A 115,828-nucleotide genomic window follows, 5' to 3' on the forward strand; every position below is an offset into this window, starting at 1 on the left:
CTATTACTTATAAAGACAATCCTAAAAGCTCCAAACACAATTATGTTGCGCAAAGTTCCTATGGCCACATCCTGTCTCCATCATCATCAGCTCGATGGTACCATAATATCTATTGCATTGTCACCTGACTTACATAATTTGGCAAAAATGCAAATTTTCAGCTTCATAGGAAACCGGGAAGCGGATCAAATTTAACTTGCAAGATTTGATTACAGAACAGACCGACACACAAACGGACAACAAGACAGGGAAACTAAATAAAAGCTTGTAATATGGGGCACTTCTCGTTCTCGATTTAAGAACATAATGAGAGCATTTTCGAGCATGATTGCTGTCAGTACCTCGTTGTAAAAAGTTAAATTAAAACTGAATGAAAGTCCTGCTTTACATTCGATACGAATCCACACGCCGCTTCGGTGTGCGAGGCGAGGGGGATATCGCCATAGGGCTATCACCCTCACATATTAGAGCGTGCGGATCCGCATCAATGCAATAAACGCGTAACTCTAGTCGGTCTAAACATTTTATACCTTCCTCAATTTAGTAACTGACGTCGTGGACTCAGCAATGATTAAAAGTGAGATCAAGATATCTTCATCTTGTCTCAAAAATTGCGGCGGCCCTCGCGACAGTTTTTAATTCCAAGGTGTAATTATTTAGCGCTTAAGCTGCGCCGATCTTTGACAGACGTACCAAAGTTTGGAAGTTACAACAAATATTTATTTTCATGGTAATTTCATTTATTATTATGGTGTCCATTATACACTCTATCACTGCGAAATACGTGCACGTGCGGGTCCGACTACAGGTACGAAGTGCTGAGGGTTTGTATGACCCTCCTGAAATAATTACGTTGTAGTATAATTAGGACTCTTACATAACATTTATGTAAATTTGTAATTTTAATATTTACCAAGGTACAAAGGTAGGGGTAATTTACTTAAAATTCCAAAACTGCTTGATCATATCGGAACATTTCTCGCCAATCATGATTATAGCTGCATTTGTATTTGCTCTAACGATTCGCGGCATTATACTAGCATCCGCCACTCTGAGATTCTGAATTCCATGGACTCTTAACTCAGGACTGACGACTGATGTGGCGTCCTCATATGGGCCCATTTTCACTGTTCCAACAGGATGGTATAACGTTGTCGTCAAGTGCCGCGCCAGACAATCGAAGTATTCTGTGCTCTTGAAGGCAAAATCTTCGCAACCGGGCAAAGCCACGTAGGCAAGCGATGCATTCAAAGCCTGCAATGTCGGTGTTTCTGCTATCTCTGACACAAATTTCATGCTTGCTACAATGGTTTGCATGTCATATGGGTCGCCGAGATAATTTGCGTATATTAATGGTTTATCTTGAGGATCAGCATTTCGTAGTTTTAGCATTCCTACCGAGTTTGGCTTTAGCAATACAGACCAAAACATAAGCACGGGATAATCTTCGTTTAATTTATTGATTATATTTAACGTGGACTCATCGAATTCATGAATTTTAAATACATCAAACACCTCATAAAGTTTGGGAGGAAGAACGAGGTGATGAAATTGGATATTGGGCAGCGTGTCATTTAAATCAAAAATATTTACATAAGAAATTACTTCAGTTGGTCCAAGATTGGAGTAGAATCCAGTTTGTTTGGTTAAGTACTCAGTCATCCAAATGCTAAATTCATTTTTGCCAACTTGAGGCATGTCTGTTTTGAGGGTAATGAAGTTGGAGACAACTAAATGGTCCTGTAAATGAAATCCGACTGGCAAGTCTTGAACTACTGGTATACCTAATTCCTCTAAATGTTCTTTCGGACCTATTCCAGATAACATTAACAACTGAGGTGTATTAATCGAACCTGCCGATATTATAATTTCTCTTTGCGTAAAAATATTATATGTTTCTCCTTCCTGTTGAATTTCAATTCCTATAGCATCGTTAGTATCTGCATTGAAAATGATTTTAGAGACCAAAGTGTTCTTCATTACATACAAATTATTTCTTTCTTTGGCTGGTGTCAGGAATGCCCGCGCTGTACTCTGACGACGTCCTTTATACGCAGTAGCTAATGTCTTCAAAGCCCCGACGGTATCCTTTCCAGACAGATCATACACAGTCGGTACTCCCATTTCATTATATGCGTTTAAAATAACATCACTAAAAGCATGTGATCCTGAATGTCTTGCTATGTTAAGAAGTCCATCTTCATTATGAAATTTGTCTTTTTCTTCAAGTGATATATCGTCGTCGTGCAACGCCTGACTTTTTTTGAACAATGGCAATACATCTTCGTAACTCCAGCCATCGTTCCCCATGTCTCTCCACTCGTTGAAGTCTTCTCTGTGCCCACGAACATAAAACATGGCATTAATGCTGCTGCTTCCTCCCAAAGCCTTCCCTCTTGGCCAGTAACACTGGTTATTTTGGGAACTAAGGCAATAACTTTGTGATGGCTCTGTTCTATATTCCCAATCATTTTTCGAGTGAAATATATTAAAGAAGGCACCAATCAGCTAAAACATAAAATAATTCAATGTTGAGAAGTTTCATTGTAAATATGTAATGTAATGTTAGGTACTTACTACTTCAAACTTACTACTATGTATATTTTTTTAATAATATGCTGACAGTTTCCTTATTAAACAATAATGTACCCCTAAAATTATCTTGTATTCACTACCTCAGTATCCAAAGTGGGGTCATCGCCTGCTTCTACTAAAAGTATTCTCCAGTCTGGATTTTCAGAGAGTCTACTGGCTATAACAGAACCCGCCGAACCAGCCCCAACTATGATAAAATCAAATGTTGGATCTGAAACAATCATATTAACGACTAAGTGCAACGAAGAAATTTACTTATCAAACCGGAAATATCTACATCAATCATTCAAAATGTGTCACCAAATATTTTGCAATAAAATCAGCACATTTATAGTGTTGCAGACGTGGTCTTTAAGAAATACATAATACTAAATAGTTATCTGCTATCACCACGGTTCTCCTATTACATATCATATAATATAATAACACTTTAAACTCGCGTTTTGTACCCATAATTAATGTCATTACCGGGTCTACGCGATTAAATTTCATTATTTGACCTTTTTTTCGACGTTTCAGCTAGGTTGCACTAGCTGTGGTCACGAAAGACTGACGTCCCAGCAAAATCTTAATTGAGATTTTGGTAAACAACACTAAACTACCTGACATTAGTTTATATAAATGTTCGGGGAAGACCAATACATTTATCTACCCGTTTCTGTTTAATGTTTATTGTCCACGACACGCAACACTAACAATATGCACACACTGGTCCGAAGATAGATCCCTTGATTTCAACATCTGAATCCCCAAGTTGACGATAAGTCTTCCCTGTTGAAATCTTTCGGGTGTTTTTTTATTTCGATAGCTTCTCTTACGATCCGAGGATAATAGTGACGCTCGGTGGAGAGGACATATTTTTGCGGATATTTGCTGGGACGTCAGTCTTATGTGACCACAGCTAGTGCAACCTAGCTAACTAGCTAGGTTTCAGCTGAAACTTCGGAAAAAAGGTAAAATAATAAAATTTAATCGCGTTAGACCCAGTAATGACATTAATTATATAATATAATACCAATAAATATCCGAATTTCCAAATTCACGTATCCCTAATCCAAGTATCCTTTCTTTTCAATAACACGATGAGCAGTTCTTAGTGTTCTTACCTGCTAGTACTTCCTCGGATCGGTCAGGTGGCCATTGCTGAGGAGTTGTTAGAGCACAATGTGCAGCGATCACAGTGTTTACGACGGATACAAATGCAAACCCACTGCTCTGTACGACTTCTGAAGCAAGCCACGGCAGAGTTTCATTGCAGGGCCACAAATCCATAACCATAGAAAAAAATGCTCTGATGTCCACTACAGTGCTCGACTTATCTTCAAATGATGATACGTGATTTATTAGCCATTGTTAAATAAAGATGTCGTGAAATTGACCGTAGCTAGGTAATGATATAATCAGGGCACAATTCGTAGTTAAGGGTATTATCTACTTATATACTGCTAATGAACAATAATGAGCAGCAGCAATTTACTTCTGGAAAAACAAAGCGTGATTTATTGCGGCAAAAAATGTCCTACGAGGAAGACTATAGCACATGGCTCTTCCATATGGGTATTTTAGTATATTTGGAGAGAAATTATTCTATTATCTTATTGTTAGTCATAACTTCGAAACGTACTTGTGTGTTAACATTGAAAATAATTTGATAATGAAATGAAATGAAAAATCTTTATTTTCAGGCAAATATTGGTCTACAGCTATAAAAACTAGCATACACTGCATACCTATACATCTTATGAAATATATTTTTAAAACTTGAAAGACATTATTGTCTGCGTATGGCCTGCGATGTGCCTGCGATGCATTTAGCAACCCCGCTGGGGAGCCGGCCGCGGAACCCCCCTAACTTGACACACTTCGGCCAAAGCTCGTCCTTGGTGAAGGATAAAGTAGTTAGAAGGATTTAAAAAAAATTATGGAATTAGTTATTCGACCCTAACTCTTATAATAAACAAGTTTTTATGGAAAAGCGCTCATCCTCGCTTTCCTCTTAAAAAATATATATTATTATTTATTATTATAGCCCTTTATTCCATAAGAAGTTTTATATGGTTTTTGTATTTGTAATTTAAATGTTATCTTCTATATAGATCCCTCATTGGGTGTAGGCCTCCTCCAATTTTATCCAATCATCTCTCTGCTTCGCTTTCTCCATCCATTGTTTTCCAGCTGTATGGACTATGTCATCTGTCCACCGTTTTTTTGGTCTTCCTATGGACCGTTTGCCTGCTGGTGCTTTCCATTTAGTGGTTATGTTGGTCCACCTTTTGTCAGTCATTCGGGCTACATGTCCTGCCCAGCCCCATTTAAGTTTTAAAGCACTTGTGAGGGCATCAGCAACCTTTGTTTTTTCTCTTATTGTTGTGTGTTTTATTTTTTGTATCTTCCTGAGTCCCATCATACTCCTTTCCATGGCTCTCTGTGTTGATCTTATTTTTTTTTTTCTTTTACTATATTTGTGTACACCCATGTTTGTGAACCATAGATCAGGCATGGCAGAAGACATGTGTCACTCACTACTTTCTTTAGGTTCAGGCTGTAGTCACCCTTAAGAATTTCTTTTAGTGACCAGTACTAGTAATAAATTGTTATAACTATAAAAATATATATAGTTATAACAAATTTTTCACAAAAGCTAAGATATAAAAATTACTTTAGATAATGCACAATTTTATGAGTCATTCTCTGAGAATATGTATTCGGTTGAAAGAAAGAAAGAAGAAAGAAAATACATTCATTTAACGCCACAACATATTACATAAGGAAAAGAAGACATATAGGTACAGACATAAAAAACATTGGACGCTAAAATAGGACCCATAATGCTGCGGTAATCCGTGGGGACCTGACTTAAAACTATGAGTTAGTGGCGACACATAGGCCAACGACACACAAAAAACAATACATACATACTAAACAACAACAAAAGAGAATAAAACATACTAATTACATATAAAATATACAATGAATTATAAAAAATACATAGAATGAAATGTTACGAAAATTTACAAAAAATTAAAACTGTAACCTAATAAAAGCTTAAAGCTACCCACAAAACAGATATTGACCATGTTAATATGACGATTGACGGTTGCGTAATTGCCACGACTCTTTTCATGCATTTTGTATAGGTGGCGGCAATTAGACCGCAGACAGATTTTTTGAGAATGACCGTTTGATAGAATTCATCGATTACTTTTTAGGGTTCCTAGTGGACAACGGATTTAGTTTATATGTAGTTTCGCCATGTCAGTCTGTCTGTCCGTCCACGGCTTTGCTCCGGAATCTTCAGTGCCAGAAAGCTGCAATTTGACATGGATACATATCATGCTTAGCGACAGAACGGTGAAATAAAAAATACAAGAAAAAAATTTAGGGTACCTACCATACAAAATGCTTTTTCCCCTCACTAGCTCGGAAAGCCGTCTTTTATCCTTTAAAACTAGCAGGGAAAAACGCATTTTATCCACTAGTGGGGAAAGTAATTTGACCTTGGATGGAGCGTGTTTAAGTACCTTTTGACAGTTTTGACAGATAACAGAACGTAAAATGCTCATAATAATGGTTCGTTCGATATTAATTATCATAAATAAATGGTTTGAGAATTTAATAAAAAATATCAAATTTAGCTTTATTTAATGATTTTAAGTAATACTTAAACCTTAAATTACATAAGAAACATTTATTTTTTTAAATGATGTTGAATGTTATTCTGAACGCACAAGTTGAGTCGATGCAATTTCAAAACGCATCGTCAGAAATGTCAACATTGTCAACAAAAATTTTCTCACCGACTCCGATACGTAAAAATTCACAACTTCCAGAGTTTCTGTTATAATATCGTATTATCGTAAAAAAATTAGTGATTCCAGTGATGAAGATGATCTAACGCCTGTGGATGTTGCACTTTCCTCGCTATAGTGAGGGGAAAAGTTTTGTGTTACACACGGGTGCAAATGTATTTTACTTCTCGTGTGTTGAAACACTCGCAAGTAAAATACAACTTTGCACCCTTGTATAGCAAATAACTATTTTTAAAATATGTTTTCGCTTTAATCCACTGGTGTGGGGTATTGTAGGAATAAGGGTCTTCAACAACCATTAATTTAGATAAAATGAATATATTCGGAAATAATCGCGACGAAAAAAAAAACAGTGTCAGAATGATAACATCATGATAACTGAGCATGGCCCGACATGCTCATGGCCGCTTTTTTTTTTTGTTACAACTAACTAAAAATAATAATTCAAAAACAATGATATCCGCGATCCGGGCACGCACAGCCGTCTCGCTCACGCTCAGTGAGTGTGAGAAGCACCTGATCCCACGGGGCCTTAAGTGGTCATGTAATTGATTGTAACTAGCTTCATTGAAAACCATTCGCATCGGAGTTCGCAAATTATCGACCAACATAATGAGTTATATAGCACGGTATAGTTAAATACGGAATAAGCACGCTCTGAGTTACATGATTTTATTTCTAGGGTTCCTTACCTCAAAACGAAGAAAACGGAACCCTTATAGGATCACCTTGATCACTTTGTTGTCAGTCTGTCTGTCTGTCAAGACCCTTTATCACGGTAACGCGTCGAGGTATCGAGTTGAAATTTAAACCATATACTCAAGTCTACAGTCCTTTGAAGCTGTGAAAAAAGCCAACTTCAGAAGTTAACGTCAAAAAAAGATACGGCCGTTTATGCTGCAAAAAATGTATATTTCAACACTCAAGGGAATCAAAATTCATAATTTATAATGAAGTATCTTTCTGAGAAAGTACCTTTCTTCAAACATATAAATAATAAATAAATACATATTCGAAATTCTTACACAAATTGACTAAGCCCCACAGTAAGCTCAAGAAGGCTTGCGTTGTGGGTACCAGACAACGAAATATATAAATAATATATAAATACTTAAATAAATAGAAAACACCTATGACTCAGGAACACAAATGAATGCCCTTACCGGGATTCGCACTCAGGACCGCCGGTTTCATACGCAGAAATGCAGGGTCACTACAAATACTCACTGTCTACCCACTATTAGGCTAGCCAGACCGGTCGTCAATGAAATATACAGTGTGGAAAAAAATTATGGGCCCTGGACGGAAGGTACATTAAACCTTAAATTAGCTCACTTTACTTAAAGGAAACTTTCTTTTATTTTTTTAAAGAAGCAAAACTGCATTTAAAATTCGCTTGTCTCGCCCGGGAATCATACCGACTAAAAATTCCACAAAATAAACACCATCTATTTTATTCTACTAGTCGATACAGTTAATGTCATAGATATGAAAAGGTGGTAATGTCAATGATAACACTTCTCCAAGAAACATTAGGTCTTACACTCGTCTGTCATACAAAATATTCATAAAATCGAATATTTAGTACTCTAGAATATTTTTAGACAAAGAAAAAAAATCTGAATGCAGTTTTTTTTTATACTACGTCGGTGGCAAACAAGCATACGGCCCGCCTGATGTGAAGCAGTCTCCGTAGCCTATGTACGCCTGCAACTCCAGAGGAGTTACATGTTTTGTTTCTATTTCAAAAAAAGAATGTTTCCTTTAAGTAAAATGAGCTATCTTAAGGTTTAAGGGCACTTTCCCTCCAGGGCCCATAATTTTTTTTTTTTTTTTCGAAAAAATAACAATAATAGGGCTTTGAATGATTCACGGTTAGTTTCACAAGACGTATATTGACCGGGATATAGACCGTGATTACCTTTTTGTATTATATGAACCCCGTGAACATGAATAACATGATCACAGTACTGTGAACATGATGCATGTAACTGCGTCGAAATCGGGAGCTCATAAATAATACAAAAGGTAATCACGGTCTATATCCCGGTCAATATAAGTCTAATAATAGGGCTTTTTCGGTAGGTAGGTATATTAACATCATTTAAAATCATGCTAGTGAAATACCCGTAATTCCACAATTGTAAAATGTTTCCACGAATTGATTTGTCCTTAGATTAGATAGATAGATAGATCAAAAAACGTTAAGTTGATTGTTTGTTGTTATTGCAGGGTGATTCAGGAGGACCACTGGTATGCAGAAATACTAGAGACCCGAACGACAGAGGCCAGGGAGTAATTGTCGGAGTGGCGTCGGGGTACGCGATCCGAAGATCCCGTCGCGACAGCTTCTTCACGAGGGTAACCAGTTACTCGAGATTCCTCAGTGGAAACGATGCAACGATAACCACGCCTGTGTTTTGTATTGTTTTATTGGCGCAAATTATATCGAACCTTAATTGACATTTTATTTTGGTTTTCTTACTAAACTGCTAGACTTGCATAGAGTACGTGAAACCAGAATATTGACAGTACTCTGATCATTTTCAATGACAAATATGTATCTAATTTGTGATAGATAATAACAGTACTTACCATACGTACCTATGCCGAATGCCTAAATTTAAAGGACCATACACGGACGATACATGGGCGAATACGTCACTAAATGAACAGAAGGCGCAGTGAAGAAGAACATTGTAAAATTACTCGGAATACATCAATTTTAACTATAAAACTCCCGTGAGACTCAAACATATAAGATTATTTTAAACCGGGTCACTCACGTATTATTAAGTCGAATAGCTCGACAAGTTTCGGACCCATTTACGAGGACCGTCTTCACGGAGACACGACACGTCTTCACTGGTCGAGGGCGCGGCGTGTGAGTGACCCGGTCATGAATCTAGTATAACTGGATCGGTCATGAGGAGTGGGGGAAAATGACCGAACGGGATAGTCTTATGTATCTTTCAGTAGGAGTAGCAGAGAAAGCGCTGTTATTGTTTGTCCTTGTCATAGTTTCACTTTTCCACCGCTGCCACAACCGAGGTTGTGGCAAACAAATAAGTACGTGACATGTCATGTTTGTTCGTTGCTTGTTTAATTATCGTTGTTTTGTATGAAATTGTGCTTTCTCTTATGAAATATAGTGATGGTTAGCGTTTTGAATGCTTGAACTTTGATAAAATACTGGTGAATTGTTCTGTATTTGCCGCTCCGAGCAAAAATATGAGATCATAACCTTTCACACGTAAGTACGGTATTTTACACCTTCCTCTTAACGCAATATGTGAGAATAACATCGTAAAATTACGTTACACTCAAAGCAATGTAGAATCAAACGATTTCAATAAAAATATCACAATTATTTACGCAAATTAACAAAACATTATTTGTAAAATTATCCGCCCAAATTACGTAGGTAGGTAGGAGTCTGAGGTCAGCCATTTTTAAACTTCTTCTTAATTTAGCTGCATAACAATCATGTTAGGGATACCAGATGAAAATATCATAATTTTATGGGTAATTTTGACCTCGAAGTTTTTTCGTACTTCTAATTCCAAAAAATAAATAAACAAATGTTGTGAAGATTAAATGTGGTGTACATTAATTGGTGTGATTACGATTTGTGATTTCTTTAAATTAAAACCCATAATACATTTTATTTTACGTTTTATTTACTAAACATGTTTAGTTTTGTACCACCTGCGCGAATTATAGGAGGTATTTCATTGTTTATACGCCTAAAAAGAACGGCCCATTGACATTTTATTTAACAATTTTTTAATACCGTCAAACAAGCTAACTTTGCCTCCAGGGTAATCGCCCCAACGTGATATCAAATATTGGGGTAATTTTTACCAATATGGTATCCCCACGTTTATGACGTCATCTATGTCTATCCCTTACGGGCGCACGCGTATAGCTGGTCTATGTAATGCTAGGTCTATGGACCCGGTTTAAAATAATCTAATACGGAATACATCAAAACATAAAGTTGCTATTATTTGAAATCAGGCACTTTTATATTTATTAATCACAAAAAACTTAAACGGTATTTACATAATTATATTCCGCCAAACTGAGGACAGTTTGTTGCCGATAAAGCGCTCTCTATCCTCTTTGATATTACCAGTCGCTTTTCGGTGAAGGAAAACATCGTGAGGAGACCGGACTAATCCTAACAAGACCTAGTTCCCCCTTTGGGTTGGAAGGTCAGGATGGCAGTCGCTTTCGTAAAAACTAGTACCTACGTCAATTCTTAGGATTAGTTGCAAGCGGACCCCAGGCCCCCGTGAGCCTTGGCAAAATGCCGGTATAATGCGAGGAAGATGATATGATGATGATCACAAAAAACTTAAATGGTATTTACATAATTATATTCCGCCAAACTAGGACATGTTTGTTGGCGGATAAAGCGCTCTCTATCCTCTTGTGTTCTACCCACTTATAACCTACATACTTACATACACTACTTACCTAGAGCGGTAGGTATACAATAATTATACCATACAATCAATATACTATCGGCCCAATTCGAACAATGATCTAGATATCCACTAGATATGAACCAGAAACGATAACGAGATATTTAAGAAAGTCATGTCAAATTTGACATTTCCGCGATTCCGCATGTCCTCTTGAACGATCTCATTAAGATTTTCTTAAGATATTACTTAGACATCCAATGGATATCTAATGGATATCTCAAAACTTCACAATAATTGTAGCGTGAAATGACAATTGGTTTCTCGAATCGAGCTGCAAAAGATAACTAGTTGAGAACTAAACTATAACGTATCTATTAGATTTCGTATTGTACTCGTATCTAGTAATTATCACGTTGTTCGAATTGACCGGTATTACTATTAACTACTATTATCATACAAATCTCAAAGTTTTTTTTTAAATATTTGCTTACTACTACACTTGTCTACGGTTGGGCTTTTATAATTGGTTTACTTGAGTTTGCGCCTTCATTCTTGAGTTAGTTTTTGGTAGAGCCCATAAAATGTTAATTACTAATGTTTTAACTACTTAGTATAAAATGAACATTTTTTATAACTGTTATTGTCATGGCATGGTTAATTGAATATTTATCTTTATCTCATACAACCTAGATGACTTTTCCCGGTCCAACCTTTAAGGATGACTCACGTTAGAATGGCCCGGATCCGGGCCGAGGCACCCGACACTTCGGTTCCTATAGAAAGCATCACGTGATCACCGGCGGTCACCTGTCATAAAAAACGAAGTGTCGGTTGCCCCGGCCCGGAACCGGACCGTTCTAGCGTCAATCGTCCTTTAAAGATTTTTGGCAAGTTTATTTACCTATGTTTGATGCAACCTATTATATAAATAACCAACAGAGTAATCGATCAAATTAAAACATTAGGTGCTCCTTATAGCCTACCTAATGTTAGCTTTTCAAAGTACGAGTATCATGCTATGTTCCCGTAAGATATAAGCTCGTTTAAAAAAGTGTGTCGTAACGCTCTACTAAAAGATGTGCTTAAGCTATAGATAAGCGTTCGTTATATTATAACTAATATAATAACTCATAGTCATATTCACGTCAGAGATAGAGAGTTTAAACTGGTTCACCCGAGGCAATACACTGGAAGCTGTTAGAATAACACAGGTCTTGTATTCCCAATGTTCCCAGAATTTGCCTCAGGTGTCAGTAGTTATAAGTGCGATCTCCGGTTACGCCCATCACTATCACATCACGTTATAAAACAAAGTCCCCCGCCGTGTCTGTCTGTTTGTGTGTATGTATGTTCGCGATAAACTCAGAAACCACTGAACGGATTTTCATGCGGTTTACACCTAGGAAGGTTTAGGTGCATAACTTTTTAAGGTTTTGTGTAACTCGTGCAAAGCCGGGGCGGGTCGCTAGTTGATAATAAGTCTCGCGGTCACAAGTATACAAGTTCGTTTAGATAAACGCTCGCCTGCGTTCAATAAAAAATGACACCTTTTATAATAATATGGCCTCAATATTCGTAATAATTACCTATATGTAATCGGGAAAAGCACTGAAGAGTTACGAGAACCCGCCGCCAAAAATGCGCCCCTAAAATAACATATGAAACTTGACATGAGCATAGTTTATAAAGTACCTAAATAGTATATATCTATGTCTGGTATTCGTTTTCGTTGCTAAAATTTGTAATAAGTACCTAAATAAATAAAATAGAGCGAGAAGAATTTTTATATGTTTAACAGAACTTCTAGTCGCTTTATTTTCTTTGTGTCAATTTCTAGCAACGAACAGTAATACCGGACATACATATATGTTACTTGAATGTTCATGCCAAATTTCGTGTTATTTCAGCGTGTCGTTTTAATATGAGAGTGTAACTTTGATTGTACTGAGGCGGGTATGTTCTTGGGACTCTTAGGGTCACCCCAAGCGTCTTTTAAGCGTCGGCGCCTTGTCAGCGCTATGGAAAATGGCGTCGCTGCGCAGTTGCGCCAACATTGCGTCGAACAGCAGCCATAGAGTTGTCTAGACGCCGACGCTCGAGAGACGCTGGGTCTCTTTTTAACTGGTTCGATAATCTACAACTCGCTCGAGATAGTGGTGATGCAAGAGCGATGGAAACAACCGCCGCCTACCGCTCCCCTCAGGCTCGCCGCTGCCCTGCGTGCGCGCCACTCGCTAGTGTCAGCCATGGAGCACGCGCGTTTCTCCTCGCTCCTCGTTATAGCGCGTAAGTACAATAACTCTAATGTTCACCAATCTAAATTCTAGCACCTTGTTACCCGTATACATAGTCCAAAGTAATGTATCTTATCGGTGATTCAGGTTTTTAAGAAGAGACATTTTTTGTGGTATAGAAGGACGTATGTGCTTACTTATTGTGATTTGCAAATGCCTTTTAAAACACGGTGACAGATTTATCTGTGGGCAAGAAATCTGAGCTGGTTTCGTTCTTTATTCCTCCTAACCAACCATTGTTTGTTAAACTGCCACGGGTTTGAAATGGTGTACTTTTCTTAGAGCATTAACTATGGTAGGTACCTATGTATATACAACTGTGGTTTCAAGCAGCATTCTATTGTAATGTCTGTACCATGCAAGGTAAATAAGTAGTGTTTTCCCCTTATTCTTAGGTAAAAATGACCGCCTGTTACCTAGCTTTTAACTGTATTTCATTAACTGTATGGTGCCCAATAAAAAATATTTACTTACTTATCTTCTTAAAAAAATATTTATTTCTATGGCAACAAAGTGTGTTGCATGTATTTGCCACTTTGGCCGCCACTATATTAAATAGTTAATGCTGATACTTTTTCGAATTTCATCGTGAGACATATTTCAAAAATCTAAATATTTAGATCACTACGAAGAGTCCGAAACATGTCGCCAAAAGCGACTAAAAATAATAGTGAGTGAAACTGTAGTAATGATCTAAATATTTGTAAACACATTTAATGAAAAAACATTTTTTTTCTTCTCGTCGACTGTTATGGTTGAATTAAGATTTGAATAATAATAAATAATCACGTGGCGCCGCGGTCCAATGTAAAAGACACCAACGCGCGACTATTTCATGAGTAATACCAAAGAGGATATAATAGGATAGAGCGGTACTGTCATAGTAAATTTTGTAACCACGGTAAATTCACTGCCATCTATCGACACACTTTAAAACTAAAAATGAAGATTTATAAAAATACGATAAAATGTATTTAAATATGGATAAATGATTTTTTTTATTTGCATTAATTATTTTTATTTGATTTTGACCCGTGTTCTTTCACTGATATGCGCTAAAATTGTTTAATAGCAAACTAACCCGTCAACGCCCTCTATACGAGAGTAGGCCAAAGGTAGTGGCGCCAAGAATCAAATTTTCGTGATTTTCGAGGCACGTTATTTCCTTAGACTGTATCCATCTATTACGGAGTTATATCTATCTTTGGTAATACCTATTCATATTATTATGCACGCGTTGATGTCTTTTGTTCAACTGAGTTACTTACCTGATTTTCTTTAATTATTTAGGTTTTATAGTAGAAAAAGTATTATTTTAGAGGACTCGTAGAAAAAGTATTTTATACAATATTTATATAATTAAGCTTTTAAATCTCGTACCTTTCCAAACACGGTACTCGACTAAAAAGCTCTCTATCACGATTGTTTAAAATACTATATTCTAATTAATTGTAATTACTGCCCTGTGACAGTCTATAGAGGAATTTATAATGCATATATATGCATAAAATATAGATTACTCTGCCACTCTTGTTTCTCATCAGGTTTTGACTGATAAAGAGTCTTTACGAGCTGGTGTGGCAAAAAAATTATATCTAGGTACTTATTAAATAAAATAGCTTATGTCGAAATTCCACTATTGTCTGTAATGTCCTCGATTGTTTTTGTTTAAATTAGGGACTGTAATTGTAATTTAGATGGTACATGTTATTTATTTAATACAACAAGGGCACAGGTGTTGTTATGTTATGATGAATGATGGGGACAAACATAAGAAGGTCAATCTGTACGAGTATCGATATGGTTTTGTAGATTTGAAAAATCCAGTGATTATAAACTGAAATAGATAACATATACTGAAGAAAAAGTGACTACATCCACCGGTGGCCGAGACGGGAATCGAACCCGTGTCTTAGGCTTACGCGGCTAACATCCTGACCACTAAACCACCCGGCCACGGCGGTACCCGTCCCAAATTCTTTGGTGTATGCCATCTTTGAAAGGCTAAGGGCCAACCCAGTGATGTTAACCAAGAATATCAAGATATTAATAGACGTAGATGTGGTCACATCACGGGAACTGATCAGTCTGTAGGTATAGTGGGAAGAAAATATTTAGTCTTCCTTAGTTTGGAAATAACACCTACCGACAGTTGACAGTTATAAGAAGTAAAAAAAGGTTTTAACATGCCTATAAGGATAAAGTACTGAAATTTGTCTTTAAAGTCCGTATATTTTATGATGACTACAGGAAAGTCGCATAACATCTAAACATGACTCTACAAATTGCTACAAAACAAATTTTAATCTATCTATAAGCTTCCGCAGGGTTCAGATCTGGGGGACTTTTGTAGTTAGTTTTAATTTAGTTGTAATTTGTTTTATAATTAAGGTTTTAGTTTTATGTTAATTTTAAGATTATCTATAAGTACTTAATATTATATTTTACTCATTCAAAAAACTGTATTTAGATAACTATGAAGTGAATAACCAAATATGAAGTTGTTTGTGATAAAGTTCAAATTCTAACAAATACCTAAAAGGGGTCCCTTTGTTTGACATAATTATTGAAAGTCATAATGTAATGATTGTCATATTATCATTATTCATAATTCTGAAACCGTTGAGTTTTCAGGATTTTCCTTTGGTTATCCTATAGATAGGTTAGGTTTGTTTTATGGCAATCCTGAAAAGTTACGCGTTTCTGAGAAAAACCAAATTATGACTAATGATAATATGACAATCATTACATTATGACTTTCAATAATTATGTCAAACAATAGAGACCCTACCTAAAATTTAATTAAACATGGAAAATACAAGTACCTACAATCAGATACGCCCCTTCCTGTTAATGTATTATAGGAGTCAGTCAACTTTCGATTCCCATAGTTACTTCGCGCATTGAAGTCATAAACGCGAGCAGAATAGACAATAACACAGTATGTGTGGTGTGGATCACGTGATTCAGTTACAAAGAACTTCTGGACATACTCGTAAACACGAGTATTTGGTATCTTCATCTTTAAAATGAAATAGTTTCTATTTTGGACTTAAGATATTCTAAACTTTAATTCTATTTATCTTGAGTAATGAGGCTTTTGTAGAAAATCGAGTCCTTTTAAGAGAAGATTTTCGCAACAAACTCTTAGGACGCGTTTTCTTTAAAAACAGTTAACGGTTTAGTTTCATAATTTTTCATTACTCGTTATTGGTTATATAACCTTCGGAATTTGTGTTTGAACGGATTCTTTATTGATGTTATGTCTAATAATAATAAGTTAGTAAACATCATTATACATATCCTAGCCTTTTTCAATTCGTACATTCAAGGAGGTCTGCGCTCAACATGGGAGATGTATCTAGGTATCAATAGGGTACGTAACTAATAACGATACCTAACGATAACAAAATCTACATACCCTCAGATCATTTGTAGAACCTACACGTTAGAATTAATGTTATGTAATAGTTACCATTGTTGCGAGAAGCACCGACACACCGACACCGTTTAATACGCATACCACAGATTCCTGACCTGACTGAAATGATAATGTTCAATTATTAACTTCTGTGCATAGTTAAAATTTAAATTAGTGACTAATTAAGAAAAATAATTAAATTATTCCTTGATTTCTTTAATTGTATACCTGAATAATCCTAAATTGCTCAATGTAGCATCACAGAAGTGTTTAATTCTTGGGATAAAATTAAACGCAACAATGAAAAAAACCGGCCAAGTGCGAGTCGGACTCGCGCACCGAGGGTTCCGTACTTTTTAATATTTGTTGTTATAGCGGCAACAGAAATACATCATCTGTGAAAATTTCAACTGTCTAGCTATCACGGTTTATGAGATATAGCCTGGTGACAGACAGACGGACAGAGGAGTCTTAGTAATAGGGTCCCGTTTTTACCCTTTGGGTACGGAACCCTAAAAACTTGGTCTTATAACAGAATACCCGAGTATTATTCAACTAAGAAACGTTCATTACAGCCGGCATAACAGTTGTTACTTTATTTGGTATTTTGAACGTAATCGCGCGCTATGTTTTTTTCTAGCATTTTGCATGATGCGCACCTTTCCTCGCTTTTTTACGTTGGCTGTAATCATTAATCAACATTAAAACACTTAAGGCGAGGAGTATGTATAACGTAATGTAATATCTTCGCACTAACACTACGCGTGTAGTGTGCATATAAATTAATATGCATAATTGTAGATAGAGATAGAGAGATCTTTATTTCCACCCAATTTATCCACAAATCATTAGCGACTTCACAATATAATTCAAATGCCAAAATTTACTGAAAAATAAAACAATAATAACAGCATACCTTCAGATCCACAGCGCATTCTTCGTCATCATACAGAAAGCTCATCCACCTTAGGTTTCGTCAAAATATCATCCACAACACGCATCGTCAAAATTAAAAGCAAATTAGACATTAGAAAAAAAAACACAATAATAAAATTAGCCTACCATAAACCTGCGTACATCCTAAATCCGGTAAGTACCCGGCACAAACGTCCCCAAAATACCAGCGGCGTTCCCGCGCTGAATAGCCAACGATATACGCTAAGGTACGAACCAGACCTAGGATCGCAACCCCTATCCCGCAAGCGAATCTTTATTTGCATACCAGTACAGACGTTACATACATGGACCCTGGAAAGGCTGTAGCAAAATAGGTAGTTCACAATATCACAGTTTGCTCATTATTACTACTGACTTTATACTTACACTACCGCTCATAACTATTTAGGCACTCGTAAGTTCTTCCATACAACTGTATTCAAAATCGACTTTCAGAATTATAACGCTAAGTCGCAGTCGGGTAACAGTTTTTTGTGCAGTTTACTTTTTTAATTTAACATATCGAGCTTCAATATATGATGTGCAGAATATTCGTGTACATTGCCTATTTACCAAATGGCAAGCGTAAAAAAAATCCATAAATCGTTTTCCAGTACAAAATAGTTTTATTTTGTATGAACTAGTACATAAGGGTTTTTTTAAATCGTTGCATAAAGAAACTCGATTTTTTATAGGATGTCTTTGGCAACAATTTGAGGCTCAATACATTTACCTACATAAAAATTCTATCCAACATGATGTAAGACAGTCATTTGCCTGCGATCGAACAGTATGATTTTGAAATAGTTATTTGTTATACAAGGGTGCAAAGTTGTATTTTACCCGCGAGTGTTTCAACACACGAGAAGTAAAATACATTTGCGCCCGTGTGTAACACAAAACTTTTCACCTCACTATAGCGAGGAAAGTGCAACATCCACAGGCGTTAGATCATCTTCATCACTGGAATCACTCATTTCTTTACGATATTATAACAGAAAACTCTGGAAGTTGTGTATTTTTACGCATCTTCTTCTTCTTCTTTTAAAATTATGGCTTCAGCCCAGTGGGACTATTTCGCCAGTATCAAGGTATTGAGAGGTTTACAAACGACAAAAATTGTACGGTTGTACAAGACAGTGTACGGTGATTTGTTAGCTCTTGTAAATCGATAGCTAGACTTTACAAGAAGCACGTGGACTACCGGCCGTTGACTCCAAGATGGTGGTTAAACGCACTTCAAAATTAATTCTCCATTCACTGCACACTACCACATTAGTTTACTGTATAATAAGCTATCGATATTACACTTTAAACAATATTAATAAGCAAAAAACAAAGTAATTAATCACGATGCTAACTATCAAGATGGCGCTCGAACCGGAAGTGGTATTTTTACGCAAGTCGGTGAGAAAAATTGTTGACAATGTTGACATTGACATTTCTGATGTATGAAATGTCAACGATGCGTTTTGAAATTGCATCGACTCAACTTGTGCGTTCAGAATTATATTTAACATCATTATAAAAAAACAAACGTTTCTTATGGAATTTTAAGGTTTATGACTTAAAATCATTAAATAAAGCTAAATTTGGTATTTTTTATTAGATCCTTAAGTCATAACTATGTATAATAAGTACCTGCCTATTTTTTTTAATAATAACTATAATAAGGTAACTATGCTAGGTACTTAAACCTAATCTTTATCAATCATTCGAATTTATCAAAACGTGTTTTTGGTTGACTATTGACCTACCTATATCATCAAACAATCGTCATCGTTGGCCACTTTATACCTTTCCAGATGATTGTTGCACTAATAAAAAAGCGGCATTTAAGATTTGTTTGAGTTGATCTATAGACTGGGTCATATTCATGTCTTGTCGTTTGCCTAGCTTTTTTACATAAATATTACTTAAACCAACGAAATCTCTGTGGTCTGCCAATTAAGCAGTAGGCAGTAGGTATAGTTAAATACTGAATGATGAGTGTTTAACCTATAACATTGATGATCAATGGCAGTATTCAACACTGCGACATGACGTTAACAATAAAACCGGAGAAAATTCTCAACAATGAATCCCATGCTTTTACGATAGAGTAAACAATGTGCTCCGTAGCTACTGAATGAGTTTGGTATCTGTCACCGGCCGGGTCAAGTACCTTGGGTGGGATCGCAAAAAGCGGGCCTTGAAAACCAGTTTGATACAAGCTACTGGAATAAAAGTACATATATACAACGCAACATGTTCGCGTATAAGGAACTTGGCATGTGGTGCGTTAACTTTACATTGCCGTCAAAAAAGCTAATACTTAATGTAAATGTACTAAAAACTTGGCAGCGCAAAGCAATAGTGGGAAATTTAAATAACAAGCTCGACAAATTTAACATTTGGGACATAATTTTCTGTACACTTAGACAACCCGTTTAATTGTGCTCCTTTACAAAGGACTGCCAAGCCCCTGATATATCCATAATCGTTTTGGCAGGTTTAGTAACACTTCACCGAGAAATTGGTTCATACGAATGCAAAGTCATAGTCAACCTTATATATAGAGAGCCTAAAAACTAGGTCATATGCAGTCATGGTAAATTTTGTACCGTCTTAATTAAACGCTGTATTTATTACGTACCCAAAATTGATCTGTAAAGTGCCTACTTAAGGACACGTTCAGAGAGTAATCTCTACGTATTTACTATTTCGTGATATAGGTATACCTACCGTAAACTCAGGTAACTACGGCCCACGATCGACATCATAGAACTATGACTATGTTCGAATTTACGTGCCTAGAAATGCATTACATTTTTGATTTTAGGTGTTAATTCAGAAGTTACCTAAGTTAATACGGTACATAATTTTATTAATAGATACCTAATCAAGAATCTTTAGTCGCGAACTTGTTGAGAAATGACAACTCAAAGATCGTATTTGCATTGAATTTGTGTATGCTTTTGGCTCTTGACGCTCTTGTGTATACATATAAAAGTGCCTTGAAATATCGTGAAAAGATATCGTTCAATTTTCTTTTTTCTATTCCAGTGTTACAACTCAGCCAAACAGAAATCTCAAACACTCTACCAGAATCATGGTACGCCGCTAACGTTATAAATGATGGATCATACTCACCGAAGCCCTTATCTGAGATATTTTCGACGCAATCGACTTTCTCTTCAGCCAATCCAATCGTCGTGCTACAATCCACGACACCAGGTCCAATTTTGTTCACGACACCCTCAAGTTCGGCGCCATCAACAGGCAGTCCGAATGACAGAATAACAGAAATATCCGTTGTGCCCTTACCAACTGAACCACCTGCTCAGCCACAGTCGACAGAGTCAGTGACGTCGCAATCTCCACCGATCACAATATTTGCTGATACGCCGACAGCGCCACCACGACTTCCCGAATTATCACAGTTCCAACAACCACCCGCACCGCCGTCGTCCCCACCAGTCTTATCAGGTCCCCAGCAAATCCAAATACAAACAGCGCCGCAAGGAACACGACCACCTCCTACCTTTACTACACTTCCACTAGTTACGAATACCTTTTCTTCATTTCCACCATTTACGTCTACATCTTCGTCATTTGCACCAGTAACATCTACCACTTTGTCATTTGCACCAGTAACATCTACCTCTTCTTCATTTGCACCAGTTACGTCTACCCCTTTTTCGGTTCCACCAGTTTCATCTACCCCCTTTTCACTTCCACCAGTTACCGTCAGTACCTCTTTTTCAGTTCCGCCAGTAATTTCTAGTTTGTCTCCAGCAGTGCCTAGTACTAACAATTCCCCTCAAGCGCCCTGTACAAACAGCTCAAAATCAGGCTCTCAGCTTCCATCATTCAGAATTCGCCTGGTAGCTCCTAGCGGATCAGTGACCAAAGTCGAAATCAATCCTCCGATTACAACCACCACTAGAAGACCGACTACGACGCGAACTCGAAGAACGAGGAACAATTACGATGGCTGCGTCAGCGGGTGCGGAGGCAGGAAGGTCCCTATCTGTGCCAGTCCCTCGGGCGTGTCTCCCATCGACCCAAACAGACTTAAAGGATTCCCATCAGTGTGCCACATGGCGTGCCACAACTCGTTTAGGAAGACTTGTAAGTAATTGCACTATTATACAACTATATCATATTTTAATTACGAAACTTCCGTGAGACTCAGATTATAATAAATATATTAAAACGTGAGTGACCTGTTTTAATACATTAAATATATGAATATTCAGCTTTAGTCGGGCGTAAAATTAGCGATAATTAATTACAATTGGACAACGACCGGTAATTTTATGAAGGTTCAAGTCTGAATTGATGACCGGAGGAGAATTAACTTTCGGTTTCCCCGGCGTTATGTGCGTGAAATAGTGCGTATCATGCTGCGAGCGATCACAACAAATGCAGACCGGTTTGTTCGTGCGAACGTTACCTCATTCGCGTTTTGTAACGGGCCCGATTATTGACAGATTTAGCTGTGCTTACTTAGTTTTACACCCCAGTTTTACAAATTATATATACGTCATAAAAATAACAGCTGAATCCGCTGAATTGATAGGTTCATTACGTTTTCACACAGCTGAACAATGCGTGATATGTTCGCATGTTTAATAAAAATAAAAATAATTTTGCAAACAATTAAAGTTCAACTACTAAGGTTTTGCAAACATATAGTGTATAAGGCAGGCAATGGGCAGGCAGGTGTAACGTTCACTACCTATCACTTCCATCGGTCTCTAGGTTAACGGATTATATGCATCGTGAGATCCCATGAAGTATATTAAGGTATGCCCAATATACACTGGATACCTGGGGGATGAAAGTGTCTAATTAGCTTGAGTATGTTTGTTTTATTTCAAGGGGACAAAGTTGATGTTAACCTCTCGTGCTAATATTGTTACTCGAGCAGCTACCGAGATAGCGAGTGGTTCGAAAAATGGAATCTTGAGCGTTGCGAGGGTTTCAAGGCACGAAGGTTAAACAAACTTTGCCACCGAGTGACACACCAACACGAGGAAGATATTAACTGTAAAACACTACAAATCCAAATGAAAGCTATTATATATTCAAAATCGTCACTTAAAAGTTAATTTGACCAGCCAACACGAGGAAACCAAATTTGCATCAAATTACAAATACCATTCTAGTAGGTAAAATGCAACTTTGTAATCAATTTTCTATAACAAAGAAGCCTTTATGAGCTCGTGTGGTGAAAATGAAATTAATTACCTACTTACACTTGTAAAAAAATGGAAAATCCGCACTTGCTTTCGCAAACGCTCAACCAAATGGATGAAAACACGACGAACTGATAATTCGATTATATTGAAATTGGATTTAGACCTTAATGTGTGTGTGTGACGTCATTAACTAAGCCTACGGTTTTTGTTACAGTTTTAAGTTTATGGGAACCTTCACGTTACATCATTTCATTTAGCTTTTACTTATAATGTATTATTTTATTTCCAGTGTACGAAAAGGTGGCTGATGGCCGATGCGGCCAACTACGTACCCGAATCAGGCCTCTTGACTCCAAAAACAAGCTGAAGAAGGACGATCTCCAGAAAGCTACATATACTGTCGTTCAAGCAGGCCCATCAGTCATTGAGTTCTCACCCTTGGATTCTTAAAAGGCGAAATTTTTATCAAAGTAGGTACCTATAATTGTAGTAAACTCATCAGCGAGATTATGTCCAATACTGACTGAGTCAGACAATTAAAATCGTGCCACGTTTTACTAAAATTGATAGAATTACAGTGATATAGTAGGTACTACTGTAATAAGACCAGTCAAATGAGACTATAGAGATAATGAGATTTCATGTCCTTCGAGACTATGTACTTTGGCTATTTTTCAAAATACCTATGTCTTTAGAAAATAAGAACACGACTAACACGAGATTCTATCACTGCCAAATTGTACCTACGTACACTAGATAGGTATTACAATAGGTATATATTTGAACAGGATTAGCGTGGCTCCAGTCATAAAACTAAGGAATATTGCAACACGTAATAAAAGCGCAATTTTATTATTAGGTATTAAGGAATCATGTAAGTATTACCGTACCTATTCTCATGAAGTAACGAGTTATGAAAGGTAAATTAATTGATGTAAATGAATCAATAAAGTTGGTGAAGCAGAGAGTAACGTTCTTAGCGCCACTTGCACCATTTCACTAACCCGAGGTTAGCCGGTTAAACCTGGAGTTACCATAGTGACCAGTACCATTTGACACTGGGTAAACGGTTTAACCGCTTAACCCTGGGTTAGTGGAATGGTGCAAGTGGGCCTAAAGGAGCTTGTTAAACGCATTTCAAACGTGTCATTGCTCGTAGTTATCAGATCAGTAGTGTAACATTTCACGAAAAAGATGACCCCTAACTCTAATTGTAATTACCTACTATAAAGTCTAATTTCGTTGAATCTGCTCGCCTTTGTGAGATGGAAGAATATGAACAATTTGTCACGTAAGACGTTAGAGAAAAACTGAGATATATACAATATTACGCTTTATCACGTACCATCGTACAACTGTTGACTGATAAAATCATAAAACCTTAAAACATTTCGTGTTGCTGTTAGTATCGTCCGTCGATGAACGACCGATATATCGATGCACAATGCACACTTTTTATGCCATCAGATTCATCTTTGTTTACTTTCAATGTTCGACTATAGTCGTACTTATGTGTGGAAAAATAACGAAGTCCTACACACAGACGGACGGACGGACAGAGTCGCACCATAAGGGTTCCTTTTGTACCTTTTTTGGTACGGAACCCTAAAAACGGGATTTATGTATGGATAATTCCGATTTTTGTAAATGACGAAATGATAATGTATATGTATTCAAACTGTGCTAATGTTAAATCAGTGTACGGAATAGTTTTATATCAGCATTTGATATGAATGATGTTGCGTTTGCCAAATGTTATGAGTCCGTCCATATTTTAATATTATTTTAGTCGTAAGGATGTTTTTGAACTTAGACTATTTTTTTTAAATTAAAGAAATATTAAGAAAGGATAGTTTCAATCAACAAAAAAACAGCTTATTAGTATTAAAATATTTTTTTTAATTGTTTTTCTTCTTATATTATTATTTACAATTTATTATTTCAGTCCGTATTTGAAATATTTAGTACAACTTATTGAGAATCATTTTAATCTTACATTATAAGAGAGTATTTTAGATAAATACTGCTTACAGAGATACACAAACATTAGTTATGTCAAAACTCACTCCTGAAATCATATGGAATCTACAAAGTTTTAGGATGACAGTAATGCCCCCGTTAATCTATTAGGAAGTAATTTTATATTTATCAATCATCCAAAATTAGCAATAATTATTGGGTATGCTTTATCAAAGCGCAACTTTTTCTTAATAAATAAAGATATTACGGTCTTCCCAGAATAAAATATGTATCTAATGATTTGTATCCACGTCATTTATTTATTACTCAGTCTTAATCAGAATATTATTTGACAGTTGGAATATTTACTGTTTTTATTTCAGTTTATGAACCCAGTATACCTATAACCGCACTAAAAGGGTTGTTTAATTAACAGGTATAACTGGATGCCGAAAGTAAACTAGAAGTGTAAACTTGTAAAGCCTAAGAAAAAATGGTGGTTTAAGTTTGACAATTCAGGTACCTACCACAAAACATATGGCCTCATACATAGGGGCACGATTTTTCTTAAGACTACACCGTGTGTACATTGCTTGTTGCATTGCATTGGTTCTTCATTAGGGTTCATTTACACAGGCGTTTTTGGTTAACGATTTTTAAGAAAAATAAATCGAGCTAAAATCGTAATTTTTTGGTGGCATACCACAAGAGGCTGTAGTTGCAGCATTGTGAATTTCTCGTCCTTATTCAAAAATGATACCAAATTCCCACTAGTTGATACCCACAGTTCATAAGGTATAATTGTAAGTAATAGACGTTTGGCAAATCTCGACAAGCATCCATAATCAGGGCATCGGGGGCGTTTGGCTTGGCTTGCGTCAGCTTGCATTGCAAGAGCTTATCGCCGATCGACCGTCGGTTTCAGTCAGTCAGTTAGCTTTGTTTGCCTGTCCAAATGCAATAACACACTTGCAAGCGTGTAAATGGCATTCAAGCGTTTGTACAGGCTTGGAGCTTGTAGACGTTTGTACAGGCTTGGAGGTTGTAAACGTTTGCCATGTAGCATAATGAACAAGTCGTCTTAAGGCGATAAAGATATATCGCTTTCTCGCTCTTACTTATGGGTGCGTCGCACAATGACCTTGGTGCGGTGCGATGGTGTGTTACGGCCTTTAACATCTATGTACAAGCCGTAACAGACTACCGCACCGCACCGCGACCTTGGTGCGGTCAAGATATCTCTTTCGCGCTCTAACTTATAGCTGCGTCCTTAACGCACGTACGGCGACCACCTTACACACTATCGATACGTGCGGTAGTCTGTTACGGCTTTAATGGTAGGAACCATTGTGCCCACACACGTCGGTAGACACTGAAACGCTATCCGATCTATGGCGTATCCTGTACCGCAAGCCTTTCTCCTTCAGATTACAGTGATAATCTGCTAGTGGAATATTCTAGAAGTCTAGAAGCGTTGCTGGAAGTTGCCCTGCTGCTGATTGCCTTGAATAGCAAGGCTTAGCAAAATAAAAACCGGCTACGTGCGAGTCGGACTCGTGCACGAAGGGTTCCGTACCATTACGCAAAAAACGGCAAAAAATCCGTTTGCTGTTTTTAGTATTTGTTGTTATGGCGGCAACAAAAATACATCATCGGTGAAAATTTCAACCGTCTAGCTATAACGGTTCATAAGATACAGCCTGGTGACAGACGGACAGACGGACAGACAGACAGACAGACGGACGGACGGACAGCGGAGTCTTAGTAATAGGGTCCCGTTTTTACCCTTTGGGAACGGAACCCTAAAAATTAGTAGGTGAACCTAACCACAAGCCTTCAGATAAGCGTGTGATAGAACGCTTGTGGAATATTCTAGAAGCGTTGCTGGAAGTTGCCCTGCTGCTGGTTGCCTTGCTGCTGCTGCCCGAACATCATCTGCTGCTGGTGGAAATCCTGCGGCGCGCCGCCGCCCGTGTTGTTGCCTTGGTTCGGACCTGGTACCAAATAATTACAACAGTCAACAGTCTTTCCTCAATAGCCGGGTCCACACAGAGCGAGCCTACGCGCGAAGCAATTACCTCGCACACAAAACGGCTAGTGTGCGAGGTAATTACCTCGCGTGTAGGCTCGCTCTGTGTGGACCCGGCTATTGAGGAAGACATTGTAAAGAAACCTGGCGCCTATTTCACAAACTTGCCAATTGACACCTGTCACTAACAATTTCCTAGACATTTGTGAGTGGATGAGTAATTGAGTAATTTGAGTAATTGCCCATTTTTTTTTTGTATGGTGGGCCGCTAGAGCAGGGTTTCCTAAAGTGTCCTTAGGGGTCCGTAGCATGTTTATCAGGGGTCCCTAGTAGGTCAGTTACTGTAAACATACTTATTAGGAAATCTTATAGTACCTAAACTTGACGAGACCTAATTCTTTTCCTAACATATTTTTTATCAGGGGTCCGTGAGATTGTTTACATTTTCAAAGTGGTCCGTGACTGCAAAAAGTTTAAAAAAACCTGCGCTAAAGGATAATATTATATTTTAACTACTTTAAGCGTCACATTATTCCTTGGTCGATATTGACAATTACTCAATTACTACATTGTGTATTAAGGGCGGTAAACAAGAATATACAAACGAGGTGTGAATTGAAGCCCGAAACCGAAGGCGAGTTCGTAATTCCTGTACCGCCCGTGGCATACATTGTTTTTCATTACTCTAAGAACAAATTAAATTACTTTCTTATGAAAATATTTTAATTAGTGTATTTTTTGTACACGTAGTCACACTAGCCAGGGGGCACCACAAGCCTTCGGAAATTGTCATACCTATACTTGGAAATTTCGACTCATGCCATCTAACCCGGGTGGCCAAGCGATTCAGGCATCTGTCGCGTATACGGAGGACGCTGGTTCGATTCCAGCCCCGGGCAGTGGAGGCCTTAGTATTTTTTTTCTTTGTATATGACATTTATTTCGTTTTTCATCACAGTTGAGAGGAAAAAGGGAAATAAATAAAACTTCTGCCTAATTTAGGTCGAAGTTTAGGATTTACGGACCGCATCGCCTCGCCTACGAAAATACGTGCATCGCCTACGTGTAATAACACCTTTTGCTAGCAAGTGTGATGAAAAAACTATCAGGTACAGCAGGCTGCAACAGTATTTAATCATACATTTTTAAGTATGAATTTAAATTAAATTACCTGGCATTCTCATTCGTTTTGCGTTGCTGGCTCCGTGGTCATGGTTATTGGCTTGCACCTGATTCTGTAATAAAAACGTATGACTCAATTAAATCACATATATGACAATGTATCAATGTAAAACTAAACAGTAGCCCATATGCAAACAAAATTTGGCAGTTCTAAAAAAGAAACTGATTTGACTAGTAGGAGAATACCCTAGTTAACAGGCGTCTAAATAGCAATAATTTTGTGTAATTTATAGACTTGTAAAAGACCATTTTATTTGTTTAGAAATTTGTGCTTTTCGCGATGCAAATTCTTCGCTAGCGGCGGCTCGTTCTGTATGGACCCGCCAAACAAAAACCTTATGTTATGTTATGACTAATAAAGTTCGTATTGAATACATCTAATGTTTTTTTTTCTAATAATGGTAAGGACTGAAACTTACATTATTTTGTTGCTGCTGTTGTTGGTTTTGTCTCGCTTTAGAATCACTCTTGTCATCCTGGTCATCATCAGTCAAGAACTCTCTCTTTGGATAGGGAATGGGGCATCCAGAAAACACATCCTGAAATATTTATTTATGGTCATCATTTGAAAGTATATACTTTATACCTAGCATAAATACATATCGCGTTCGAAATGACAATCAAAGTTCAATTAGCCTCATGCATGAAGTTTGTATTTGAACGAAATATTTTTTATTCGGATGTTTGTTACCGTTATATCATGTTACAAATGCATTTCCGTTATTAAATTATAATTTAATTGCTTAAAATAATAAATAAAAAGTACAAAAATTTGCCCGCGAAAAGCTAGTGAGCGAAACGCGCGAAACGTCACGTGACGTCACGCGTTCGACAGATTAGTTCACATAAGTGTCATTAGTAGCAAACGTCAGTTGGACTGTCGAATTCGCGCTAAAAGTTATGAGCGTTTCAATAGCTCAAAATTTTTTAACATTAAATTTTATATATTTTTTAATAAAATAATGTGAAGATTTACAACAGTATTTTTTTCCAGTGTTCAAACGATATGAATTATGATTACAAAAATTAAAAAAAAAACACGCATAGAGCTAACTCTAACGCAGCGTACCTACTACGTAGGCGAACGCGAAGCGAAGCAATACGGCGCGGGGTGAAACAATCCTTTGATTGAGACCTATAGAACTGTCCTACGTGGGCGTTCTCGTTGCGAACGCGCCGCTTTGCTTCGCGTTCGCGAGTTGTTCGCTTACATAAGGCGCTGCGTAAATCTAACATGTGACAGAGTGAGACGCAATGCATATTCGACCAAAAAATTAAAGTAAAGAATATATCCACAAGGATAACACCCAATTAATTAAGGATTGTGTTAGCAAGTAATAAACAAATGACTTACCTGAGTGGGCAATGGATCTTCGGAAAAGTACGGATCTTGCATTGCTATTTCCGACGTTATTCTCCTATTTGGGTCCATCAACAGAAGCCTTTGCAATAGACTGAATGCTTTACTGTCTGGCTTGATCTTGTGTCTATCCATATATTTTCCTAGTGAACAGTTTTGGTAACTGCAAAAGGAATAAATGATTCTATTTAGCACGTTTCCAGGGGCACATAAGTTCGTTTTTTTTAGCATTAGAAAAAGGTAAACAGTCTTGACATGTCTTTTTATTGAAAAACGTTTTTTAAAAATCAGCAACTATTACTTATGAAAGCAAAAGACTGTAAATCTATACATATTATAAAACAAAGTCCCGTCGCGTCTGTCTGTATGTCTATGTGTTCGCGATAAACTCGAAGACTACTAAACGGATTTTCATGCGGTTTTCACTTACCAATAGAGCGATTCCTGAGGAAGGTTTATATAATATATAATTTATTAAGGTTTACCCGTGCGGAGCCGGGGCGAGGCGCTAGTGATCGTATATGTGGTATTTTCTATAAAAAGGGACCGTATTGTCGATGGCGCTTACGCGGCTTACGCCATTATTAACGATGCTCCAATAAAAAAATTAAACGTTTTTTCAAAACTCTTACGTACAACTAAATACATATTTTCTTCTGCCAAACCACACAGTGGATTGTTGGCAGACGAGGCTCCTTTGTGTTTGTGTTGATATGTAACTTAACTTTATCTTAAACCTAAACTTACCTACTTAACCCTTTATTGCATGCTTTATATAAATACAATGCCGCGCGGCGCTGTGCGGCGTAAGCGCCATCGACAATAAGGTCCCTTTTAATAGAAAATGCCCCATATGATTTATATTATAATAGTTACAATGGCTGTGATTTATTTATCAAAAATGTTTTTCAATAAAAAGACACGTCAAAATCGCTTAACTTCTTTCTAATGTTAAAAAACCGGCTAGGTGCGAGTCGGACTCGCCCACCGAGGGTTCCGTACAAATTTAACATTTTTCCCTTAAGACCTGTATTTTTGTATAAGACGATATTACTTGCCATATTTCAGTTCTAGGTCAACGGGAAGTACCCTATCAGTTTTGATTACCTTCAGAGTGACGAAATTTACGTTTTTTTGCGGCATAAACGGCCGCTTCGTAGCTTAGAAATTAGATTTTTTCTATTTTGACGGACGGACGGACAGACGGACATCAAAGTAATAATATAAGGGTTCTGATTTTTCCTTTTGCTGTAAAGAACTCTAACAATTTAATTATAGTTTGCGGCCGACATTGGATCTGTCATATTTTCTTTCTCCTGTTATGCTAACAAAAGCTTCACCTTGTAAATATATTTCAAAACGTATGATAGATAAATAACTTATATTGTTACCCCAAGTGCCACATTTAGGCTACTGCCATCGGTAGCCATTGAGGGGGCCATACTCAAAGATTAAAAGAGATGAATTATACAGATTATACTTCACTTACTTAGATCTTTTAAAATCTTTGACTAGAGTAGCATGCTCTGGCATCTTCCTGATGTCCTCCCAGTCCTTCTCCTGCGGAAAGCCCATGACATTGAATATCCTGTCCAGCTGGTCATGATGGTATGGGTTGCTGGTCTTTATGTCTTCCTGTCTGCAGTGGAATATCGGCTCGGACGTAAGTAGCTCAGCAAAGATGCAACCTATGGCCCAAATATCTGAAAATCGAAAATTTACCTTTTTTATAGAGTACATTAAGTGTAGTGTGTCTTTCTCTCTGTGTAAAGTCTTGAAAGCTGGAATAATAAACTGAGCCATTTACGCTTAACTCCAAAGACGGCCACAGCCGCGCAAGATTACAATATTAAAAAGGTTAATTAAATTTTTATATCTAATCTTTGGTAGGTACTCTAATGCTCTCTCTCTCTTTAGCCCTTTTCTTCCCTTCAGGTGTAGGCTTCCTTCATTTTACGCCACTCGTCACGGTTCTGTGCGACTTGGAGCCACTTCTTCCCCGCAGTCCTTTTGATGTCGTCGTCCCAACGCATCGTGGGTCTACTTTTAGAACGCTCTTCCCCCCATGGTCGCTACTTGAGTAGTAGTTTACTCCGCAACTTGGTCTTTCGTGCTATATTTATTTATTTATTTATTTATTTAATCTTTATTGCACAAAAGAAAACCTTACAGTACAAAAGGCGGACTATATGACCAGCCTTAATGCTACTGTAACAGCCCGGCCACGACATCGCGCGGCGGTGGCAGCGGCGAGCGGTGGCCATAGGTTGGAGTGAGACACAGCGATCGGATCGTTCGTTCCCGGGATGTCGTGGCCGGGCCGTAATGCTACTAAACATCAAAAAAATTTACCAATAGCTTTAGTATAATGTCGTGCTCCTAGCAAGAGTTCTGGTGCCCTGTACCAGAAAGTGACCACCACTGGATCCAAGTCAGCAAGGGGCTTCAATGGTGCATTGAACAGTCGGGCGAAGCCCATGTCAGCAATCTTTACCCTGCCCCGCTCAGGGCCTTCACCCATCACTAGAATGTTTGCTGGTTTCTGTAAATTAATAAAAAAAAATTGGTTTAGATTTTAGAAAATTTTATTGCAAGTAGTGTGAATTTGTGAATAGATTATTTTTAACCTTCTTTACAGTAGCATAATATTATAAATATTATAATACTGCAGGTTTCTTAGGTTATAATAATAAAACAAATCTTACCAAGTCTCTATGTAAAACCCAGTTGGAATGTAAATAATGTATCCCATCCAAAATCTGATACAGCAAACTCTTGACCATGCCCTTAGGAACCATAACTGACTTTTTGTTAGCCTTTGCAGCCCTATGAAACTTGATGATGTGCCACAGATCATGCTCCGCATAGTCAAAGAGCAGCCACACCTTTCGATCCGTATGTGACAAGAAAACTCTTATAAGGTTTATCACATTTGAATGCTTCAGTTCCCGGAGTAGCTGTGAAGAATATGTTAAGAGTTATGATTATAGTATTTATCCTTTATCAGTCCGAGTTTCTATCTGGGTGTAACAACAAAATACCTATTCATAACGTGACGCTTAGCTCCATTTGAAATCAATTTAACTTAGCTGACAGTAACTAAAGTTACAACCCTGTTAACTCCATTCAAAGAACAACTTGTGGTTTACAACTTTAGCCAACCATTATTATGCAAAAAAAAAATACTGAGGTTCTGGTTTGTTAGACAGTGGAGTGGGTGGTGGTATGAGTGTCTAAATAAAATCTCTCTCTCTCTCTCTATTTTCCCGAATATTACTTTATAAGGCCTGTAACTAGAGTTAGATCAAGCTAAGTTGGCAGCGGTTTTAACAGCCCAGACTGTGCAAGTGTTATTTAAAACGTCAAACTTCTATGAAATTGTCAAACTTCTATGAAATTGTGACGTTTCAATAACACTTGCACAGTCTGGGCTGTCAAAACCGCTGCCAACTTAGCTTGATCTAACTCTAATACTTGCTGCCTCAACATGTGAAGGAATCTTTTGTTCAATTGATTAGAATTTTGAGAACTAAGAACGAAATAGACACTATGCGAAATAGGTAGCATACTGGCCAAATTCAATAAATTTGAGAGTTGTAAGCTAAACAGAGGTACACACCGCGATCTCTCGACAAGCCGACATCGACAATCCAGTGCCTTCGATTTGCTTCAACGCGTAGTCCTTTGTATCCGAGCCGTCTTTTCTCCTTGCCTTGTAGACGTGCCCGTAAGTCCCTCTGCCAACCTTGCAACCTTCGAAGTCAAACAGATCCTCGACTTTCGACCGCTCGTTTTGAGTCTTTACTTTAAAATCATAGTCCATCATAACCGAAGCCATTGTTTTATTTTGAAAATTGTCACCCATTGTGTAAATTGCTTTAGGTACTTGAGAAGCTTGGTGCTTGTTTATTATTTACACTAGTATTATTGAAACTTACTCTGTAGAATGAACTTCACTATATTCTTATTATTATAGGCACAAACATAAATTACATAAAACTGAACATTTACAGAATTGGGCTCAGTGTTATGTCTAAATAATTCATTGAACGAAAGTACTTTTACATGAATTATTAATTGTCATTTCGATCCATCTCTTAGTTTCTATTTTTTTTACATAAATATATTAAATATTTAGGTTATATTAGTAGCTCTACAAACGTCTCGTCAGGATTATCGCCTGAGATTTGCGACCCTGGTGCGGTAGTGTGTAAAGGGGCCCACTGACTATCAGTCCGCCGGACGATATCGGCCTGTCAGTTGTTCGGAACTGTCAAATTTTTGTTCTAACTGACAGGCCGATATCGTCCGGCGGACTGATAGTCAGTGGGCCCCTTAAAGCTATTACAGACGGTCGCACCGGACCGCGACCTTATTGCGTGCGGTTGATGTTTCGATCGTGTGTAAGGGGTCCGCTGTACGTGCGTTAAGGACGCAGCTATAAGTGAGAGCGAGAAAAAGATATTTTGACTGCACCAAGGTCGCGGCCGTCTGTAAACACTTAAAAGTCATAACACACCATCGCACCGCACCAAGGTCATTGTGCGACACCCATAAGTAAGAGCGAGAAAGAGATATCGCTTTCTCGCTCTTACTTATGGATACGTCACACAATGACCTTGGTGTGGTGCAATGGTGTGTTACGACTTTTATAATCGTACGACTCCCAAAGAACTTTTATTCTATCCAAAGAGTATATAACCACTACGTGATTATATCAAGACTGTGCACTTATGCGAAAAAACGGGCCGAGTGAGAGAGGAGTTAAACGAAGTTTGTCCCTTTCTTTCACATGATAGATTACAATCTATAATAAAAGTGTATAGGTTATACTTTACCCTGGCATGTTGTTAGAAAAGGAAATACTCCGTTCGACTTTCCTCTTGCTGATCCCGTTTGTTTGTATATTGCTTTGCTCAACCTTAATGTAGTTGGTCAAGCAAATCTTGTCAGTAGAAAAAGGCGCCAAATTTAAAAAATGTAGGCGTGAAGCGTTATCGTCCCATAGAAAATTTAAATTTCGCGCCTTTTTCTACTGGCAAGATTTGCTTGACCAACTGTAGTAGGTAGTAGCGGAATACGGTTCAAATATAGTTAGACAAAAATCATCAGTACCAGTATGCTAGTACCATAAATGAATTCAGCACCCCCGATTTATACGAAAACGATACTAAACCCGGCCTAGCAGCTTCACTGATGTAGACAATCAAGATAAGAGTGAGAGCATAAAATAAACCTTCAAGAGCGGATATCTCAAAAACGAAACAAGATATATAAGATAAAAACTTGACTTAATAAAACTTGTAACAAATTAAATCACTTTTCATTTTGTATAAGTGGCCATGTCGCTTAGACGCATAGTTTCTGAGATATAATAGAAAAACCGAAAAATGGAACCTTCCAACCCCACTCTCCCCCCCAGCATCAGGGTTACGGCCGGGGACTTTTGATATATTCACCTCCTAACCAAAGAGTATAATAGTATATTGCTCCTAACTAGTCCAAACAAAGCTACGAAGTCAAAAATTGTGTTCCAAGCATTTCCCTCTATAACTTTCTTTGGGCATTCATTTCCTGGCCTATAATAGTTATTTGTGCAACAAAAGAGGAAAGTTGTTTTTTCTTGCGAGTGTTTATTTTGAGTCCCGAGAAAGCGAAAGATTCTATAATTGAATCACGAGCGAAGCGAGTGATTCTAAGGTAGAATCTTGAGCGTAGCGAGGGACTCAAAACACGAGATGTAAAATAACTTTGCTCTCGCTTTGCACACATAATTTTTCACCTCAGTAGTGAGAACAAATTAAAGATGATTTGAAAAGATGTGTCCCGCCGAGTTTGTTGCCGGTCCCATATTGGGATACCCTCCTACAATTTAGGAGGGAATTAAATCTTCTCGGGTCCGTGGTGTAGGGTTGGAGCCGGCATAGTTTTTATCGCGTATATATATATATATATATCTTTACTTGAAAAATAATTATAGTGTATAACTAGCCTTATGAACCGATTTTGCATGTACAACCAGCCTTAAAGTTTGTAGTCTATGATTGTTCATTATTTTAGTATGTGGGTATTTTTGCACTGTAATTTTTCCTCAGTCACCCGTTGACCACGAACGCTGTAAAGAGTTCGAAACGTCGGGATGTATTATAAATTCAATATACGCGATATAATCCGTTTTCATAGTTTTATTTCATAACAAATTAAAGGTTAAAACGTATTTCGAATTACACAGAATAAACAGAAAAAAAAGTATTATAATATGTACCATACGATACGATACCATATCATACAATACAATACCATACCATACCATACCATACCATAAAAAAAATGTAATAAAAGTATGAAGTTCATGGCCTTCACTAAATTAAAAAGCTACATTGTTTCACTCCCTGGAGTGAGAAAAGTCGCACTTTCCTCACTCCAGGGAGTGACGAAAGTAGGCCTGTTCGAGCTGCTGAGGTGAAAAATAAATCTTAAAACGTCAAACGCCCCTACGTTTGACTTTTTAGTCTATAGCAAAGGGAAATAGGGACTACACTACACCGTCCGTCCCCTTTCGTCAGGCTCCGTCACACAGGCGCGTTTTGCGGGCGGGGCGTGAGCGGGGCGCGATGAGAGCGGCGCGCTCGACGCTCGCGTCGCGCGTCGTGCCCTGCGGACCCCGGCGGAACGCGCTCATAACCCGCCCGCCCCGATCTCTCTAGTCTCTAGAGAAGCAATTATTACCTAATAGTTATTTTCGATACAAGTGCGGAAAAGAGGAAATTCAAAACGAGTGGCGATAAATGGCGACACGAGTTGAGAATTACCTTTTCGCACGTGTATCGAACAACGTTTTACAGTACATATGGCCCTTTAAACTTTCGACATATGCACAAAAAGTGCACTTTACGCACTAGTGCGAGTAAGTAACACCATATGTACTGTAAAATTGTTTTTTAATCTAAAAGCTTTCTTTGAATCTATCGAATGCGCAGTTAAGTAGCATTTTTAGAGTTCAGTCACAGAATAAATTATTACTTATTCTAACCAGGGGTTTTGTTAAATAGAGAACCAACCTTCTGTACGTAGTACTATTGCTGCAGTTGACCGCATTACTGCAGGAAATGTCAAAAAGGTAATTTTATAGAAAAAAAAACATTTTTTAAATTATCCGCAGTAATGCAGTGGGCAGCATTACTGCAGCAGTTTTGCAGCACGACATTACTGCCGACTGAATTACTGACGCAAATATCCAAAATTCGGACAGCGACATCGTTTTTGACATTTGCTGCAGTAATGCAGTCGGTAGTATTGGCGCAGTATACCGCTTCAGGCTACAAAACGCTCATAAAGCTTTTCAACGTCCATGATCATGCTTTCCAATGTCCAACGTTCACTAATCGAGTGACCGCTCGCAACGCGCGCTGTGTTGTGTTTGACTGCGCGGGGGCGATCAAAGCGGGTGGCGGAGCGCTGCGTCCAAGCGCAGATCGCGCGCGCGAGGCGCTCGCATCGCGCCCCGCTCACGCCCCGCCCGCAAAACGCGCCTGTGTGACGGAGCCTTTAGACAAACACTATCTAATGACGATGGATAAAAATAAAACTACAAAAATATGCAGTTGTTTCCTACATTAGACTATGTAAAATAAAATTGTACTTTAATAACTATTAGACCTAATCATAATAATATTTACAGACAACCAGCCATCTGCACATTTTGCATACAATTTTTGGTTTGTTTTGGTACAGTCTGATGCAAATAGTCAAACACTCAAATTTTGCAGTCACTCGGATGACTCTCTAGCCAGAGCCAGAGAGGACACAAATGTTTTTCAAGATCTGGTTTTGTATCATAAGTACCCATATCTTTATGTAATTTATTTGCAGACTAAAGGTAGTTTTGTGTGTTAGAAGCATAGATAATTTGCATGTGGCTGTACTGACAAGAGTATAATTTACAAAATATCATCATTTCTTCGCTGCCAACATTACTCCAGCGATGAGAGCCGTAATAGTGAATCCTTGTGCTACAATGCGGAGACGCATCATGGTCTGAGACATCTTGGATCGGCCTTGCCTGAATGACCAAAGCCCGTATGATAATGCACCGGCAGTTGCTAAGCAGCCTGAAATTTTTTCAAACAAAGCATCAGTGATTAATAGTGAATAAAACATAGCCAACATAGGCTAAAATCAGCACAGTTTCTTATGTTCAAAATATTTCTGAGGATAATCATAACATAATCAATAGGGTTCTGTCAAAGGTTTCAGCATAGATTTTACATATCTCTAGTTTTGTTTAATGAGATTTTGCTTCCAGGCAATAAAATAAAAATAAAAACCGGTCAAGTGCGAGTCGGACTCGCGCACGAAGGGTTCCATACCATTACGCAAAAAACGGCAAAAAAATCAGGTTTGTTGTATGGGAGCCCCCATTAAATATTTATTTTATTTTGTTTTCAGTATTTGTTGTGCGGCAACAGAAATACATCATCTGTGAAAATTTCAACTGTCTAGTTATCACAGTTCATGAGATACAGCCTGATGACAGATGGACGGCCAGCGGAGTCTTAGTAATATGGTCCCGTTTTTACCCTTTGCGTACGGAACCCTAAAAAAAAAACAACAATTTGACACTTTATCATAGCATCAATACCTAAAAGTCCTAAAACCTATGCTGGTGCCATCTGTAAAATACTTTGACTGGCCAATCCCATTATATAAATAACACAAAAAGTAATTATATGCATCCTATTAATTTATGGTTTACTTTAAAAACGATAGCAGTTTCTTCTACCCTACCAATTGTAAAAATAAGTTATTGCTAATAAATCAGCTTTAAATTGCAGCAGATTAATAAGTACTTTTTAACACATACCTATAGGGACGAACGGATTTTCCTCAAATTTTCTTGAAAATTTTTCTTTCATCGTTTCCGCATGATGCGCTTTTCCCATATCTTTGCGCAGTTGCACCCAATCCAAATCGGTCGGCTCTGGTTCAGTCGTCATTGTAGACAAATTTGCTAGTAGACAATGTGTAAATGAAGCAAATTTCTGATTATTGTATTGTTTTTCTTGCACAGTAAAGCTTTTGTATATATTGTGTCTGAAAATATAATGCTAAAATAGAACAACAAATAAAATGACAGACATGGTCGTGACATAAGGTCCGTAAGGGTAAGGGTGACGTTTTCAATAAAAAGGTACCACATTGTCGCTTACCATAAGAACGAAAATTGCTTGTACCTTTATACGAAAAACAAGCGACAATGTGGTACCTTCTGTTGAAAACGACATTTTAGGATGCTGTCACTGTCAACTCACAACTGTCAGTGTCAAATCCAAGCCTCCCCCCAACTATGGACGGTATAGAAAGGACGACAATCTCTTATTATGGCAGAACTATTGCAAAAGTGACCAGCTTTCAGCTGTAAATAGGTGGCGCTAGGTAGGCTCTGGGACATGAGTATGACATGATGCATGTACCATAGAAGGCAACCCGACCAAATTACGTAAATTGTTTTTGGTATTATTTTGGTGTATGGTGGCGCCGCCTAATTACTGTTTTTTTTATGGACACTTTTCATACAGAGAGATTTTGCTCCTTTATATAGTCTCAATACTCTCAATGCCCCCAACTATGGATGGTATAGAAAGGACGTCAATCTCTATATGTGCTTAATGTGCTCATAGAGTAACTTATATTATAAATAAACTTAAAAACTAGTAGCGCCCTCTTAACGAGAATCAAATTTTCTTGATTTTCGAGGCACGTTTTTTCCTTAGACTGTATCCATCTATTACGGAGTTATATCTATCTTTGATGTGCTATACGCGTGCGCTGGTGAGGGACAGAATATATAGTCCGACATGAAATTGTCACACTTTTGACATAAAATTTAGTATGGAATTTAGTGTGGAATACGCAATGCGAAAACATGATTGGTCGTTAAAGTTTGTGTGGCCTGACACTCTTTGATAGAGAAAGATAGTCTTATTGCGATTCCTATAAGAGGAAAGAGAAAATAGTGCCATGCTTTGTCCTTATCACTGACCGGGTGGCATCATAGGTAGGAAGCGATGGCGAAATACCGAAATTTTATTATTATTATTATTTCATTTTAGACAGGCAGCTGATGCTGGTACGTCTAAATCATAGTTCACTTAGCACAGTTAGCATAGTTTGTCTAGTCTATTTTTAAATTGATTACTTAAATTGACTTGCAGAGTTCACAACTTCTGAGGGTAATTTGTTCCAAGCTTTACTCCTCGGTTTGCAATAAAGTGTTTGCCGATATTTGTTTTGTGCTTTGTTGTTATTAGTTTAAGGTTGTGTCCTCTTGTGCGCGTGTTTGGGTTTCGAGCGAACAGATCGCTTAGTTCTGGACAGTCGTAATATTTTGAACGTTTCGATCAAGTCGCCGCGTTCACGCCTTTTTTGCAGTGTTGTCAGGCCCAGCTTGACTAATCTTTCTTCGTATGAAAGTGACTTTAGTTGTGCGGGATTTTTAGTGAATCTACGCTGCACTCGCTCGATCATGTCAATATCTTTTTTGAAGTATGGATTCCATATCTGAAAGCCATATTCCAGAATTGGTCTTATGTAGGTCTTATATATCTTTAGCATTGTTTATTCGGTGGTGAGGATACGAAAAGCTTTTCTAATTATGTAGATTATAGAGTTAGCCTTTTTTACTATTCGTGAAATATGGGGTTCCCACTTGAGATCATTAGACACTATGACTCCCAGGTCTTGTTGGGTCGTGGTTCCTGCTAACGCTACGCTGTTTAAAGTGTATGGCAACTTTGGGTTTTTGTTGTGCATGTGGAGGACTGTGCATTTAGATTCGTTGAGGTTTATAAGCCAGTCTAGGCACCAGTCCCTAATTCGGTTCAAATCTGACTGTAGTTTACTATGGTCTATCATGGGGTTTACAAACAGCTTAGCGTCATCTGCAAAGAAGCTGAAGTTGGATTCGATGGTGGTTTGTAAGTCGGTAACAAATATGCTGAACATTGTGGTTGAGATGATCGATCCCTGTGGGACGCCGCTCCAGACATCAAATTCGTCAGAAACACTGTCAGCGATACGTACTCTAAATTTTCTGTCGCTTAGAAATGATTTTATCCATTGTAGAAGCTAAGTGTGATTTATAAGTGAAACAGAAAAAATCCTATGCTGCCCAAATTTTATATGAATATTCTTTCTTTCTCTTACCCCCGGTCGATCGGTGGCGCGTCTATAACTACTTGTATAATATACTATGTCTATGCACGAGACCTTAAAAAGTATGGATGGTATAGAAAGGATGCCAATCTCTTATGGCCAGTTATGGCAGAATTGTTGCAAAAGTGACCGCTTTCAGCTTTAAATAATAGTTCCTAATCTCTCCGGTGGCGCTAGTTAGGCTCTGGGACCATATAATGATATAGAATAGAATAGAATAGAAATCATTTATTCAGACAACACATCAATACAACACATATATAGCAAATACAAGACAAAGATAAACGAAACAGTAGAAATAGAGATGTGAAGCTGAAATGGTCTCCACTCAGCAATGCAGCTGGCACGACTAGCGTGGTCAACGGCGCTGGTTTTCTGTGGAGCCAGCGGAGTGTGCGGGACAGCATAGTTCGGGACGGGACACGTTGTGGACGACGTGATATAATAACATAGAGTACTACTAACATAAATATATACATCGAATTTATATATATATATACAAATATACATAACTTAACTTGTGAATAACTAAAGAACAGAACAGAATAGGTAATAATGACGATAACGGGATCCGGATTTTTTTAATATTTAGCTTCAGGCAGCAAAACTTTGTTGGTCCATTAGGTACGCTTTGAGTCTTGATTTAAAGGAACCTATAGTACTGCTCTGTCGGATTGGTGGCGGAAGATTATTCCAGCACTTCGTGGCAGCGTAGCGAAAGCTGCCACGGAATGCAGCGGTTCTGTGCCTTGGGCATAGTAGTCTGGGACCACGTCTGATGTGTTGATAGATGGTCAATTTCTCAAATAAGTACACCGGCCTTTTACTGTTACAGATACCAAAGAGGAGCGTAGCAAAATGTAGAATGCGTCGATTATTCATGTTTAAGAGTTTATTAGTACTCAGGTATGGACTTATGTGCGACCGAGGTGGTATCGGGAAGCAAAAGCGTGCGCAGGCATTTTGCAGTCGTTGAATAACTCTTTTGGTGCGAGCCAGTAAACAGTTCCCGTATACCGTAACCGCATAATTAAGTTTGGATAGGATAAGAGTGTCACATAATTTCACGCGCATGTCCACACTGAGATAGTTTCGCACCCTGTAAAGAACTGTTAATCTATAGAAGCAATTTCTAACCGTTTCAATGATATGGTTTTCGAAATGCAAGGAACTATCCATAAGGATTCCTAGGTTACGGGCTTCTGCCACCATGTCCACATTTTGACCTGTAATGTTTACGCTCGGATTTAAAGTATTGATTCGGTTTAGTTGTTTTTTTGAACCTAACACCAGATACTTAGATTTTGTAGGATTGAGTACTAAACTATTCATTTTTGACCAAATAGCAATACGGTGCAAGTCTTCGTTCAGTCTATCAACAGCCATTTGTGTATCTTCTGGTTTAAAAGATATGTAAATCTGAATATCATCGGCGTATACATGGAATTTGCAATGACGTATGTTCTTTCCAATGTCTGCGCTGTAGAGGCTGTATAACACGGGGCCTAAAATAGAGCCTTGAGGAACTCCCCTAGACACTGGGAGTAGTTCCGACGATACGTTAGAACCGTCAGCGCCGCGTACTTCAACAAATTGTGATCGATTAGTTAGATAGCTCGCAAACCAGCTTATTGAACTATTGCTAAAACCATAATAAGCTAATTTAGATAGAAGAATGGACGTGTTAATACTATCAAACGCTCGAGAAAAATCTAAAAGTGCTAATACTGATCCCTTGCCTTCATCTTGTGCAGTTAGGATTTCATCAACTACATCCAACAGGGCTGTGGAGGTGCTGTGTCCTTTTCTGAAGCCAGATTGCCTTTCTGGTAGTATCTTGTTACTCTCAAGAAATTCGGTTAACTGCATGCATACGGCCTTCTCGAGTACTTTAGATAGGAGTGGTAATATGCTTATTGGCCTTAGGTCTTTGTAATCGGATGGGTGGGATGTTTTAGGGATGGGCTTAACTGACGCAATTTTCCACAGTTCCGGAAAGACCTTAGATTCTATAGATTTGTTTACGATGTTTGTGATTACCGATAAAGTTCTTGGAAGGGTCAGAATCACCATGTCCAGAGATATACCATCTACCCCAGTAGCGTTTGTCGATATTGATTTGATAATTTTGGCAACCGTTGTTTCATTTACAGGCTTTAAGTTGAATACAGAAGGGCCATGGCGATTAGACTCAAGGGAGATTATGTATGATAAGTCAATGTTATTATTGCCAGGTATACTTAGAAAATGCGAATTGATACAATTAGGATCATTGAGATGGGTCGGTAATTCTGAGTGTTGTGGTTTGAAATTAACTAGATTATGTTTGATATTTTTCCAGAGTTTGCTGGGATTATTAAGATTTTTATTTATATGATGCTGGAAATACGCAGATTGTTCATAATGGAGTGAAACATTTACTAGGCTTTTCAGATCTTTGTAGTAACTTTTGTGGCTATCCAATTTAGTACGGCGATATTTCGTGTGAGCCTGGTCCCGTAGGCGCATCATCTCCCTAATATTTGAAGTGATCCAAGGATGACTGTTTTCTTTAATGTATGCTTTTTTTAAGGGCGCGTAGGTATCAAAAATATTTATCAAACAGTAATTAAACTGAGCTACCATTTCATCGACGCTGCCCTTCACTATTTCCTCCCAGTTAACAATATTTATAGTATTATTAAAATCGCTCATGTTAATATTTTTAATAGGCCTATATAAAAACATTTTCGACGGCGGTTTAACTTTTTTAATATTTAGTTGACAGGTAATAAAAGCATGACTGCTGAGGTCGGGGATGTGATTTACGGACACATTAGACACCGATTTGTTGCAGCAGATAACATCAATGAGAGTTTCACTGCGTTCTGTAAAGTGCGTCGGCTGGGTTACGTACTGCGATAACTGCATACAATTAAAAAAATTGATTAGCTTCTTGGTATTGGACTCCTGTTTATTCAAAACATTAATATTAAAATCGCCTAATAAAATGATGTAATCGAACATGGCAAAAGTGGTTAAGGAATCAGTAAGTGCATCCAGAAATGTGTCAACGTCAAACCAGGGAGGTCGATACGCAGTACCTACAGCTAGTCTGAGACCACTGATATTGAGGCTAAGCCACATCTGCTCAACTAATGGCGCTTCGGGGTGCTGCAGCCGTCGCGCGGTGATGCCGCGCCGCAGGTACATGCCGACTCCGCCGCCGCGCGCGCGCTCGCTCGCGGCGTCGCGCGGCACGTGCCGCAGCCGGTACCCCGGCGGCGCTGGAGCGCGGGCCTCTTGCCCGGCTCTCAACCAGGTCTCGCATATGGCCATTATATCTACATCATAGCGTGCCATGGCAACAAGAAACTCATTATGTCGCGTACCGAGTGAACCAGGGTTTAAGAGCCCAAGGGTCAGTTTTTTATTTGTAATAAACTGTAATACAAAAGAGAATAAAATTTCACAATATTTACAGTGAAGTTGGTACAGTCTTAAGTGTGAGGCATGTCGCCAGTCATAAATGTCAAGACAAAACGAGTATATGGGCGCACACCTGCATGCCGTATTCGTGTATGTATCCTTACTACTAATGCGATTAAACAGTAAAAACCGGTTGTGTTTACTTGAGAAATGACAAATATCGCGTAGTAACCTTTTATGCGCTGCCGGGTCCATAACGTATTTTAAATAGGATATAAGTGAATAAATAAAACAAAAATAAGTATACCATGCCATAATTATTTTAAAGTAAATATACGTTTCGATAAGCATGCTAGTGCAGTACAATGTATAGATAGTGTTATATAGATAATATGTCGTCCACAACAATAATACATAGGCTGCCATAAAAATAAACTTAGGTTTACAAAATACATGCGTAACTATTTTAGTACTCTTAGCACTTAATTTAAAATGGTAAACATATAGCAGACTATAGTCGTTATAATAATTATCGTTTGAGTATGCTATTGTTATTGTTATAATAATATACAAAATTAAACACATTAAACACTCCCAGAGGGCTCCGAACCAAAAACCTGGTGCAGTTCAGCTTCCGTGCGGATGCGGCGGGGGGGGTCTTTTTGGCTGCTCTGCACATAAATGGCACCATCTCGTGTCCACGGGTGACGCCACTCTAGACGTCTAGATTCCTGGCGGGCCAGAAATAGTAACGTTCTGTTTGCCTTTGTAAGTCGCTCATTAATGTAGAATTGACAGGTTTGCTCGTTATCTGCTCCGGGTAGCTGGAACCCCTTGGTGTTAGCGCCGCGCCGCTCGCGCGCCGCCCTCAGCGTCCGCTCGCGCAGCTCTCGTCGCACCAGGCGCAGCGCCAGCGCTCGCGGTCGCACGTTATCGCCGTTGTCACGCCGTGCACCTACTCTCGTCGCGCTCACAATATCTTGTTGTTGTATTGTAACCCCAAGTTTACTGCCGACGAGTGTCACTAGGTTAACGGTGTCCTCACCGCTATTTTCCGGTATTCCCGATATTTCTAGGTCATTTAGCAGAAGCTCTTGGTCGCGGCGGTCTAGTTGTACTTTGAGCTGTTCTATGGTGTCCACTAGTGCATTCGGTTCATCGTGGGACTTCTGATTGAGGGTTGATTCCACAGCAGAGACTCGCTCCTCCACGGAGTCCATACGCGTACTCAAATCGGAGAAAGTGTGTGAAAGTGAGTCGATTTTTTTATAAAGCTTTTCTAAACACTTGTCGATCATAGCTTGAAACGTTACAGACAAATCACTTTTTAACTTTTCGAAGTCATTAGTGGGCGCTTCGCAGCTCTCGGGTATGTTTGGGTTGTCCTGGTCCTGTGGTGTCTGCAGCGGGGTGGGTCCATCTGGAGGTGACGAGTGATTACATCGTACTGGTGTATTTGTATTGCCGACTTTAGGTTGCTTATTTTGGCATTCCGGGCACTTCCACTCAGCTCGTTTGCTAATATCCATTTGCTTTACTTGTTTTTCACTGAAACCGGCACAGTCCAAATCGTAGATTTTTTTGCACTTCGAGTTCGTACAACATAAAAATAGTCTAGCTTTAATTGCTAGCTGACAGCCTGCGCAAGTCTTTACGGCGGAGTTGCCGATTGTTACAGGCGGCATGTTGATTTTGGTTGAGTCCGGCGTGGGTACACAAATAATTGCTAGTCTAGTTATAGCTTTAAAACACAAATAACTGGTGATTTTATGTCCGATTTGTTGCACAGAACACGGATTAAAGTTATTCAACTATTATTTTTCACTAATAGACGCGCACAACGGTATTTTAGTATTTGTTTGGAATTAAAAGCGTAGGAGCAAAAAAATTCGCGTCCGCTCAGGTGCTACAAATACCCCGACCAAATTACGTAAGTTGTTTTTGGTAGTATTTCGGTGTATGGTGGCGCCGCCTAATTACTGTTTTTTGATGGACACTTTTCATACATAGAGATTTGGCTCCTTTATAAAGTCTCCATGTTAAAAAGCGTTGCGTGTGTGACGCAACCATAAGTAAGAGCGAGAAAGCGATATCTCTTTCTCGCTCTTACTTATGGGTGCGTCACGCACGCAACGCTTTTTAAGCTCTCGTGCGATGGGGCCTTAGCCGTTTACATTCGCGGCTCTTATGGTACCACGCCATCGCACCGCACCAAGGTCATTGTGCGATGCACTCATAAGTAAGAGCGAGAAAGAGATATCGCTTTCTCGCTCTTACTTATGGATGCGTCGCACAATGACCTTGGTGCGGTGCGACGGTATGTTACGCCTTTAGCTCGACTCGCGGCTCGTCTCGTGGCTCGCACGTGAATGTGTATAGCTCGCTCCAGACTACGCGCCGCGATTCGCGCACGAGTGTGGAGGACCCTTATCAAAGGCCCCTATGGTCAAATCAAAACAACATCAGCTGCATAGCACAGTGCATAAACTAATGCAATGCCCTTTCTTGTGGCGGGGGTGTTTTAGTTTGGATTAAGGGCCCTCCACACTCATGCGCAAATCACGGCGCGAAGCCGCGAATGCGAGTGTGGAGTCTAGTTCGCTAATCAGCGAAATCGAGTCCACACTCGCGTTCGCGGCTTCGCGCCGCGTAGTAGTAGCGGGCTTTAGACTAAACAGAAACAACTGAGTGGGCAAAACAAATAAAATGTTATTGAATGTAAAATAAAATATAGCCGGTCAAACAAGTGTCAGTAGCAAAAGGCGCAAAATTCAGATTTCGTATAGGGCATAGAGCGGTACTGTCATAGTAAATTTTGTAACCCCAGTAAATTCACTGCCATCTGTCGACACACTTTAAAACTAAAAATGAAGATTTATAAAAATACGATAGAATGTATTTAAATATAGATAAATGATTTTTTTTATTTGCATTAATTATTTTTATGATTTTGACCCATGTTCTTTCACTGATATGCGTTAAAATTGTTAAATAACAAACGAAACCGTCAACGCCATCTATACGACTGTAGACCAAAACTAGTAGCGCCCTATGAACGAGAATCAAATTTTTTTGAATTTTAGAGGCACGTTTTTTCCTTAGACTGTATCCATCTATGGGCGAATACCCTTCGCGCCTACATTTTTTTAAATTTACCGCTTTTTTCTAATGACGGAAATGGCTTGACAGACTATAGTCATTTTGCTCATAATAAAAAAAATCTTTTTACATCTGACAATGTGATAACTACTATTATGTCTATGGATTTCGACAGATTTCGATCTTTTGTTAACAACGACTGACTAATAGAAACAAGGAAGTCTAATATTGGATTGATCGGATTGGACAATATGAATGGCAATGGCATGGCGAGGGCATGGCATTTATTTTATTTGACGGCTCATGTCAAGAACGCTTCACTAACGCTGTGTAGTGTGTAGTGTGTGTTCGATTGACTAAGCTTTTGTACTCGTTTCCTTTATTTGGTTTAATTATAATAACTTTAAAAATGTTCCATATTTGTGCTAAAAATTCTTATTTAAAAAGTGTAAGTACAATTTCATTCTATCAGTCTCACCATTATAAGCGGTAATGATCAAATCTTTGTGATCGTTGAAACTTTTGATTAGCTACCGTCGTAATAGGGTTTTAGATATCGTTAAACATGTTAATAGGTTAACTTTCCTCATCTAAAAACCAAATTATATTATTCGTTATGCATCTTTTAGACTGCATAGCTACGGCATACAATATTGAAATGCCCTATTGTCCATGTCTAGCAATTGAGCTTACATAAATACACACATACACAGCTAATTTACGTTAAGTGGCTACGAAACGAAGTACGATATATATTTTTGCATTGCAGTTGTGCAGATTATAACATTTATAACCTATGCAAATAAAATGATGCATCCACATTATTTTATTGTCGAGATGTGATTTATTATTTAAGCCCACCTTGAATCGATGTAGTAATGAAAAACCTCTATTGTTTTTGGAACTGTACGAAAAACATTTGGTCCTTTAGTAATTGGAGTACCTAGCAAATAATGTGCGTTTTTGGTGTTATTATAAGTAACTAAGTCTGTGTACCTAAATTTCAATATTACACTTTCTTTCCAGATGACTTCTGCGAATCAGGGTTTGAAATCATCTGAAACCCAAATATCCTAAACGTAACATTCAATATTGCAATTTATTATCTTTTCAAGTGTCCCCAATATGTTTCTATCCAACACTGATAAGTGAGTCTGCCTTATCATTTCTGCTCAAGATAATATTTTTTCAGTCTTATTCACACCAAGTCAACAGGTGTCTTGAATATTTAATTTTTTTTGGCTAATTATTTGTTATTTGCTCTATTATTTTGTGAAAGAAGTTACATACAAAAAGTAAAAATGGCATCCAGTGATGCTGAGATTAAGGATGGATTCAACCTGCCTGCCTGGATGAAGATGAAACCTACTAGGTGAGTCATTTATTTTATGCTTTTATGTGTTGTTACCCTAGTTCATGTTCACACTTATACTAATTACGGCGAAAATTTTGCTGTAATCAGTACTGTAGTGCACGTAGTGTGCGTGGGCGTACTCTGGAGTACCAAGTGGCCGAAGACTGTCTGGACACCCTAGGTACTGCTGGAGAGACGAAGTGCAGAAGACCTTAGCGAACTCGGCGCCGTCGACTGGACGGCTTTGGACAGAGTAGCATAGGGGTCTTTGGTGTTGGAGGCCAAGATCCACTTCAAGTCAATGCGCCACAGCAGTAAGTAAGTAAGTACCGTAGTGCACAAACAAAAAATGTAAATAACCAAATTATCTGCTTAATTATAGTACAACTGTGAGCTAGGGTATCTATGGGTTGGTACATATCTCCCTACCTACTTACCTAAATACAAGCAAAATGAATTTATATTATTAATAATTTTTTAGTTTAGGTCTTATTGTTTCTGAGTAATGTTTTGTGTGCATTTAAGAAACAAATGATTATGATTATGATTTTTGAAATAAATTGCCAGACTAGTATAACAAATTTTAAATTGGGTATTTTTGATGTGTTGACATTCCTGCACTGTTAACACAGTTTTTTATTTTATTTCCGCTATTGGTTTGTGCTTTGTTGTTTAACAATTTGACCCCCAAAATTTGTCCACAGATGGGCACAGTTACCATTTAATATGAACCTTCACGCATTCTGATAAGATTACAATGGAGTGTTATATGAATAGTTGTGCACTTGGTTAGCAATATGTCTATAAATATTTACTTGTTGTATGTTAGGTACCTACAGTTGTATTGTAAACAACAAATGAAATATTTTTTAGTATCATGAACTACTCGAGGCTAACATTATTGCGCTTTGTGAATGCAGCCAAATGCATTTGAGTTATTTTAGATTTTGCAATACTGGCATTTCTCATTGCAATCTCAAGGTGAGAGAATACTTCGAATTTTAACTATGACACGATAAAGGTTTTAAAGTTGTGTATTAGAAACCTAGTCTTTCGTTGCAACACAATGGTTAATATCACACAAAAGGTTTACTAGGGGTTTTGTATATTTGGAGTAGAGAAAAGTATAAATCTCACATTCGTATAATTTGTATAACTGATGATTTGGCACCACCAGCTGACATGTATGTAAATCCATGAGTAACAAATTGAAAATTACCTAAACGTCCATCAGAAAGAAAAAAAAACATTACTAATTTAGTGAGTCTGTTTTCAAAAAATTGGTCTGATAAAAGGCAAGATAAGAAGACGTGCTAAAAGAAACCAGTACTTGTTATTTCAATTAGGTAAAAAACCGGCCAAGTGCGAGTCCGACTCGCGCACGAAGGGTTCCGTACCATTACGAAAAAAAAAACAGCAAAAAAATCACGTTTGTTGTATGGGGGCCCCACTTAAATATTTATATATATATTCTGTTTTTTGTATTTGTTGTTATAGCGGCAACAGAAATACATCATATGTGAAAATTTCAACTGTCTAGCTATCACGGTTCATGAGATACAGCCTGGTGACAGACGGACAGCGGAGTCTTAGTAATAGGGTCCCGTTTTTACCCTTTGGGTACGGAACCCTAAAAAAAGGTGTACAATTTCACAGATTAAATCTATCAATTTTACATTTTTGCAACTAAAATCGACACCGGCCTCTTAAGACCTGGGGGGGGGGGGACATAGGACAGCTTTTGTACCAAAATTCATTCCCTTAGGAGGTGAAAATTACTATAGAAATAGTATTCAGAAATTGGGAAATAATAATTCTTCACAGACAAAGCCGAGGGCAGAAGCTAGTTTATTACATTCGTTTTTGTTAGGACCAGGAAATTATAATTTATTTATTTTAAGGAGTACCAACAGCTACAAAAACATTTAACGACTTTCCTGTGACCTTCAGTTAAAAGCAAATTGAATTATATCTTCTATATCTACATATATTTATCTTTGCAAAGATTGTTGATATGCGCGTCATTTGTGACGTCACAGTCTATATTTACACGTCTGGTGCTTAGGATAACAACCTACTTACCTAATCAATATAAAGTATTAGTAAGGGAGCAATGAAATATATCTTATAGTTAGACTAATATCCAGAATTATTAGAGTAAATTGGCGTGTAATTTCATAAATAACATTACCGCGTTATGGTGTAAATCTCGCACTTTGTGGGAAGTAGGTTTTTAGGGTTCCGTAGCCAAATGGAAAAAAACGGAACCCTTATGGATTCGCCATGTCTGTCTGTCTGTCCGTCCGTATGTCACAGCCACTTTTTTCCGAAGCTATAAGAGCTATACTGTTGAAACTTGGTAAGTAGATGTATTCTGTGAACCGCATTAAGATTTTTACACAAAATAAGAAAAAAATATATTTTTGGGGGTTCCCCATACTTAGAACTGAAACTCAAAAATTTTTTTTTCATCAAAACCATACGTGTGGGGTATTTATTTTATTTATTTATTTATTGAAACTTTATTGCACAAGCAAAGAAAAATGTACAAATGGCGGACTTAATGCCAAAAGGCATTCTCTACCAGTCAACCATCTATGACCTTCTATCTTCTTTTGGGTATCTAATGGATAGATCTTCAAAAATGATATTGAGGTTTCTAATATCATTTTTTTCTAAACTGAATAGTTTGCGCGAGAGACACTTCCAAAGTGGTAAAATGTTTGTCCCCCTCCCTGTAACTTCTAAAATAAGAGAATGATAAAACTAAAAAAAATATATGATGTACATTACCATGCAAACTTCCACCGAAAATTAGTTTGAACGAGATCTAGTAAGTAGTTTTTTTTAATACGTCATAAATCGTAAACCGCAATTTACCTTTCATACACGTTTCACATAAAAAATACATTGTTTAAATTGTGTAATGTACGGAACCCTCGGTGCGCGAGTCCGACTCGCACTTGGCCGGTTTCTTGATGATATGGCTTTCTATTAGTAACAAGTATGCAAAATATCAGACCCCAAAACTTTACAGTTTTTTGTAAAAAAAAACGAAATATAAACGAAATATTTCTTCGATATTTTCTTTTTCTAGCCAGCCGATTTTGACGTGCGTCACGTATGTTGTGCGTATAGTAATGACAATTATATGACATAAATTATTGGATATATTGCTATACAAAAAGAAATATACAAAGCAAAATTTCAATTTTTTTTAAAGTACTTTTAGGTCAGAGACCGCCCAAGTTCTTCACCAAAGCTAGCCTCTTTAATGAGCTACAAAATGAATATATTGTACCTACTTGGTTGTTGATTTTACGGGAGCTGTCTAACACGTTTAATGCTTCGAGTTTCGAGTATAATTCGACGTCAAAGGAATATACAAACTTTCGACCTTATTACAAACGCATAAGATGCAATGTACTAACTACTGGCGAGTTACGTGTGATGTCACGCCGTATTTATTTAAAATAATGTCAACTGCATTTCCCATTACAATAGGAATGTGTAGCCAAGTTTTAGACGATAGATCCAAGCTTGCCAACTGCGTAAAAGAAAAGAACGTAATTCTCTAGGGCGGAAACAGGTTTCGTGGAAAGGAAATGTCGAAAAACTAGTCTTCTCTATGTCACGAGTTTTTTGTTTTTGTGGTTTAAAACTATTATATACAGTAGAACCCGCTAAATACGATCACGTCTAGTACGATTTCCCGATAGTACGAGTTAGTACTATGGTACTAACATGGTACTAATTTGTTATACTGGAGTCACTGGTTCGTGCAACATGTTTTCATACATTTATTTTTTTCACGGTTAACACGCTTTTCACGTGGTCCCTTCCGAATTTTCTTAAGCGCGTTTTTAGTGTATACTTATATAAAAGTTATAATTTAAACATAGTTAAATTTTACACATATCGGCGAAATCGAAATGTCTTACTTTTTTCCGTACGGGACCCCTGTCCATTCCTTGGGGCTAACTGCATCAGGATCTCGTAATAGGTAATCTATATAATCACGATCATAACAAAATATAGTTAGTCAAACCAAATTGTCAGTAAATAAGAACAAAAAACTATACTCATCCTTTTCTCTTGGGTGCTAGTACTAGTGTAAGACAAAGATAGTATGATTCTCTTTGACTATGTTTGAAATGTGTCATTTGACAAAATTATGCAATACATTTACTTATCTAAGACTATTATAATCCGAGTCAGGTAAAATACTTATTTCGAAGCAATACACATGTTTGTTTTATTTATATTATGGGAGTTGCCAATGTTGCCATAGCATAGCCGTTTAGATTTCTTTTGTGTCTGATCAAGTCTGATGTTTTGAACAGGTACAGTACCTATATGACATTTATTGTTGAGCTCTTAGCTAAGTGGTTAAGTATTACATATACCTATTTAATGCTAACAAGTCTTTTTCATCTACACTGGACTTAAAATCACTGTCAACATGTTATGATGGTGCGGGTGTGTACTTTTCTTTATTAGCTGTGACGTGAGATAAGCGTTAAATACTTATACATTGTCGTTTTGTATTCGATCTACATGTTTGCCGTTTGCCTAGTAACTGACACTTGTTATTGGATTGCAAAACAACCTAGGGGGCTTGGCAAATACGTCAAACGAGTTCGGTTCACGTGTGAAGCAATCGCAATCGATCTTGGAAGTTCTCGGGATTCGTGTCTTTATAAAAATAGCTAATTGGTTATAAATTATAAATGATTAGCTAATTGGTTCCTGTCACTATAGCATGTACAGTCAGCCATAGTGACGTGACGGCCAAAGTGGCCAAATATATCGGTAACAAAGGTGTGTTACTGTGTTAGTATATTTCTAAAACCATACTCGTAAATAAAATTGGCACATTAAAACTTTAGCCTGTGTGTTGCTATAAAATTAGATGCCCGTTTTTTAAGGTGCCTAAATGAGTACCTATCTATTAATATCCTGTAATTTTCTCAATATGTGTGGTGGTAAAGCTTTACGAGTTACAGACATCGATGGTCTAAATTTAAACCGGCTATGACATCTATCCTACCTCAATAATTATAATCATTTGAGGAGTCGTTTCAAAAGGGCTTATTTCTCTATAAACACCATACAAAAATAAGCCCTTTTGAAAATACACTCCTCATTTGGTTTCTTATCAGTTATCACAGTGAATAAAAATAGGTACAAGAGCCCAGGTAGCTTTAAATGAATTGTCGTCGTGACCGGCCACAAATTTGATAAGCTTTCACTTTTGTTTTTAACATTCACTTGTTTTGGCAGTGACATCACACATGACCTGATACAAGTCCTTAATCAATTAAAGATAGGTTGGTGACACTGGTGTGATTGATCATTTGATATTTACTTTCTTTTTGATAAGTACACTTTCACACATTTAAATCATATTTTCCCCTATGTACCCTGGTCGTCATACAGTCATTTAAATGGATTTCCAGGATCTAAACTGCTCTACATTTCACAAATAATGAAAATAATTAACCACGACTACAGCTACAGATTGTTCATTTTTTCTGATTGTACAGCCAACATGGCAATGATTCAGCCAAATAATTAAAAAAGTTTTTTAGTGAAATATCGTATTATACAAGTCATATTCGCATAATACGCACGAACAGGTTAAAATTAATGTACGCAGAAATTACTACCTATTTTTATTTAAAATGACGCTGGCAGTTTTATGTCTACGCAACTATTATTGTGTGTGTGGCATCTCTTCACTGTGGTTCAAATGGGTACCTGCATCTAGTAAAAAACTTCTACCTTTTAGGTTTAGGCCACTACCAGTATTATGAGCTACCTTTTGTTTTTGTTTTTGACTCAAGGCTACGAGGTTGTGTTTGTTTATTTACATTCCTAAAACGGAATAGTTTTGTATTTGATACTGACAACAACTGAAGACGTCATTAGGTGATCAATGTCATCAGTTACAAATGACTCGCTTAACTTCAAACTCGGGTAAATCCAGCTGTCAGATTTAACGATTTTGGTATTAAGAAAAGGTAATAGGGTAGATATTTCTTAAGAGGGTCGAATGGATTTACCAGTTTGAAGTTAAGCGACACTAATAGCCTTTTTAGTGTTCCGTGCAAAACTTTGTTTTGACAAACGGAACACTTATGGGATCACTTCGGTCTTGCAAATCAGTTAAATGCGTTTTTCTCAGAGACCGTTTGACATAGATACCTAAAATTTGAAACAGTTATAGCAATTACCACCACAAATATTGTAAATAAGTCAAAACCGCTAATTTTTTATTTTAGGGGGTAATTTAGGGGGTTGAGGGGTAACCTGTTTTTTATTTTATTTGTAAGAATCGAGTGGGGTACTATTAGAAAGATTGCAAAAAATTGAGTCGATAGACTGATTTTGACTTCATTTTAGACTGCAGTAGTTTCGATAAAAAATGCATTTAAAGTTGCAAGTTTTCATACAAAAAGATTCTCCTCTGTCCTGGGGATTTTCGCAAAAACTATAGCTAACAGGCAGCTAACCAGCCAGTAACCAAATAAATCGAGTATGGAGACGGCGGGAAAATTATCAGGTTAACATTATCTTTATGAGTTTTTTAACTGCAGCCTGATCTTTGGTTACTAAAGGGGCCCACTGACTATCAGTCCGCCGGACGATATCTGCCTGTCAGTTAGAACAAAAATTTGACAGTTCCGAACAACTGACAGGCCGATATCGTCCGGCTGACTGATAGTCAGTGGGCCACTTTAGGTTAAGTTACTAGCTTGGATCAGCTTCTTAGACTGGTAATTTCATATTAGGAAGTCGTTTAAGCGAGAGATCTTTACTTAAAACTTTGGCATTGAAGTTAATGACTTATGTGTGTGACACAAAGTTTAATTCAACTTGCTTATTTTTATTGGGTTATTTCATTTCTTTTTAATAGTCTACTAAACGCATGAGAGAAAAAAAGATCTACAAAATACAACCTTGTTATTATGCAAATAAGTTTAAATTTCGAAAGGGCTTTCCAACCAATTTTTAAATTAAGAATTCCGTTCTTCACTGTCGTTTTGTTTTTTACACAATAAAGCACATAGATATGGATGGTATAGAAAGGATCGCAGTCTCTTATGGCAGAATTGTTGTAAAAGTGACCGCGTTAAGCTTTAAATAATAGTTCCTAATCTCTCCGGTGGCGCTAGTTAGGCTCTGGGACATGAGTATAACATGAACCATATAAGGCAACAAATAACCCGACCAAATTACGTAGGTTGTTTTTGGTAGTATTTCGGTGCATGGTGGCGCCGCCTAATTACTGTTTTTTGATGGACACTTTTCATACATAGAGATTTGGCTCCTTTATACAGTCTCCATGCACATAGAGTTAGTAAGACGTATAGAGATAACAAAGTCATTTATTATTTATTGGAGAGTATACACAATATCCCTTTGCATTAAGTACGATGACAGTTCACTATCTGATTAGTCAAATTACTGTCAAGTAAACCTGGATAAAGGTTATCAGATAGGAACCTTATACATATTACAAATGAATGGTCATTTATAGGTACAATATGGTACAACACAGTTTCATGGCAATAATGTATGTGCTACTATAAAAGACGTTTTATATAGTTAAAACGAATTTTACGTAACACCCCAGTGAAAACCCATTTTCACGAGTAAAACTAGTTTTCCAAACCGCATTTTCACTAGTTGTAACACGGATTTTTCAAAACTAGTTGTCGCAAAAGTACATGGTGAAACCTAGTTTTGACTTTTCGGGAAAACGCATTTTCACTACGTGAAACTAGTTTTCACGGTAGGTATTCTGCCTGAGATCTGAGCGTCACATTACGTTCGCGGCTACAGGCAAACTCAAATCATATACGCAAATGTCCTAAATGTCAAGTCTTACCTTCTAGATAAAATTTATTTTTTCTTATTGCTACTTTCATATACCTCTTATTAAAAATTTCGGTAAAGGGGTATTTGTAAGAAACGAACCTAAGTGACAAAAACTGACTTTACATTTTGAGCCGCGTCCAGTCTACAAGTTTCAAATACTATGTTCAAATAACATGAGGTTTTATACCTACTTACTGTTTTTGACGTATTTAGTTTTTCACGTACGAAGTTGTTATTTGTCATGTTTATTGTCAACTTTGACGTTTATTACATTGATTGTCATTTTGGTGTTTGGTAGAATAATAATAAAGAATAAAGATAATTTATTTTCAGCTAAAGGTTACAGACATTCCAGGGGTCTCCGCACTAGGCAGTGCCTGTATCGCGGGGAACCAATTATAATTTAAATATCAGACTTTGTTACAATTAAAACTACGAACTAAGGCTTAATCTAGACACAATATTGAAACTAAATTTTGTTAAATATGGCTTCTGTCTCGGCATAATTTTGTGAGTGCAGCAGTTTGAAAAGCAGTTTTTTCGCTTCCATTTGTGTGCAATCCCTGAGTTTACATAGTTTATTTATAGCATTGTATGTAGACGCCCTGATGCGTTCCCCAAAACGTTTGCCAAAAGCTGAATTTACTCTTGGAACGGGTAAATTGAAGACGCGTTTTTGTGATAATATATTATACTCCTTTGATACTTTAGACGATTTATGTGTTTGTAAGCAAATTTTGTGGATAAACAGTTGACGAACAGATAGAACTTTAGCCTGAGCAAAGAGATCAGCAGTTGGAAAACGAAAAGGTTTTTTGAACATTACTTTCAAGACTGAACGCTGCGCTCTTTCAATTTCTAACATGGTAGTCTTTGCTGCACTGCTCCACACTGCAATGCAGTAACAGATTATTGACTGGCACAGTGCTACGTAGACCAGTTTTAGCAAAGATTCATCTGCAGAATGACGAAGTTTCTTAAATATATAAATAGATTTTCTAATTCTACCAGAGAGTTTGTGAATGTGATGTTTAAAATTTAAGTTTTCATCTACAAACAGGCCAAGGTATTTTATAATGTAAATAAAGATGTAAAGAGAGAGTTTCGTATATATATTATCTTTATGCTTACATAATCCAAATTGACCGTTAATAACAAGATTTTTATCAATGTGAGTTGGTGGTGTGACTGAGGGTTAAGAATCACAGGCAAGTGGCAACCAGTCTACAAAGCCCATTAACAAAGCAACACGCACTGGATAACAATCCAAGGTAACTAAGGGACTATTATATAGTGACCCACCCCGGCTTTGCACAGGTTACAACTAAACCTTAATTAATTATGCACCTAAACCTTCCTCAAGAATCACTCTATTGATAGATGAAAACCGCATGAAAATCCGTTCAGTAGTTTTTGACTTTATCGCAAACATCTAAAATTTAATCCGTCATAACGATGCGTACGATATTAGATGGATTACCTACGCACGGGACACTTGCTACCGCAGTTATGACTGCGGGCTTGGTCAATTTTCAATTAGGTACAACCCAGATATGTTTGTACAATTATTATTCACTTGATTATAAAATATGTTTTAGTGGTTACTACGGTGTTTTTGTTTACATTTTTCACCAATCAATTTTAAGGAGAATTTAAAGGTCCAATTGAATTCCATGATATTGAAGACGTTCTTCTCTAGCTTTAAGTTAAACCATGACATTGCCACTGCATTGCCCTCTTAAAAGGTTTTATCTTTACGCTACGTTGTTCAAACTAGTATACCCAATCCAAGGAGTACCAGTAGTAAGGAGTACATACAGTAGAAGGTACGAATCGTGGCGGGCTTGCAACATAGTCTAAGCAATTTCGAGGCCAAGCTACGAGGAATGTAGGCTAACAAATAAGTGCAATCTGTCGGTTTGAACAAATATTATTAGGCCGAGCGTTAACAAAAACCGGCTAAGTGCGATTCGGATTCGCGCACGAAGGGTTCCGTACCATTACGTAAAAAGCGGCAAAAAAATCACGTTTGTTGTATGGGAGCCCCACTTAAATATAAATTTTATTCTATTTTTAATATTTGTTCTTTAGCGGCAGCAGAAATACATAATCTATGAAAATTTCAACTGTCTAGTTATCACGGTTCATGAGATACAACCTGGTGACAGATGGACAGACAGACAGCGGAGTCTTAGTAATAGGGTCCCGTTTTTACCCTTTGGGTACGGAACCCTAAAAAGAGCGTCCCATCCCAAACACAGGTATTTTTCGGTTGTTTTTTCTTTCATAGATGAAAATATAGTTTAGGTATCTTTAAGAAAAATTGAGCTAAGGTAGTTTCCCATCTTAAAAACCGACGTTCTCAATACTAACAAAGATTCTACCAGATTACCTTTGGGTGGACGAAACAAACTGCTACTACTACTATGTACAGTCACTGGCTAGACAGAGCTAAACTAAGAAAATATATACCTACAAATTTCGGTTTGCATATATTTTCTTAGTTTTAAGTTGCACGGAAATTGTCCTTGGTTCCTTGACTTTTATTATTTTTAGGGTTCGTACCCAAAGGGTAAACACGGGACCCTATTACTAAGACTCCACTGTCCGTCTGTCTGTCACTAGGCTGTATCTCATGAACCACGGCTATCACGATAGCTAGACAGAAATTTTCAGATGATTTATTTCTGTTGCCGCTACAACAACAAACTAAAAACAGAATAAAATAAATATTTAAGTGGGGCTCCCATACAACGTGTTTTTTTTGCTGTTTTGGTACGAAACCCTTCGTGCGCGAGTCCGACTCGCACTTGGCCGGTTTCTTAAAATTTACAACAATACGTGCCAAGAAATTGGTATAAGACTGTAGAGCCTAATCTTCTGTTGTTATACCTTATCTTGAGAATATACTATCACAGCTATCACTAAGCAATGCTGTTTTCGCATGTTGAAACTGTTGAAGGCCGAATGACGCGCTTGACGTCACACTATCAATCTTTATTGACATGCAAAACAAGTATATCCTCTTGTCGACCATCATGCTAAGAAAACATGCCAGTGAATTTTAAATCCATAATATAGGAAATCCTTTGATTTAACATAGAACAAAACAAATTAAATGCAACTTTGTTACAAATTTGAGTAGAATAGGCGGCTAGTATATGAATTGCATAGGTGCAGTCATTTGGGCACACCATCTCGCAGATGTGGGCCCTTAGGTCTCGTCCCTTCAACCCATTTATCGTAACGTGATCGTAGCACTTACGCTGTCACTTCAGTCTCCAGAGTTAACATGGTCCGGCTACAAATAATCACTATTGTTTTATTATACCAATCTTATCAAGGCCAGAGGTGAATCATACCAATAATCAATATCATCAATAATTGTTTAATTGCAGGCACAATTCCAAAACAATATCACATATTATCAAACTTATCATGTTTTTCCTATAGACCTTAGTAACACGGGCGACGTTTGCTATTGTAATAAATGAAAAATACATACGGCTACATAGGTAGTGATCTAGTATAGTGAATAATACCGACAAAGTAATTCATATGAACAATTTTAATCTTTATATTTATTTGTTTTAAATTTAAATCGGGCGACAAGACCCATATTACCTTACCGACCTATATCTTACAGATTAATGCCTACATTAGTCTAAATAGGTACAGTCAGCTGCAGAGAGAAGTGACTATATTTTCTATGCAGGGGGGGGGGGGGGGGTCACCTCTCTCTCTGCAGCTGACTGTACATTGAAGGTGCCTTGGAATCGGGCCTCTCTTGGCTATAGGTACATATACATGTGTAGATAATGTAGATATGTAATTTACACACATCACCCCACACGAAGTGTGTATAATCAATGATTTGTCGGTCGTTGTACTTGTTGTTTTGAACTGTTCTAGCAAAATTAATCTAAAATATCATTATAAGAATAGTCATAGTCACGGTACTTAAACAAACAGATATTGCTTGTGTGTATTTAACAAAAATGGATTCATGCTTTGTTATTTTCTATGCTAGAAATATCATATTTACTTTAGCACCTTATCACAAATAACACAATATTGATGGCATTATCGATTATCGTCGATGTTTCTTATTTATTGTTAGATAATTGTTAGTCATCATAAGTTTGTCCTATTAATTAGCTGAGTTGTTATCAAAACAAATTGACAGTAAATGAATGCAGCTTATAGATTGCAGCTATTAATAAAAAATTAAGAGTAATGTTAAATTACTCTTGCGACATATTTCAAAATACAGATTTTGCTAGATATAGTTAGGATTGAAGTGTTTCTATCACAGATCACTTACCTTAATACTTACCTACTGGATGGGCTAGGAAAGATGACCTGCGGTCATAACAGATTGGCGCGGGCTCTCCTTTACAAATCTAGTATGAGAGCACTTTCGAGCAATTCAGATCTACAGGTACCTAAATAAAAAAGACAATTGCATTTTTGTAAAACATAGTCCCTCGTGATATACTACTTGCGGTAAACCACAAGAATCACCTACAAAGCGGTTGTTCAATGTTTATTTAAAACAATAGGTGGAAAGTTTTTACAACACTGGCGATTTTTTTTAACTTCTTTCATGTTTGTGCCAAAAACTAGGCTTCCGACGATTTCGCGAGTGACCTGTGACGTGACGCTATTCTGAGCTTGTTGACGTCCTGTCTTTGACCTCTTGGAGCTTGAATAAGTTCAGGGATAATGGATCTTAGTGCGGCAGGCGCTTACGTCATTATTTACGATACTCCCGTACATATCCGACGCTAGGCGACGAAAGTGCCCAACGCATTACAAGCGTTTTTTGCCTGAGAGTGGCGTAAAGTCACGCGGTTAGCCGAGGGAGTGCGTTCGCGGACAGCTCCCATTGGCCCATGCTATGGGCCCATGCATATAGTGACGTCACAAGCAAAATAAATGTTATTTTGAAACGTTATCGAGAGATTAGACTTGTTTATGTGCTTACAACGCGGTATATAAAGCATCTCCGCTTATTCTACGGTTTCAGTTTGTGACGCCAGTTGAACGCTCCTATAGTTTTTATATTAGCGCCACCTCTTGAAGAGCGTGTGTTTTAACTGTAGATATAAATAAACTCTGTTTAGCACACTCTTGTTTTAGGACAGTTCCGTGTGTTGCTTCAGACGATTGTGTGATATATTTTTGTATAAAAGATGTTTAGAAAACAGCGTAATGTGGTGGCACAAGTCAACAATTACATTACGTAAGTGCTTTAACTTGATAAGGGATTGTATTTTGAATGGTTTTGTGCTGATTGTTTGCGTTATCATTTTACATAGGATTGTTAGGGATACCCATTATTGTAGTGTTACGTTTCGTCTAAACGTGCATACAATTCTATATCTCATTTTAGCTGAGCGCGGGAAGAGTTATGCGACTATCCTTACATTTTAAGTCCTACTACATACATTAAATGAAAGCTTGTGGAATTTGGTTTGCGATCTTTTTCTACGTACATAAGGGAACGTTTTCTTAAAATAAAGCCTTTGTTAGAGTAAGTTAAATACGTATATACATACGCACTAGTTTGACTAGTTCAACCGTGGAAATGTAATAGTCATACAGAGTTAGTTTCGCATTTATGTTTAGTATTTATTGATTGCTGTGTCGTGTTGCGATATCGACATTGCTGCTTATCTGTGCAAGTGATGCACCGTTTACAATTAATAACTCATCATTATCTTTCCAGAGATTTCGAGCCTTTCGCCGCCTCTCCCCCCGGGCAGGATGACGCATTCTTCATCCGATACCCCAACACGAAAGCTATGTTCGGAGCCAACCTAGAGCGGGACGTCGCGAAAATCGTCAAAGAACCAACGGGGATTAAGGAAAAGGATTGGTCGAAGCACACTAAGCCGTGCCAAGACGTGCTCCACGGCATCGCGCCAATCAACACAGCTGGTAAGTCTTTTATTATAGCTTGCTCATTTCAAAGTTTCGTGCATTTTTTAACCTTAACATCATTGGAATAAGGCACGAAAATGCGTACAGAGCTTTTTAGTCGACTGCAATAATCGCGAATTTAACTAGCATTGGTATATTAGCTTTCATATACTTAATGAACTCGACTGTTCTTTCAATGAATATCAGATGTCAATGGATTTGACATTCTCAATGGACTAAAAGTCAATGATCAAATGTGTTACCAGAAAATTTGGTTCGCGAAACAACTTCTTCTTCTTCAGGCCTTATTCCCATCTCTATTTGGGGTCGGCTCTCCTAATCCTTAATCTCCAGAGTGGTCTTTTCTGGGTCGTCTCTAGGGCTCCCGGTATCCGTGTTACACGCCGAAACGAATACCCGTGTTCTTAAGCCCGGCGGTACTAAGAACCCGGTTTACATGGAACCGCCGGGATTCGAAAACGTTTCGAAGGAACGTTCCCAAGAAACGTATCTCAGACACGTATCTCCGTTTACACGGGTACTTAAGACCGTTCCGAACGGGTCCGAATTCTCCGAACCAGTTTGAGCCAATGTACAATAGTAACAAGGTCCACTTTCCACTATTATTATGTTGACTTCAGATGAATTCGTTTGTCGTACGATTTTTAAAGTGAAACTTTTATTCTATCGCCCCCATTTATTAAGTTAACATTAAAACCGCGATTTTAATACCGTAATTCGAATTAATTTCCGAATTTTTTTAGTTAAATACCTACAATCCAAAAAAAGTTTCACTTGCATCGTGGTTTCATAAAACCGCACAATTACTTTCTTTTTAATTGTTTTTAACCGTATTGATAAAACATAGGTACTGAGCCATCTTCCTGTGTTTAATAGTAGGTATACATAATTTTTATTTTAAACTATTTATATCATTTAATAAAACCGATTGCTTCTAAGCTAATTACATAAATTTGATATCGATCATAGTTTTTTTTTATAATTACATAATGGTATAGTATTTTCGTTAATAATAGGTGTGCAGACAGAATACAATATTAATTAAAAATAACAGTTTAATGATTTCGTGGTTATTTTTATCTCGGGTCTGTTACTGCTTTGCGAAAACAACAAACCTGCCAACGGCGCAAAAAACTTAGGACCACAAAAGCGGGATTATCGAGTAATCATGCTCAAATGAAAGGCAGAATTTTACCCAAGAACCATAAAAACCCATACTACCTTGGATAACTTGCGATAATATTGCTAATTACATTAAGATAGATCTTTAAATTGGTAATCATTCATAATTCACTTTGGTCACTTTCTCACTAGAGTTCAGGTAATAAACTTAAATGCGCACGTTGCCGACCGGTGGTCCATCCATCCATTGTTTTCCAATATCCTTTTGTTTATCATCGTCGAAAACATGTAGGTTCCCAAACTATTATCACAAGTGTCACCGACAATTATATAAGCTTTATGTCGTTGTAATAAGGTCAAAACATCTGTACAAGAAAATGTTTTCCATTGTTTTGTAGCCGCACCCCACTAAAAAGCGTTTTACTATGGTAAGAGGTACCTAGAGCAAAAACAATTAGAATTTATTGAGAAGGTGCAATTTTATCAAATTGATTTAAAGTGTTTATTAATAACTAGCGACCCGCCCCGGCTTCGCATGGAGAGTCAAGCATAATAAAATACATTCTGTAACAAGTATTCACTTCGGAAGCCTAATAATACTAAGACTTCACTATCCATCAGTCTGTCACCACTCACTAGGCTTTATCTCATGAACCGTGATATCTAGACAGTTGAAATTTTTACAGATGTATTTCTGTTGCCGCCATAACAAAAAAAAATTAAAATTAAATTTTGTACGGAACCTTCGGTGGGCGAGTCCGACTCGCACTTGTCCGGTTTTTTTAGAAGTTAATAATGGGTTAATTATTCTTAAAATATAGACAGACAGCCTTCGCGCACTTTTTTGTAGACCAATGAAAGATAGACAATTCCACCATACATTGTGTCGTTATATCTCAAATAGATTGGGCAGCGTTTTCGATTAAGCTCCTAGCCAGCGTGATTTATTCTAACTTCATTAGCAAACATCGTCATATTTCTACCAATTTAAACAAAACCTTAACAAAATATACACATAAACATTCTCAAAGAAACACTTCATTCATAGGTGAGGTCTGGTTATCGCGAACATACAGACGCGGCGGGGGACTTTGTTTTATAAGGTGTACCTACAAGACAAGAAATACAATTTCATATCATGTTCTCAAATTAAACTAAAAATAAAGAAGCAAGTTAAAAATGTATTTTTTTATAAATACTTACTTAATGCCAATTTCGAACATTAGTTTGACTTCCTGCCTACATACTGAACTCGATGGTTCTAATATTTTTTTTAAATAGGTACTAGCAGGTTTTTTTTACTATATTGGTAACCTGCAACGTAAAAAAAGTAGCTATTTAAAGTGCTATATAAAAATTATAAAATACTACTTTGATAAGAAGCGTGAATACTCGTATATAATACCTATTGCAAGCAAAAACTACCTGCTCAAGAAAGGGTTTTCTAAACCGTTTATTGAATTTCGACTCTATGACCCTCGGAATAAGGTTAAATATGACAAAAACTCGTCATGAATCTTTTGTCTATTCATTTGTAGCTGGCGTTCGTTCCTTCGCTACTATCGTCAAGGACGTGTCCGGAGCCACGGATAAATAAGATACGTATCTTCGAATACCCGTTTATCCGTGTACACGGGTCTTAACTACACGTTTCTTAATTAAACGTGCGGAACGGGCCAGAAAACCGTTTACGTATTATTCGGACACGGGTATTCGAAACGTGTAAACGAAACACGGATTCGACCGCGAGCCCTAGTCGTCTCTGGGTCCGTGTGGGAGTTTTTGAGGTTTTTGAAAGAGCGGGGCCTTCTGCCACAAGTATATTTTATACTTAAGGTGGTTCGACTAGGTTACCCAAAGCTTAAACCCCGCTAGATGGCGTTACTTTCGCAAATTTTCAGGTTTTATTTTTTTGTGGAATAGTGTTGGTATCTGTATACTTAAAAGTATGTTTAGCGCACTCTTTACATAAATATTGAACTATTATAATAAACATTGAATACTTCATTAGTGCAAAAAACACTTTTAAAGTCGACAGAGTGTTTCTGTCATGCTATTTCCTACTATTACTCACATATGCAAACAGTGTTTCCGTGATGCTTGTAGTAGACAATTTCATGCAGTGTAAGTATGCTGCAATGGCGTTGCGGTATGTTCGTAGAGATACGTGCAAGAGGATTCGGGTTCGAGACTGGTACGTCAGGGGTACTTTTTTTGTCCTTTTTGTGTTATCTTATGTTTCTTATACCTTTTATTCTTCGAACTCTTGTCCGATTCCGATTTAACCGAAATATATTTCAGTGATATCGGAAACGGCTCTAACGATTTCGATGAAATTTGCTGTAAGGGGTTCGATCTAGCTAGGTCTTATCTCTGGGAAAACGAGCATTTTTGAGTTTTTACTCATGTTTTCTTGTTCTCCCAGATATTCAGTATTATTAATAAATTAGTTTATAACGTTTTATAAAAATATGTGACGTTTTGAACTAAAAGGTACCACATTGTCGGTTGTCGATTAGGTAGATTTCATTTTGAAGCTTTATGGAAATATGACAACAATAAGTAGGTACCCGTTTGGTTGAAAACGCCACATATATTATAAGGAAGGGTACGATGATAGATTTCATCTCCATACAATTTATAACCTAATAATGCCAAATGTTGCAAAATTATATTGAATTGAGATCTATCATCGTACCCTTGCAGTTTGAAATAGTTATTTACGATACAAGTGCGGAAAAGAGAAAATTCGACACGAGTGGCCACAGATTAAAACACGTCTGCGGTCGGTCGTTTTACAATTACTACTTTATTATTAGTACATTACGATACAAGTGCGAAAAGTAGGAAATTGGCAACGAGTGGCGATAAATTGAAACACGACCGAAGGAAGTGTTTTAAATCGACACGAGTTGCGAATTACCTATTCGCACGTGTATCGTACAACGTTTTACAGTACATATGGCCCTTTAAACTTTCGACATATGCATCAAAAGTGCTCTTTACGCACTAGGGCGAGAAAGTTGCACCATATGTACTGTAAAATACTTTTTAGTACATATGGTGCTACATATACGTTACCGCCCTAGTGCGGTAATTAGTACAATACGTGCATATGTCGAAAATGTAAAGGGCCATAATTATGTACTGTAAAACGTTGTACAATACACGTGCGAAAAGGTAATTCGCATTTCGTGTCGATTAAAACACTTCCTTCGGTCGTGTTTCAATTTATCGCCACTCGTTGCCAATTTCCTACTTTTCGCACTTGTATCGTAATGTACTAATAATAAAGTAGTAATTGTAAAATAAAATTAAAACTTTTTTTATATTTATTTTTTTTGGATTCAAGTAGGTACAGTGAGTAACAACATTGCATGGCCTTCTTATTATAACTATTATAGAAAACGGGATATTTATCATGTTTATTTATATTATTTACTTCTCGATATTTTGGCCGGTCTTGCAAGACCAGTCGTTGTGGAGATCCCTGGGGAGGCCTATGTCCAGCAGTGGATGTCTTGTTGGTGTAGATGGATTCACACAACAAATGAAATAACATGTTTTCATATTTGTTATCCGTAGTTGTCCCTGTACCTGAAAGAAAAATAATATCATGATAGCACAAAATCTCTAATGTTATAGGAAGAAAGATGATGCAACAATATGGATTCTAATAAAGTTATCATTTACTTACCTAGTAATAATTGTGTTTTTCATTCATAGACAAAATTCCATAATTTTCATCCCCAGGAAATGTTTTATTTTACTTTATTGCAGTGAGGATGTCCTGATTTTTTCTGGCTAATGAAGGAAAACATTTTATTTCCAAGAATGCCTCTTCATTTTGCACAATACCTAAAAAAACCTAGAGTTAGTGACACATTGACTATTCGGCAACCAAAACAGTAATAATTACATTATATAGGTATTGTTAACTGCATATTATCGTAGCATTACGGAAGAAGTGAGAATTATTTTCTATCAAGATCGGCACGAGAAAATTACAATGTACAATGAAGGAGTGAAACTGTACCTTACGAAACATCACCATCATGAATTCCGCTTCAATTGAGTCTGAATTTTCCTGGATTTTCGCGGACCAGAATACCGATGATTTTTGTAACTTGATTTAGACGTTGCTATCATTTTCAATTTACACAAACAAATTGATGTCACAATAAACATGACCCTATGTGTCAGTGTCAACACTGTCAAATAAAAATGCACTAAACATGACGGCACTGCAAATCCTGCCAGGTCGGCCAGGCAACGTCGCCAACGTCATAGATTGGCAACGCCGCACGCAACGTATTTGTACACGACATTTGTGACACACACATACGTAAAATTGATAAAAAAATTACGTTGATTTATGTATGATTTCTGTATGAAACAAAGTTTTTCTATTAATTTAGCGCAAAAGAATATTCGAAAGTAGATATATGAGCAAATATTTGTGTAGTAATAGTGTGTAGTGCCTTAATTAAAGCAGATTGAATTTTGTATGAAAATCGAACCACCTTAAAAGAAGGTTACAACCTTATTACTATTGAAATGTAAACTGTAAACCAAATAAATTATTTTCATTTTTCATTTTAATTTTTTAACTTTTTTACTGTTGTTTGTTGCAGCGAACCCGATATCGCCGAAGGTGTTGGGCACCGATGAAGAGTTCAAGGGCGAGGGCGCCGCGTGCGGCAACTCCGTTGTCAAGGTTGGTTGATAAACTATCGATCTTAACATAACTATACAACTTGAAGTTGACTACTGGAAGCGGGGCTACCTTGTCGTCACGGACAACTTCTTGTCAGGTACAGTAGAGATTTAAGTGTACCGTCTCTGTACCGTACAGTTACCAGCCTGATTGACAATATGCTTCCTCCTCCTCCTTGCTTCGTTCTCCTCAGTGCTGAGGGTCGTGACCTCCTACGTGGAGCACATGATTCCGGATTGCAGATTTCCAGGCATTTCGATCTCTTGCGACTTCTAAGGCATCATGGACCTTGATGGATAGCGATTTGCTAACCTGGTCGGACCACCGCGTTGGACTGCGGCCCCTTCTCTTTCCTTCCACCGAACCAGTGACCATTAGTTTTTCCAGGTTGTCTCCAGTCTTCCTGGCTATGTGACCGAAGAAATCAAGAACTCTCCGGAGACATGTGGTTGAAAGCCTGGTGGTTACTCCGAGCTCCTTCAGTATTGAGACATTGGTCCGGTGTTCAGTCCAAGATATGCCGAGCATTTTCCGCCAGCACCACATTTCAAAGGCATCAATGCGCTTTCTATCAGCCGATTTAATTGTCCATGTCTCAGAGGCATACAGAAAAATGGAGAATGCGACAATATGCTTAGGAACAGGGAATTTGTAGTCCACCTAGGAGATGTAATGAGTAAGGCAGTGGCAGGAGTCAACCTCGGGGACATGGGCATCCCTTCCCTTAAGTTCCGACAAACTGCCTCAGGAGCGAGGATGGTTGAACTTCCAAAGGAGCTTGAAGCCGCCAAGGCCGACGAATTAGCTGAAAAGCTCCGTCCAGTGCTGGAGGGGGTTGCAGCTGTCACCCGGCCCACCAAGTGCGCGACCGTGCGATGGAATGGATCTGGACGATTCTGCTACAACCGAAAGTGTCACAGCGGTTGTAGCCAGGATTGGGGGCTGCGCTCTCAACCTGGTCAAGGCGGGTGGGGTCCAACGCGGTCCTGGGGGAATGGGTGTCATAGTGGTAAGGTGTCCCGTAGCTGCGGCTAAAATATTGGTAGAAAAGGGACGCGTTTTAGTGGGTTGGAGTTCTGCGCGCGTAGTCGCATTGGAGCAGCTTCCAATGAGATGTTATCGCTGCATGGGTGTAGGACATACGAAGCCATTGTGTCCGTCTGAGGTGAGTAGGGAGCATCTTTGCTACCGGTGTGGTGAAGAAGGGCACCGAGCAGCAGCTTGCTCAGTACCGGTGCCTAAGTGTGTTGTGTGTGCAGAGACAAACAGGCCCCACACTCATGTGATGGGTAGCCCCAGATGTAAACCTACACCTGTAACAGGGAAGGTGGCTTCACGGACCGGGACTGCCTCCAATGCTGGCCCTCCTGAGGAACAAGAGAATGCCGAAATTAACAATATGCAAGAGTAATGGATCAAGGTTCCCGTACTGAATTCCTTCAGACTAACCTTAACCACTGCATCGCGGCCCAGGACCTTTTCCTACAGTCCATGATGCAGTGGCAGGTCGATATAGGAGTGGCCTGCGAGCCATATTTTATTCCGTCTCAACCACATTGGGTGGGTGATCTGGATGGCCTGGTGGCGGTGACTGTGCGCCCGGGCGGGCAGTTTCCACTAACACTTCTTGAGAGAGGCACAGGATTTGTTGCAGCGAGCTGGAGGGAGTATGTTATTTTGGGCATTTACTTCTCTCCCAATCGCACCTTGACAGAATTTGAGCTCTTCCTGGACTCTATCAGGACAGTGGCCGGCAGATGGTCTTCGAAGCCTATGTTAGTTCTTGGCGATTTCAATGCGAGGTCCCGGGTGTGGGGTGATACCGTCACGAACTCACGCGGTAGGGCCCTTGAAACTTGGGCTCTTCACGCAAATATGGCCTTGTTAAATCAAGGGACATCTCAGACCTGCGTACGGTATCAGGGAGGATCCGTGGTGGATGTCTCGTTTGCTACACCTGCCGTAGCGCGAAGAGTACAGGGATGGAAAGTAGAAGAAGAAGTGGAAACCCTATCGGACCATCTTTATATTCGATTTGCTGTCTCTCCTCCCTCTGTAACGACGACACCGACACCGAACAGAGGGCACAGCCAATTTGTACGCTGGGCATGCACGAAAATGGATCGGGAATTTGCGCGGGAAGCAGCACTCGTGCAGCGCTGGGCGACCCCTACTGCAATGATAGAGCGGTCCTCGGTAGATGAATTGGCTGATCACTTACGCGACTCTCTGGTTAAGATCTGTGATGCCGCCATGCCTCGGATTCGGCGACAACCACCCAGGCAACACGTTTATTGGTGGTCACCAGAGATCGGAAATTTACGAACGGAGTGCAATATGGCTCGCAGAGCATACGTGCGTTATCGGAGGCGATATGGTTTAGACCCTGTAATGGAAGAACACCTGCGAAGCCTTTACAGGGAAAAACGGAAAAAACTGCAGACGGCAATCAGTCAATCAAAAGCTAGGGCGAGAGAAGAAATTCTGGCCAGCCTAAGTCGAGACCCCTGGGGGCGCCCCTACAAAACTGCACGCAAGAAACTTATAGCGCAAGGTCCCCCTACAACCGAGACTTTATCACGGGAGGCTGTAGAAAGGGTCATGGAAGCTCTATTCCCGGTCTCGCTGGGACATCATCCTCCTATAATGGCGCCCCCCTCCCTCGATTCAACATATAACGAGACAGATGTTCCGCCAATAAGAGACGAAGAATTGACGAAAGCTTTATATCGGCTTCATAAGAGACGTACAGCCCCAGGACCAGATGGGGTGCCCGGCCGACTACTATTTATTGCCGCAGAGTCATGGGTGGACTGGATCCAGGACTTTTTCAACAAATGTCTTCGTACTGGACAATTCCCGAAGCGATGGAAGACAGGCAGGGTCTGCTTGATCCCCAAGCAGGGTCGCCTTAGTGGTCAACCGTCTGGGTACAGACCCATAGTGCTGCTGGACGAGGTGGGTAAATTGCTTGAGAAAATCTTAGCTGATCGCCTCGTCCGACACCTGGAAGAAGTGGGCCCAAACCTCTCGGACAAACAATTTGGCTTCCGTGCGGGACGATCGACAATTGACGCAATAGACCACCTGAAAACGCTCTCAAGAGAGGCTACAGATGGCGGAAATGTAATGCTGGCAGTCTCCTTGGATGTCAAGAACGCTTTTAACAGCCTCCCATTAGAAACGCTTAAGGAGGCACTTCGTTTCTTTAAAGTACCCACCTATTTGCAGCGACTGTTGAACAACTATCTGGAAGATCGTTACGTAACGTGGGAAGACGGAAATTGTCAGCTTCATCGGCGACCGGTTGAACTGGGGGTCCCTCAGGGTTCTGTCCTGGGGCCCACGTTATGGAATGTAGGGTTCGACTGGCTATTACGGGGCCCAGTCCTGCCTGGAATGAATGTGCTGGCCTATGCAGATGACACTCTTATCACGTGTCGGGGTTCCTCCTATGAAGATGCAGCGAGGAAGGTGACCATTGGGACCTCACTTGTGGTTGAACGAATCCACCAGCTGGGTCTCCAGGTGTCCCTTCCAAAGACGGAAGTTCTGCTCTTCCACGGTCCGAGGAGAGGACCCCCTCGTAATGCGAGCATTAGAGTGAATGGGGAGGTTGTGGCAGTTAAGGCCCAAATGAAATACCTTGGCCTCCTTTTAGATGGCCGTTGGCAATTTAAGGCGCACTTTGCCAGTCTTGCCCCTAGGCTGATATCTACAGCTGCAGCCCTCGGCCGGCTGCTTCCCAACGTGGGCGAGCCAAACTCTACATGTAGACTCCTTTACTCTCGTGTTCTGCGGAGTATGGCCCTATATGGCGCTCCCATATGGGTTGACGCCCTCTCTGCCGAAAATAGGGCTCTACTCCGCGGACCACAGAGGACAATATCTTTGAGAGCAGTGCGTGGGTATCGTACGATATCGTTCACAGCGGCAACGGTCCTGGCGGCAGACCCTCCCTGGGACCTTCAGGCTCACATTCTTGCGGAGGTTCACCGCTACAGAGCTGGAAGAAGAGCGGCGGCAGAGTTCCCAGATGGAGAAGAAGTCCGAAATATCCGGGCATCAGCGCAAGTGGAAACACTTCGCCGATGGAGGGCAGAGCTCGACGATGCAAAATATGGGCTGATAACGGTAGACGCAGTACTGCCGCATCTGGAACGTTGGGTGGAAAGGAGGCATGGTACGCTAACTTTCCATATGGTGCAGATACTTACTGACCATGGATGCTTTGGTAAGTACCTGCGCCGCATAGAGAGGGAGGAATCCCCCATGTGCCATGAGTGTGGCGCACCGGTAGACACGGCGCGTCATACTCTCGAAGAATGCCCTGCATGGGGGCCCCAGCGGTCCATCCTTCAAACTAAAGTAGGAGCAGACCTTTCGTTGGCGAGCATTGTTAAGGCCATGCTCGACAGCGAGGAGGCATGGAAGGCGATGGCCTCCTTCACTGACGAAATTATGTCGCAGAAGGAGGCAGCGGAGCGTGCGCGTGAGAACGACCCTAACGCGCATCCACTCCGCCGACGACGGGCTGGGGGCAGAGCCAGGCGCTATGCGCGCCTGCTGCCTCCACCGTAGCGGGCTGCGCAGGGCTCCGGGGGAGTCCCTGCGGTTTTTCTAGCTCACAGGACGGGTCACTCACCAAGTGGCACCCAAAAATGCTCACGGCCTGCGGGCCGCCCGCCGGGGCGCTTGCGGTCGAATGCTTTTAGCGACCCTGCGGCACCCCATCTAAGGCGGATTCGGCACTCGTTGGTGGTTTTAGACGGTAGTCCTCTGGTTAGTCCGTCATCCCTCCTGGTTCCCCCGGACCAGGTGGCATGCGTAAACGCATTTCCCCAACGTTAAAAAAAAAAAAAACAAAAAAAAAAAAGTCCACCTAGGAGATAAACAAAGCCGCCTTAAACAATGGCTTACCACAGGGATCCACACTGGCCCCATTGCTCTTTAATCTATTTACTTATGACCTACCCAAAACAGTCTCTAGGAAATTTGTGTATGCCGATGATATCACCATTGCACACCAGCACAAGACATTCGAGGTATCTGAAGAACAGCTCAAACAAGGTTTAGGTTCTCTAAATGAGTACTTTAAGAAGTGGCGTCTTGTTCCAAATGCCAGCAAAACGGAAGTGTTGACGTTCCACCTCAACAACAAGCAAGCTGCTTATATCCCAACCGTAGCATTTGATGGTGAAATATTAACTTTCAACCCGCGCCCTAAATATCTTGGTGTGACCCTGGACCGCTCACTTACTTTCGGTCCGCATCTTCAAAAGCTGAGCAAAAAACTTGGGACCCGAAACAACATACTCCACAAATTATATGGCACGACCTGGGGAGCAAAAGCGGACGTTCTTGTTCTGTTGCCGCTATAACAACAAATACAAAAAAAAAACAGAATAAAATTAATATTTAAATGGGGCTCCCATACAACAAACGTGATTTTTTTGCCATTTTTTGCGTAATGGTACGGAACCCTTCGTGCGCGAGTCCGACTCGCACTTGGCCGGTTTTTTTTCTCGTGTGTTACCAAACCTGGAGGGCGACTCACTCGGGTCAATATTATGATCACCGACGGCTGACAGATGATATCTAAGTAGGTATAACCGTTTCATAATAAGATTAGAAATTTCGACACGCCCTGCAAGTAACTTTTAGTCGAGGACGTCGAGATAGGCCCAGGGTAGGACCATTGGTATCATCGGAAAATAATTCTTTACTGTTGTAGTTTATTTATGTTATGTCTTTTAATAAAATAACTATGACATAGATAGTTTTACAATTATGTTAAAAAAATTATTATGATCGGTATCGTCACATCAATTAATTGAATTAAGTAAGTACACTAAGTACCTTAAAATAAGACTGCGAACGAATGCAAAGTGTATAGGTACTTTTGTAGGAGGAAATGTTCAAAATATTTATTCAGTAGGTAAGGCTTTACATTGAATAAAATGAATGATATATATTGCAACTTGAAACTCATCGCGTTTTGACAACCTGGTTATTTGTAGGTGTTAGTGAATAATTGTTTTCAACAGTTCACATGTATAAAAATTGATGTTATGGTTCACCGATTATTCGTATCTCTGTTATTGTAATGTTTACCAGTAAAGTTATTGTTACTCATATGCAGAGGCCGGAATTTTCGTGGCAGTTTGAATTGTCATTAGGGACTTCTCATTTATCGACTTTCGATATACCTAAATCGATACAACGTACCTATAAAAAAATATTTAATGTAGAGGCAAATAACAAGCGTTCTTATCGCTAAAGGGCGATCTCTTTCAAATAACTTTTGAGTAGTTGAAAGTGCGAAGTAGAGATGTGCAATAAATAGTCCGTTTTCATAGATTTATTTCATGAGTAACTATCGCGGTAACCGAAGACAATATTTGATATCTGATACAAGGAATAAAAAACATATTAGTTTATGTTTTATTTAGTTGTAACGAAATAAGGAAAAATTTAATAAAACCATTAAAACGCCTCCACTGCCTTCAGGTATTTGTTAGGGTTCCGTACCCAAGTGTAAAGATGGGACCCTATTACTAAGACGCCGTCTGTCTGTCACCAGGCTGTATTTCATGAACCGTGATAGCTAGATAGTTGAAATGTTGCCGCTATAACAACAAATACTAAAATGTACGGAACCCTCGGTAGGCGCGTCCGACTCGCACTTGTCCGGTGTTTTTCTTTGGTCAAGTTCATTTCATACATTTGAGTAAGTTACGTATGGCAGAATTACTTTATTTTGAGCGACCTCAAAATAATGTTTGATCTCAATTTTAGTTTACATAATTTTTGGCTCAAAAAAACCTTTGGACCACTCTTATTAATACTTAGTTTATTTGACCTCAATCCCACCTTTCTTGATACACTTTTGCTCATTACTCTTAAGTTAATTGGCTGATTAGTAAATCGGCATGAACCCTACGACTTGGCCCTGATAACGACTGAGGGGGTCGCACCAACACGGTCAGTTCTCGTGGCACGATATCTTACTCAGCAAAAACTTGCCGTCTGGGGCACTACCGAGAACATCAACATTTTCCTATCTATCTCTATCGATCGAATGCAAAAGCAATAGAGAGGCAGATAATTAAGTTTTCCAGTTTCGCGGTAGGCCCTCAATTCTAAACATTACAATCGTCGTTATACGCTGTTCGAGGCAGGTATTCCTTCTTAGTAGTAAGATAAATAGGTACGTACTTAATGTGCTTGGCCTGATAAAGAGTCACGGTCGGTCGGACACACCACAGAAGGCTAATTCGAACGACATTTTGACATCAAAATGATGTCATTTTGTTATCAGTTGCCCGCGCGTCTTTCTCGCGCCGATACATGTACGGACAAGTGCGAGCGAAATGCGCGGATGATAACCAAATGACATCTTGGATTTGAATTGTCCTGCAGTTCTCGCAATTTTGACGTTTGTTGCGACTTGCTATTGTTTATAAACATTGCATAATTGGGATACCAGTTATGTATGTCTATACTCTGTATTCTTTCCTCTGTACAGTCAAGTGTGTACCTATCTTGCGTTAGTAGCAATACAATCTGTGAATCCTACATGAAGCATAGATTATCCTACAACCTACGACACGGGGTTTTGTCTAATCGGTGGTCCTACATGATTTTCGAGGCGATATCTATCTTTCAAACTTGCCATTATTTGTAAACATTACTTGTACCTAATTAGTGGTGTCACAAAAGTACGGTTATCCCGAGTAGCAAGTTAAAGTATCTATTCTACTCTCTCAAACATGTCATTATTTGTAAACATTACATCATTGGTTGTAATCACACGGAGTAGTCGTTTTGTAACTTGGCCACCGGACGCTTAGGTATGTAAATTTTTCTTGATATATTATATACTTTTCATTTCTAAGTTACGTAGTGGTGTTTCTATTTCAAACGCACAAATCTAATATGTATTTTCTAAACAATAATTTGATCATATTAATTATCAATATTATGCTATTCTTTTTGTTCAAGATACTAGTGACTTTTTAATGCAACAAAAATGCTGTAACTGGCTTTTGAATGATGCTCAGAAGCCAGATAATTTATCATCAGATTGATTATAATAATATAGTATTTATTAATAACAAACTTATGATACCTATTTCAGTGTTTATTTTAAATTTCTTTTCTATATGAACAGAATCGCATCTGTTCCAAATAATAAGATGAATAGGTCACTACATACAATTCTGATGTAACAAAAGATTGGCATGGCTAAAGATATACCTACAAGTTTAATGTTCTTATTTCTGTTTAACACACGTGCACGGCTTACGCATTATGCATATGCACTTGTGTGGCCCGTGCGATAACACTACCGGTGAAACGTACATAACAGTGATTTCAACCGTTCGCAATTCTCCTTTTATTGTGTAAGCATAGTTTAATACCTAAATGAAAATTCGAGTTATAATTAATACAATAGTGAACAGCATTTATTTCTATATCTATTAATAAATATCAATAATCCGATGGTGATATCATATTAATTTCTATGTAGGCAATGCTTTTAATTTTTTATAAACAGCTTTGTTTAAATCGCCCAACTATCAATTGAGGTTAGGCGTCACAGAATCTAACAGCGTCTTTAATCGTTCCAGGTCGCCCACCTGATGATCTCGTCGACGCGTTCCTCGCGCGGCTTCACGGTGGCGTCGCCGGCGGGGGAGGCGGGGGAGGCGGAGGAGGCAGCCTCTGCACCGGACGCGGCGCGCTACAACCTGGCGGCGCGGCGCGGCAGTCGGAGCCTGCCCGCCACCCCCGCCCACTCGCCGCCCGGCAGCCCCAACTCCCGGCGCAAGAACAGGGGCAACCGGTAAGCACTTCTGAAACGTGCTTGGATGTTGCCGTTCCCTTGTCGATTACCCACATAACCCGATCGTAAAACATGTGCCCGATTAACATCGTCGAGATGAATATTTCGCTGGCGGCATCATTGCTGTTATAGGCAAAAACCGAGACCAGAATAATCAGTTCAGCACGAAAACGCTTAGTTACTAAAAATAGTCGACGATCTTATACTCATTGCACTCGACTAAGTGATTTCTATACGTATCTGTATTTAATTCGCCCATTAATGTGATACAGCACTAAGACGTAGATGGGCACTACGGCAGATACAATAGAATTACGCGTCAAGCCTACACTAAAAAGTGCCCATTGTCGTGTTTATAGTCGCGATAGGACACCGCTTTCCATATTTTGCGTATTCTGGCTTCAATGTAGAACTAGGTACTTTTTCATAATAACGTCAATAAATCACAGGACCAATTGTGTTGCCAATGAGTCAAAAAAATGCCAGGGCTAAGAGAAGACTATAGGTTCCTATGCCTTCTTTTTCCAGCTACTTCACTTCACCGTTCGAGCCAGCGGACGACGCGAGCCACCGCTCCTGGCTCACCATGGCGCTGCTGGGCTTCAAGAAAGATCTGACCACTTCCACATCCACACTCGCCGAGGAGGACGCAGTCGAAGCCAGATTACACGGTGAGTTAGCAATGTTAGCATAAAACTTGGAGAGCAGGCAGAATCCAGTAAAAGGTCAACATTCGAGCCGGCAAATAATGCGTCATCTTAGGCGATCGCGAGTTACCACTTGTGGTTGGCCATGGCACTGTTGGGCTTCAAGGAAGATCTGACCACTTCCACATCCATGTACGCTCGCCGAGGAGGCCGCAGTCGAAGCCAGATTATACGCTTAGTTGCGTAGCTACTATATAGTGTTATATAGTTTAACCCTGTGGACGCCACGCCTTTATATCGTAAATGTTATTGGATTGCATGTTGTCTAATATTAAACTGTAACCGAACCCGTCTGTGGCCATCTTTAGTGGTCAAAGGTTTTAGAGGTACGTTTCTCTCTACGCTCGGTGATGATAAGGAGGTAGAATGCCAAGGCGCTAGAGGGTAGGTTATCGATGTGCTCCCACCTTTGCGTTCACGTGATTATGATGATTATGCGTTATCATTACATAATTTTCCGATACACTGTGACCTAGAACTTGGCGTTTAGTATTACTCTGAACTAAACCATCTTTGACACTGGACGGACAGTGCGCCACCGCTTTTAAACCTTAATATGTGAGCGCGCCATAAACAATGATTTGGTAATTTGCTAAATAAAACTAACCTAACTTCGCTTTCCAGGTTCCCTCGCAGAATCAGTGGAGAGCCTCGGTCCAGCGCCCCGCAACATGGCCGCCCCGGCCTCCGCTGCCGCGGCCTCCGTTACCGCGGTCTCGCTCGCCTCCGCCTCCTCCTCCTCCGCTGCCGCGGTCTCGCTCGCCTCCGCCTCCGCCCCCGGCAAGCCCGCACCCTCCTTCCGCCCCCGCCCCTCCGAACTACGGGAGATGAACTTCTGGTCGCCTACGTCTATGTAAGGCTCCAACTTGAGGAGTACCTCGTCAATCTTATTTCCTCATAAATCGATTTGTGAGCTTAAAAAATAGGGGATTAAAATACCTCATTGTGGACGTAATGTCGAATTTAAAAGAAGCATTATGAGGATATAAGAATTCGTAACTTCCTCCTCCTCCTTGCTTAGGCCCCGCTACGCTGTATTTAAAAACCTATTTACATAAACATGACTCGCTGCATTTACTTGCAGTAAAGAAGTTTACAGGTCGAGTAATCAATACCTGTGTTTGTTATATAATCAATTAGTCCAATGATAATCACACAATTAGATTTGTCTGAAAAGTACATCGCCGTTTAGATCTTTCCATTTCCATTCTAGTAGTTTTCCTTGTATGAAGGTCATTCAATCTAAAGTAAACACGTTATTTAATTAGCTGGCTTATCGATACTGATGCAAGCTAATAGTATTATCAGCGGATGATTATAAGCATTAAGGAGCTATGAAAATGTACCTGCGCCAAAGAAGGCCCATCGTTATTTTTCTTATATTTAATAATTATGAACTTGCAGTTTTATCTATCTATGTCTAGCGAACACGGACGCAAAATTTAAACCCATTCACACTTACAAAAATATGAAATTTTGAAACTGGCGACGATCTTTCGGCGCAGGTATATTTCGTGCATCTGCATATATATTTTATATCAAATGTCTCGTTTTACGCATACGTTATGTTATGGTTATACAGCTTGTTTAAAAATTAATTTTAATTATATTTCATTTAATCACATCGTTGCGTCACTGAGGTTAATAGGGACCGATATCATCGCCAATTTTAAGAATTGGCGTGATTATACAAATGAAAACCCTATTGATAACTACACAAGAGTGTAAGGTCGGGTTGCACCAAACCGTCTGTCACTGTTTTAGCGTTTGCTAAATTTTATAGTATGGGAAATTTCATAGTTCTCTGCTGCTTGACGTTGATCAGTCTGTTAACTGTGGTTGGTGCAACTGGCCCTAAGAGTTTAATGTTTATATCTTTGAGGAGATGGTACTAGAGTGTTCTTGATTGACTGGTCGTATTGATTTTGTAAGGTTTTGACTGATATTGTACTATTCTTTCGGACTATTTTATACAGCCAAGTGTAAAAATATGGGTGCACAATCATACTCGTAAATGACTCGTCAAAGTCGGCGAATTAAGAACTATGGTACATATTTTTGAGTAAGTTGTCTACACCCATATTTTTACGCTTGACTGTACTAAAGTAGTAATGAACAGAAGGCTATACATATTTTGAATGATATACTATGCTAAACAGAAATTGATAAGGCTTGTACTTATATTTAGTAAAGTTAAAAATCAGCGTAGCGAGTGAATCTTTCGTGTTAGATTATTCCACTATTTTTAAGTCTTGTGTGTTATGAATGAATGCTAGAGTCACGTAAAGTCAAATCACGTGTTGATATTACTATTATATTAATCATCCCATTATATCATCTATTCTTTTATTATAGTATCTGAGTATCTAGCATAAACTGGGATAAGTCAATCATAGTTTTAGTTTTATTTGATTGTTACTTAGTTATAGCGATGTTGTAACTTTGGATAATTAATGTTCGTGGGTTTAATGTAGTTGGTTGAACCAATGTTTAATTATATGCTTCATTATATGTTAAGCTAAATTATGATGACTTTTTTCAGTGTTATACTTATAACTTATAGGTAGTTATGCTATTATCACAGTATGAATTATCTGTTAGTTAACTCAGTAATACTCCATAACTCATGTTAAAAGCAAAAGCGTATCTAAATAGTTTACATTTAAAGCCTGATGATCACGCGCCATGTTGCGGAATTTCCCTGGTACTCATTTTTTCATACTGTAATGAACTGTCACCCTATACATGAGAATAACAGCGCCCTCTTGACAATGATCATATATTTCTGGTCAGGCTTTACAAATGATTGGAATGTATTCTGAAATTTTCGTTTTTAACATTCACTAATTCATTTTATTTATACTCAGCACTACTTATCGAAGAAAGCTTTTTCGAGATAATATTGCAATATTGTATACTCGAAAGTGGTAGAGTGAGATTGCGGTGACATTGTAATCCCGTGCTAAGTATGATATTATTTTTAAGTTATTCTGATATAAAATGTTATATAACAACTATAAAATAGACAATCCAGTAAGAACTTGAGCAGAAATCGTAAAGTAATCTTAATTCTTTTCCTGGTAAGTATAAGCAAAAAATACGCATAAGCACTGCAATGCTGAAATAAATGTTCTTCACAGAAAAATCGATATTATTTTTTACTAACCTTGTCTCAACTCAACACATCCCACATATTATAGTTTGTAAAAGACTGGATTTCAAACATAGACAGAGAATAATACTATCTTTGTCTTACACTAGTACTAGCACCCAAAAGAAAAGGATGAGTAGTTTATTTTGTTCTTATTTATTTTGACCAACTATAATATATTATTTAGTTTCACCTCCCGTTGGCTGTGCTTCTGTAATCAAATCTTGCAAGTTAAATTTGACCCACTTCCCGGTTTCCGGTTGACCTGAAATTTTGCATACATTTGTAAATCTGGTGACAATGCAATATTATGATACCATCGAGCTGATCTGATGACGGAGACAGGAGGTGGCTATGGCACTCTGTGAATAAATAGCGCAACCTAATTGTGTTTGGGGTTTTAAGAATTATCTCAATGAGTATTAGTTGCCTGTGGCATGAAAAGTACAGTCAGCGATAAAAGCTTGTACCAAAAATGAAATTTTTGGCAAAAACTCATTCATAGAACATAGGGGCATAGCACACTGCTTCGCACTTCGGAACGAGGTCCGGTGCTGCGATTTTTAACTTTGTACTGTAGAATCTCGATTTGTATTCAAAAATCGCACGGTATAAGGTATAGTTGGACAAACCAAATTGTCAGTAAATAAGAACAAAATAAAATATACTCATCCTTTTCTTTTGGGTGCTAGTACTAGTGTAAGACAAAGATAGTATGATTATCTCTGTCTATGTTTGAAATGAGACAGTCCTTTGACAAACTATATTATTATACCTCATAACACATTGGCTCCGTGCGAGGGTGCGAATCGCACGCTTCCTGCTATCGGACGAAGATGCGGTGCCCGCCGCAGGGTACTTACCTATGCCACACCGAGCTCCATAGTACCGTACGGATTATCGTACGTAGACACGATTGGTCGCGCATCGCAACTTCGGACGAAGATAGAAAAGGAAATTAAGTATCAATACCAATGATCCTTTTGGTTGACGAGTTTTTTTTTCATTTACTTATATTTTACCTTAGAACTACAAAAATATACTAAGACACGCCTGAACGAAAAAAAAAATAGACGCGATTAAGTCCCGTGTTAGTTTAGATAAATATATTGAAAAAAAATTGAGTTTAGTTATTAGTGGACCATAAGTAGCTGCGAGCTTTGGAATATAGTTGGCTTGGGTGGTTTTACGGTACTAGCTTAATTATTTTTTCTACTCGTCGAGTATAATCTGTGTATTACAACTTCATATGCAACACTACAACCTTACACTTTTCAACGTTGGATAGTCTATGGCACTTCCGACTCGAGCATAAGAATTTTATCGATAGAATAGAATAGAATAGAACATTTTTATTCAACATCACATGAAATGGCAGAGTTAACAGATAGCGTAGTACATAACAGATAGCGTAGTACGATACGGTTTAGTCAATTATAAAATTTTTGAAAATAGAACTTCAATACATTTGGTGGGCAAAAGCGAGAAAAAACTGTCTTAAAATTGAATTTAGCTTGAGCAGGGCCTCATGAGTTACGAGGAGGTGTCGTTGACCAACCCGCCGGGGGCGCCGGGCCCGGCGGCCGAGTCGCGCCTATGAGTACAAAGGTATCGCGGGCTGCGGCAGTATTCGCGTATCTTAACTTTTGGTTTGTTTTACCTAATATGATTCTACTAGTTGAAAGTATTATTTTTTTGTCTCGTAGAAAAAGTATTGTATACAATAGTGATATAATCAAACTTTTCAATCTCGTACCTTACTTAAGCAACTCAGCAAGCTTCGTTGCTGAAACACGGTACTCGACTGAAAAGCTCTCTTTTATATCACGATTGTATAAAAATACTAATTCATATTCCATAAGTCCGTGATTAAAATGTATGTAGGTCAAGTGTTAACTTATTTTTAGGGCGAGTAAAATATGACGGTTTCGTATTAACACGATTATGAAGGCTAATTACGCACACAAATATGCTGAAACTATTTAACTTACTTAGGCTTGCCTACAATGAAACAATTTTATTTCATTTTTGTAACAAAATGGGGCGCTTTTTCTGTCGCGTGACGAAGTCTCGTGTATTTTTATGATTACTAAAGCAATGGCCACGTTTTTTATCGTTTTACTGTGTATTTGTTGTATTAATAGTTCACTACAAGATACAGCACACGTGCATTCTTGACCAGAGTTTTGTTTTGAGTTTGATAACATAACCTGGTCCTACGAGTGGTAACCGTGATCCTGTAAGTCGTCAATGAATAAAATTAAAATAATAATACGTTAAACCGCTCGCCGTCGGCAGGGTGTTCATCCTCACACCCTAGAACCTCTAAATGGCCGCGTACTGTGCGGTTTAAGAGGGATTTCCTCCCGCTGACGCTTCGGCTGTGGAATGAGGTTTTCCCTGCCGAGGTTTTCCACGGGGCTGCAATCTCGATATAGAGGTAGGTTAGTGGAATTAGAACGTCCATACAAACGTAAACTTTCTGTAGATTCTATAGGCTTATCCAAAGAGAATAGATAGTATAGAGACAGAGGGTTATTGTCATAGTATGTGGTCACAGTAAATTTACTGGCATCTATCGCTAAGGTTTAACTAAAAATGAAAATGTATAAAAACATCAAAAAATATATGACATATGGTGACCTTAGCCATTGGACAAACCCTGAAATCCCACGTAGGGTCTCCCCAGGAATGCTCTAGCGTTAATATTTTTTTAATAAGAACAAACGATAAAAAAAAAATCAAACAAAACAAAAGTTCAGTGCTTTTGAACATTTGTTCGAAAATATGCGGCAATCATGACATTTGTCAAAAGTCAGACTGTTATTAGTTTCATAAATAAAAAAGATAATCAAAAAGGTCGACGAAGGTTTTACTAACACATACAGGCTGCTCCAAAGGAAAAAATCGTAATTTGTTAATTTCTTCGTAACCGCTATATATGTTTTTATTATAATTTTTATTAGAACGCCGTATGACTTTGACCCATGTTCTTTCACTGATATGTGTTAAAATTGTTAAATATCAAACGGTGTCGCCAACGCCATCTACCCGACTTTTTCTTAATATTTCGAGGCACGTTTTTTCCTAAGACTTGACTTATACCAAAGAGGATATAATAAGATAGAGCGGTACTGTCATAGAAAATTTTGTAACCACAGTAAATTCACTGCCATCTGTCGACACACTTTAAAACTAAAAATGAAGATTTATAAAAATACGATATATGATAAATTATTATTTTTATTTGCATTAATTATCTTTATGATTTTGACCCATGTTCTTTCACTGATATGCGTTAAAATTGTTAAATAACAAACGAAAGCGTCAACGCCCTCTATACGAGAGTAGGCCAAAACTAGTGGCGCCATCTGATCGAGAATCTAATTTTATGGATTTTTGAGGCACGTTTTTTCCTTAGACTGCATCCATCTATTACGGAGTTATATCTATCTTTGCTTATACTGAGTTACGTCTTTGGCTTGTCTTCGGCCTCCCTAACTTTTTTTTGTAACAGTGGTACTTCAAAAAAATCCTTAAATATCGGCCAAGTACGTAAGGCCAGGCATAATGTAGGGTTCCTGGCTTTCATACGATATGAAAAAAATCGGGCTCTTAGGTCCATTTCACCTTTTACCTCACTTTACCTTACTTTACCTTTAACATTTTTTTTTTTAATTTTTCGCCCTGCCGTTTTAAAACTTTGAAGGGGGACACATTTTTATGAATTTTCAAAGCAATTATTTTTAAAAGTAGTTATTTACTTAATCAAAAAATCTTTTTATAAACTTCAAAATTGTTTTGAAAAAGTTATCGATTGATAAAATGAAATAAATATCATGAACTAAGAAAAGTGATCAAGGCCTCCAGCGCCCAAGGCTGAAATCAAACCAGCGTGCTCAAATCGAAATCAAATCGAATGATGTGCCGCACCTAAATTTTTACAGTTTTTTTTTACTCTTAGTTTCATGTTTGTATGGAGCTATGGAGTGGTGTACCTAAATAGCGGCTTTCGAAACAACTGTTTCAAATTTAATTAAAATATAGCTTAGGTAGATATAGTTTTTGAGTAAATTGGATGACATACGAACAGACAGACGGAAGGACGGACAGATGGACATGACCAAAATTTTACCATTTTGGCGACGGAACAATAAAACATATTTTTTACGGGATATTCTTGCGGTTTGCTCCAAATTTCAAGACTTCTCTAACTGATATAATGTACCTATAAAATGTAAATGATCAGTTGATCAACATGCCGATGAAACCCGCCCTCAATTGAGGGAACCTACAAGGAAAGTTTGGGCGCTCCAACTCAAGTGAACGCGCTACACGGTCGACAATATTACGGGTATTTTGCATGTCTGTATGCTGAAAGGGCAGAATTTACACGCGACGCCGACGCACGCAACCCCACGTGAGGTTCCTAATTTATTCGAATACAACGGGTTCCTTTAGAGTCGATAAATGGCTTGTAAATCCATCTTTGTTCAGCCTTGACGGAATATATTGGCTTTTAACGATAAGAATTAATGGGTGGGTATAAATATCATTATAATAATCACCTATTTCAATATGGTTTGTATGTACCTACATAGGTAGGTACATTTGATTATAGAATCAAATGTATGAATTCTATTCGTTCAGGTTGATTATTCAGGCTTTAAGATAATAAATGGGAAATTCTTCTTATGTACCAAAGTTTGAAGATTTTCGGGTAGCTAAAACAGGCAGTTTTTCTAACTGCATCTACTCTGTATAAACCTTACTCGTACAATTTGTACCTATACAAAATCATGTAAAACAAGAAGACCTGTTTCCTCGCGTTTTTTCCAAAATTTTTAATTAGTCCCATTTCATTACTCAAATCGGATTTGCATTTGGGCGCCCGCGGCTCTTAAGAACTGCCTAATTTTCGCCGTCAGAAAAAATAACTTGAGAGCCGAATTAAAATATCAAGTGTTTTTCATTTTACGTAATGATGCTGGATGGATAATCTGTAGGCTCTTGCTTCATTTTAGAGAATGCTTTTAGTTGTGAAACGAGCGGATAATTCATAATCATCATAATGAATAATTGAAAGTGGATTTGTAGTTTTTGAATTCAGTGTCCGGGTAATTTCTACCAAAATTTACCTACCTGTTTATAACAGTTTTCAATGCATTTTGTTGTGCTAACTTAAAGGGCCGATTCTAATTTAACAATTTGTCGCAGTGCATCTCACGCGCACCAATAAGTGCGAGTGAGATGCCTAATGACACGAATTTATGACTCGCGCGCGGGGGCCAATCAGCGTGACCGATTGTCTAGGTCGTATCCTAACAACATCAAAACCTTCAGAAATTGTTTAATCAGAATTGACCTCATTGAGTTACGTAATACGTATACGTAAGTTTAATTAGGTAAGAACTATTTGGAGGACTAATTGCTCTGACTTTTTTACTTACTCAAGCTATTCCTTCGTGTAATCGTAGTAGGTACAGTTAGTAGCCATCAGATATATCGGAGCGGCCAAGGTGCTCACAAATATCTGAGCACGCCTCTATTGTCAAGGTCTTAGAGTGCTTGTTTAGATATTGTGAACACCTTGGCCGCTCCGATATATCTGATGGCGACTGTACCATACCACATTATCTATCTACGATATCGGCCTGTCAGTTGTTCGGAACTGTCAAATTTTTGTTCTAACTGACAGGCCGATATCGTCCGGCGGACTGATAGTCAGTGGGCCCCTTTAAGCTTATTTCCAATTTAAAACGTTTGCTGTCACTGCTTCCTCAGGCATGCCTATCAAATATCTTACAATGTTTTTTAGAGGACAAACTTAGCTACATTGTTTCCTTTCACGTCGTGTTATGAAGGGGCGTTGAGTTGATAAATGCAGACAATAACGCCTTTCTAGTAAAAAAAGGATGTATGAGCAGAATAATCTGGGTTGTTTGTACTCCCTTCTGGAGCAAGGTGAGATAAGGATGGGCTCATCTGTGCAGCTGGATACGTGACACACAACAACATCAACTCTTGACCTCAGGAAATAACAAAAACTGGAAGCCGCGCTACGAGAATGCCTCGTGTTTGTGGTAAAATATTACACAGATTTTTCGCGCGTGGGTAGACTATTTTTTTGCTTGAAATTCTAAAAGAGGTTTTGTTATTACAATTTGGCGGAGAAGAAGAAGCCAGACAACCATTTTATGAAACGATATGTAACTTCGTGTACACGCGTAACATTTTTAGTAATTGTTCGCTCGTGATGCCGTGCCGTTGCGGCGATCTAAAGTGGGGGCAGATTTCATCATCATCAACACTCTTTTCGGTTGTGGAATGCCTTATTGTCGGTAGAGATATAAGATGTGCAAAGTCTCTGAAATAATTTTAAAAATCTGTTGAAACAGCATTATGAATAGAATAGAATAGAATTGAATAGAATAGAATATTATTTTAAACCAATAATTTAAAAATTTGCAAGCACGTACGATCTAGGTTATTTTTTATTAAATTATTTTTTCTATCTGTTGTCATTTCCAAGTTATAAAACAGCAATATGTTTGCCATTGTCTTTCAACGAATGTCATAAAGTTCCCATTTTTATTTTATAAAATAAGTTAGGTATTTTAATGTTTAAAAGGGGTAACAATAATATGCTGTAATATGTAGTTTTATTTCATGAATAATATGCTGATTTGTAACCTAAGTCTAGTCATAAATAATATAGTTGGTGAATGAGATATGTAAGTAAGTAAGTAAATCTTTATTGCAAACCATGGTATGTACATAGATGTTACAAATTATGTAATGTTTCACATGGACCCCGGTGGGGTGTAGCAATTTTTCTTATAACTAGCTTAAACATAATTATACAAAACTAAACTTAATTACTTTCATAATGAAAGCGCTAGGTCTATTATACATTTATAATTTGTGGATCAAGATATATATAGGCTACATTATAAAAAAATAATTAATTGTGTCTTCCATAAATTATTTAACAGTTTAATAGGTTTTGTCTATCAAATGTGTCTTGAGCTTAGTTATGAATACAATGTTGGGAATAATATACAAGATATATACAGTGGTACTACGTAAACGAAATTAATAACTAGCTTAAATCTAAAATAGGCCCTTGAGGCATTGTACCAAGGATGCTGGCGGCATTTCCCCGCTGTATCGCAATGCTGATACGTTGTGCGAGAAAGCCGCCAGCTCTTCGGTCACCAGTTACGTCAACCAGACGCTTCGCGATTTCTGCAAACAACTTATGCGCGCTGGGACCCCATGGACCTAGAGTTTCAACTCCAAATGGAACGAAATGATACTCTCTACCGAGGCTCTTATATTTATTACGTTTTAAAATTTCGGCGCTTTCCGCCGCTCCGCCCGCTTTTACATTAGTCCGTTGGAGGTGGGACGGTGCCAGTGTGTCTACGCAGGTAGCATCCCACACCAACATCCGTCCCAAGCTCCAAGGAACCAAGGACATCCCATCGGGCCTCTTGCCATCATCTCTGATAATGCCAGTCGGCTCAAGAAGAGCGGGTACATTGATGGTGGCAAGAGACCGACGGATTATGTCATTAAGCGACGCATGTCTTGAAAAACGGCCGGCACTTTTTTGACAAGATAATCCATGGTGTCCCAGTCGGTCCACGTCCGTGCCACAAGAGCATATGTGTGGCGTACACACCGAAACCCCGAGTCGCAAACCAGTCGCCAGTCTAAGGGAGGCCGGATCCAAGAAAGTACCAGTATTAGGCGAAGGATGGGCATGTAGCCAGTAACCCGCTTCCCGGGCTCCGACCGCCAAAAGCCTCGCGCGGTCTGGACCTGTACAGTTGTTTAGGAGAATATTGTAAGTTAAATCACAGTAAACATTATCCCAACTCCTTTGTGAATTTGGGTTGTCTGGAAATTGTTTTCCCGGGCAAGCAATTTTAAAAGCATTTTTGGCGTCCTCAAAGCCCGCAATCTCACAGTTTGTGGGCAAAGCCCTTAAAATATTTCCTATGAGACCAGACGTGCTATGAGTGGACGCCAAAAAGGCTGGGGAAGCCACACTGGAAATTTTGCGAATTCCTAAACCTCCAAACCGAATAGGGAGGGACGCTTGAGACCAGGAAGGCTCACTTAGCTGAATGTTTAGAATAGTCTCTAAACTAATTTTGATCAAATCATCTAAAGGCGACAATAAATTTTGATGTTTCCAAAAAGGACAGCAGCGGAGCACATATGTAAATTTAGGGACAAAAAGACAAAATTTAAGAATCACAAGAGCATAATGAGGGCTAATTTCGAGTAAGCGATTCGTGTGACTTTTGAATTTAGTTATAGAGTTAGAAATATAACCGGGAAAAGATTCTTCGAATATAGGAGATCCCAGGAGGCAAAGAGAATACTTGTCTACTGATTTGATATCAGGAGCCAGATCGTCAAATTTGGGTTGTAAGTCTGCCAAAGAACAAGAAGGTTTTTGAATAAAGAGTTCACATTTGCTGAAGTTCAGTTCTAAACCAATATTTTCGAAACTACTTTTAATAAAAGACAAATCAGAGAGCACAGTATTCACGTCGCCTCCTAGAGTTCCGTCATCTAAATACCAGACATTGAATTTTGATTTTAAATTTTTAATAATTGGATTTATAGCCAAACTAAAAATTGCTGGCCCGAGAGGGTCACCCTGCTGACAGCCAACCTCAGAAGATAATTCATGTGACTTGTACATTAATTTAGATGAGTTTGAATAGCAAAAGAAAAGGTAATTGTATAGCTCTGGAATTTTGTCCTTTACTTCTGTCAGCAAAGTGTCCCTACTAACCGAATTAAAAGCATTTTTAACGTCAATTTTGACTACAATTTCGCAATCATTGAGTGAAAGGTAGGTCCTTAGGGCATGGACGGCTGCCTCGCACCCACCTTTCGTGCCGAAACCTAGCTGTATTGGTTCAAAAAGGGACTGCAATTTTGATCTAACGTGTCTAACCGCAATTTTTGATGCCAGACGTCGTAAAGTAGACCCCACAGCAATGGGTCTCACCCCTCCGTCCTTTTTGGTTAGGGCGATCAGGTTTGCACCGTATAGAATAGGGAGGATTTCAGTGTTAATTTTGCCTGAAAACATAAAATTTACTAATTTAGTAAGGGAACTGATAAGCTGCACACCTGCGTCGCCCACGGAATGAGAAATTAGATCCTTCAAATGTTGGGGCGAGATCCCATCCAGGCCGGCCGCCGAACCGTTTTTGAAAGAAAATATGGCGTCAATAACGTCTTTGTCTTCGATTTGGAGGCAGGCCCGGTCAGATGTAGGTGGGGCAAACAAGTGTGGTACTGAAGGAGCTGGGGGATGTTTAGAACGTAAAGCCGAGAGGGTATCAGGAGTATCTGGCGATAGCACGTCATTTGTGAAAAGAAGACGAGCGGCACCTTTAAGATCGCCGTCGCTAATTTTACTTTCAATTAATTTAGTTCTATTGAAAGTGGATGAGGCGCATCCAGAAGGTCGAGAAATGTGTGGAATTGTATTCGAAACGCAATTGTTTTTGATTTTTTGTGTTAAAGAAATTGTCTTATCCTTTTTGGCATGAAGGGTTTTGAATGAAAAAAGGAAAAGATTATGCCAATCATCAATTTGATTATTTTCCACACATTTTATAATTAGGCCTGAAAGGTGATTAGCGACTGTGATCCTGGCGCCGCGCGGAACTCTTTTAACAACGGGCACATTATTTTTAAGTTCGCTAAGGTATGAATGGAAAGGGATGGAATTTGGTTGGTCAGAAAGGGGGGTGGTCAAAAAGGGTTGGTCTAAATTTAAAACGGCATCATTTTGGCTGATACAAAGACGGTGTTTTTTGGAAATATGAATATTGAGGCCTCTCTGCGTTTTAAAAGAGTTGTCGCATTGTACACAATTAAAATTTAGATATGGTGTGCCATCGCCTGATTGAGTTGCGGCATGCATCCACTTACCGTAACAGTATCTACAATAACTAAAGCACAAAAAACTTAAACACAAAATAACAGTATTCACTAAAAATAAAATTTATAGTTCGTAATAGACGTTGACGTCGGCCGTCAGGACGACACGACGTAGCCGTACAAGGCCGCAACGTCTGAAACAAAAAGATATGTTATTATTTGTTCAGTATTGGGCCTGCCCACACTATTGCACAGTAATCTGATGTTTTTAGATAAGATAAAAGCAGTTTCAGGCATCTAGAGCCATGTATAATTTGAAAAATAAGCCAAAAATATCACTGTGCAAAGTGACAGACAGAAGGTTGACGGTTATGAATAGGTTTTTGCTCTCAATGTTTTTCATATCTGAGGGTAATTTGTTGTAAATTTGTATAGCTTGGTAATATGGACCTTTTTTTGTATATGTCTAGGACTGGTTCCGGTGGGACAATGTTATCTTTTCTGCGTGCACTTTTGCAGAATTCGAACATTTCGATATTGTTTCTGACGAAGGTAGCAGTAGATGTAATTACAATTACCTAAGTTATTTCCATATTATATCACTGTTTTCCTTTTGTTTTGGTGTTTTATTGCGGTAATTAAACTTAATTGTTAGAATATCTTAACACATGAGTTAATAAGTGATGAATAAGGATTACATTTTTGAGGTTGTATTTTTCCTTCTAATATGTTCTCACTGCCGAGGTGAAAGGTTGTATGTACAACACGAGATCAGTTATTTACATCTGTGCTGTGCTTTTGAGTCCCATACTACGCTCAAGATTCTATATCTATTATAGAATCTTTCGCTTGCACGGGACTCAAAATAAGCACTGGAAGAAATATTAAACTTTGCTCTCTTGTTGTACAAATAACTATTGTAAAACCCTTTGTTATGTTAAATATGAGGTTGAATCTCGCAGTAAACACAGATGATATCAGTTATCAATTTTGTATCTCTCCAATACGAGTAGGTATAACCACCAGCTGATCGATATGAGCCGAGGTGACAGTGTCTCAATCGCGTCTGAGCATTTCCATTAAAGTGCTTCTATTCAACTCGCACAAAAGGTCACATGTGTGCAGGATTTTCGAGTCGGGAACTTTCATCTTTGTACGAAATACGACAGTGGTGAGAATTAATTGCGGCGGATTGAACAGCCGAACTAATAACATTATTGATGTTATCTAGGAGCATTAGAAAATGGAGATGTGTTTTGAGAATGCGAGAAATTGGGAATATTCACTGTCTCCAGACATACGGATGTGGTTTTCGTTTAAACAATAGTCGTTTAAATATACCACGTGCATAAAACTGGTGAATAACGATTTTATTTCGAGCTATTACTTTTTCATCACACATGTTTATAAAGCGTGGTTCCACTTCCACATAGCCTTAGCGGGTTAGCCCATAGATAAATTTGTAGCCCTTTTTTTTCCCTATGGATTATTTTGAAATAGGTACATATGTCACTACGAGACCAGTACGAGTAAATATGAATCTAAAATAAGTAACTCTATAATATAATAACTGTTAAAGAAGAGACTCTTTCCCCCCGCCTGTTGCTATCTCTGTTGCACGCGCATAATTATACTGCTGTCAATCTCGCACAGTGACATTGACAACCGGTATAATGGGCGGGACAGTGTACGAAAATCTATGTGGAAAGCGTCTCTGCTTTAGGTAGGGATTAGTTTTATTGCTTTTAATATTTAATACAAATGAACAAATTATATATGATTAAGATAATAATAAAGCTTAAATACACGTCCTTGGCAGAGGCATTCTCTCATGCTCATGAGGAATTGGGCTATATTTATGATTAGAAAATGTAAAGGTCAATAATTGTTTAAAATGAATATTGAAACTATTTTTAGTCATGGCTGTGTAATTGCCGAATAGATCTAGTCTGCCTTTCAAGAATTCATCTAGAGTTATAGACCAAGATAAGTCTGCAACGATTTTGATAGCAACTTCTATGAAATTATGACGTATAAATAACACTTGCACTGCGTGCGCTATCAAAATCGTTGCAGACTTATCTTGGTCTCGCTCTATAATTTTTACCGTTTTTATTTGATTCCAAACTTTTTTCGCAAGTGATGATAAACGGCGGTCTTTGTGTAACACGGGCGATATTAAAATTGTAGACTCGTTATAAAAGTAGGTAGGCTCAGAGATAGTTTGAGGCAGTTATTAACTGAAAGAAAAAAGCTGTCAACAAATTGAACCGTCTACACCTTTATCACCTACCATTTTGTAGCACGTAGCAGTGGGAGCCAATAAACTAGAGCCGATTACCTTCAAGTGCAAGAAGCGGTTATTCAGAAACATAAAATTCAATACTAATGTAATAAAGCTCGACTTTAATATCGGTGCGACTCGCTCGCACATATTTAACTGCGCCCTAGAACGGGCAACGAGTTCCGCACCCAAAGGGTAAAAACGGGACCCTATTACTAAGACTCCACTGTCCGTCTGTCTGTCTGTCTGTCACCAGGCTGTATCTCATGAACCGTGATGACCTAGACTAGACAGTTGAAATATTCACAAATGATGTATTTCTGTTGCCGCTATAACAACAAATTCTAAAAAGTACGGAACGCTCGGTGGGCGAGTCTGACTCGCACTTGTCGTTGGTTTTTGAATAAGCTTACGAAGCAACTGCTTTCACACTCGAATTGTAAAATATTTTTCCCCAGCTGTAGATTAAATTCGTAAATTTTAAATTACAAATGCAATTTGCCACTACCAAAGTTTGAGTAAGCACTTATGAAAATAACTACTGAAATGCATAGTAGCGTAGAGCTTTTCAGAATGGTTAGAGACATATGCTTTACCGACGTGAAGATAGTTACAGTGTACCTAATCATAGACGGAAAATGCTTTTTTCTTTCCTTTAATTCGCAAATACGGAATATTACCTTACCTGTTTTGGACCTTTTCTGTATTATTTTCCTCGATACGATTATTGAGCGTTAAGGAGGCAACTGGCCCCATGACGGTCTTTCCAATGAAAAAATTATATACCGATCTTCGCCACATTGACTTTCGGTGAAACGAAGTTCGCCGAGCCATCTAGTTCTGTATAAAATATGTCATCTTCAATCAACGTCATGAAAATTCTACAAGACACCAAACAAAAAGGAGTCAGATGGAAGGCTTTCTAGCAAATGGGCTTAAAAATATTTTCAGTTGTAGAAACGTCTGAAACCAGGAATAGCGCCAAGTGACAGTGGAACTGATGTGTTCTGCCCGTAGTTGAGAAGGGTATATTTATTAAGTGTCTGTGTTAAAATTTGAACTTTTACTTCCGTGCTAGGTTAAGATATTTATGGCGTTTAATATTGCAAAGTGCTGTGTAGAATACTCGTATTAGATACTTCCTATGCTACTTTTGTTTATTTTGGTTTAAAATCACGTTATAAGTACTTAATAATGCACGATGGTTAAGTTTAAGAAAAATTATAAGTATTCCTGAATTTTACACACTGTGTCGTTAACCGGTTAAACCGTTAACCCAGTGTCAAATTGTATTAGTAACCATAGTAATTCCAGGTATAACCGGTTAACCCCGGGTTAGTGGGATGGTGTAAGTGGCGCTAAGGCCCACTTGCGCCATACCACTAACCCGGGGTTAAGCTGTTAAACCGTTAACCCAGTATCAAATTGTACTGGTAACCTTGATAACTCTAGGTATAACTGGTTAACCCCGGGTTAGTGGAATGGTGCAAGTGGGCCTAAGATATTTTATAAAAAAATATGTCTCCCTCCCAAGTTGTAAGGAGCAAAATTTACATACCAACCGCTACCCCCACTAATAAATTTGACGGGAACATCTTGTGCGATTCATATGAAATTTAGATTTAATCTCAAATTGATTCGAGATGATCACCTAGACCAACCGCGCGAGCAATCGAATTTCTTCCCAGTCTAGTCACGTACTGGATACGTAGGTCGTGTGTGTTCTACTTCAATCATAGACTACCTCCAATAGACTCCGCATTATGAAAAATTTGACAATATATTTAAGCTCTCCTATACCTTCCTGTGAAGTGGTATTATGTACTATACTTTGCAAACCGCTCTACCCTTATCAGTTTTGCATACTAATATGGCATTACTACACTACACTTCGGCTTGTTTTGTACTAAGGTAGGTACTAGGTACTGCATTTTTAAAATTTGTCGCTGTTTTCAAGCCAACTATGTCAGTAATAGTTGGCTTGCCAAAGTATACCTACTTACTATTTTTTCATGCTACATCATAACTAGCAGTGGAAGTCAGAAATCTCGTAATGACGTGTACAGTAAACTACTGTTTTAATAAGTATGTATGTTTTAAGGGCCGGGTTTAGAACGAATCATTTCTAGGTACCTATTTGTTAAGAAGTTTAAAAAAAATTTAAACTATACTCATGTAAAAACAAAACCCGTACTTAATATCTTTAGAAACCACTCACTCTTTCATGTCAATTCTTACGTACATCGTAAACGTGGACGTAAGTAACTTAAATGAACGACCACTCTGTTATAGCGATTAGAGCGATAATTTGTAACTACGAGGGGAGGTAAAAATATTTGCGGAATATAGTATTTGCAAAATAAATAAAACAATAGAAGTATTTTTCTTTTTCAATATATTTACTCTCGTTTAATGCATTTTTCAGATCTACTAATTAATTTATGTAGGCCATAGTTTTTTTTATCTTTGCTCTCAAAATGAACCGAAATAGCCGCCCTTCACTTCTTCATCGTCACAATTTTTTTCCTAGTCTTTTTTTTAAATTTGGGAACAAATAATAATCGCTGGGGCCAGATCCGGGCTGTAGGGTGGGAGAACCAGCGACTCGAAGCCGCACTTTTTAAGAGCAGCAGTCGCAACATGGCTCTTGTGAACCGGTGCATTGTCGTGCAACAGGAACACACCCTTTGACAGTTTTCCCGCCTTTTTTCTTTAATGTTACATTACATTACAAATATGTCCCAGTTATGGTAACAGCCTTGTCCTTGTAGTCGATTATGAGAATTCCCTTCGAATCCCAGAGAATCGTAACCATCATCTTTCCGGCCGATTCTGATACCCTGAACTTCTTCAGAGGTGGTGCACCCTTCTTATATGCCACTGCACAGACTTAAATTGTTTCGACTCAGGTTCAAAATGATGAACCCAAGTCTCATCTCCAGTCGCAATTCGTTCCAATATGTAGGTATGATTGTCACCGCACAGATTTAAAAATTGCTTCGATGCTTCAACTCGTTGTTGCATTAGCTGCGGTTTGAGCATTCTCTACCCACCTAGCACTCACTTTCGTCATGCCAAGATGGTCAGTAGGATCCTCAAAATTGTTGTTTCTGATACACTAGCTAATGCAGCTAATTATTTCTTTTTAAGTCGAGCATCTTCTGGTACGAGTTTTTCAACTTTTTGAATGATATCCGACGATGTGATTTCAATCGGCCGTCCTGGGCGAGGGTCGTCTTCAATTGACTCTCTGCCATGTTTGAAGAGGCCATGCCACTTGTAAATCATGGTTTTAGCAGGGCACTGGTCCCCGTAGACGGGTTTCATTTCATTAATTATAAGTTGCGGAGATTTTCCTTGCTTCGATAGAAATTTTATCACGGCACTATATTCAATTTGCTCCATAGTCGCACGTTTATTCCGAAATAATTTGTTTGAAGGGCGATATCTTTATAACAAAGTACGGTTTTGAATTCACATTTATATATTTTTCTCCTAAAGTGTTCTCATACCAGGTATGCAAAGAGGTTTTGTATCATTTTACCTCCTTCTACTTCATCATCATCATCATCATGTCAGCCGATAGACGTCCACTGCTGGACATAGGCCTCCCCCAAGGCTCGCCACTCCGCTTCTACTTCATTCCGTTAATATTTGTACCTCCCCTCGTAGTGACTGTGATTTGTATGTTATGCTCTATCTTGTATAAGTGATCTGTAACTCGAGCGTATGCCACGAATATATGTGGAGGTCGGGTGATATATCGTGGATCATATCCTAGTCGAAACAAGCGTGGATACAATTTAGTAAGTAACGGAATTTGGAGCTTGGATAGCTTGTCTGCCAAACAAATATGTGAAATTTGTTAAGTAAGACAGTCGGTGTTATAAACACGCTCAAAGTAAGTAAATATATAGGAATTCTCTCGGAATTTTGTTGCAAATAGCACGACTTATATTTATTTAATGTGACTCAATGCTTATGATTTGTGTTAAAAATACTAATACGATTGTAATACGAGGGCTGCGTCTAATGCAGGTAAAATTTGTATAGGTAGTATTAAGTTTATGTTTAAATGAAACCTAATCCAAGTCTTATTTGTACGCCACTGGTTCTTGTAACTGAATGAGGCTTGGGTTAGGTTTCAACCCGAAAACTAAGAAAGCACGACTGTTGCAGCCTTTCTTTTGGTTTAAAACTGAAGACGCATAATTGAAGCTACTTATTTTCTGGATATTCGCTCCTGTAGTTTTTATCTGCTTGCGCCTGGTGCTACTACCGCTGCTAAAATTCATCGTTCGGCTCGAAGAAGATCGGAATTCGAAAACGATAAGGCCAGTGACGATATTTAATTGGTTTTGACTCGTGTACTGACAGAAATTAGTTTAATTTATTGTACATATTTTTACTATTATATTGTTTTACTATAAGAACCTAGTTTTCATTTTCTACCGCTCTATTTACCCGGCTACAAGATGAAAAAATGTTAATTTGATATGAACTATATTTACTTGATTTATCCCAAGGTTACGGTCGCTGATTTTCTCAAGAACTAGACACACTCGCGCTAATGCAACCAATGGCGGCAACGGAAACGGGTCAAAATTCAATTCGTTGTCTTGTTTTTGTCCCCAAAAAAATGTGACGGAGTAGAGATTTTTGTATGGGGTTAAAAATTAGTTTTTAATTTTTCTCAAGAGAATTATAATCTACAGCTAGAAAAACGTGTAATAGCACTCAACTTTCTTTATTTATTTGTTAAAAGAGAAAAATATAAGCGTGACAGAGTGGTTAAAAACAAGACAATGAAAAGAATTTTGACCCACACCCGTACAGGTCCGCAGTAGACACACAACCGGTCAATATGGGCGGATTATCCGGCTTTATGTTTCTGATGAATAATTGTGTCCACGACCCGACCCGGATTAAAGAGCTTTGTGCTGATTTAATTGACAATCCTAGTATATGTTACCTATTAATAGGACAAACAGGACAACGGTAAGTCGATCGAATTATTAAGTCTAGCTAGATTAAATCACGGAAATCCATTCCGGAGTATATAACTATAGTATATATCTAATGACCTTCAACGTATTTTCCGTGACCCAGCGATGTGTTGGGAATGTAACGGCGTATCTAACAGTTTATAATTTATATTTAAAGTAGTGTGACTACTTAAAAAACACAAATCAAAATATTTAATAAAATAATTTGATTTGTTTCCAAAACTTGTTCATTGTTTTGTAATGTTCAATTTGAGCTCTTAGGGGTGGGGACCCTACGCTACCCCACTTGACCTAGTAACTAAACTTTGAAATTTTGCCCCCTCTTCATATTTCATAAAAATAGAAAAATAAAATGACAAAAAAAATGTATATATTTATAAAAAACGATACAGTCCTTAAATACTGTTCCAGAAGCGGCACACTTAATACTCCCACGCATAAAATTCCGTGAAATATTCTTATATTAATATGTTGTAATATTTAGAATTTCCAAGACGGAGGAATGGAGATACATAGTCGCAAAATAACTACTGTTGTATTTGGGAACTGTTTCCCCAGTCCAATATACGCCAAACAAATATTATATTGAGAAACAAAACAACAAACAACCCTCATCGAATTCATTTAAAAATTAAAATCTCTAATGTTCGTAACTAATAAAAACCGGCCAAGTGCGAGTCGGACTCGTGCACCGAGGGTTCCGTACATTATACAATTTAAACAATGTATTTTTTATGTGAAACGTGAGTGAAAGGTAAATGCGGTTTACGATTTATGACGTATTAAAAAAAACTACTTACTAGATCTCGTTCAAACCAATTTTCGATGGAAGTTTGCATGGTAATGTACATCTTTTTTTTTTTTTCTTACCAAGTTTCACCAGTATAGCTCTTATAGTTTCGGAAAAAAGTGGCTGTGACATACGGATGGACAGACAGACAGACAGACATGACGAATCTATAAGGGTTCCGTTTTTTGCCATTTGTCTACGGAACCCTAAAAAGTTAATAGAAGAACATTTTACGCTCTTAAAAATGCCAGGTTTTCATTTATAGAATTTTAACAAATAGGGGTACCTATACGTACTAGCAAACAAACCCGTGGGCAGTGCCTACCTTAAATTTAAGACAGTGGCACATCAGTCACATATACACAGACCTCTCTTAATTATGATTAAGCGTATTATGATGGTTTTAATTTTTGGATATTATTCAATGACTTTTTTTAATCTTTATCTTTAAGTAATTACTTAAAAAAGTCTGCACTGACGTATTTCATGTTAACAATTTTTGTTTTGTACAATAAAGTGATTTACTACTACTACTTAATAAAGTCACATTTAACTCCATAGATTACACATTAACGACATTTTTCCGTGATTACATTTTCTAATCAATCAGAGTGAAATGTTGATAAATGAAATGTGACCCTTAAGTAGTCCATTTAACCCGCGGTCAGCTGGAAATGGTCTGGCTGTGGGCGACGAATGATCGTAGTAATGAGGTACCATGGACCCCAAAAGGGTTTGCGAACCAATGTACTCTGAACTACGAGTATGTCATTACATTCAATGTGTTAACTGGAATCATCAGGTTTAATGAAATAAATTTAAGTAAGTTTGTTTCTCGGTTTCTGCCGTTGTCAATTTACAATCCTATTTTACACTCAGATAATGCTATTGATCCTTGGGATAGTGGCTTTACAAAGAGCTTTAGACATTATTGTGTATACTTATATCATGTATAGTCAGGATAATCTTCTATTGCCTTCGTGTTAGTATTTGTGAAATGCCATTTCTTCACAGAAAGGAATGTTTCTACTATTGATCTTGGTTTCTATATTATAATTACCTATTGATAAAATTTTGTTTATTTGTTTGTTTATTTATTTATATCAATCAGACAGCACTAACAGATAAACCTTACGTGCTATTTGGCATTATATTACTTATTATCTTTAAAATAGAAGGAAAAAAAATACAATACTTGGCAAGACGAATAGGGCCGTTAATTACCATAAATAAAATAAATTTAAATTAAATTGGATTGAATCAATAAATTATACATAACCGAAAACAGAATTAGGAATAATAAGTTAATAATAATGTCACAATTTTCTCAATTAAAAAATAAATGAAATTAAACTCATCTTTACAGACCTAAGTAAATATAAACTAACCTTATTGAATGATACTATTGCCTTCGTGTTAGTATTTGTGAAATGCCATTTCTTCAGGTTAAAAAAATGACACATTTAGACGTTAAAATACCTTTGTGTAGGTATATTAGAACGTATTGATTTTATAAAATTAAGCATAGAAGAATTTTGAGATCTGTTTTTGACCTAAGTACCAATTAGTATGGGTTACAATATATATCACATTAACCAAAAAAATGGTGGCTCTGATTGTATACCGATACAGGTGTGACTCATACGGCCAGATTGGAACAATGCTTATAAGAAGTCACAGCGGTACGATACCGATATATCAGTGTCAAAAGTTACGTTTTTTGGTTAAAGAAATGTCACTTTTGACACTTACAGATCGGTATCGTACCTCTGTCAGTTCTTAATGCATTGTTCGAATCGGACCGATACAGTGAATGTTTCGTTTATTCCATTCGTGCCAGCTTTCGTGAATCAACCTGTACCTATTCGCTTCGTTGTGAACCAACTATAACTATTTAAAATTTTTGGTTGGAGTCTGCCCTTCCAAGTATTATCATGTGCAGTTTTTCATGGCATTTAGATGGCGTCCTTGATTAAAACGAGTGAAAAATTCAATATAAAATCTACAATTTAGTTTTAACGAAACAACTACGGAACTCGGCCGTGCGACCAATGACGTAAGTCCATACTGTCCATGGATACAAAATGTTAGGTATTTATACCTAATTGGCCGAAAAACAAGGTCACGTGGCTCATCAAGACACACGACAGTTCGAAGAAAAAACTTTTCTTTACATTATTTTAAGGACTAAATGGAATAGCCTTCCTATAGGTTTTCTTTTGTAAGTCGCGTTGTGTACGTGGGGTAGAACGGGGACAATTGAAACACGTTATGATTGAATCAAGCCAAATTTCTTGAAATCTACAATACCGCAGGTTTGCTCGATGTACGCACGAAGTAAAGGTGACACTCTTTAAAGCGTATACTGCCAGTCTTTGTACTCGAGCAGCCTGTGGGTGCGGTATACGAAGCGGGCCTATAGCGCCCTCAACGCATTCAGAATGTTGCATGTTGTTGGGCTTACCCAGCAGGTGCAGTGCGTCCGGCATGTTTTGTGAGGCGCGGACGGATTCGCAGCAATCATGCGAAAGAGAATCGTGTCCCTGCTGGGTCGAGTCAAGCATAGTACTAACAGCATTCTGAATATGATTGCTGATAAATATGACTGCCCAATCCTTATTTACTGGATTGGACAAATCAAATATGTAGCACTCAGCCCCCCCATTTAAGAATGTGTAAATTTGGATGTAAATATTTGTAGGTAAACTAACGTAGCTTTTAAGTACATTTATAACTAACATCTATGGAGTCTCGGTGCTTCGAAATAAAGAATTTATTATTATTATAATACCTCTGCATGTGACGCAGTACTCAGTCTATGCGGTCAGTCATTCTTAAATCCTGGACCAATAGCGCTCAAGCGCGCGAGCAACGTGGTAGTGTTGAGGAGCCGTTCAATAATTTCGCGGTATAAAGTGAAGTACCTGTGCTCGCATTTTGTTTACTTGAATTCGTCTGGTGTTTTGGATGGGAATTATGGGATCTTTTAGTTGCCATTAAACAGCGATGAAGTGTTGTATTGTGTCAATTGAACCACTCCTCCACATTCTCTTTAATTCCCTATCATTACGTAATAAGACTTTCGCTTTAGCGTAGGTAGGTTTCTGGGCAAGTAAGTGCTTTTTGCTTTAGCAAGTATCAAAAATAAAAAATCGATGGTTAAGTTTATGAGGCATGTTAATGCATGCATACTTCAGACTTTTGTCAGCGACGGCTAATACCAGTGTAGTTTCTTGGCTATTTTCAATAGTCAACGTATTAATATCTTATAAAAGTACTTACATCAAATTCCGGAATTTTCGATATTCAGTGGTCTTAATTCCGGAATTGTAATATCGGAAAATTTGTCCGAGATTCCGGAAATTTGGAATCTGCAAGCCCTAATAAGTATTCGTATTTATTGTTTAAGTACATTTTTTAAAAATATTTCTAATACTTTAAGTCCTCGTACCTATCTACTGCGATTATGTGTTATAAATATATCTACAAAAAGTTTTAGTTTAAGTAGGGGCCGCAATAATTGGCATTTTTTACTTAATACAGGCCGTTTAAGGATGACTCACGTTAGACCGGGCCGTGTCCGGGCCGGAGCTTCCGGCGCTTACTTTTCTATAACATGACAGGTGATCACGTGATGCCTTCCATAGAAAACGAAGCGCCGGAAGCTCCGGCCCGGACACGGCTCGGTCTAACGTGAGTCATCCTTTAAACGTTAGTTATCCGGGCAAGTCATAACTTATCATAAGTAAGCAATTTTATTTAAACTGTTGTGAGATATACTAACATACAATAATTTCAACATGCAATACACAATGCACGGCAGTACGCAATACACGGTCGTCGTGAACGCTGCTGGCACTATTAGTGCTTGAGAAAGGAGACCTAGGCTCTCCGAAACATGTCGCGCGAGTGACTAAAACAAGTGAGTCTAAACCGTGAAATTATTTAACATAAGTAATTTGGTAATTGCTAGCGATTTTCTATTCAATCTAAATCCTTCGTTCTACAGGTTCTACTGTTTACATGACTATTTAACTCATATGTGAGTAACTAGTTTCTGTTACTTAGTTCAGCACATATTACAAAGGTCTCCGTAAACTGGACAAGTAATAGCAGTCTATTATGTGGCCGCTTGTCACAGGGACCGCAGCCCCACTTTAATAGGGATTCTTGGTTAAATTCGCTGCCTCACTTTGATTTGCCAGCTAAATAATTATGCTGCCAGCGGCGAAAGTTAGCCTGAGTTGGCCGACCCGACGCAATGTGAGGCTTAGTAAGTAGGCTTATTGTGTGTTGAGGTTGAGGAGTTGTTAGACGTGATATATGTGTAATAAATTGGTCGGTTGGTATTTATGTATCTACCATCTTTCATGTAACCTGTTTAACAAAATAAATGAACTGAAATGAACTGAACTGGACGTGTAATGTTTCGGGTCACTTTCTATACCTATACATCTGGCGTACTAAGGTTCCCACGTAATTAGTACAAACAGTTTCTTTATTATTGCATTATAAGAATACGAATATTTTATTATAATTTTATTTTATTTTGCTCAATTACTTTGCTTCCATATCTTAAATAATGGTGAAATATTTGTAGCGGCTGTGAATAATACCGTACTGTTCATTTATAATATTTTTAGACACTATAACCCCGTTTTCTAAGATAAGAATTTTTCTAAATTTAAAAGTAGTGGTAATAAACCTTTGGTAATTATTTGGTAATTAACCCTAGCATTTCGGAAGAAATGAAAATGAAAGGAATTCCGAAATGCTAGGGTTCCTATGATATCTAATATTGCGGTACAATAATAATGTAAATGACACTATATTTCAGTTACCACTGCTTTTGAGGTTATAAAATATTTAATCGAAGAAATACGGGGTACAACGGCTAACTATCATACGATGCCATTTGCAAATGCGATTTTAATTACAAATAATATGTAATTTTTTGCGTAGCTTGCAAAAAAGAACCCAATCGAAAAAGATGCCTAATTAGCTAAACATTTTTGCCATACTATATTTCACATTATATTAATGTTTTTCTTCAAAGTCTAAGAGCTTACAGTACAATTTTCGTTATTCTCTAGTGGAGTAAGCGACACCGCACCTCTCAGGGGCAAATTTTTCTAAAAGCATTTGAAAGATGATACACTGTTTAAATATTCAACGGGGTTGTTGGTACCGTATGTATCTTAGAAATGGTTTTGATATTGAAGAGTGAAGGTTTTGCTTAAGAGCTGCTGCTTTACCTATTTACAATGTTATTAAAAAATTTTTGGGAGCGGTAGCCAAAACAGGCCAGTTTACATATAATAAGAGCACCATGTTTTTAATAAGATCTACATGTATTGTGTTTGACTCGTATTTTTATTAAGTGCTGCTAATAGGACACTTCAAGGAGTGCCCATTAAACTAGGTCGCAAAGAAAACAACCTGTAAGATTTGGATCTATACCTATTTACTATCGGAAACTAACTAATTAATTAATAGGTACTTTCTACGCCTATACCTGTTTCGGGGATAGGAATATTATTTCATTAATAGTATCCCAACTTACAACAATAAGTGAAAAATATGAGACGCCACAGGAATCTCCTTAGCATTTATTTTCCGGATTAGTTGTTTTGTTGAAGGAAACAGCCGAGAATAAACCCTCGATTTTAGACAGAGCCCTCATCACACTAACATGCGGTCCCACGTTAGTGCCACAGAAATACACATTTATTTGAAATACCTAAATATAAAAAATAGGCTCCACTAACTTGACCACTCTTGAATGTCAGAAGAATTTCATCTACATAATATTGTTTGTAGGACGCTCTAATTCGACTTGATGAAATGTAACAATGTCACCGGCAAACTGTCAAATTAATTTAAAAATTTAGAAGTGAACCGAACAAATTTTTAATATCATTATTTGGCGAATCACAAAATTTGCCAATTTCAATAAAAATATTTGCAAGGAAAATGTCAAACTCCTTAAAGGATTATATTTTCTACTAAAATCTAATTGTAAGAGAAGTATTTTTTTTTTCAGTGGAGTGAAATCTGTAACCGAACTAGCATTCGTTACCTAATCGGCTAGATAATTTTACTTAAAGTAAATAAATCTTGTTTTTGTTTTCTCCTAAGATTCATAATACCTATTATACAATAAACCGATTTATATTTCACTCTAAGTGGAAAAATAAGGCTTCTGCAGCACTTATTTCTTTTAAAAGCGATCCGTCTAAAACTCTAAACAATCTCTTTTATTTGTTATCTAAATAGCTCTCATAAATCTCAAAGATAAGACACAACTTTTCTTACCTATCTAAAGAAAGAATTTAATTACTTCGTATTAAAATTCGTCTGTTGTCGTCATTCGGCGCTCGAATTCGGAGTTGTTCTAAATTAATATAGGTATTACAAAGTCGTGTTTGCAATAACGAATTCGAAGCATTTCGACTTTCACCGCTTAGTAAATTTTTTTAACGCGTATTTCGAATCTTGTTTTGTACTGATATCTAACGATGACGATGTACCGATGTTATGTAATGATGTATAAATTGTATTAACTTAATACAACTTTTTTTTTTTTTTTTTTTTATTATAAACTGATCGGCGATTGGCCCTAGTCACACCTGATGGAAAGTGAAGACAGGGCCTAAGATGGAGCTCACCGGTTCAGTAACAGCCTATTCACTCTTGTTTTAAAGAGACCGAGGTCCTATAAATAAAACTGAATTAAATAACTAACCTATAAAACTTAAAAAGTAAATCTAAAATTAAATAAAACATATCTTAAAATAAAAGAATAATAAAAATAATCTTCTAATAATTGTATTGTCATTTTTTTTCATGTCGATATTCATATTTTATATTCCTATTTTAAAAAGCAAGCAAGAAAAGTTAGTTGTATGATATTGTATGTTCTTTATATCGATTCCCGGGCGAGACAAGCAAATTAAAAAAAAATTTTGAATGCAATTTTGTTTCTTTAAAAAAAGAAAGGAATGTTTTTTTAAGTAAAATTAGGTAACTTAAGGTTTTAAGGCACTTTCCCTCGAGAGCCCATAAATTTTTTCCACCCTGTATAATATCTGAATTAAATTTGAACAACAGATCTTGGTAAAAATTCAAGAGAATAACGTGCATAGTCTAGGGATATTCTTTCCTTCTTAAGTTAATAGTTAAGTAAAATGTAACTTTTTTAGCTCATAACAAATTACATATCTAAATATAAAAAAAAACATTAAAACTACATATTATCTAAACAAATTAAAACTAAACTAATATTAAAATAAAACTACTTAAAAATTAAAGTTTAAAGTAATATAGAAAAATACCCAGTATTACCCACCTATGAAATGTAACTTAATAGACGCAATATAATTTGTAAATCTGTACGAAGCGACCAGGAAATCAAGAATTAACTGTCATACAAAAGGTCTTTATAGAATCGTTTGCTGCGTCGTAGACGCGCGCTTAAAGCAGCATAGGGAACATTTGAATTGAAAACATACAGGTAAGAAACCAGAAATGTCACTTTTGACCCTGACAGATATCCATAGCAAATCCAAAACAAATTCATAACCTGTTATTACAATCAGAATAAGCCACCGGGTCGTGTCTGCTTAAAGGATGACTCACGTTAGACCGGGCCGTGTCCGGGCCGGAGCTTCCGGCGCTTCGTTTTCTATGGAAAGCACCACGTGATCACCTGTCATGTCATAGAAAAGTAAGCGCCGGAAGCTCCGGCCCGGTCACGGCCCGGTCTAACGTGAGTCATCCTTTATGGTTACGAAAAGTATTTGCTGGCCGCTTTTATCTAAATTCTATACTTTAACTTTGATTATGGATTTATAAAAAACAACTTTTTTCCGCGGTGCATGGTTTTGAGAACATCAATATTAGAAATGATTTTTCGAATAACTAGACAAGTCAGGTCACCTCAATCTACATTATCGCTTGGTTAATCTCAGTGCAAAGCCAAGCCACGCTATACATCAAAACTAACTGCTTTTCTATGTGTGAACGGCACGTCTGTACACGCGGCATGCGTCATTGTGTGAGCAAGTTGCTTAAAAACAGTACTGAGCGGTTGGCAAAAGGTCGTCCATCTGATGTCGCGGGGCGAAGTAATTCGAATCAGGGCTTAGTAGTGCGTGGCCGTTCTGTATGATAATACTTGGTACTTATTCCGTGGCCAAGCCCAGCGAGTGTAGATAACTATTATAGATACCTACCTACCGACCTGCGTATGTTCTTACCTATTTGTTTTACAAGCGGCGGCCTAAAATTGATACCCAGGTAAGCGAAACGCAAGTTAATCTGATATTGAACCTCGAGTGTAGCGAGTAAGGGTTGAAAAGTGGAATCTCAAGGGTTGCGAGGGTTTCAGGACAAACTTTGCTTCCGAGTGAAATACAAAAATTTTCACCACACCAACGCACGGAAAATACTAACTACAAAAAATATAAAATAAAATCCAATTCAAACTTATTAAATATTTATCATTCAAAATCATTTCTTAAAAGATAATTCTACGAGCCAACATAAGAAACAACTCAAAATTTGCATCTAATTACTTGTTGCACTCTTGTGGATAAAATGCAACTTTCTCATCAGAGCCTGTGCGAGCTGGTGTGGTGAAAAATATATGACAGCCGCTGGGCTGTGCCCGAACGTTCAAGCTACAACCTCAACTCCGTATGTCGCCACGTCGCCAGCTTGCTTTAGGCTTGTTGAATTAGGCTCGCTCGCATGTCGCTGATTTCCCAGCAGGCCCGTCAGGTGATATCACTAGTTCACCTCATTGTGTCTACACTCCGCTTGATTAAATATACATTAATCGTTACACCTTTATATGCTGATGAGGGTTTTCTAAGGATTAATCGACTTTCGTAATATATCATCCATTTGTTGAAACTTGTTTGGGTATTATGGGCCCGATAATAATTATGGTAATATGGGTTAGAGACTTGGGTCGAATAAGAAAATTGGACAGAAAAAGCAAATAAATGACTTTATTACGAAATGTCAAATTTACGAAATGTCAATAGTTTTACTCAATGATGAAAGTTAATCAATGGAATGAGTTGTATCAGATAAGAAATATGCAACAAAATTTCATAGCAGGCTTTATTTAATAAACTAAGTATTGTGGAAGTAACCATACCATATAATCATGAAATACAAAAAGTAATCTTTGAAGCCGAAACATAATGGCTTTATTTATTATCATACTAAATTCCACAAAATAAAATATCAATCCACAGCGCAGGTTTCATCAAAGTTGCTAGACCCAAAAATAGTATCCACAAAACATCTTTTGAGTTAAATTTACTAATCCGCAATAAATAGCTCCACATGAATCCTCATAAGTTGCAAACTAGTACCCATTTACGCAAGCGCGAACAGGAGCCCGGTTCAGAATTATGTATTTGTTATGGCATTGAACTGGTTTTGATAAGACTAGAAGACTGCTCACGCAGATTGGTGCATGCGAAATGAAGTAAAAGTCGTTCGCGACTTGCGCGCCATTCACCAAGACGATCGTCAGTCGTATCAAAACCAGTTCAAAACCTTCACTCGCGTATGATAAGTAAGCGATTTTAATATGTTTTTAATAGTATATTACAGCGCCATCTAGTGTTGAGTAGCTGCATTAGATTAGTCTTAGGCGAGGTTTTGTGAAATAATTAAAGGGCAGATTATGTTTCATAACTTTGACATTATATTTTAGACCTTAGTATATGATACCTACAGCTGATATTCATTCTAGAAATGTCAACCGGTAAAACCCTAATGGAACGGAAAGTTGCTGTTAATGTATGCCGTGTTGTACGTAACTGAATGTGTGAGTTTGGCGACACTGGTTTTCATACTAAAAAGCTGTCATTTCATAACCACTAGTTTATTAATTCGTGTTCAAAACCATAACAAATTGTTAAATCTGATTCGGGCTCCAGGTATTCGATCAATTAGGATTTAGTTAGTTAGCAAGACAAACTGATTTTCGCTACATTCTCACTGGAGGTTAGTGACGCTGACGTTATTCATCGTGCTACAAGACCACCTTCAATTATTAGGTGTTAATTGTTTTAGAATCATATTGTTTTTGCTAACTTAGTTTTATATATATATATAATAGTATAAAAAATATTTAGAAGTGGAAAAACAGACTTCATAGTTGTTAGTAACAAATTAAAACAAAACAAATAAACTTAAAGCTAATTAATAATTAATGCAAAAAAGTAAAACTAAATTATAACAAATACAATATTACCCCCCACTCTGATTATCCCCCGGACCAAATGTGCCAAAAATACTGGCGGCATTACCTCGCTGAATGGCCAGGGATATCTTTTGGACGAGGAAAGAACCAGAGCGAGGGTCGCCGCCCCTTTCTCTTAAGCGTCGCCCTATATCCTTAATAAAGGCTTTGGCCTCGGCACACCAAGGTCCAGCCGTCTCGACGGCAACCGGGACAAAATCATACACCTGTTCAAGGTTCGCGTACTTGCTATGCTTGAACCTAGCAGCACTTTCAGCCGCTGCACCTGCCTTGTTCACCGTGCGCGCGAGATGAGTGGGAGCAAAAGTACTCACACACGTGGCATCCCAAAGTAAGCTGCGGCCCTTCGCCCAAGGAACAAGCGTAAGGCCGTCCGGTCTCTTACCGTCCAAACGACTTAGACCCTGGGGCTCCATGATGCATGGGACGTTCGCCGACACCAAAGCTCGCCTTATTAAATCGTTAATGGCACAGTGCCTGGGTATCCTACCCACACACCGCAAGCAGCTGAGCCCGTGGTGTCCATCCGCCTCCACCATTACCCCACACTTACACTGATGTGGCTCACACACCTTGCCCCCAATTCTTAGTACAATCGCCATCCGTAATGTGTCATTATCAAGTAAGGTTCCCAAGTGTGGTGTCGGCAAGGTATGTAACCATGCCCCGGACTCAGGTTCCCTAACAGCCTTTAGCCTGGCAACGTCTTTCCCCACGGCACCCTCCAACAGGCCCTTATGCCACTCACGGCACAAAATATCATCCCATAGTCTTTGTGATGAGGGGTTCTCTGGTCGTTCAACTCCTGCAAAGCGGAACGACCACTCGGAAAGAGCCTCCTGAAGAAATGTAATACAGATATTGCCACCATCGAAGGAAAGGATTCTAGTGGCAAGACCTGATGCCGCATGAGATGATGCTAGGAAAGCTACCAAACCGACGTCACGCATGCAACGTACCCCCAAACCCCCATATCGAACAGGAAGTGATGCCTGGCGCCACTGTGGTTCATTAAAGCTGACATTCAAAACACCCTCTAAGCCTTGCCGAAGCACACGATCAAAAACCTGTACATCTTGATCAAACCTCCAAATCGGTGCAGTCCTCAAGAGATACGTCACACGAGGCATCGCAAAACAGTTTCGAAGTAAGATTAGTGAAAGGTGCGCCGACAAGTGTTTAAAATGCACAAAAGCAGACTCAAGCGCCTGGGTTTTAGCCTGAACCGCCGAACACACCCCGTCAGGAAAAATGGGTGCTCCTAATAACGAAAATGAAGTTTTGTTCAGCAGCCGGAGACCTGGAAAAACCGATTGGAAGTTGGGCACGGAATCTAATGCTAAGGTACCACATGGATACAGCTCACATTTGGTGGAATTTACCTCCAACCCAATTGATTGCAAAGCCGGCATGAGCCTACTCACATCATCCAGAACTACATTAGAGCTTCCACCAATAGTACCATCATCCAAGTACCACACATTCAATGGTAACTAACTATAAATAAATGAATACTTACCTTTTCTTGCCGCAGATAGATGTCTTATTTTGCTAAATGTTGATAAATTTACACTACCACATCGTTATTTCTAAGCATCAGGTACGTTGTGTTAGCCTGAAACCACAGGTGTAAAAGGAACAAACTAGTTAGTAATTAATGTCATAGTTTTCATAATTAATGGGGCATTCCAAAACTAAAATGATTTATTGTTATTCATATTTTATTTTGCTGTAAGTTCCTTCCTGTTACAAACCACAATCTGTATAAAACCACGTACCTACCTTTTAATATTTTATAGTAGTTTTGAAGAACTGACTAAAAATGGAGCTAAATAGCTCAGTAATAGTAAATAATATATGCGAGATAGTGCCCACGGGGTCGCTAGTTCGTTAACCACATTTTATAAACCGCGATGAACTAAGTTGATTAACTTTAAGTTCACCCTAGCTATTACAGTCGCTTACAGAGTATTCATTTTGGAGTAGCCAGCATAATATTAACCAGAAAAAGTCCACTCCCACCTCAATAAGGATCTGCACAACGAGTAATCGTGATCTGACTGAGGGCAGACCCTCATCCACTAGTTTTCTGCGTTATAAACGTTGTTGTGGGACTTTCCATAATACTTTCGGTGCGTGTATTCGAAAAGCTTTCTTCCTCAGCGGCTATGCTTTCTAAGATCATAATAATATGTCACAAGTACAATCTGAAAGCATTGAGCGATGCCTACCTACACATATATTTATTATTGGTAAACACTTGACCTTTAGCATAAGTAAAACGTGTTTGACCAATTATTTATGTAAGGATTTGTTTAAATACCGAATAGGGTAACTCTACAAATTTTCCTTGCATTTATCCCTTAACCGGTGAACACAGTGAATCATTGTATATTTTTATGTCTTTACATAGATCTAATTGTTCGACAACGCGCTTATTACTCCTCTGGCCACAACGGAACTACCTAATGTTGCCTATATATATATATATGCCAGGGTGTCCACTTACCATCAGATGGGCTATACGCTTGTTTGAAACCGTCCTGCCGGGCTAGCACAAAAGTGGCGCGACAGTATCTCGCTCGCGAGAGAGAAGACTACCCGTCCCTCTTTAATTAAAAAGGTGTGTAGGTAGTCTATTTCCTATCCCTTCCTGTGCTTGGCCTACAGATTATTTTTGATTAATCGCTCACAGCGTCGTGCCACTGACAGTAGCTAGAGGTTGCATTATACTGGCTAGGGCAGTCGAGAGGTCGCCTGCTGATGGGAACACAAGGTCAGGTTGCATGATGAAAAACATTTTGTGCGGACATTTTGCTAGTTCAATTAGGATCCACGTAACAATGTAAACGTGTACACAGCATGTGAAAGTTAAAATTTTAAGGATAGTAACATTACGATTAGCATATCATGTCTGCTACGAATATTTTGTATACACAAGGAATTTCGGACCTTTTAGCATTTAAATGTAGGTATAATTATCTTCAAATCGATTGACTCTTTGTAAGGACCACTAACAATTTAGGAATTTAATTTATGAGTCATTTAGGTGTCAAACTAATTTTGTTATTTTATTAGATAAGCTATGAAGTTTCCAGTATAAAGTGAGCTATAAATGTCTTAACAATTAAAGAAAATAACATAATACTTAAATATAAAACTAAAATATACATAAGATAATCTAAAATAAGTTTTAAAATGGCTCCTTCGACACGGTGCCAAAGATGCTGGCAGCTCGATGTTATTAATTGAGTATGTATACGATAGCACACTTTATAAGGTAAGGTTTTGTGATACGATGCTCTCATAACTAGTCATAAGCTACAGTACGGTAGTTACGGTACGAGTATATTACGTACACAAAATCAACCGAACTGCCAGAAAAAGTTACATGAAATTATATTACTAAAGCACAAAGTGCTAAAGCTAAAGTAGGTGCTAGTATCTTAACTTAAGCTGCGAAAGATTGCAACATTGAAGTAATGCATGTTCATATCATAATTTTATTTTAAAACACCACGATTTTAAATATTCCTAAACGAATATAAAATTTGCATAGCAATATTTAGTAGCCGTAACAGCGAGTCGGGAGGTTACCGTAACCAAAGCTGTAGGTATTCCACACAGTTCACCGAACACTCGCCTAAATATAACCAGATAAGTATGAGCTCATATAACGCATCGTTTTATTTAGTTGGTTAGGTTCGGATTGTCCGTATGCAATTGGAAAAGATATCGATATATTTTCAAATTTTATAACCATAATTTGTATTCATGGGTTCGTGTATTCCCTTGTTTGATTTTCTGTAAAAAAATTTTAATTTTCGTACCGCCTCGCCCGCCAGGTGGTAACCAGTTACTGCAGCCTACGGATGCTTGTAACTTAAAAGGGTGTCACATGTACAAATTAGACAAGAACATTGTTAACCCGTTTTAAAACACTGTACACTCACATTCTCTGTGTCTGTTTAAGATTGCAATAAAGAGAGTTTAATTTGTAAATATCTTTTTTTTATCTTCCTGACATTTATATATCTATTGTTCTATTAGGGTGTAAGTGAATTGGTGTAGTACTGTAAGCTTGCACTGTATTAAATAAACAATTAATAGAAACCTTTTATTATGGTTACGGAATCGAAATACATAACGCCACAGTCGAAAGTTTTCTATTTAGTTGCTGGCTCCTGGTCATTGAATAGAACCTAGAGTTGCTTTTCGTAATAATAGTTGCGAGGCAAGCACCTACTAAGCAATAAGAATATAGGGCTAGGGTAGCAGAGGTAGCTGCCAGTTAATTTCACACAGATGCTGATAGAGCACGAGCTTTGCCCTCCTTTTGTCACCTGTTATAATGCCTCCTAAACGTATTTGACTTTTTCAAATAAAATAGCCTAGCCCTCGTTTAAAACGTTTTTCAAGGCGTTATTAATTTTGGGATTGATCGCCTTTGACAAATTACCAAAGTGGCACAGTCGAGAGAAAAATCTTTAGTTTCTGTCACAGGAATTACCTATATTAAATCCTAAGTGGCATTTATCATAAATTACGAAAAGTTTTAAAATGAAAAAAAAAAAGTAATGAAACCTTAATTAAAATCCTGTGGAGAAAAGGGTCCTTGGAATAATAGAGACTTATACATATACTATAATACGTAACTAATCTCAATGTACTAGGTACATCAATCTAGGTTTCCGACTAATTGGATTAAACTAGAATTTTCGTGATAACTGATAAGTAACAGTTACAATTTTCTTAGTAGGTATCTTTATCGTTAGTTCTTCAGCGACCAGCGTCAGCAGAATATATAATTATCCTATAAGCTTTTGTTTCATTTTAAAATCCTGTGTTATAAGTATTAAAATAATTCAGTTTTTTAGAATTAACAATACATTTGTGGTATTATTAAAAACGAACATCTATAAAATAAAACTAAATTAAAACTTTGCGTTGTTTGCTCTTCTTGATAACAAAGCTGATGATCATGAGATGATGGATTAGAGCCTTGAATAGGTTTAAATTTCAATATCCATTGGTACTTGTGCGCTCGGCGGTACCGTTGGGGGCAGACGTTTTTTGCCCGAATTATTGAAGCGCGGCTCTCAATCACCTCACGTCAGATTTCGTGCTGATTGATCGATACGAGTTTAATTTTTATTTTTCTTTTCTAGAGCGGCTAAGTTTGTTCTAAAATTGAATCGAATATTTAGTAGGTAGGGAGTATTTAACAATAAACAAATCAATGGTGAGATTGTAGTTGTGTTTATGAATTTACCCGGGGATCATACAATTTACTCGGGGATCATACAATTATTAATGGAGGGGCTCAGAATTCAAATGTTTTATTGGGGGGCGCTAAAAAAATTGTTCCAGTAGTTGGCAATTATTCATTGATTAGTTTCCCCAGACCTATTTTATATATTGGATTTTGTAAATGTTTTCAGTTGCCGAAAATGCAATCGGGTTAAAAATAAAATAAGATTTTTATAAACTGGGAATTGGAAAATAATGCATAATAATGCCCATTGGGACTAAATTCAGGATAATTATAGACGATTACATTTTCGCAGACAAAAAAACCTGTCACAGTGTAAAAGTATCATAATTTAAACGTTTGATCTGGTTATAAGACGGTCTTGTAATCGTTAAATATAATTAATAGCTTCCAAAAGGACAACGTCGGGGCCCTTTCACCTTACGTATTACATGATATATTTTGGCCGTATCTCAAAAACGCATTACCTTACTCCGGAGATTCGTTAGATAGCCAGTTTTGGGGTTGAAAAAGGCACATATGAGTAAGGTAAATGCACCAGTTACATCCTTTGGGGTGGAGGGTGTGACACGGGTACAACGGCGCTCTGGGGCGCAGTTACCACCGGCATTATGCTATAATTAATTATCTTAGCCTAAAACCATTAAAGCTACAGCCTACACAATAGCTTTCTATCGACAGCTTCATTTTACATTACTGTTTTGGCTTCATAAGTTTTTTTGATTAGAAAGTTGGTGTGTGGAAATGACGGACAATGATTAATGTCCAAATAAATAAAGTTCGTCTTTGTGGCTCCACTTCGTATAGACTGTTACCTTATTAGGTATACTACTGGTTTGACGTCAAAGCCACTGGAATGACGTATAGAACTTTATGAATGTTATTAGGATAAATAATGTTACTAAATTTAATGAGGGAACAATTTGGATGGAAAGGGCCTTAACGATTATTTATAAGATGGATTTAAATTCGTATTCAGAAAATCAAATTACTTAGTGATTTTCTACTTGTCATATTTGGTAAAAGAGAGTTTGCTTGTTTAGCTAGTAATGTCAGTATTCCAATACCGCTTTATTGTTCGTTAATAATATCTAATTGTGCACTGAAGTACTAATAATAGTAATATTGTTGTTCTGACAGCGCATCCAACGTAGGTATCGCTATTGGGAATAATATAAAAACAGCTCAAAGAAGTTCTCAAGAAACATCTTGTCTTTAATATCGACTAAGTATTTCGTCTAAAGGAATGTCAGAAAGTAAGAAACTCACAATGCATCGAGCGCCGCAGAGTTGTCGGGGGAGTTCAGGCTGAACGCAAAGTACGACATTCCGATGAAAATAAGACTCGCCGGGAAGTTGCAGGAAACATTCAATGACTTCAGAAAGTATCGTTATGGAAAAAGGTAACAACTACGCGTGGTAGTCGCACGTAAATATATTCACATTCGTTTACTTATTTCGTTGAAATAAGGTACACAGTTGCACACAATTGTTTATAAAGTTTTGGCGCTTACTATGTTTCTACAGGGACAGGGAATCGAAAATATGTATTTTGCCGATGCATCTCCGAAGTTCCGCTAGGATTACACGAGAAATGTGGTTGTTTACATGTAAACACA

The 115,828-nt window shown here is 38.1% G+C and overlaps 5 protein-coding genes and 1 long non-coding RNA gene across 7 annotated transcripts; 3 read left to right on the forward strand and 3 right to left on the reverse strand.

The window, feature by feature from the left end:
* Positions 1-835: 835 nt before the first annotated feature.
* On the reverse strand, positions 836-3,927 carry LOC134744979 (glucose dehydrogenase [FAD, quinone]-like). The gene is made up of 3 exons (XM_063678932.1): positions 3,702-3,927; positions 2,676-2,806; positions 836-2,508 (listed from the first exon to the last, which is right to left on the reverse strand). The coding sequence occupies exons 1-3, from the start codon at positions 3,871-3,873 to the stop codon at positions 937-939; spliced, it is 1,875 nt and encodes a 624-aa protein (XP_063535002.1). The 5' UTR covers positions 3,874-3,927; the 3' UTR covers positions 836-936.
* Positions 3,928-13,044: 9,117 nt separating this feature from the next.
* On the forward strand, positions 13,045-23,147 carry LOC134744981 (mucin-2-like). The gene is made up of 3 exons (XM_063678934.1): positions 13,045-13,123; positions 20,534-21,601; positions 22,964-23,147. Exons 1-3 carry the CDS (start codon positions 13,084-13,086, stop codon positions 23,122-23,124), a joined length of 1,269 nt encoding a protein of 422 aa, XP_063535004.1. The 5' UTR covers positions 13,045-13,083; the 3' UTR covers positions 23,125-23,147.
* A 2,755-nt stretch (positions 23,148-25,902) lies between these two features.
* On the reverse strand, positions 25,903-33,326 carry LOC134744980 (cyclin-dependent kinase 8). The gene is made up of 8 exons (XM_063678933.1): positions 32,824-33,326; positions 31,910-32,161; positions 31,557-31,746; positions 30,694-30,907; positions 29,199-29,367; positions 28,264-28,383; positions 27,834-27,897; positions 25,903-26,627 (listed from the first exon to the last, which is right to left on the reverse strand). The coding sequence occupies exons 1-8, from the start codon at positions 33,067-33,069 to the stop codon at positions 26,506-26,508; spliced, it is 1,377 nt and encodes a 458-aa protein (XP_063535003.1). The 5' UTR covers positions 33,070-33,326; the 3' UTR covers positions 25,903-26,505.
* A 3,475-nt stretch (positions 33,327-36,801) lies between these two features.
* LOC134744760 (HIG1 domain family member 2A, mitochondrial) lies at positions 36,802-38,353 on the reverse strand. Its single transcript, XM_063678676.1, has 2 exons — positions 38,068-38,353; positions 36,802-37,315 (listed from the first exon to the last, which is right to left on the reverse strand). Exons 1-2 carry the CDS (start codon positions 38,198-38,200, stop codon positions 37,158-37,160), a joined length of 291 nt encoding a protein of 96 aa, XP_063534746.1. The 5' UTR covers positions 38,201-38,353; the 3' UTR covers positions 36,802-37,157.
* Positions 38,354-47,219: 8,866 nt separating this feature from the next.
* Positions 47,220-78,767, forward strand: LOC134744649 (uncharacterized). Of its 2 annotated transcripts, XM_063678546.1 has the most exons (7): positions 47,220-47,373; positions 47,952-48,297; positions 61,895-62,106; positions 67,866-67,948; positions 76,582-76,796; positions 77,325-77,467; positions 78,128-78,767. In XM_063678546.1, the coding sequence occupies exons 2-7, from the start codon at positions 48,227-48,229 to the stop codon at positions 78,358-78,360; spliced, it is 957 nt and encodes a 318-aa protein (XP_063534616.1). In that variant the 5' UTR covers positions 47,220-47,373; positions 47,952-48,226; the 3' UTR covers positions 78,361-78,767. The 2 variants fall into 2 exon arrangements, with proteins under 2 accessions (XP_063534616.1, XP_063534617.1); XM_063678547.1 differs by lacking the exons at positions 47,220-47,373; positions 47,952-48,297 and adding an exon at positions 61,208-61,408.
* LOC134744762 (uncharacterized) lies at positions 50,506-51,141 on the forward strand. Its single transcript, XR_010128113.1, has 2 exons — positions 50,506-50,762; positions 50,914-51,141. It is a non-coding gene; the product is annotated as an uncharacterized LOC134744762 (long non-coding RNA).
* Positions 78,768-115,828: the final 37,061 nt, after the last annotated feature.

This window comes from Cydia strobilella, chromosome 10 (assembly GCF_947568885.1).
Source record: "Cydia strobilella chromosome 10, ilCydStro3.1, whole genome shotgun sequence".
Classification (NCBI taxonomy): Eukaryota; Metazoa; Arthropoda; class Insecta; order Lepidoptera; family Tortricidae; genus Cydia; species Cydia strobilella.

Bases quoted from the DNA above. Each gene is read 5' to 3' on its own strand.
- LOC134744979 (XM_063678932.1), bottom strand. From the start codon at position 3,873: ATGGTTATGGATTTGTGGCCCTGCAATGAAACTCTGCCGTGGCTTGCT. The intron at 2,807-3,701 runs GTAAGAACACTA...TGATTGTTTCAG, and splicing joins ATCCGAGGAAGTACTAGCAG to ATCCAACATTTGATTTTATC. The intron at 2,509-2,675 runs GTAGTGAATACA...TTTATGTTTTAG, and splicing joins ACCCCACTTTGGATACTGAG to CTGATTGGTGCCTTCTTTAA.
- LOC134744981 (XM_063678934.1), top strand. From the start codon at position 13,084: ATGGAGCACGCGCGTTTCTCCTCGCTCCTCGTTATAGCGC. The intron at 13,124-20,533 runs GTAAGTACAATA...TTTCTATTCCAG, and splicing joins CTCGCTCCTCGTTATAGCGC to TGTTACAACTCAGCCAAACA. The intron at 21,602-22,963 runs GTAAGTAATTGC...TTTTATTTCCAG, and splicing joins CAACTCGTTTAGGAAGACTT to TGTACGAAAAGGTGGCTGAT.
- LOC134744980 (XM_063678933.1), bottom strand. From the start codon at position 33,069: ATGGGTGACAATTTTCAAAATAAAACAATGGCTTCGGTTATGATGGAC. The intron at 30,908-31,556 runs GTAAATTTTTTT...TTCGATTTTCAG, and splicing joins ACATTATACTAAAGCTATTG to ATATTTGGGCCATAGGTTGC. The intron at 26,628-27,833 runs GTAATTTAATTT...ATTTGGTACCAG, and splicing joins AAAACGAATGAGAATGCCAG to GTCCGAACCAAGGCAACAAC.
- LOC134744760 (XM_063678676.1), bottom strand. From the start codon at position 38,200: ATGACGACTGAACCAGAGCCGACCGATTTGGATTGGGTGCAACTGCGC. The intron at 37,316-38,067 runs GTATGTGTTAAA...AAAAAATTTCAG, and splicing joins AAATCCGTTCGTCCCTATAG to GCTGCTTAGCAACTGCCGGT.
- LOC134744649 (XM_063678546.1), top strand. From the start codon at position 48,227: ATGGCATCCAGTGATGCTGAGATTAAGGATGGATTCAACCTGCCTGCC. The intron at 62,107-67,865 runs GTAAGTCTTTTA...TGTTTGTTGCAG, and splicing joins CGCGCCAATCAACACAGCTG to CGAACCCGATATCGCCGAAG. The intron at 67,949-76,581 runs GTTGGTTGATAA...TAATCGTTCCAG, and splicing joins GCGGCAACTCCGTTGTCAAG to GTCGCCCACCTGATGATCTC.